At 43.3% G+C, this 144179-nt stretch overlaps 3 protein-coding genes across 3 annotated transcripts; 1 reads left to right on the forward strand and 2 right to left on the reverse strand.

The window, feature by feature from the left end:
- Positions 1 to 2026: 2026 nt before the first annotated feature.
- On the reverse strand, positions 2027 to 13108 carry wnt6b (wingless-type MMTV integration site family, member 6b; the record flags this gene model as incomplete). The annotated part of the gene is made up of 4 exons (XM_080839933.1): positions 2027 to 2488; positions 3781 to 4088; positions 9123 to 9343; positions 13029 to 13108. 4 exons carry the CDS (start codon positions 13106 to 13108, stop codon positions 2027 to 2029), a joined length of 1071 nt encoding a protein of 356 aa, XP_080696059.1.
- Positions 13109 to 19996: 6888 nt separating this feature from the next.
- Positions 19997 to 29681, forward strand: chpfa (chondroitin polymerizing factor a; the record flags this gene model as incomplete). Its single annotated transcript, XM_080839418.1, has 4 exons — positions 19997 to 20286; positions 21875 to 22439; positions 27624 to 27806; positions 28127 to 29681. The coding sequence occupies 4 exons, from the start codon at positions 19997 to 19999 to the stop codon at positions 29387 to 29389; spliced, it is 2301 nt and encodes a 766-aa protein (XP_080695544.1). The 3' UTR covers positions 29390 to 29681.
- A 6492-nt stretch (positions 29682 to 36173) lies between these two features.
- asic4a (acid-sensing (proton-gated) ion channel family member 4a) lies at positions 36174 to 96533 on the reverse strand (the record flags this gene model as incomplete). Its single annotated transcript, XM_080839419.1, has 10 exons — positions 95937 to 96533; positions 42078 to 42222; positions 41664 to 41791; positions 41310 to 41463; positions 40397 to 40450; positions 38996 to 39149; positions 38666 to 38757; positions 38392 to 38471; positions 37907 to 38023; positions 36174 to 36287 (listed from the first exon to the last, which is right to left on the reverse strand). The coding sequence occupies exons 1-10, from the start codon at positions 96510 to 96512 to the stop codon at positions 36174 to 36176; spliced, it is 1614 nt and encodes a 537-aa protein (XP_080695545.1). The 5' UTR covers positions 96513 to 96533.
- Positions 96534 to 144179: the final 47646 nt, after the last annotated feature.

The raw sequence follows: 144179 nt of genomic DNA on the forward strand, positions 1-144179 counted from the left end.
AAGTATCCACTTAGAAAATAACACCATCCAAACATTACAATACTCCCAGCGAGTACTTGGGGAAGAAAAACAGCTAGAACTTGTTTAATGCCAGTTTCCTTGCAATGTTACGTGAGGCATTTTACATTGAAATGATAGACAGTACACATGTACACATCAGTGTAAATAGTTAGTGCCAGATAGCACTAGCAGATATTGCCATTACTGTACATGAACTATATGCCTACATGTCTGTGCAGCAAATTGGGCTGGTCATCTCTGGTGGAGAACCTTATAACCCATTTAGACTTGCATCCGTCTCATGTCTCAAGTAAGAAAGGGTTGTGCTTATTTTTAGTAGTTTATAAAAAAAGGCACATGGTAGGGAAGAACGGGTTCATGTTTTCATGCAGAAATGTCACTGAGATGTGCATAATGTCACTTGGGCTGTCACTGGTTGATTAATATGGACTGTTGGGGAATGGAATCCACATAAATACTGGCGCTGTATGTTTTGAATGTCATGGCAACAGTCTTATCCATGAGCCCTCTAGCTAGGAATCATTCAGTAATAAAACATCATGGCACTGAGCTGTTGCAACGTCATCTTGATTTTATGATGCTTTTCCATTTAGTTATGCCCACTGAACATTATGGAACCCAAGAGATCTTGATTTGTTCAGTGTCACAAGAACATAATCGCATCCTCACACCCGGTGATATCGTTTTCCAGATATATCAGGATTGACATACAAAGAGAAATGAAAAGCAGCTGTCTGAGAAGATATACTGAAGGAAAACTGCTGAATAGATCTCACAGAAGACCAGGCTTTTTATCTTCTATAAACACACAAACAGGGGATCTTTGGTCTGCTGGGGTCCCAAAGTAACAATATAGTATTGCCATGGATTGACATAATAGTCTTGACTGGAGCATCGGTAAAGCTATGGTAAGTTGTCTCATCATGGCATCCGGTTCTATAACTACATGAGAGAGAAACCGCATCCTACTCTTTCAGAATCCACATGGTTTGAACCTGACTGGCCGGCCTGAACGAAACTGAGTATATGTTCCACTGAAAGTGCATATTATCATTAAATAACTGAACCAAAATAGAAAAATAACTCATATAAAGGAATGTTTCAACTTGTAGTCTGCTAATTGTTTCTTTATGTTTTTTTTTTTTTTTTAATTTACAAAACTACGTTTAGTATAAAAGAAAGTTTACATATGATTTATATAACTCCTATATTCAAAGTGCTTCTGAAGAAGATGGTAGGCATGTTCCTCATTAGTATGAGTAGTCTTATTGCTTATAAAGGTTTATAAATAACAGTCTTGGGGGGGGCGGGCGGGGGGGGCAAGCCTCTCAACATGCACATAGTGGTGCATTTTTGCTCACAATCACCCCCATATCCCTTTTTTTCCATTATTCCATTATGTGCTTTATCAATAGGCTTTACTAGCAGAGACCCTGTCCACAAACGACATAAACCAATCTCTGTTTCTCTCTGGGAACCGTCCATCTAGCTCTGGCCGGTGTTGTTGCGCCCACATCTGCAGAGCTGTTCCCACATCGTCACCGCGGAGCCACAGGAGCTGCTGTCCCGTTCTCAACACCGTGCCGATGAATCAGAAGGCCAGACAGTTTCTGCAAGTCTATGCAGAAGTCGCTCAATAGCGAAACCCTCTTCATTTCAAGTTAGTCATCATGGAGGGGGGGGGGGGGGGTCTCAGGGATTTCTCAATCGGGTGAGTTTCCGCTGAAACTAGATAGGGAGCCTCACGCTATGCTGAGTCAGACCTCCGCCTGGGCCAGGCCTGAGGAGGGACCAACTACAGCATGTGTTGGGGTGTTGGGTGACACTCCGTTTTTTGTTGTTGTATTTATTTATTTATTTTTTAAATCCAGCATTCACACGACTATATATCAGAGAGGCTGGGGTTCACGAGAGCTACTGAGGGCTTAGATCCAGACTCCATTGCTGGGGCTTTTTGGGGGGTTCTGGGGTGTAGGCGGGTGGTAGGTTAGTGGTTTGGAGGGTGCTAGTGGCACAGGCTGAGCTCCTTGCGCACCAGACACTTCTTGCACTGCACCACGCAGCACCAGTGGAAGCGGCAGAGGCAGTTCTCCTCGAAGACCACCGTCTCCTCGCGGTAGCCGCGCTCGCAGCAGAGCAGGTCGCAGCCGCTCATGTCCATGGCCGTGCTGTTGCACATGCGGCCGCGCGTGCCCAGCGAGCCCGTCTTGCGGTTGGGCAGGCAGAAGTCGGGCGACTCGGCGGAGTAGATGAGGTCCTGCTTGTCCGGCGGCTTGATGTTCTGGCCCACCGGGATGAGCGTCTTGCCGTCGTTGCCGCCCATCACCTTGGAGGCGCCGTTGAAGCGCTCTAGCAGCCGGTCGCCCACCTCGCGAAAGTGGGGCATCTTCTTCCAGCAAGTCCGCAGCGTGCAGGAGCCGGACAGCCCGTGACACTTGCACTCGGTCCGCATGTAGTTCCTCACCGCCTGTGTTTTGCAGAGAAACAGAGAAGAGAGAGAAGAGAGATAGATTGGGGAGATAATAGCAGACGCTATTCCGAAGGAATTTCACCATCCCCCCTTCCACCCCTTCGCTTTCCCTCCCTCCCACCCTCTCACCCCATCCACACCCCTTGCCTCTGGGCATCCTTCAGCTCACCGACCATGGAGTCGAATAAGAGCTTGTGCCTTTATAAATTGGTCTTAATTATGCTCTGCTCTCTTTGACAGAGACATTTTGAAGTTACAATGGGGGGGGTAAAAAGGTGGAAATAATCCAAACCCAAATGCTCCGTGACTCACCCCCCTGCCCCCGTGTGCCACACCCCTCCCACCCACCTCTTCACCTGAGTGTGACCCCTCCTGACAAGCAGGCTTTAAGCCACAGAGACAGTGACCTGGCCTGCGATGAAGAAATACTGACACTGCAGAGCACACTGGATGGAGTCCTTGGCAATTTAAGCCCAGGACGTATAATTAACACCAAAACTTGAAAGACCAGACATCCTCCACAGATAAGCTCTTAAAAATGTAAAAGGCCAAACAATGCTAGGAACATGCCTGTGAGGGCTGCAAAGAGAGTGTGAGGTGCGCAATTGTTTTCTTATTTCAGTGTCATGATTCTTGTTAAGGTATTGGTTTACCATGTAAAACACATAGCTACCAGCAGTGCAGGATAATACAATAGAGGCTTGAATGTTTAACATGCTGAACAATTCCTTTTGTGTCACAAATTACTTGAGGTAATTCCCCCCCCCCCCCTTTTCTCGTTCGCAATAACACTTTACACAATAAAACTTTTGTATCTTATTTCATTACGTTTTTTTTTTATATAATCATACAATTACATAAAGCAAACGTCAAAATAAGGATGATACTCTCCAAGCAATGTCGTGCGGAAGAGAATGTTTTCCAAATATCCAGTCAATGCCAAAATGAATCCAAGAGATTTCTGGCCATCCCTTACCTGTGCTCTTGAAGTGCCCTATCAGTTCACTTAGGCGTGACTATCCGAGGAGATCTGTGCAGGTAATGCAACACACAAGGCTGTACATGTAACACCTATGCTTCAATGCAAAAAACATTCTCCCCACAGATTTGTGTTCCAAAACAACCTGGAGCTATAACTCAACCTAAAAAGCTGGCACACACACAGACGCAAGTCTCCCCATCAGCCTTGGAAAACGACGGTGCCTGACTGATTTTGAGGTATCCTTTTTCTTTTTTTAAGAGGGAAAAGAAGACAAAACAGAAAAGCACTTGAAAGCTTTTCACCGTACCAGACGTCCTGCCTCATTGTTGTGAAGGTCGATGAGGGTCCTGATGTCGCTCTTGCCTTTCTTCCTCTTGGCGTCCATGAACTGCTTAGACTTCTCATAGCCGAACTCCACGTCGTCACCGCAGCCGCCCCACTCCCACTTGACCCCCTCGGTGGTGCCGCCAGGGACGGCAGCGGGGCGTGGGGGTGCCCGGCTCCGGGTCGCCTCGCAGCCACACTGCAGCAGATCGCCCATGCTGCAGGCCTGCGTCACAGTGTGTGTCACGCCCGCCGCCGTGATGGCGTACACAAACGCAGTCTCCCGGATGTCTGGTGGGAAACACACACGCACACCGAACAAACACACACACACACACGCACACCGAACAAACACACACACACACACACACGCACACACGCACACACACACACACACACACAGAAACACAGCGGGAAAATCAGACAGGGCCTCTCCACAATTCACTTAGGACAATGACTGTGGTTGACATTGGGCGCTGATACGCGTGGCATGTCTGATAGTCCACAGCTGCCGGGCTATTTCAGTAACAGACCTCACCAGCCCCAGCCAGAGAGCCCAGATCCACATAACAGCAAAAACAAACTTAACGGGTTTTATGTGGAATAACAATGTAACCCCCAGAACCCATCTCTCAAAAGCTCTCCCTCACAAAGCTCTCATTCTCTGGCACTTTATGTGAACCTCCAAGTGACATTTCACACTTGGAGAGCGCTGTGAGCAAACCAGAGACAGAGAGAGAGAGAGAGCAAGAGAGAGAGAGAGAGAGAGAGCAAGAGAGAGGGAGGGAGGGACAGAGAGAGACACAGAGAGAGAGGGACAAAGAAGAAGGGAGAGAGATGGCAGTTAGCAGCCCATTGTGATGCAGTTGAAATGAATGACTTTTATTTTGCTGGAGTTGGAAGACATGAGCGTGCAGTCACTGCCGAGGCCGCTGCCAATTCCATATCGCATGATTCAGTGAATGGGATTCATTAGGACTAGTGAAACGGAATCGGTGCCGTGCGAGAGGCTGCAGACCAGCACTTACTCTGATATTAATCCCAGCTGTCCGTCTGCACACCCACTGATGTCTCCATGCAAGGCAGCATATGTGTGTGTGTGTGTGTGTGTGTGTGTGTGCATATGTGTGTGTTTGTGTGTGTGTGTGTGTGTGTGTGTGTGTGTGTGCATGCATGCATATGTGTGTGTGTGTGTGTCTGTGTGTTTGATTGTAAGCAGCCTCTGACAGCCCCTAGTTTGAACACCTGAACACACCTGTGGTCCTCTGGTGTGCATTAAGCCCACTGAGTGGGGCCTGTGGGAGACCTGCCCCGGACCCACAGATCACAGCCTTGTCACATGCCTTTCGTTTGCCTGCAGTTGTTTTTTCTGGAACACACACTTGTTTTGAAAAGAAAAGAACAAAAAAAAAAACACTGTGAAAAAAAAAAAAAAAAACATTGTGGAAACGTCTCCCCCACCCAGTCCAAAGTGACTAGGAGTCGAGTCGACCCTTTAACGGTCTTAACGCGACGCTAGTGCGTTTGGTCATCCGCACAGCGCTCCTCCCTGGCATCTCTGGCTCCGCTAAGACTCCTCACCGGCGCAGATAAAAACGTGTGCGTGGAGAATACAAGGCACCCTTCACGTCACGCTAAAACAGACGAGGTGATCGCTCTGGAACAGCGCGCTGGGCCTAACTGAACACAGTCACTGGGAGCGGCACTGATCAAACGATTTGAGCATCTCGCTATTTTTGAAGAAGAAGAGAGGCCTGCCTTAACAGCCCATAATGTGTCTGCTCTCTGTCCAGGGTAATTCGGACCACATGCATGAGGAATGTATCGATAGCTCTGATCACGTTCAGGGCCCAGCCCGTGAACTCACTCACATTCTTTTAGGGGGCAGGCGGCAACTGACAGATGAATCCAGCCGACATGAAGAGGTTCTTTGTAAGAAGGCACAATGAACAGAGAAGAGTACAAAAGCAAACACTTTTTTTTTTAATCACGTCTGAATTCTTTATTGTATCTCTGGGCTTGAATTGCGGACCCAATAAGCTTAATGTCTGCATTGAGACACTGAGAAGTTGTGAGGGAGGTATATGAAAATGCTCATCCACTCACCTTCCTTTTTTATACTTTCCTCCGAGACACAAATTCCAAACAAATTTCTGCCTCTGCCTGTGTCTGGGCCTGCCTGAGATAGGACCTGATGCCAGAAGGGGCTTCTGGAAGAATTAGCAAAATATTTTTTAATACTTCAATCTTTGAATCAATGATGCATGGGTGTGCAGGTTCAAAAGGATGAGCGGAGAGAGGGAGAGAGAGAGAGAAAGAGAGAGGGGGAGATAGAGAGAAAGAGAGAGAGAGAGAGAGAGAGAGAGAAAGAGAGCGAGAGATGGGGCCTCTCTACTTGCAGAGAGCGGATGGCACCTGACGGCTGTGGATAATTTTGATTGATTTATTTTGCCTCCATGCGCTGCCGTCGGAGCGGGGGCTTCACCTCTTCTCCCGGCGCTGATGCAAGGATCCTGTTGCATACCTGACAGCCACATTCATTAACTCGACATGCGCAGGGGGTGGCGCGAGTAATCCCCCAAATATGTATCCTTTACACAGTTACTCCGGTAAACACACATTCCAGTGGGTGTCTCGTCGAGCTCCAGCATTCGGAGGGTGACGTGTTAATTGTTTCGTTACAGTCAGTCCACTGATCCCGTTAAAATTCTCCTGTCCATCACGGGGGAGGGCTGTGCGCCACGACCTATTCATCAGACGGAGACGCGTATAAAAACCCTCTTCACTCCCTAAAGACGAATGAAGGGGTGGGGGGGGACAGAGAATAAAAACGTCTTTCTTTTTTATGTTCTGTGGATTTGCATGGCCCATACGTGCAGGTGTGAGTCAGGATTGCGGAGAAGAAACAAGATAGATGATCAGCTTAAGTCCTGAAACAACTGTCTTTCCCCAGGGGAGAGCTGTGTATTTATTCTACAGCAGCATTGTGTTACCTGATACAACCCAGCCCCTGCCCCGGCAACCCCTGTCCCTCTCCCACTTCAAAAATAGAGAAGCCCCCTATCCGCACCACTGTATGTTACAAATACAAAACACATCTGCTACACAAATGGCCTATCTGTGGTGAGACGAATCAGGGAGATTTACAACTGAGCGACGACGGGATCTCCAAAAAATCTCAAAATGCAGACATTTTAGATTAACTACAGGCGTTTTCAATTGAAGGAATTCAGTTAAAGAACTCTCCGCAGAACTATAACTCAGATACTTGTGTTCCTCACGTTGTCGTTTGGCCATTGTATTTCTTAAACCCTGAGAATAGCCCATCACATTCAATAATCTGTGTATTCATGGAATTGTTAACTGACGGGAATGTCACATGATATACAATTTACATACAAAGGCTAGGACGAGCGCAAAGTTGTTCTCCCAAGAGCAAAATGCAAGTCAGAGATGAAAAAAAAGGAATGAAAAATAAATCCCAAACCTCAAAACCCCCAGACAATTCAACGCCTCCAAACACTAACCGACAGAGAAACAGACAGAAGCAACAACTGCTCTGAAGAAAGAACTAATGCTCGGCATTCCTGAGGTGACAATACAAAATTGCAGAGGCTGCGTTATTATGATTATTTTTTCTAATTAGGGCCGCACATTATCTGCGAGCATTTTCTAATTACTCCACCACAAGCCCCGAGACAGCATGCTTAAGCAGCCGCGGAGGCTTCCAGCAAATTTTGGCATTAGGGGGCCCCTCCCTTGGGCCAGGACAACAGCTTTGGTTTATATATTTGAATAGAGGAAGAAAATAGCCCCCAGTTATTTTTGCAGTGTGAGAAATATTCAAGCCACTCTTCGCAGCACGGCTCCCACACCAGGAAGTAAACCTGTCTTTGCAAGCGATCTCTAGGCTGACACGTGGTCATTACAGGTACATCTTGGTAATTGTAGTAAATACTTCAAAACAGTGGAGCACTTAGCCCCCTCCTAAAGACACAGAGGAATTTATGATTAATTTCCATTGTGAGGAAGGAGACATCTCTGTTGTTTCTTTTTGCTTTTTGGGAGGCGGGGGGGGGGGGGTTGCAGGACAGGGGGTTTGGCCAGAGGAGACAGTGCGAGTCATGTTGCAATCCGTGTGGAAACACGTCTCTGCTACAAGCGTGGCAGTCGGCGCGGCCACATCTGAATTAGCGCGACGGATTTGTTAGTCAGGCTAGTGTGGCAGCATAGTGGATGGGCTGGATCCCTGACCTGGTCAGACAGCTGCCTGCTCTGGGGGCATGCCATGCACACTGATCAAAGGAGTGGGAAAGAGAGAGATTGAGAGAGAGAGAGAGAGAGAGAGAGAGAGAGAGGGCGAAAGAAAACACTCTGCCCTCTGCTGGCAGCCACCAACAACACAACACAACAACAACACAAACATTAACAGGCAGCAGCGACGCAAAGCCGTCGGAACACGCGATCCCCTCTAATACTCATCCTTCCCTCCGACAAACCAAAATTCTGCTTATGTGCCCACAGAGTGTTTCGCCAGTGATGATTACAGGCTTGGGCAGGGACCATGTGGAGCTATGTGACTCCGCAAGTGTAGTACATCCCTCATCATAAGCACAATGCCGAGGTTCCTTTAGTCTGCAAGTCTTTAAACAATGTACTCGCATGCATTTCCAATTAAGGGTACTAATGGCTTATTGCAGCGATGCGTTCAATTATGGTGCTTTGCTGGCACTTATCAGTATATGATGAATACCTCGTCTGCCGTTAAATCATGGGTTATGAAACAAGCCAATAGACAAAGTTTACAAAACAGAGGATAAAACTGTGCCACTTAAAGACACTCGCGCGCACACACAAGACTCTCATTGTCAGGCTACAAAGAATGGGGCCTATGAATCAAAGCCGTCAACAGTGAGGAGATGGGGGTGGGGGGGTGGGGGGGTGTTAGTGAAATAACTGCAGTGATCCGCAGGCCCAGCATTACTTTTATTAGCCTCTTCAAAGGCCCCAAGAGATGCACGAGATCACTGATTATGCAAGGCAATTTTAGGTGATCATTTTGAGAGTGCAATCTGTGGGAGACGACGACAAGCAGTCAAGTGAAAATGTGTCTCTCAGACAACAGCTGGCCTTGTTCTGCAGCACACAGACCTAGGAACAGACTTGGGAGTTGAGGTGAGGGCACTGGACTTTGAGTCTCAGGGGTCAAGGGTTCAAGACTGCCGTGGTACCGGGAAAACCACTACCATGAGTGCAATTCACTCCACCAACAGTCAGTACGGTGGAGAGGGAGTTCTGTTTTATCCAAGCAGACAGGCAACTCACCTTGTTGCAGGATTTTGCCAAAATACTTGTTCTGGCTGGTGCAATTCCAGCGACGAAAACGAAACTGGTACTGGCATTCCCTTACGCCCAGCTTGGCGCCCTTGGCCACCTCGTTGACGATCTCTGGCTGGGTCTGGCACAGCTCCGCCTGTTTGCCGGCCAGCCGTTTGGTCTTCCTGCAGATGCTGTTGGGGTCCATGACCAGCGGACTCCCCACTGCCCTGTGGGGAAAAACACAGCAGGTTTACTGGCATGCTGCGTCCGCCCTCGAAGAAAAACACAGGGGCGAAAAGTTTAAGTTTCACACACGAGTGGAATTCATTGGACTTCCTGCACGTAGTAATACTTGCAGTCTGCCGTTCAAGGTTATGATTTATTTTTTAATAAATCACATTTTCATATGAATAAAACACAACAAAACATTAGCAATAAAGGACAACTCCTTTTGAACAGGCGGGGATAACATATAAGGAGAGAATGCCGCATGCTAATTGCTGGGTTCCTTCAAAAGCGTTGACAGACGAATGTTTACACTTGGGTAAATTGTTTATTTCAAGTCTTAATGGCAGTGTAGGCCTCAGGTCCAAGACTCAGAACTCTTGCCAGAGCTTCCCATGACAGTTGACTATGATGTAATGTGAGAATAGCGCTACACTCCAATTCTGTCTATTTAATAACGTTTGTTTCCGACTAAAGTTCGTCTGATGGGATTTGTGCATTCACTTTTTATCTTTATAAAGCTGTCTGTGGGAGCGGGGCTTTGTGAGAATACCTCATTGCTTTTCACTCACCCCTGTCAGGGCTCATCGTTCAGACTAATAGCATTCATCTGCTGCGTGAGTTTGTTTTAAGAAGTCACCCCAACACTCTTGCCAATCCCTACCACGGCGGTCTGATAAGAAATATGAGACACGAGATAGCTGTTTGAAAAAAAAAAAGTGATGCATCCCATCTTGATTAGTCAAATACTTCACTTAAACAAAGCCATTTATATACCGGTGCTCTCAAGTCACTAGACACCTCAAATAAGCACTCGTTCTATGTATCCCATACAGCGATATTTAATGGAGCCAAGCATTCCGGGAGTACAAGAAAGGGCCCTGAACAGGCAGAACACACAATAACAACCTGCCATAATATGGATGACTCTGTGCAACCTCCTCACAGTGAGAACAGACATCTTCTCCCTGGGGCCGCAGTCCTTACGACTTTTGGATAGAGCCTTCCTCCTGCCACTTATTGACAATATATTGACAATGTTTCCATGGAGACCCGGGAGAAGAGGAAGATATCTCGGGCAGGCATGACGGCACTCTTGCACATGTCTCAATCCAAGCCCCAGTGTGATTAGGACATGCAGATACAGTACTTAGCAGCCGCCCAGCACCTTTAGAAACCAATGATTATCTGGTGTGTCATGGTCTCCAAACCTGCACAAATCTCGGTGCCAAGATCCCGGCTTTGAAAACTGGCTCTTAAAAGCTGCTCACGAATTGTGGAACCATATTTTACAGCGGGAGGTGTAGACTCGTAAAAAAAAGCAGACTGTGTTGGACACCATTTCTGCCCCAAGTCCTGTTTCATTGTAAGAGAGAGGCTGAGAGGCAGACACAGCTTTCTGAGGAAAGGCTTGAATATCATTGAGGACGTCGGAGCACTGGCATGGATGTGTGTGTGCGGTCAGAGTATGGTTTTCAGCGATATGTAGATGAAGATATTTGTCTGTCTCAACCACCCAGAGCTCCAGCTATAATCAAAACCAGTCGTGACCCAGAAGGGACCCTGGGAGGATCAGAACTCGATGGATGTGCCTACCGCAAGCTGAGAGTCTAAGCACAAGCACAGAGACAGCGACCTTGTACTCCAGATAAGACATCCATCTATCTCTGTTCGCTTTGACTTCCTCCTTTGTATTTTATCGGTGCCAGTAGAGCTCGAGATAGGGCCTAATCACAACACAAACGAGGATGTACCATCAGTGTGCAATCAGGAACCAACTAAAACAGCAATATCACGCATGAAATCATAAAAATAATACAAGGCACAGACTAGAATAGAAGAGGGTCCGGAAATTATGATTAAGAAAAGCCTAATCCAAACAATCAATTCAAATGCTCTGTGATTCAGACGACTCGAGATGAGCCGTTTCTACGGCCCAAGGACCTCGGGTTACATTATGAATTGCCCGACTACAGATAAGTCCCTTTTCACTTTGAGAAAAGAGAGTGAATTTCATCCTCCTTAATCCCCAAAGTATGCTGGATATGAAGTCAGTCACGACAGGGCTGGAACATTGGAGAGTAGCTTGGGTTAAGTCCTGTGGTCTGTGGCTTGGGGCCATGGGACAATCTCTGCTCGAATTCGACACTAAATCAAGTGACTGGAACCTCGACGCTGCACGACACTGCTGCGTGGCTGCTGTCCGTCACGGGCGAGCCTGGGAATGAGCGTGGACAGGGGGGAGGCACTTGGGCTCGGAGTGACATCCAAGCGTCTGGGAAGCCAGAGGAGGCCACATGCTCTTCGGTGAAACACTGTAAGTGCACGGCCTTCGCCAAGCCCTGTCACTCGATCTTTATCTGATCCAATCTCTGCTGTCCTTGATTGGAACTCTCGTCCTCCTCCCCCACCCCCATCACCCCACACAGCAATCCAATTTTAATGCTGAAAAAGAAGAAGAAAAAAAAAAGAACATTCTGCTTTTCTGAAATCTGTGCGAACAGCACTGGGACTCGTATGAAGGTGGCATGGGGCAGGTGATGTGTTGACTGGACAGAGGGTGGTGGTGGTGAGGGCGGTTACATGCACGCTTGACTGGGTAGGCTCACAGCGGCAGTTGCACGTGCACGGCCACACAGAGGCACACCTGTTGGGTACAGACCTGGCATGTAGCCAGTGGTTGACCCCAGACACTCCGGAGGAGGAGGAGGGTCTTCCAGAATCTCACACAGCCCTTTGCCTCAGTTCTATATACAGGAGAGCCATCAAAGGTCCATCTCAGGATGTTTTCATCTCTTCCTCCTCAAAAGACTGCGTGAAATCGGGCAAAGGCCGTTAGCACGGACATCATGCCAGTGTTATCTGAGCTAAAGTCAAATGATGCCTGGTCCTTTGAAACTGCTTGTATCAGAAGCGTTTGGTTAGTTTTATGCTGGTGTAACTTAATGTGCAAATTAAAAAAGACAATGTAGGGATTTATTTGGTATGTTACCAAGCCGTCAGGTTTCGGTCCCATTTGACTTCATGCATGTCAGACCGCTGAATTTAAGATTGTTTTATGACGACATCCATCGCCTGAAGGTCCACCTAGAATTCCAACTCTGACCTCCTAATTTCTCTGCTTTTTCACAAACAATAACTCACTCCACTCACACTCTACTTCTTCACTGAATCCCTGCAACTTTATGTTTCATTCATAAAAAAGCTATTTGTGTCGCATTTGTGTGTGTTTACAAAATGAAGCCGTGAGACAACTAACTATATTTCAAGTCTGAGCACACTGTCAATGACAATACACACTCAAATGGCGTATTAGATTGTAAACGTGTAAACAGCACAAACGTCCTGTCATGACAATGCAACCACATTGATCCACTTCCCAGTGCTTACACTGTTCAAGGCGTTAAGTAAATTTAAGTGCAGGGTACGGCGTAAAATTTGATAAAAAGACAGGTACTATCTGACATTAATAATGCTACACGATGGCTGGATGGCATATCATTTTATCGTGACTAATATGCTAGCGTATTACTTATCGTTATAGCAATGCAAACGTGGGCTGACGACTAAACCACTAGCACCATACATTTTCATTTATTCCATATTAAACAAGGAGACTGGAATTCTGGTGAAATAGCCTACATAGCTGTTAGCACATGTCAAACGTGTTTTTGCAGGGTAACTTACCACCACAATCCGATTATGTTAACCGGACAAAGGAGAATAAAAAACAGAGCAAGCTGTGTTCGGGAAAGTGGAATCATCATGACGAAAGTGAAAATATTCCTTCTACTTCAAATTTAAACAGGAAAAAAAAATCTAATCCCATATGTGTGTCCAAACGTTTGCTTCCTGTAGAGTTGTTGAAGTGTGGAGGATTTTTCAGCACCCCCGCAAATTGCATGGAAAGTCCACTGAACTTCTTGGGTTCATCACTACGGTTCGGTTACCCAGCGAGGACAGTGGCAACATCCGTGCTGAAATTGTTAAACGTCTTCATTGCTCATTCTTTGCCAGACGAGTTTTTCGAAGCGGGGAATATTAAGAGGAACTCTCCTTGAAGTGACACAAGCGCGTCCTGACTAAACTCCCAAATTCCAATACCAAGGCGATTTCAATCTGCCAGAAGGATACGAGAGCCCGAGGGGATGGAATGCTGCCAGACCTCGGGCAACACTTGGGTAACAAAGAATATCTATATGAACTGAACAGATTCCGTGAGGATTGTTTTTGCTTCAACTTTTAAATATTTAAAAATGAAAGGTTATGACATGCATTGCCATGTGCTCCCTTGAGCAGTGGCATACTGCGTCTAGGAGGGGCGGCAAAAGTCTTCGGCAGATACAGGTGTCAAGAACAATTTGACTTGTGGCGCACACGTTCTCAAGCACTTTTCCAGCCTTCAACAGCTCTTATTTTCTCTCAGTACCAAATGCCCTCATCACCCACACGGCGCACACGGCGTGACGTTGCTAAGGGCAAAGTCAAATCTTTACTGTCACTCAGAAAGAAGGAAAGAAAGCAAGAGGAAGAATGCCTCGTCTTGAAGGATAGGACATATTGAAAAACAGAGAAAATGAAATACCTTATTTTCCGTTAAGATTTATAATGTATTGGTATTTTAAGTTGTTTATGGCAGCAAATTTAGAGTAAAATTGGTGAATATACTGTTCATTCTTACCTCAATTGCACATATCTGGACATAGTTTGCACACTAATCTGGAACAGAGCATCTGTTTGGCAGAATGGTTGTAACGCAGTATATTTAAAACTTTTCAGACCATGAATTGAATCTCAGAATGCACTGGCCATAAACATCTTTTAATAGAAGTTATCTGGATATTCTGCTTTTTGTCGCTGACCACATGAATGATACATTTTTAAAGATCATTTTGGATACTAACCTGTTGTAGACCAGTGGACCCCACAACACACAAACACATAACACACACACTCTCTCACACACCCACACACACCCACACACCCACACACACACACACACACACACACACACACAGAGACACAAATACACACACACACACACATACAAGCACACACGTACACATATCAAAGGGGTGGCCTGGGGCTTCATTACTGAAACCCAACACTGTCTTCTTTTGTTATGTCCTAATGATTTACTATTGAATTCCAATACAGTGATGCAATCTATCACCATGCAGGCATAAGTAAACGGGTAATATCACCGACATGAGGCTCATTTTTATTTTTCATTTCACCCCTTTGATAGCTTGGAGCAGGGAGGAGATCGGATGGGCCATTTGTCTGCTATCTCACAGTCAGGGCTCTTTGATTCTCTCCCTTTGTTTTCCCTCCAACTTCAAAGAGGAAAATATGGAACAGTTTTGACTAAGCCGCAGGTGTGTCGCGGTAGCAATACTTCAGTTTATCATTACATAAAAGGGTAGAGATAACCAGACTGGCCTAATGACATTGTTAATGGGCTGAAAACAGTAATCAAACAGCCCCGGTGACTTCTGTATTAAAGGGTATGGGAATCTGTCAATGTGTTTTGTTTCATTTTCTGCATAATTAAACAAGCCAGCATTCAGGAAAGCTCTCACCTGAACCGAGAGGAAAGCAACCGGTTGGGCAAATACTGTGCAACACGTCCAAACGCAGCTAAGCATTATGTTGTGTCATACATGTGATATAGAAAACATGAATTTCTTTGATCAAGAAATAGATTTTATTTATTAGGCGGGATTCCCCAATAAATTAAATATTTCATATATTTTCATACATGTATATGTGTGTGTGTGTGTAACATAATTGAAAACATGGGTTGGATTGGACAACACTGGCTTACTTGTGCCACTTTCTCTCTCTATCTCTAACTTCCCTCTCTCTCTCTTTCTCCATGTATGCGTGTTTTGTTTGGGAGGAGTGATTCTTCATACTTGGCTTAAACTTTATGGACAATAAAGATCCCATTTCAAAGTACAGCAGGGTGTTGAGCCTGGGGTCTTGGCTAAGCGTTCCTGGGAACAGCCCTCTGAAGACCCGCTGTATGTCTCCGGCCGACACACAGAGAGCTCCATAAGCCCTCGACCAAGCCCGTCAGGCTGTGCTCTGGACAGCATGACCATTTACCTACCCTCCTTCGTCTTTAACTCCCTCTCTGTTTCACACTTCTCTCATCCACTGTCAAACTCACCAGCTTTCAGGTGATTGAGGGTAGCAATCCCTATTCCCTGATTCCCGAAACTGGTCCATCTAATTCATTTGTTGCTTATATCTTTTAAACTGTTTAGCCGTTTACTGTCAAACAGGGAGTCGATTCATTTTCTGGTGGATTATCATCTGATATGATTAGAATTCCCATTGCACATAATATTTTATATGCTAAGCTTAAAAAATTACTTCTAAATCAAAACCACATGACGCTTATGTGCCATAACCGTTTTAAACAAGCCACAGTCATTTCTGGAATCCCCACTAGTTTTCAGAATTCCTTCACTACTGGCAGTAAAATTCCATTATAAAACATCAATATTACCACACGCCTTTGGATTTCTGTAAACAGAAACTTTGTTTAGGGAGAAATGCAGAGTCAACTCATATGATGCCACGACAACAGCAACTGAGAGGACATAAAGCTTGATGTATAGTGACTGTTGATTCGAGGAGAGAGAGAGAGAGGAAGTTGCGTTCTTGTATCTGTAGCCTCTCTGACTTCAGAAACATACTGTTGTAGAGCCACTGCTGTAGGAAGTCACAAATCAGACATTTCCTAACAATTTCACCTGTGACCTGTGCCAAAGGGTTCTTACTGCACACTCTCTTAACTTTTAACCTAATTCCTCCACGTAAGCTCACTGCTGTCTGACTGTAAAAGTGCTAAATAACTTTTTAACTGATCATGAGATCACCCCCTCTGCTGCAAATAGTCTACTCAGAAACAGGCTTGGCTATTGGAAATGTAATTAATTCCAGCAGTGGTCGCATCTTCCAAGTGCGTCATATTTAATACTCCATAATAACATCACTGCTGAACTTTTCTTTATTAGATTAAATTTGGCCCAATCGATGGTGTTACCCATTGTGTTCTGTGAAGGGGAGAGACACCCACTGTGTGTGTTTGTGTCCCCATGCATGCAGCTGCTTTTGTCGACACGCACTGTCCTATTGGCCAGCATCATATTTACACAAACCCTTGGAACTTCTCACGTACTTCATTTTAGAAGTGTGAGGCCAGCCATATTTGAGAATCAATATAGAAAAACAGCACTCATTAATCTTGTCTCATTGCATGTTCTATATCATTAAAAAAGGTTTGATGTGTGCCCTGCATTCAGTGGATGTTTATCGCTTTAGAATACGTGTGTGTATGTGTGTGTCTGTATATGTTTGTGTTAGAGTGTGATTATTTATTTACAAACAACATTATCTTGTAGGTCATGTAGACCTCTGTTATGTTTAGCATGAGGTTGGTTTCCATCAAACTCATTCACAGATTTTAACCACTTTATGAAAATCCGGTATATTTCTGCATATTTCCAACTGCTGTGTTATGCAAATGACTGGTCCCTCAACAAAATTAAGGGAGGAGCTGTGAACAGCTGTGGGTTCAAAACGTGTGTTTTTCAGGACAACTTTAACGGAATCACGTAATAAAATCTCAACAAACACTATTTAATGTCAATAAAACCGTTTCCATCAACCTAAATGGGATTAAACTTTAAGCGAATCGGAAAAATAATCCACCCCCCTCTAGAGAATCGAGTTCTTATTCGATTTATAAGATTTTTGCGAATTTCATGCATTTCCACTCAGGATCTCCTATTGGGTTACCTTAATGTCCAGAATACGCATTCAAAAGTTGTATGGAAACCCAGATATGGAAGAACATAACCCTTCAGTCACTGATCATACATTCTTAATTTGGGTTATGTGAGATAAAAAAATTCATGCTTAGAGTTTGCGACTAAGAAGCACAGGCGTGACAACAGGATAATGTTTTCTTACACTCCCGTGCACATAATATTACAGTCAGACAACTGTAAATTTAAATTAAATAATCACTTACACCCCACGACTTTTTAAACATCACATGAAAAAAGTAGGAGAATTACCAACAAAAGTCTATTGTTGGCAATAGTTAGTTTTCTTTAACAAAATATATCGGATTTAAAAAAAAAAAATCAAATTAGGACAAACACTCGAAGATGGCACACTGAGGACAGTTTTGTAAGTATATAGCACCCTCTAGTGTCAGTTCAATAAAATATTGTGTCTGTTTTCCAGGAAAGCCCTCACATGGTTGCAATCAAAAACATCTATTTAGTAATTCATTTCCGTACGTCATTGTTGTCATTGAATCAGTGTAAAGAAACGGCAATATGAAGATTTAGAACAGAAATAATTTACCACAATAAACAATACAGAGCAACACATTATTCGTTATTATTTAATATCTGTGAATTCTAATTAAATATTGTGTATTTTCAATTAATTTTACAAACACTTAAGCTAGTGTATATTAATAATCACAAAGTAGCCTTGACCAAGACTCATCACTACTTGCTTAATAACTTGCAGCTTGAAAAAACTTTGGAAAAGAGATGCCATAATGCTGTGGCAGAACCTGAGAGTGCTAATCTGGGACTGAGCTGCTCATATTTCTCTCTTAGATCAGGAAATACTCAAAAGAGCTAACAATTATAGAGGCATGGCTGCCTTCTGTAAAAATGCTGTCCTTGGGTAAGTGTGGACGATAACATCTGACATGCTCCAGACCAATTAGACACACAGAATCACCTGAGCTTAGTAGGGCCTGGGGGTGCAAACTGGGTAGAAAGAGATTGTCTGTGTGTGTGTGTGTGTACACGTGTGTGTGTGTGTGTGTGTGTGTGTGTGTGTGTGTGTGTGTGTGTGTGTGTGTGTGTGTGAGTGTGAGAGAGAGAGAGAGAGAGAGAGAGAGAGAGATAGTCTGTTGTGTGTGCATGTGCGTGTGTGATAAGAAAGGGAATAACAGATGACTTCCTTCATTGATAAGAAAGTGTTCAGCTTGTTGCTTCTATCTTTTGGAAACATCTTTGCTTAAATCCTGCTCAGTTTGAATGTATGGCCTTATTAACTGATACACGTCACCTCTGTGTTGCAGGCGCTCGGTTACTGAGCACAGTATCGTATTAACCCATCCACCATACTCACCATCATTTTTATGGCATAACAGATTCATGCAATTGATGCCAGTTTGGCTCCTGGTCAACAGTTATGTCCACTTTGAGTATGGTGACATCTCCAAAAAAATCAAGCTTTCATTTTATGTGTTTACATTGTATGGTTGGTTATGATCTTTAAGATAATTTTTCACTGATGTTCTCACAACAGCCGGGTACTCCTCATTTTTATCATTTCTTGTTAATCTGGAGATAAGAGCACATCCCTTCCTAAGCAGCAAAGTCCTTCAGATTGGGGGGTGAAACCGTGTGCCAAACTGCATGCTATGTTTGCCTGCCAGCTCTTGTCAAGAGGGAACCTGTTAAGAGCTTCTGAGGGCAAAGAGCAGACATGTCCCAGACAGCCAACATGTCCTATCAGTTAGACAGCCTATTTTCTCTCTCCATCTTAAAGCCTACCCAGAGTGAGAGTGGATAACAAGGGCCACTCAGGCACAACAGACGCTCCACTGAAGCCAATCCAAAGCTGCTACAGCACTCCTAGTCTACAATCAACTTCTCATACATCTAGTATAGCACATACATAGAAAAAAAGAGCTTCTATATAGTTATGCATCACTCACTCTATCTGTTTCCGCTGATTTGTGTTCACACACCCTAAGGGTACTGGTGGGCAGACTTGTGAGACAGTGACCTACCCTGGAGACGTCAGACCTTTAACCTTTAAAGGAAAACCAGCTGCAGACTTTCTCTTTTTATGTTTGGAAGCCTCTTTAGTGCGGGGTCGTTATAAAACACTCTTAAGCTACTGAAACTATTGCACAATTTATGCAACTTGTATATGAAATATAACCTACAGGGATTGCTGATATAACATCTCTCTCTCTCTCTCTCTCTCTCTCTCTCTCTCTCTCTATATATATATATATATATATATATATAGGCTATATATAATTTATACATCTATCTATCTATATATCTATGATGAATCGAAAGACCTAAACAATTATAATAGGGCTAAATCTTAGAGTAACATTTTACTTTACTATTTGCTCCTCGTAAATGTTTGTGGGTCCCAACTTTAAAGCTAGATCGCCCTCTAGTGAATTAGTCTGCAGGCCCAACTGAGGTGATAAGGAAGGGTAGCCTACTGTCAGTTGAAAAAAATAAAAGCATACCCACATGTATATGCTATGTGAGCCAAACAGTTTTGTTGTGGTTAATTTGATAATTTTTGCATTAATTAGATTACTTGGTCTCAAGGGTGTCTCTCTATATGTCTGACGTTTGATTTTCTCTCGAAGGAGGAGCCAAGTAGCAGTGACACGTAAGAATTCTACATGAATTTTGAGAGGAGGGAGTTGAACGCGATGTGGCCGAAGAAAAGGAATACTTTCTTATTGTAACATAGCCAACCAGATTTAGACACCTGTACAGATGTTTAGAATCCGAAGAAGAGGAAATCAGGTTGAAAGTAGGCACAACTGACACTGGTGCCTAGTGTAGGCTACAATGAGGTTCGCCAAGATCGTAGGCTATTTGAAGCCGATCGGGCCAGTCGTTGTCGGTATCTCGTTGGGATTTACGTTAAGTTTATTAAGCGTGTCCTGGGTTGATGACATGTGTGACCCGTTTTCGAAAGATAATGCTATCGAAGAAATTTCGTCTCATGAAGGAGCTCTGAAAGCAGCTGGGAAGCCCAAGTCATTTCTTAAGGTCAATGAGGATGACGAAGACGTTCAGCCACGAATTATACCTTACAAGCAAGTTAACAATGAAGGACAAGTTAAAAAGCCTGTTCGGTAAGCCATATATTTGATTTATATTGAATTCTTTAAAGTTGTTGTTGATGGATTAGTATAGAGCGCTAATATTATGACGTCCATGTATTGTCGGCACATTGTTGCTTTCGTCCCTGAAGTTGGAATTGCTGGTCAAACTAACTTAACTCTCAAGGCTACTACTAGCCTACCCGATATGTGCTCATTAGGCTGCGTTAATAATGAGCTCATAACGAAACGGTGAAAACGTTTCAAATTGTATTATTTTCTTTTCTCTCGTTTTCTTTTGTCATTGTTGTCTATCCATTGCTTTTTCACAGTAATTTCAATTTCCAAGTTTAAAGTCTAACTTGGGATGCTTCCGTAACTTCCAAACTCACCATACCTCACGACCCTCATAGTTGGTAATTCCTCCCTTATCAAAAGCACCAAAATAGAAATGTCCTGTTGATAGTTGCGTTCCTTTCGTGTCCCATATTATCTGGAGAGTAGGCCATCTATCTACCTTAGTGTCAGAACATTGGTTGTGAAGAGGTTTTTTTCTGTTTCATTTTAATTAAACACATCAATTTGCATACCTAACTAGTTTCCTATAAAAATAAGTTGGGAGGAAATACCTCTTACTCATATAGGCAAGTGTTGTCCTGTAGTATTCCGGGTGTAGCCTATATTAAAAACCAGTGCTTACCCTGTTCTGAGTCATTCATTTTATTTAGCCTATCCGGATTTTCATGTAGTTTACTTGGAGTCAGAACCTGTCTATGGTCCTGGAGAGCTGGCCTTCACAGTACCATGATCATTGATCACTTGAAGTCACAAAGGACAGAAGTAACAGTGAAATAAATAAATGTAAAGTGATAAGGTAGGCTACTTCCATATTTGTCTCACTGTCAAAAATGGACTTTCAAAAATAGGCCTAGTTCTCAAAGAACATATTGCTGCTGTGAATGTTACCCCAATTATGGTCTTTCTAGCGAAGTTTAGTAACATAAACAGGCACTGCTGTTATAGAGCTCAGTTATATTTTTTATACTTTCATATTGAATAGGATCCCTGCCTTAATGAAGTTCAATCTCTAAGCAGACAGTTAAGTTAAGACTGCAATAATATGCAAAACTGTGAGCGCTACACTTGCTGTTGCCTCATCTCACTCCAAACAGGATATACTGGTGTATCAGGAGTGCCTTAAAAGGGATGAATCACAATCTTTTCAAGTCTTTTAACGTCAGTCATCGCCATCTTTAGGCTAACAATAGTTTATGCCCCAAACGGTCATCTGTGATACCCCTGGGAGCGCCGTTGTCTGTCTAACACACCCATTTTCCACTAAATTACGTGAAGGCCCTTGTTAACACTTAGCTCAAAAATGTCACACATACAATAGAATTGGTATGACAGGTGGTTTTGGCTGTATATCTTTCAAAATCAAATATTTGTCATGTTGTCCAAGGTTTCCCATGGTTAAAAATGTATTTCCTATTCACAGATTTACATCTTGTACTGTACCCAGTCTACTTGTATACTTTTTGATTAAGAAATTGTTCATATGATGTATTATTTGACACAGGTGTGATTTACATTTTTTATCTTTTTTATTTCATCCTCTCAGGACAAGATACGCAAGCATGGAGCTTGGCATCCGGGAGAACCTCTTTGCGGGTGTCCTTACGTCCAAGAACACCATAAACACCCTGGGGGTGTCCGTCAACCGCACCATCAGCCACCACCTGGACATGGTGGTGTTCTTCACTGGCATGACCAACCGCAAGACACCACCGGGCATGCAGGTGGTCACCCACGGCGACGAGCGTCACATGTGGAACATGTACCAGACCATCAAGTATATTCTGGAGCACTTCATTGACGAGTACAACTGGTTCTACCTCACTCAGGACGACACGTACACCCAGATGGACCGCATCAAGGCAATGGTGCCTCACCTGAGCATGAACCGCATGCTCTACATGGGCAGCCCAGAGGAGTTCATCGGGGGCAACATGGAGGGAAGGTACTGCCTCGGGGGGTTCGGCTACCTGCTGTCCCGGGCCCTGCTGCTCAGGCTCCAGGCCTTCCTGGAGAACTGCAGAAACGACATTGTCAGCACCAGGCCTGACGAGTGGCTGGGGAGGTGCATCATCGATTACACGGACACCAACTGCGTGGATGAGCATGAGGTGAGATGAAGGTTCTTAAAAAATAAAACAGTGACGGTACTGGAAATACATTTTAACACACCCACACACACACACACACACACACACACACTGTCTCTCTCTGTGTGTGTGTGTGTGTGTGTGTGTTTGTGTTTGTGTTTGTGTTTGTGTGTGTGTGTGTGTGTGATATATTTGCGAAGGCTACCCCTTCCACATTTAAACCGAGAGTGAACAGGATGTGGTATGTGCATGAAATAGCAAGCATGTCAAACATGGCCTCCTCCCTGAGAATCACATCATTGGAGGTCTATTGGCATTCCTCTTTTTTGACAACTTTAACTACTCAGTACAACACTTCAGCTCAGGGCATGTAATATAACCTCTGCCATGGTGCTCATTCCTTCAGACCTGCAACTTAATCTTTCAGCGTTTATGCAGTAACCTTGCCTCACTGAAATGTGAGCCACAACACCCACTCACCCCCTTCAATGGTGGCCTTTGGTGAAAAGCTTGTTGTGAGTCTTTAAAGTGGTCACATAGAAACTGTGGCAGGTTTTTTTTTTTTAATTAAACTGCCATGTGACGTGGGTTCAGAAAGCGTAGCACTATTCTGTGACATAGCTGTTGGACTGGCTCATCAGCATTTCAATGTCAGTTACAAATCCCTACTTTGGGTTTGTCCTTGATTGAAAAGCATACCAACATTGTTCAGGCATCTTTCGGGGACAAAAAAGGGATTGCATGCATTGTAACAGGCATTTCATCATGCCTTATTCTTTAAAGAACCCCTTCTCTCTCCCCCCCCCCCCCTCCCCCCTCCCTGTGGTAACCTGTGCCCGGCGGCTCTGTCTCACACACTCTGCCACCTCCATGACGTACGTGCCAGGGCCAAAGACAGGACTCGCGGCAGGCATGAAATGTGTTGCCACTTGCCTCCCTCGTGGGGGGAAGGAAAAAAGTGTTAAGCAAATGCCGCCTGACCCCGGCAAAAGGATATGAAGTGAACTTTTCATGCCGCGTTTCACCTGAAACGCCCCGTGCTGGTTTTGTCTCCGGGTTGGACTGATTTGCTCCTGTGGTTTGAGGTGGCCCATCTCGCTCAGGAGCCGTCGGCCCCCACATAAAGACATTACCCTGTTTCTCCTCGCCAAGGTCGGCAGGGTTGCGGTCCAGCGCTCTGCTGATTCAGCGACAGAGTCTGGAGGTAAGGGATAGAGGGAGAGAGGGATTTACATTTTACAGATGCCCGGAATGCTTAAAATATATACTTAATGTCACTCAGAGGGGATATCTAAAAGTAGTCCCCTAAACTGAAGAAGTATTTGAATGCCTTTTCTATCTCAATCTTCTGTTGCATTCACACCAAGATCCTTTAAGGTGAAATCATTTTCACTGCGGTCAAACAGCGATCTGCCTTGCATTAAAAGCCCCTTCAATAAATGGGAACGTGACACAGGCCTGGCAAGGATGGCGTTCATGGGCACAATGGCTCTCGAGACGTTCAGCAGTAAAAAAAGACATTTTATAGGGTAACGCAGTCCTGGCTCCTCGCTGGCACACAGTTTCCCCTGCCTTTTGTGTCTTTTAATAGTCTGGAGGAGATTGGATTCACCCTTTTTAATTCACCTCCATTCTGTCCCATTCAGGTACCGGCTCCACCCAGGCCACTATTGTGTTCCAAGGTGAAGAGTGAGAGATTTGCACTCATTATATAATGTAGTCTCATTAGTCATTCCCTAAAGAAGTTCTCCCAGAATTGTCTTTAATGAAAGGTGTAACGGCTTCACACAATAGTTCACCCTTCCTTCCTGACTCATGCCTGTAAAAAGCTAGCAAAACTAAATAGAAATGGTATTTATGGATATCTTCCCTGACTGTAAACTGCGTGTACAGATTTAGCCATGCTCTAAACCTCATGATTTCCCTGGCTTTTTTGAGCACACAGACCGTAACTGTTAATTTGAATTTCCATCATATGCTGTAATTTTGCCAAACATTTCGATGGCCTGTAATTACAGAAGTCATTTTAAACATTGAGTAACCCAAGACGCAAACTCACAACATTGCTGTCCAGTGTATAGAGAGGGGATCGCATTAGCGTATACCAAGGAAACCGCTGACCAACCAACCCTGAAACATTTTTCTTTCTTCTGTGTCTTCGGTTTATTCTTTCTATCAGCTGGACTCAGACTTGGGCGGACTGCATCATAAGTCACCTGTTGTTGTGGATGATCTCAGCCTTGGCAATCAATTTGCAGTCAAGACAGCAGGGGGACCTCAATTAAGGGGACGTGTCCCCTTTGATGTATCAGATGGCCATTAAACGCATGGGTGTCCCTCTGAAACATGGTGTACCTCGTGAAGAAGAAATAAGGCATTAGATCAGACTGCTGATAATCTAGTCCATTTCCCCACACTCTCCTCCAGTCTCTTATCAGATAAGTGCTTTCTTTCCTCAGGTGCTCATTCATGTGTGCCTGAATAGTAATGCCACGTTCGCATCTGACTTATCAGGTGTGGTTCCTCAGGTGTGATTTGGTACACCGTAAAATGTTATGGCAGATCGTAGATTTTTTGCCATCGCGATTTGCCTGTAAAAGCCTTTACACATCCTACGTGTAGTGGAGGTGACAGTCGCGTCGCTGCCGACCCGCCTTTGGCCTCTTCCAGTACACAGAAGGAAGTGTCGCCACCAAAGGGCACCAGCAGTGCTTGGCACTTTGTGAGAGCTGACCTGGTTCAACAACAAACAAGCACTGACACATCACAGCCAGCAGGAGACTCTCTGGTCTCCTTCCCCTTCCCCCCCCGTTGTGCTCTCAAACAGTCGGGACACACACACACAGTCTGGCCTCAGCACTGCTGCTGCACAGACGGAGGAGAGTAAAGAAGACTTCCAAACCGCCAAGCCCAGAAAGGCCACAGTTTCAAAACGATAACTGGGGGTGTTCAGACTCTGGAAAGCGATGTTAATGTGTAGTGTGACCCCTTCAGGCTTAGACTGGTGATCTCCCCAGGCCCCCCTCTCAGACCCAATCAGAGGATTTTCATCCCTCTAGACTCTCAGGGCACCAGCCTGGTAAATTAGGCCAGTGACAGTTAGGCCAAAAAGCTATGCTGGAGCACCTAAGCTGCAGCACCTAGCTCAACAATTTGGGAAGGGCTTTCAACAACTATTTTCAAATATTCTAACACACAATCGTTAAATATATTTGTTTAAAATGATATGAGTTAAAATATACTTGTTGATTTAATGGGCGACCTAAGCCAGAGAGCTGCCGTGCCACTGATGTTGATTGCATTTTAAAAGTTAAGGAAGAAAGGATGGAAAGTAGGATGTTTCTGTCGATAATCACAAAGAATAGCAGAGTTGAGGTGCATTACATAACGTCATTTGAACGCTTCCTCTGTCCTCCTCCTTCGGGTCCTCAAGTTTGTGGCCCAGAAATCGTTTGAAGTGTGACGTTGTGAAGGACGTGTAACTTTTTGTAATGCTGCAAAACGAGGAGCGAGGACAGACGACCTATGAGGGAGGAGACGGAAGAGAATCCTATGCTGAGGCATATAGGCAAAGATTTTTTAGCCCAAGGTGAAAATGACCCCTTCCCTTTCTTCACATCCGTCAACCACCAATTTAGGTTGGTAGCGGTTTGTGAACAAAAATAAATGTCATTCAGTCAAATCAAGAAAAGGTCTTCATATGTTTGTCATCAAATATGCCAGCTTTAACGGAACATTGATGAATGTTTTGCAACCGAATCGTGTTTAAAAAACAATACATTCATACCATGTCACGGAATATCAAGCCTCATTAACAGGGTTTGTTAACGGAGAATTCTCTGTGCCTTAGCGCATTTAAAGTAGCCTAGGCCTCATTCAATTCAGAGTTTGTTTCAAATAATTGTAGCTTCTTCTCCTTTTCCCCCTACTTTCGTTCTTAAGGCCTTTGGTTGGAATTAATTTAATAACAGATTTAGGCTAATTATGGATTTAAATGGAGACTTTGGCAATTAGACATAGAAAATAATGATGATGAATAATGATTCTCTGATGATAATTTCATACAAAAGGCTAGAATTAATTCCTTATTTTCTTATATGTTGTTTAACGACAGGTCCATTAAGTTTAGCAAGAGGTGATGCTGCTGTGTCATTAATCGACGTCTCTTAAAAGCAGTGTGTGAGTGAGCAAGCACATCTCATTTCTTCTTGACTCCTTGATTCCTCCAGCCTTCATCCTCCGTGCATCTTTCCCTCACATTTTATCAGAGGGATGGGCTAGGACATAATGAAGTAAGGAAGGAAGATGGACAAATAAAGAATTGATATGTACCCCCTCAACATTTAAATCCCTGTGGAATAGGTTCCAGTATCCAAACAAAGTACTACACGCAGAGGAAGTCATTTCCTGAGACAGCAAGGTCAGGACTGCTTGATGAATGTACCCTGAATTAGCTTATGAAAGTCTAGCTTCCTATTTCTCTTTATTTTAAAAACTCAACGGACTCCTTAAAACACAGCTTTTGTACTGAATGCTTATTAGGAAGTGAAAGTGATTCAAAAACACCAGAGGTTATTAGGGCCTGTGGCTGGAGACTATGTATAAGGATGTTTTGTTCTTGTTTCTTAAATCTGTTTCCAACAACCCTTAACAACCTAACCTTTTTCTGTTGGCAGGAAAAAATCTTCATAACAATGCAGTGCTTTGCTTGTATTTTCTATTGTGCAAAATTATGTATAAAAGTTATATTACAGTAACTGCATGGGTCTGATCAGGCAGACAGCGTTACGTAAAGCAGTAGTAAGGTGGAAGACTAGCGATCTAACAACTGTCAAGGCATGCCAAAACCTTACAAACACCAACAATAGCTCAGTTGGCACTAATTTTAAACACTTGTAGCGTGGTAACTTATGATTTCTTTTATAGTGGGCGATGTATTTTATCATTTTTTTTACATTTTCGCGGGGACCACAGAACTGCATAGCCTAGGCAGCTAGCTGGAATGACAGGCGTGTTTATCTGTCCTTCACATGACCATATGCTTTGAAAATGAATTTGTTCATTTGTTCTAGTTGCCTAAAGAAAATGCTTAAACAAGTGGCAAATTGTTGCATACTGTCTCTTTCAGGTACGACATGAATGTAAGTTTGGTACAGGACCATGTTTTAAATATGAGTGGAATGCCTTTTTTCTTCATTCCTGCAGGGTTACCACTACGACCGCTTTGAAATGGGTCAAAACTCTGACCTCAGCAAAGAACAGAGCGACGAGTTCAAGAACGCCCTCACAGTCCACCCCGTCTCTGACCCTGAGCAGATGTACAGACTACACAAGCACTTCACCGAGATGGAGCTGCAAAAATCCTACGACGAGATTGAGAAGCTGCAGGTCAGCATGGGGTGACTGTTTCTCTGATATGATGTGCAGATATTCCAGAACTTTGTCAGCTCAAAACAATGTGGTCCTTTTAATATTAAGAGCAAAAGATTTTGTCGTATTTGGGTTAATATATCCAGTGTCCCTCAAAGCACCTTGGAAAAGCAGTGTTATCTAGTGCTAATTAAGCTCTTTTCAGGCCCTATGTGAGAGGGAAATGTGATGAAAGCCTGGGAAGAAAATCAATACATCTCCCTGAATAGATTTAAATTGTTGTAATTGGCCTTTTATTTTCCCTAAACAGACCTGCCTATCTCTGTCTCTCTCCATAGGCCGAAATAAAGAATGTGAGCGTCTTGGCCTTTGAAGGCAACAGAAGTGCCATGTGGCCTGTAGGGGTCAGTCCACCCTTTGAGCCAAAGACTCGTTTCGAGGTCCTGAAGTGGGACTACTTCACAGAGGACACCCTCTACTCGTGTCGTGACGGTTCCCCAAAGTGTGAGCTTCAGGGCATCGACAAGATGGACGTGGCCGACGCCATCGACATGGCCATGGGGGAGCTGAACAAGAAGTACATGCCTGTGCTCCACCTGAAGAAGCAGCAGCTCGTCAATGGCTACAGGCGCTTCGACCCTACCCGGGGGATGGAGTACACCCTGGACCTGCAGGTGGAAGCGGTCACCCAGAAGGGCAGGAGCCGTTCCATCACTAAGCGCGTCCACTTGGTTCGGCCCCTCAGCAAGCTTGAAATCATCCCCATGCCGTACGTCACCGAAGGTACCAGAGTCCACATCATTTTGCCTCTGACTAAGGAAGACACAGGCAATGTAAAACAGTTCCTGGAAGTGTATGGCTCGAATGGTTTGCAGAAGAAGGAGAACGCCGTCCTGACCATCCTCTTCATCTACGATCTGTTTCAGGCTCAGCAAGTGAGCCAGAAAGACATTTTTGCTGGCGTGAAGGCACAGATCACCTCGTACGAGCGAAAGTTCACAGGGGTCAAAGTTCCCTGGGTAAGCGTCAAAACGGACACTCCGTCCCAAATCAAATTCATGGACATCCTCTCCAAGAAGCATCCGGTTGACACGTTGTTCTTCACTGCCACGGTTAACACCGTTATCAACACCGAATTCCTCAACCGCTGCCGCATGAACGCCATCAGCAACTGGCAGGTGTTCTTCCCAATCCACTTCAAGGACTTCAACCCTGACCTCGCCTACCAAGGTGTGGAGCCCCCAGCCAAAATCGACCTAGTGAAAGACGCAGGCCTCTTCGATCGCAACTCCTTCGACGAGGCCTGCTTCTACAACTCCGACTACATGACCGCCCGGACTCACATGACCGTCGACCTGCAGGAGAACGAGGAGCTCCTGGAGACCCTGGACATCTACGAGATGTTTGTCAAATACTCCGGCCTGCACGTGTTCCGGGCCATCGAGCCGGCGCTGCACCAGAAGTACTTCCAGCAGACCTGCAACCTACACCTCAGCGAGGACATCTACCGCCGCTGCGTCCAGAGCAGCCTGGAGGGGCTGGGCTTGCGTACCCAGCTGGCTTTAGTATTGTTTGAACAGGAGCAAGGGAACAGTACTTAATTGCCCCTCTAAAACACATGCAAGGGTTGGTTTATCTTTATTAACTGTTGGCTCTAGATGGTCTTGTGCTGGACGTTCCCAAGGAGACTGGTTACACTTTGTCATTCATTTCCATTCACAGTAAACCAAATGAGCAGCTAGGATGGACTGCTGCAGGTATCTTTTTTTTAAACTTTGACAAGGAAGCTCTGTGGTTAGGTTCTTATTGTTTTGATATTAGACATTGCTCCACTTAACTTCCACTTTAAGGACATGTCTTACACAAACAGGGTAAAGTTGCTCAGAATGAATCAGTAGACACTGCTTAAATGTTCACTACCAAAGTACATTGAAAATGAGTGACTGTCGAGGACATTTTTGACATGCTGTAACATAGATTTTCACATTCTGTCTGACTTGCATGATCATTACCATGGAAAGACAGTTGTTTTTAACGTCAAATTGATGCTTTCTATTTAAATTATTTAAATGCCATTACTACAAAAGGTCAAAAATATGGGCCAAAATTTGAGGATGGAAACATGGCACTAATTGTTTGATAATCGTATCCACATTTGCCAACACACTCTCACACATTTGCCTTTATTTCTCATTTCTTGGAAATAAATTAAAGGCATCACAGTTATCTGTCTATAAAACATAAGGTCAAGCGTTATGGAGCAATTAATATCATGTTACCACCCTCAAAAGATATCCTTTCATGTTCATGTATGAGGAAACTCAAATGGTTTTTGAACTAGGAAGGTAAAAAGTCTTTATCTGACTGTAATTAATGGATAGGGAATAGTGCACACCGGACTATGCCTTGTGAACTAAGAAGACACAACCTGAGATCAGTTGTGCAGAGCAGATTGGACAGCATCTGTCAAAGTGTGCCAGTGGTAAGAAAGCTGTAGTTGTCACTGTAATGTCTTGTCAAATGTGTCGCTGGAAGATAACAAAGATCAACCTCTTCACTGGTTGAAATCTTGCACTAAGAATTTTTATGGTGGGGTTGTAAGTTACTGAAGCTTTCTTCTTTTATACATGAATGTCTTGTATGTTTGTTTCATCAGGATATTCCTAGAGGTATTTTTCTGATACAGAATTCTACATCTGAGAGATCTCCTAGCCCTTCAGTCTTGTAGTTAGTAAACGGAATACTAAAATGTCTTAAATAGGTATTCACAAGGCTTTCACCAGTACAGTTTGCCATGTCATAATGCTTGCCATTAGTTGGTCTTCATATCATAGGTCAATTGACAAATCCTTTCATCCTCAGCACTATGTTATTTATTCGGCCTTGTTGATGTTATAAGCCCTTTCTTGTACATTTATATGTATGTGCCTCATCTGCTGGCAAAGTTGACACATGAAAGGTGGGCAGTGAGCATAATATTCCCGACATCAAACAGCCGTCTGATGGGAACATAACGTCATTTTTGTGTAGACTAATGTAGTTACCTGTGAAGTGCTCGGATGCTTTTGACAACTGATTCAGTTCCAAAGCAAACACACGGTTGGTAAAACAATAGTGCAAATGATCGCTTTCATAATTCTAAGTACTACATGGAAAAGCATTTACAACCAATCGTCGATCTTGAAATTAAAGTATGAATCATGTACGGTATGTGTAGCATCACCACCTGAAGTTAAGTTATAGTGAGTGAATATGACTATAGATTCTGACGTGTCTCATGACAGCAATATATAAGTTATCATAATTATATTATGAATGCACTTATGACACATGGCAGAGGGAGGGCTATTTTGAGTTACCATTAATTAGGTCATTACAGGGTCTTACCCGTATCTTATGTTAACCTTTAGAGTAACTGATATCCTGGCAAGCATTATGACATTCAACAGTAAACATGTCACCCCAGGTTATACACACACACGCCACACACACGCCTCTATCATTATTTACTCTAAAGGTTGAGTGGTTCTTCAATGAAGTGTATGTGTACATTCAAAACACCTCACAGCTGATGTACGACTTACTGCACTCTGTCTCTTGCTGTACTGATTTGTATCTGTTCGCCAGTAGAAATCAGCTGCTGATTTTTCGATGTTTGTCATTTTAAACACACAACATAAATGATTCACATGGGTCATTCCTATATATAAAATTTGTGCAATACTGTATGTTCTGATAGTTCACGTTGGGAAGCCAGGGGTATATTTTATTAGGGACTGAGAGGCCTTGTGTTGTATTGTGTAACTGCTGGTCTGTGTGAAAGAAACTAGCTTTTTTCTGCTACATTGTTTACTCTTGAGTTTTATTTAGACGCACACTAAATTCCTCATTCAGTTCTCTGCCTTTGTGGAAATTTATGAGGATTAAGTGTCAGTAATCATTGTTCGACTTGAAATGAGATTTTATAGAATTATATGGAAACATGGTTTTGGTGTAACCCTACAACTCATCTTACACATATTTGATGTGTATAATATCTATTCTTTTTTTATTTGTGTGATTCTCGGTTGTCAGAACCTGTTTGTTTCGTTTACACCTGTACTGTACAATTGATTTAGTTTTGAGCTAAACCGTTCTAGTCTGGCAGAAGACAAAAGGCATCTGTGAACACATTAGACAAAATGTATTTGTAGTTCCCAAATAAACACACCCTGCAAAAAAAATCAAATGTTTTAATCATGGCTTGAAGTATGCAATAATGTTTATTTGTATACTGTAAGGAACTGTGAATTTGTATCTGAAGTACGCTCAAATAAACATCACCTATGTTCTACATTTTGTATCCGATTAATCGTAAGCCTCTCTCCCACAGTGCTGAGCAGACGAGGTGCTTTAGCATGTCTTCAGCGTGACTGGCGCTAAGCAGGTCTCTGTCAACAGAGCCGCGCTCTGCCTTTAGGTGTCAGCACAAGAGCACAGATCCTTTCCTGCACTGTCAAGTCTGACAACAAGGGCTGTAATAGCCTCGTTACTGTTGCTGGACCTTCTAGGAGTGGGAGAAAGATAAAAAAAAATTAAAAAAGGAAGCAATGCAGTGAGGACTTAAACTGTGTTCAATCCAATTTGATGAAATATGAAAAGGTCATCCATCTATTCTTGCTTTTTTTCATATCTGTCTGTCAACTACGTTACTTGGTCCTATTGAGATATTTTACAGTCCTTCACTGTGAAAAGGCTTTTGTTTCTTTTTGCTGCATTAGTCTGAAACTTATTTCTAGTGTATGTATTTAAGACCAGTTGGGCAAAGGTGCCACTTTAGGGCATCAGGCATGCAGTGAAAACCACATAAGTACTGGGCAAAATGGGCACCGATTGTATATAATTATAATATTCACCGTGCATATAGACTTAGAAATGGTTCCGTATTACATTGAATGAGTTCTACACTGACATCATTTATTTCTACTTCATGCACTTAGTGTATTTGTCCTCAATGCACAGGTTGCAGTTTAAAACCATTCTGGTGTGGGTTTGTCTCTAGTGACCTTTATGGTTCTGCCTTCAGACATTTCAGAGCTGCAGCCCATTTTTATTCCTTAGATTCACACATTCATCTCAAGGCTTCCATTGAAATTGATGACGGTGTGAGAGATGACAAACCGCCCACCACCCCTGAAGCTGGGAAGATCTCTCACCCATGCACGCCATTCTCATACTACCTACACACAGATGGGGTGTCAACAGGGCCGTCTTTGAAATATCTCTTCATCTCCGGCATCTCTTGAAGCCCTGAAACGGATCGGTTGAGCTCAACAAGTAAACAGGAACATGAGAGGACATAATGGAACATAAAAGGCGATCAATTTATCAATCTAAAGTTTAATATCTTATACTGTTGTATACCATTGTTACATTTATAAAATGTGTTCTAAACAGAAAGCACGGTCACAACAGCAGACTTCTATACAAACTGTATTCAGCACTCCCTGTTAATTTGATGAAAGGTCCATTAGCTTTTGTGTCATACAACCGTATGATGTAATTACTCAGATTATTTTTCATTTTCAAAGCCTGACAGTCCGGTAACGCCGCATGCTGCACTGGTATCGCACTTAATGACCCCCTCTTGCTGTTATACATGAAACATTCAGTTCAGAAATTGAGATAAATAAGCAATACACTGAAGGACATAACAGGGAGCTGGAATTGCATGAATTTACAATCTGCACAAGGATCTGCATACCAAGAGGCTTCAGAATAACTGTGCGCGAGAACTGTTTTAAAGTACTCCTCAGGTGTGACCTTTGATGGGTCAAAATTAAGAATTACTCAATGCTGTTTGCATTTCCAAGACAAAGAAAAAAAAAAAGAGAAAAACAATACCAGTTTATAATATAATCCAATTCATGGAGGAAACAAAACACACCCAGCAGACCAAATGCCTGGTTCACAAGCACAGGTAATAATTTATCTGGCCCTCCAGTTCTGCTTACTTACTAAACCAGAAGACAAAGTGCCTACATAAACAAACTTGTGTCCATTAAAAGCACTCTTTGGCCACCCTGGGCAGTCAGGAGCACACCAGTAGACCAGCCTTTCATCTGCACCAGCTGAAATCCTGATGATTTGCTCATGTCTCCCTCAAACGGCTCAGGTATGACCGCTTCCCCCATCTTTATTGGTGCACGGCACGTTATTTATGACAGCCGGGAATGTTATTATGCAGAGGCTGTACAGGATGCCATCAAGACTGTGATTGGGAACCTTTGAAAATGTCATTGCGATACATTTTTTATGAATATTAAAAAACCATGCCTTGCCTCTGATTGGTTGCCATGGAGGTATAATGTGTTTTATGTGCCTCTGACGTGGTACATAGAACATGGAGCTCGAAGGGCTACAAAGCGACATAACGACACTTGTAACACAGAAGGTACACACACAAACATAAACACAAAATATGTAGGCTTGTATTGGCGATAGAAGTGCCACAAAAAAAGATGTAATCCTTTAAGGCCCTTATCCAATAGCAGAGGTCTGAGAACCACAGTGGATTGTCATCAAAGTGTATTCAAGTGTACTGTTCTTTCCATGAGTGGGCTTTTAATTGGCAGCAGTAAAGAATTATGGACTGCAGCTGAGAATACAAGTAGCTGTAAGAGTTTCACTTCACTTCTGTTCTGCTCAAGGCCAAACCTACCCAACGGTGGAATGATAAGTGCTGATTTTCTTTCTCTCTCTCTCTCTCTCTCTCCCTCTTATAATTATCAAGATGGCTGTGTTTGTTAGTTATCAGTGATCTCAACTGCTCAGGTCATTCCTGTTTCTATACAATAAAACCATGCTGGTATACATCCTCTCTTTGCACATCTTTCTCCATATCACAATAACATGTCTCCCCTGTTAATGCATTTCTTCTGCCCTACAGCTAAATTTGTCATATGCTGGTTATTAGACTCAGGGTAGTATAGCATGTCTTATCACACTTCAACAGAGAGAAAAAAATGGATTTTCACTTCAGTGTTTTTCCACTTCTCCCTAGCAGAGAACCCATTCCCCAGTGACAAACACATGCAGCCTTGGCAAAAAGAAAGGCATTTGGTTCTTTGAAGAGCCATTTGAAGATGCACAGGTTATTTCTGACAGTAGAGGGGAAAAGAGCCTCTACCAGAGAGACAAAAACGGGTCTTTTAGAGTTATGATACACCTGTAATCTTGAACTGGCCATGACCAGTTGTTACTAATTTGGCACTGATGGGAATTGTGGATTTTTATAGTTTAATAATGAATCAAACTATACAGGCTATGTATGGGCTCTATAGGTAGAACTCCTCACATCGAAAGCTAGTCTTTGGCTTCAAGCTGTGAGGGTCAGTGATGCTGAGACTACCAATCAGAGGGCACTGTTTCTCTCTGCTGTCTCTCTCTTTATATTGCTGCCATCACTGTCTTGTTCAAACAGCTTTCATGGAGTAAGGGTGTAGATGCTGATAGTAATCATAAATCATTAATGACACAACTGCTCTAGAACATTTCCCCAGATCAAAGAAAGTGATTCAGAAAAAAAAAATTAAACTCACAACACGTCTATAAGATAGATCACACTTTTGGTGAAATACATTTCTTGCCATATCACTCTATATAAATAACATTACAAAACTTCTTGAGACATTTATTATAGTTCAAATGTTGTGAATGGTCAACCATTCAAAATAAGGTAAATAGAACATTTACATATGTATCTAGGCTGGATCAACATCTAGCTCTAGTTTGAGACAGAACTGCTGTCAGGTCTACAGCACGGCCTCTCTTTCTACTAAAACTGTATCGGGACATTCTGGTCAGCAGGCAATACGTTTGAATTCCACAGTAGCCCCCTTCATTCTTTATACAAATGAGAAATCATTCAAATCTATGGCCTATGTTTGGTTATGAGGTAATGCACGGCATGACAACTCCATGAGTATGGACTGCTCATTCGCAGTCAGACATGACATGATAGCTGAAACAGGCAACTGGTCGGAGTATAAACTGGATCTAGATGACATGCAGACGTCGTCTCGTCTCCACACGATGACGATGTACCAAAAGAATCAGTATAGAAAATGGCGAGTAGCCAAAGATTGACTTCCAGACGAGAAGGGAGGGGAAAAAAAACAACAAAAAAAAACACACGAGTCTCCAGCAGGACCACTTTGTGGTGTCCAGTTTGCGTCTGCCCTGTTTGCAAAACAGGCTTGAGGTTCGACTTTGGCTGTAGCTTTCACTGACGACAGCAAGAAAGGTAGAACGGAGACTTGAGGGTCTCTTTTTTGTTATGCCCCGAATCCAGCACCGAACCAGACCATCTTTTGTTGTCATCAGGGTTGAAACTGCAGGGTGCTCCTAACAGGCAAAGTCCTCGAACACTCCGTGGTGTGGGTGATGATGGTGGTGGTTGGGCAGCATTGTGTTGGCGTACGCTCCCTCTGGAGGCCTTCTGCTCATTTCAGTGCTCTCCTAAAAGCCACAGAAGCCAAATCACATTGACATAAATCCCACATTACAGTATAATATAAATACGACTCAATATAATTACAATAATAACTAGCTGCTCAAAATGGACAAAAAAGAGACCTGTCCGAGCAACAAAAGGTATGCTATTAAACACTCCAGGCAGCCTGACCGCCTACTGAACGTTTTCTTTCCAATTATATTTTTTTCTTTATTAAATGTAAATCAGGCATATGAAAATAAAATAATACGATAATAATTAATTCATTCAATATATATTCTCTCCTCCACTGTATGACATTAAAAGTTACCAATGTAGTATCTAGTGATGTTGGTCCACAACCGAATGAAGGGCTCCAGTGGAAAACAATATTGTCTGTGTGTCTGTGTGTGTGTCGGAGTGTGTGTGATGAGCTTTGCCTTGTTTCCCTACTCCTGGAGTGTTCACTTTCAAATTATTTCCAAAGCAGGAAAAACATTTCATCATGCTCAGGGGGCCTCCAGGAAACACACAATTGACTCTGATGATAAAAACTGAATGTGTGAAAAGCTGAAATGTTTGTTTACACTAGGTACCTAAAACAATGCACTCAATTAAAGGAGACGGTGCTTTGGTTAATTAAGCTAAGTGTAGTGTAGCTAAATAAATGTAAGCATACAACACACAACAAACACGCACACCAGAACACACAGACACACACACACAAACACACTTATGTCACATGTTTGATGCTCTTTTGTCTCTTTTGTCTTGCAGGTGAGCCTGCAGCAGACTCTTAATGTCTTTCTATCTTCAGTGTATAACAGGTAATTATGCCAGCCCTGGGGCTTTGATCAGAACCAAAACTGGGATTAGATTCAATGATAGCCTTCCTCATCCTCTGAGAGAGCCACAGTCTGAAACACTGGATTGTGATCTACCGATAGCATATGAGCCCTTAACTTTGGAAATGCCTCAAGGTCCTAAAATAATACATGTGCCTCCTTACACATTTATGCTGTGAGACAGTTGCAACTAGACTAAGAGTATCTGTTGTTGTTGTTGAACCTAAAGCAGACTTCCTGCAGCAGGAACCTTCCATAAGTATCTGTTAGGTGAAAATTCACTCAAGTTATCTCAGGACTCTGGAGTTGTAGATCAGTATATTTATTCAACAACAACAAGCCTTTAAGGCACTTGATTAAAAGATTCTTAAGTCATTTAAGTCCAAATGAGTTGTATCAGTATCCATAAAGGCCTCACAAATCTGCAGCACCACAGCAACCTGTAGTTTCGTACTGCTACGCACACATTCCAGTGAATGCTATGATATAAACCTATTGTCACATATACATTATTGCCACCACTGAAATGTTTCTCTGTCCCTAAATCCCACCACACTGGTATCAAGTGTGGTGCCCTGGTATCATGTAAAATGTATCTATTTAACATTTAATTTCCTATCTGTGTCTTATAAACCCCCCCCCCTTTTTCTTTCCTTCCTACTGTGAGGCGCATTGTGTTACCTTCGTGTATGAAATGCGCCGTACAAATAAAGTTTGATTTGATTTGATTTGATTTGATTTGTAAATTGTATAGAAATAAGCAGTGTTATAGCTCAGCTCTCCACAAGGTTTAGGCTCACCTTAGGTTTAGTCTCCTCCAGCCCCACTGTGGCCACTGTGCTCGGCTTCTGTGTCGTCGCTGTCTTCTTCTCCTCCTTTGGGGGCTTCACCAGCCTCTGCAGTCTGTGCTTCGTCACCTGGTGGACAAACAAGACAGATTAGGACAGGACAGGACAGGACAGGACAGGACAGGACAGGACAGGACAGGACAGGACAGGACAGGCACCGCTCTGCCAACTTTATCTGCACACACAGGCCGGGCGACGCCAGTGAACATCCTTTTTATTAAAGACATTTACAGGGCGAGCTCGGCTTTAACAATGCAGAAAGGATTTGTGTGTGTGTGTGTGTGTGTGTGTGTGTGTGTGTGTGTGTGTGAGAGTGTGTGTGAGTGTGTGTGTGTGTGGGCAAATGAAACGAAAGCTGCTGTGTAAGCAGGCTTCAGCAGTATATTGAAGTGAATTTAACACATATGCATGGAAAGGGGACAACGGTATGCGGTTACCTCATAAATGTAGTCCAGTATCTCTAACACCGTGAGGATACTGGCGCCAATGAACAGGCCCATCTGCCCACCAATGTCACCTGAATATTAAGACGGAATATAACACCAGTCTGACGGCATTCATTACACTGACCATTCACTGTAAACATCTGTGTAGCCTCAAATATATTCATAGCAAATGAGAACGTTTGAGGAGGCATTAGCATCTGTTGCAATACAGAGGGAACTGTAACAACAGGGACGAAAAGTGTATGGTAGAAAATGAATGACCCACCTAAAAGACCAGCCACATCATATGCCTTCTTCTGCTCTATTGTTTCATAGTTCAGAGCTTCAAAGAATATATCCAGCACAAGAAAGTTGTCTCTAAAAAATAAATAAAAAACAACAGCATCCATTTATTAGGAAGTTCCAATAATGAAACACCATCACAGTTCAGTTATTTGAAATTGACAGGACCAACTCCTCTATCAACCACTGCAATCTGTCCCAGCATGGAGCCAGAGAGACGGGCTCTCAATGTCACCCTGCAGCTGTAAAGCTGTCTGCCAGTGACTGACACCTGGCCCTGTGCCCTGCCTGACTGCGGAGACATGATGGCTACCTGATGTACTCCTCCGTCTTGTCAAATTTCCTGGACAGGTAGCGAGCGGAGCCCCTGCTGGGGATCTTGACCATGGACAGCTCCTTGCCGTAGCGCGTCAGGTTGCAGGGTGTCTCGCAGGGGCAGATGTCCCCTGAGCTCTTCTGCAGCAGGGCTGGGGCAGGAGGAGATGGAGGGATGTGAGAGAGTGGCACAGGGACAACAGTTGTGTGCATTTTATGGCCACCATGCTATGACTGAGGGCTTGCTCTGGACAAAGTGAAGCACACTGAATGGGTGTTTCTAAACTACACACATGTACCCATGCCTAGATATCCAAGAGACAAGTGGGACCAGAGTTTTTAACTATTTTGTACAGATCAAACTATTGTTTATATAGACAGATTTTTCACAGACAGATAAAGTCTTATGTTGGCAAATTGGTTGAGAAGCACACAAACCAGTGCTGTATTCTGCGGGGACACAAAAGCCTATACATCCTGTGATGCTGTTTAGGAAGTACACTGCACATAAGGTAAATTCAGGCATGTCACACTAAGATGAGAGAGAAAAAAAACTATTAGGAGTAAATGCAAAGGAGCCTATGTCATCTCCTAGCACTAATTCAAATTGCCAGAGTTAATTAGGTTATCTGTATGCATGGCCCATGCAGATCCCATTCTGGGAAGAATGGCAGAAAAACCAGCCATAAAATATAAATATATAAATAATCCTCAAACATACGACCTCTCAAAAGGATCAAATTTATTCTTATTATTTGAAGAGAGAATGCAGCCAATATAAATGCGGGGACCTTCATGTGAGCCATACCCAGGGCTTAGTTCAACCAGCCATTAAATGGGCTCGGAATTCCTTTTGACGAGTGAGATAATTAAATTTCGGGGTTATTAGATGAGACGATCATCGCAGCCCTGATACATCTCAGATCACGTAATAAAGCGTCCCGTTTACGACCCATCGTAAAGCCGCAGGGACACGGAAGCTCTTGGGGGAGTCGTAACGCCCTACACCTCACAGACGGCTGGTGGTGGCGGCTGCATTTAAATGGAGTGGCGCCCATGGAGAGGATGCCAGCACATTGGGAACGCTCCTGGGGCCCAGGCCAAGTAAGCACTGAGACATATTATTGTCACTCTCAGCAGCCTCCGTCTGCTGTCACTGAGCCTTGCTCTCTCTCTCTCTCTCTCTCTCTCTCTCTCTCTCTCTATCTCTCTCTCTCACACACATAGAGAGAGACATAGAGGAAGGGAGATTGTCACTCTCTAAGGTATTTTTTTTGGGGGGGGGGCTTGCTGTGAAACACAATGCTTCCTTTATCGTGTATTTAATTATTCTGAACTACCGATTTCATTGTCATATCCCTTAAGGCCCCTTTTATTTTGAACGAGGAGCATATCTTACCGAGTGCTTTGTCAACACACTTGACGCTGTTGGGAGTGCAGATATCGGCAGTTCCTGGTATACAAAACACAAAATGAGACTGATCAATCAAATAACGAAAGGGGAAGAGCGATGCCTTATAGAAAGAGAAACCAACAGCAGTGGAAAAACACAGGAGCTCATTAGAATGGGTGTGCTGGCCTATCACTGCTCTTTAAATGATGGAGCATGCTATCTGACTGGCGGGGATGAGTTCCATTTCACAATGTCTCTGCCATGTCCGATTTCCGGCCCTGATTGTGCAAAAGAGGGAAAAAAAATTGAATTGAGTGCTTCAGTCCCACCCCAAAGGCATATTTAGAAAGTCTTTTAAAACCAATCCATGATTCACCTTCTCTCAGACAAACATGGCACAGGACTCACTAATGATAGGAATTCATCAGTGGCACAATTAATCAGGGGAAATATGTAACGCACACAAGACAAAATGTTCTTTGAGTTAATGTTTGGGGAACAGACTCCTTTTCAATTTGCATTAGGAAAGATTTATTTGAGGACATTAAATTCCTGGAACAGAGGCACGGGGGTTTCATTAGGGGCCAGGCGAGAATAGGCCCTGTCTCCTGGATCTCCTGAATGATAAGGAGTCAGGTGGTCCTCAGTTAATTATATGGGTCGCTAATGCCGGTGTAGGAACAAAAAAAAAAATAGAGAGAGTCCCCACTCTCTCCCTTGCCAATGAGAATGAAGCCAGTAGCTGGCAGGGTGCATATTCTGACTCCACCGTTTCAATTTTAAAACAACCTATTTCTAGCATGGCAGAAAAACAGACAAGTCATCATGTTGTCGTTTAGCGCTGCCGTGAGGGAACCCCCCCCCCCCCCCCCCCCCCTGTAATAAAAGATGCCAACAATCAGGGGGATTAGCTGTCTACCTGGCATGTGGACCATCCGGCAGTTGCACTCCTTGATGACGGCCATGCTCTCGCAGCGCAGGAGGCAGGCACTGATGCTGTACGTGTCGTAGCCCGGGATCATCTGGTCCATGGTAGAGCGGCAGTTCCCCCACGGCTGAGGCAGGTAGGTCAGCTGAGCCGAGACAGAGACGAAAGACAGAGAGAGAGAGAGAGAGAGAGAGAGAGAGAGAGAGAGAGAGAGAGAGAGAGAGAGAGTTGGGAAGTGAGAGAAAGAGTGTTGGGAAGAGAGAGAAAGGCTGATGAGATGAGGAGCCCAGCCCGTGGCGTGTGATCTATAGGGTGAGCCAGGGCGAGGGCTTCAGAGAGGCCTACCCTTTGTTCCTGACATGAAACAAAGGTCTGGAATCCCGGGGAGACGCCAAAGCCCAGCTGGTGGATGTAGGGAGGCTCGTCCTGACTGTGGATCTGCACACGGATCCCCGCCTCTAACGACGTCTCGTCTGTGGTTGAAAGAAAAGACAGATAAACCCTGAGAGAGGAGGGAAGCAGCAGCAGCAGGAGGAGCAGGAGGAGGAGGAGGAGGAACAGGAGGAGGAGGTAGGGGACCAAATCCCCACATACATCCATCTATATGGAAAACAGTAAGAACTGAACCTCACAAGTCTTTCCCCAGACAAGTAAACATTAAGTTGTATGCATAGGGGAAATGGACAGGAATCTCATTAGGTTTGCTTTTTTTCTGACATTGGCTACTGGAGCATTGGGGGCAGAGGAGAGGTAACTTACTTGTTTCTTTCCAAATTGGCAGGTACTCATCCTGTTGGATATCCAGCATGATCTCCAGACCATTACCCATGCCCCCTTGCTTGCTCTTGCGGGCTGTTGACTTGTTGCCATTAAAGGTGTAGCACTTCCCATATCTTGTATATACCTGTGCCAGAAATAAACATGATTCAGTTCATCATTAAAGTGTTCATCAGAGAGTGGTCTCAATAACTCAAGACCTGGGGAAAATTCGAATCTGATTATTCAAATCAATATAATTCATAATAATAATAATTATGGCAAAATAAAAAGGCATAGTCCTGGATTTATCCAATGTCCTTCAAGAGCTGTAGATGAATATCTAACCTGCATGACTTAACAACTTATGTTTATGTTTTTGCATGCTCTGTTGTGTTGTGTTTTAATTCTTTTTTATTTCCTTATCAGCAGATTTGAATTTTCTACATGTTTATATCATAATAAAAAGGCATAATCACAAAACAAATGTTCATCCTAAAAAATAGATATGCTCCAGAAGGACTTCAACTCTAAACAAGTATGTAACTGAGAGACGACTTAAATGTCTAAGCTACTCAGTGTTCTGAATCAATATTGATCTTGTACTCTAGACAAGTACAAAGTCTACCTTGCTTCGCTTTCTCATTCTCATTAGTTATTTATTTAGTCATTCAAATTATTAGTGTAGATTGAAAGTTCAGCGTCTGTACCACTGTGATGTACTCTGTCTTCTTCAAAAGATACAAAAGGGAGGCATACATTGTTCAAAATCAACTCGTCCCTTCACACAAAAATCATCATATGAAATAATTGCTCCCGTTGGTTGTTATTGAGACGAGAATACAAAAATGAGACAATTCAAAATGACAATGACGCAATTCAAAATGGAAGCATACTGTCTCTGCAACGCGCACAACGTTCCTCTTCTTTGTTTACTGCCGTTGCTTCATTTTTAGGGTGACAAAAGACTGCTTTTCTGGTCGTATATCTCTCAAGCCTGGAGACACTGTAATGAAACACTCAAGAATCGAAAAAAGAGCACCACTGACAAATAAATGTCACGAGAAAATAGATCAGCTTCGCGGATGGATGGATGACAAGAGTAATAACAGCCGGGCTAAATGGATAGTGGAAGCCTCAAAAACACACCATGCTCTCAACCCAGCTCTGCTCTCATAATAACAGCTGTGCCTAAGCGTCAGCAACAGCCCAAAGGCTGGCGTGGGGACCTGTGATGTCTAAATCAGGGACAGAAAATGAAACAACACATTGACTCGTTTGGTAAGCAACGTCTTGGGTCTACTTGAAATGGCACACCAACTAAAGTCGTGGACATGGCTGTCAAGGCTGTAATTCCGTCTCGGGCAGCGCGGAACTGTTGTTTCTCTTTGCGGCTCAAGACTGGGTCACGCTCGCATACAAAACTGAGAGATGGTAAAGCTGAAGCAGATACAAATGCACCAATATGCACACATGCACACACCGACACACACCCACTAATCAAATCAATCCCAGTCAATCAAACAGGATGGAGGGCAAAAGCAGAAGTACATCATCTTTGCCAGAGTGATGGCATTCGATTTCAAGCAATCCTTGTCTCTCTAAAATAACGTTTAAAATTGCTTCAGAAAATTGATCTGCATTTCACCTGACATCAAATCTTTCCAAGCTGGAGAAAGTGTTTCAGAGGGAACCTTAAAACCCTGACAATGAATATAAAGGTAATTCCAACATTCAAATCAGTTTGGCAGCGATGCTTACTGACAATTTATGAAACTAAACCCTCTGTTCCTCAAATGAGATTGGCTGGAAAACATTGGAGCCATGCTTTTATTTCCACAGGGACAATTCTGACAATCTGATCTGATTTGACGATAATGATTCCCTAAATACTCCTGGGTCATCCTGGGTAATACTGTGAGTACAATGCCAGTTAAAATGGCTGTGTATCTTTGATATAATCCAGTCTCTTGGGCATTCATACAAGAGTATGAATCATCAGACATTGCTTAATTCATAATATAAAAGTCATCTAGCCAAAACAGTGAAAACGCTACACAATGACTCATTGTAAATTGATTAATTCAGTGTTTTCAGGAAGTAAATACAAAAATAAAGCAATAAAGGGATCAGGACATTTAGAGAACATCTGAAGAGATTGGAAAAGATCCCTCTCCCCACCCCTCTCCAAAATCATCTTAGTTTAGAACAAAGTAGATGGTTCCACAGATCAGTGGGGGCAGTTTACACTATTAATGCTGTGCTCTAGACCCGTCCGTTCAAAAGTGAGTCCCAAAGGTTATCTTCCATTATAAAACAATTGGGTTCTAGCGCGTAATTTAGCTGTTTCTGATTGGACGAGAGACATTCCATGCTATAGGTTATTCTTCAACATACCTACAGTTACGGGACTTTTCACAGCTAAAAATAAATCACTCCGCGATGAAACATTCGCATTGATGATAACCGTTAATTCAAAGTTTTTAAAATTCCAAACCAAGACGTTGACAATGGAATTATTTTTTGTTGCGGAGAAACAATGGCGTGGGAGTGGGGTAGGTTAGGTGGCTACGGCCGAACACCACCCGTGGGATTATCCCTTACCTTCCCCACTCCCACTCGTGCTATATTGCTTAAATGTAGCTTCAGAGTCACTCTCCCAGACAGATTTTAGCCTCATCCTATTAGTTAGGGTGTGTTCGTATTGATTGCATTTCCAATGACAACATTTTTTATGGTAGCTTTCATAAATCTACAGTGATCTAAAATGCTTGCCAGAGGGCTTCAGAGGGAAAGGCTAACCCCACCTCTATACCATTGTATCTGTATTGAACAAATAATACCACTTTTGTCTGAAACACATTTTCCCGGAAGATCAGCAATAAACTGTGGCTGCGTTCACATTTAAGACAAAGTGAAACACCCTTGCAAACTTTTGATATAAACTGGAGCTGCTTATTCACGCTGAGTTCAGAGGATGGGTTTGCACAGCATCCTTCTATGTTGAAGTAGTGGGGCTTCTGGATCAGGGTCCACCTGAATATTTGTATACTGAAATCTGAAGTCTTGGTGGCGCCAAGGCTCTCCAGCTCCCACGGAACTGCCAACTGTGGCTGGAACAATACACCAACCAGTCTGACTACTCATAAAGAGAACTGAAGAAGAAGAAATCTAAGAAAAAAGGCTCTTGAAATTCATGGTTACTAGTACAAAAAGACATCCTAAAAACCACAGACCAATCTAAAAGAGACAACATAACGACTATCCCTCCTCATCCTATCCAGACTTCACAATGAAACGTGTTCCTATTTGTTATTTCAGGGTTGTTCACAAGGCAGGTTGTATGCAGGGGCAGTAAACTGGATACTTCTAGCTCAATGTCCCCCACTATGTCTTTCACCATTAATCACAGACAGTGTGCCCTTCATAGGGGTTTTACTGTGGTGGTGTGCCCGGATCCTTCTGCAAAGCTCTTGTTCCAATCCCAATCTAGCGATGTGCCAAAGCTAGCAGGTGCACCTTTTGCTAATTTTTCGCATATCGGTGATGCCGACAGTAATGATCAGAAACATACAAATAAATGAATTGCTATCTTCACACAAAATCATTTTGAATTGCAAATGGAGGTAAAACGGATGGTCTACCCAGTTTGTAAAATGCCTTGCCTGTAGGAAAGACAAACACAGAGAACAAAGCTGTCCAAAAGAACTGTGCTCATACCAACACCTGTGACTGACAAGGCCCATTAACATTAGCAGCGTTAATCTCTTCAAGTCCAGGCAGAGTGCGGCCCAGAAATTTAATCTGCACCTATCATTGATTTACTCCAACTTCTACTGGCACACTTAATCCCTGAATGCTGCAATTTAATCTTATACTACAGGTCTAGTGTGAGCAACCTTCAGGCAGATTTCCTTCCGCTAAACTGTATGATATAAATAAATAAGTGGCATGCGAGTATTGTAGCACACACTTAAGACTCAAGGGTCCCTCAGTTCTGCTCTGAAACCTTGGCTTTTCTGGGGTTAAGAGATGACAGCCGTGTGTTCACAAATTATGTCTCTGGAGAGTGCCACAAGTTTTCCCATCATCGGCGGCTGGTAATAGCTGTTGGCAGAGCCTCCGCTGCCTCATTTCTCTGGTTTAGAGTCCCTCTCTCCGAGAGCTCTCCTGACTGATGGACCATTTTTTCCACCCCTTGTTGTTACATGTCACCCCCAAAGTCAGCAAAGGAAAAGAGTCTGACTTTGTCACTTCCAGAGGACAGGCCTCAGTGGCTGCAGAAACTCGGTTGAGGAGGGATGAAGCTGGAGCTGGCTCTCTCTTTCTCTTTCTCTCTCTCTCTCGACAGGGCTCCACACAGAACTACACATGGGTTCAACCATCACGCCAAGCAATTACATGGTGTAAATCTTTAGCTAGATAAAAAGCATTTTGATTATGCTAAAATATTTTGCTAACCTTCGAGACCAATGTCCATTGAGCAGCTGCATAACTAACATGCTAGCCCCATTAAAATGCCATGCAAGCTCTCAGCCGTTCCTCTTGGAGAAATGCCTGACTACGTCTCATTTGCATAAATCTTTCCTCTAGTAGCACCCAACTTAATTGGGCTTAATGTCTGGCCATTAAGTCTTTTGGCAGTGTTATTTTTAAAATGGTCTTGTTTCTCTCCCATTGTCTCTCTGTTTGAGACCCCCTTAACAGGCCTGCTCCATGCAGAAATTGCTGTTTTCTGCATCGCTGTACACTATAGCTCCAGAAAGTGTTTTTATGATAGCCCTTCAACAGATTGTAGAGCCTCGTTTCCTTAATGCAAGCAAGAGGAGAACATGTAGGATGTGAGCTATTAGCATTTCATGTTTCAGAGAGGTGGGTTAAAAAAACATTGCACAAGGTGGACACACACACCCTACTTGAGACTGACTAAAGGGTCTGAGCTGTCAGCAAGTGTAAGCAAGTGAGGGAATCAGTCACTTGATGCCTGTGTTTAATGGGTACATCTTTCCCCCTGGGAGACTGCAGTTGATAACAACATGATCATAGACAGAGAGAGAGAGAGAGCACACCGTAGACTTTTACTAAAGGGCATCGACAAACAAAATACTTTTCACTCAAGCTTGCCGGGATAAAATGTATATATGCAGCCATTTGTTGAAACGTGCTGTGCTGACCCGGAGCCCGGAACAACAGCATTATTCCCCTGCAACTGAGAGGAGTGGTGGTATTTCACTTGACAAGGTGTGCAAACAGATAGCAGTTTTGAGACTTAATTGAATAATAATCCTGAGCCCAAGCGTGACATGAGGGGCCAAGAGGGGCCTCATGGAACCGATCAGATTGGTCATGAGTCAACGCTCACACAAATCTACCATGGACCAACGAGAGACGGAGCAGTGGGTGAGGTGGTGAGGGGGTGCAGGGGGCGGGCCCTTCCATCACACCCAGGAAGTGAGACACAGCTCACGACCTCGGCACCGGCAGGCGAACGTTTCAAAGACGGCGCTTCGGCGCAAAACGAAGGAGACTTTTAAACGGGGCCGTCTAAACAGTTTATGCGGGAATAAGAGGCGCGTGGCGTTCCACTCCATTAACTTCCCTCTCGTGGGCAGCCACTCAACTCTGCGTCTGGGGCGGCTCTTTGGCACGCCATCAAACGCATTACATTTATTGTATATCAATTCCTAACTTCATTAAACAAGTGACTGGCAGTATCTTTTTAAGTAGCTTATCCCCCCCGTGCACACAGCGCACAGAAAAACGGGTCATGTCAGGGGCTTGTCAGTGCCGGCGAACAAGCGAGAGTGGATTATTGGAGTGGCTTTATCTCAGTACATTAATCTGAGATAGTAATAAATGTAGATTTGCCTGAAACGGACATACTTATTCTCCAGTAGATAAAAAAAATGATGCCTCCTTACATGTCACTGAGCTTCTAATGAGAGTGGCACACACAAGCCATATTCTCTGAACTCTCCTAGCGAGTGTAATTACAACTGATAAGATCAGGTAAAAGTCAAACGGGTAGAATTAGGCACTAATCACAGTAAGATGACAGATCTTGCAGGGTTATAGTGTTCAATCTCGTCTGGGGAATTCTGCTAGCTCTGCGATAGCTACCACGCAGCTACTACATGGCGTCCAGAGATGCCATCAATTGGCACACATAAATTGTACTTCCCTACATGAATCACAATGAAAAGCAAACACGTGCGATCAATCTCGTAGACTGTGCATGAATTGTTAAGCAGAACTTGATCCCGTCGTAAAAGAAAAACATGCAGTATGTGATACAATCAGGGCCATGCCAAGATCTTGTCACACAGTACAGTAAAGGAGGAAGACTGAAAAAATATGAGGATGCCTTACTGACAATCTTGTTTCCAATTTATAATGGCTATGTGTTGAACGTGAGTAAACTACATTACTGTTCCCAATACCCCTCCCCCAGCCTGCTTTTTCCATCTATATCTGGGTGCTTGTGTTTGTGTGTGTGAGGGTGTTTGTGTGTGTGTGTGTGTGCGCGCGTGCTTGGTGAGAAAAATAGCCGAGACAGTGTGTGCACTCTTTCTCTGTCCCTTCCCTTAAAAGCCATACACTGACAATCTCAAGGGGCTTTGTTGGGAAGCCCCCCCCCCCCCCCCCCCTTCCTCCATCCCAATCTCCCCACACCCCTTACCTGCCAATGCACAAATGCTTCTAATGGAGCTGAGAGCTGCAGTCACTCTTCTCCACCCCCAAGCAAACACAGTTACGCTCCCGGGCCCCCGAACATCTGAGACTGCCCACCGTGGACAGATAATGGAGCCATTTGGAAATGTGATTAGATTTGAAGACAATTGGAATCAATGAATTTATATTACCATGGGGGCTCGCAAACCACAAAGCAGTCTTTTTTATGTAGTGGTGATAAGTCCTGTCTTGCCCATAAAACGTCTACTGTTTGAATTGCTTGTGGAATGGATATAGTGCAATGTCTTGGTGCAGAGATAGAAGGTGCAAAATTACATTCGGATTAGAACTCACATGAAAAAGTTCTTCCCTTAAAATTCAGATTTTGTACGACTAGATATCATTTTAATATGGCGTCGCCATGCACATTTATTTCACTGAATTGATTCTCCTTACAGAGACCTCATCTTTGAAATTCACAGCTGATCTCTTGGAGACCTTATCTAAACTGCATACACAGTGCTGCTCTGCCTATTTTTGACAGTGGACTGGTGCGCACGTGGGGAAACATTTAGAGTAGGTGCAAAAGCTTGCATCCAAGGCTCTAAACCTCAAAAGCGTGGTAAGAAATGGGTTCAGACCTTCAATCGCCATACACACACTATGACCAAATTAGCCTTTTATCATTTTGATAACATAAAAGGCCTCCCGTGCAAACGACACTAGGTGAAACTCATCCATGCCTTTATCTCAAGCAGGCTTCACTATTTCTACACTATTCACTTCTCAAGCCTTCTGAAACAGACCATATATCAGCTGCAGTTCAAAAAACCAATGCGAGGATGAAGAGAACTGAACTGAATTACCCCCATTTTTGATGTTTGCAATGGCTTGCAGTTCAATTATTGATTTTGATATTCTGCTATTAAGGTTATAAAATACTGTGGAAGGGTTTCCAAAATAAAAAATCAGTTTACTCCAAGTGTTGGCACCCTGAGCTCAAGTCTCTAAGAGACCATGAGGGGTTCATTGGTGAATAATAACCACAGTCGAAACCAAATATGGCAAAGCAGCATTTACCTGTTGTGATCTCAGATCTCTTACAAGCTACCTGTTTTCCATATCCCTACTACAATTAACCAATTATATTCACAATGACCATTTCTGTTTCTCTTAACAGCCGTCTACCTTTAAAGTTCTTGCTATGTTAATACCTATATTTATTTTGTAAATATTGGTTACTAGTACATATACCCTTTTTCACGTTTTCACTTCTATATTAAATGTTGATGACACTGAATGACCTCTTGGGATAAAAATGAGCTCTTCAGAGTTTGCTTTTCCGTTGACTGGCCGTGTCTTTGCCTTCTCATGCCTCTGGCAAACAAGCCACCATCTCTGACAGATTCTTCAGCTGGATGGTCAGGGCCATGGCATGGTTGGGCGGGCTTCACCACCGCAGTTGTGTTGATGGCGAGTTGCTGTCACAATCCCAGTGGATGTTCAAAAAATATTCATTTTTTATTAACCATCTGCTACCTCTCCACCTCAGTACGAAGGCCCAGCTTGCAGTTCCTACTGCTGGAGAGAGCTTGATGAAGCAAGAGGCTCGTGCCAGAGGCGGGGTGATGAAGACAACAGGCCTGTCTGAGGTGACTGTCTAGCAGCTAGACGAATTTGTCATTCGGCCAATGTTTTCAATAGTTCCTTTGTCATTTTAATTAAAATTTGTTTCATTAACGTGAGCCTCCATTTTCTGAGCTTTCAATCTCTCTGTCTGCTGCTGCTGCTCGCTAGGCCTCTCTATGGACACTCTCCATTATGCCGAATCTGGCGGTGACGGCATCAGAACAATTGTGTGTTGTGAGGACTGCACAGAGGTTTTTTTTATCATTGTACTGCTGGGCTGATGTGAAAGTGAAATTAAATGGAAGTAATGCAACATGGTTCAGACAAAGCAAAAGCAGACTGATCACAATATTATGACACTATGCTAGTTCATTCGAACAGTGCATTACCCGCCATGACTTTGATCTGTCGCTGGGGCCATTTAGAGTGTAGATATGGAAAGCACTGTTGTGGGAAAATTGGGATGTCATTGATGTTTGAATTTCAGAAAGCCAACGAGACATGCAGCTCTCTGTGTAGTATTATTCTGTAGGTATTCACAAGGTGGTCCACAAATCTATAGTAAAGCCGCTTCCCTTTAAAGATTCACCATACATCCCAGCCACTCACTGGGGACAGAGCTGGCGGTCCGCTGGTCTTTTGCTCATCGGCTTTTCAGTGGCCGGCTGGTGAGTTACAGACAAACAGCCCACCATTTTGCGACTTGCTTTAACAAAAAAAAAATCTTCATAAATGTATGCTTCTTCGTTCATTTTCACCAAGCCTTAACATGTTTTATAGATGTTACCAGCGCGTAACATAAGTCTTTAATTGACACGGGCATTGTTCACCTCACCTTCTAACACCATAAACAACTGCTGTCTAGCAGCAGATATAAGGATATTATTTTGAAATTCCAGGAATTGCCAACATTTTATGTAATTTTCTTAATATCCACGCCCAGTTACACTAAAGAGGATGTTAGTCTGAGAGTGGACCAGAGGTGGCACTCCACCAGTGGGGTGCCCACCAAAATCCACAAGTGGACCAATATATGCTTACCATCTGGGATCCACTATACTTTACTGAACTAAGCACACCCAGGACCACATTTGAGACCAAAAAAAAAGACTCTCATTCCATGCACAGCCCTGCTTCCAAATTGATGGGAACTCAATAGCGTACAGCCATGTCAGCTAAAGTTAATATAAACACAGAGGTGGTCTAACCTACAACGTCAGCGGCAGTGGAACCCACTGCAGCGGTGCCGGCTGCTTTGATATTTTGATATTCCGAGGCACTCTGATTATCAGCGCACAGTTCTCCCCCCGTCAGGACTTCAAAGGGCAGGAGAGCATCACAGCGCAAAGATGGGCCGAGCTATTACGGGCATGGACCCTCGCCATTCTCGCAGATGTTTGGCCCGTGGACTCTAGGGCTGCCAAATTGGGATCATGAGACTGCGGGAGACTTTCCAAAAGGGCCGGCCGCAAAGCTTCCCCAAACTTCAAGGGCAAGTCCGTGGTCAATAACATCCCAAGCAGAGGCCTGCTAACAAGGTTATGGCTGAAAGTTTTAGGCTGGACCACAGCTGTTAGCACTGCAAATCCATGTGTTATGAATAATAATAATTTCGTTTTTTCATTCTGTGCTCTACCAGACAGAAGGTCGCTCGCAGTTTTGGTAAAGCAAGAGCGCACAGTTTTTGTACCCGGAGTCAAACAGAAGTTATACTATTTCCACAAGAGAACAGATGACCATTGTCAGCCGCGGTGTTGGACTTGCATAAATAGGCATCACGTATGCATGAGGGATATTGTGCAATACCTTGCTCCATTTAGTTTCAAAGAAAAGGAAATTGCATCTGCACTCAGCACAGTTCTGCCAAGCTAGGCTGGCATTAAGCCTTCCTCTTGAGATTCATTAACATTGCCTTTATCGCCAAAGATTTGTATCCCTTATTTGGGGGTTGGACTGCGATGCATTATACGAATAGGTGTATATAAGAGAGTGAATATCATTTAAAATCATTAAATTGCAAATGTATGTCTCACTGTAAATTATTCCTTTTTTGCTGTGGCCAAACACTGTCTGAGCCACTTGGTTCTGAGAAGCGTAGAAGTGACGGTGTCATCTACTGAGAACCCTGCCAAATGGCCAGATGAGACACATTTGCATTTAGTACAAATATAATTTCCAACCCCCACTCGGTAAAGGGCATTTGATTTATTATTTGTGATCTCAATGAGAAATACATTTCCTGGCAGTTAACCTCTGACTTTGACTTTGTCCTTTGGCTTACAGGGCCTAAGAATGACAGATATGGCCTCGGAAATGGGAGCATTCAATATCTCTGGCAATTTATTTTCCTCTTGAAAGACACAGTGGCCAGTCAACAATTTGATTCACCTCGTGATATCATGGCGCCGGGTGGAAAGTGATCTAACACACAAACTTCACATATATCTGGCGTTCCATCAGGATGGAAATGATGCCCCAAGGTTTCAAATTAATCAGCCCGTCATCAGAGGGATTTAATGGATTTGTAGGGCAGAAGCAGGCAAAGTGTCAGAGTCATTTGCCACCCTTATTTTGATAGGGCACCATTTCTCCCAGAATCACATCTGATTATTTTTGGAGTAAATCTCAAGGTCAGATAGAGAGACAGAGAGAGAGAAAGAGAGAGAGAGAAAGAGAGAGAGAGAGAAAGAGAGCGATAGAGAGAGAGATAGAGAGAGAAGGGGGGGGGGGGTGCTGCTTAGCATAGCAAGAGGCTCCAGTGTTGTCACACTCCTTCAATGGACACAAACACTGTGCCCCACATTGGCATAAAATGTGCTGCAACTGAACACGTACTTAAACCTGTACATTTTCGAACATGTGCAACCACCTGTAATTCACTGGTTCTGCATGTACGGGTAACTAGAATTCAGTGCTTACATTGCAAAGCAAAATGAACAACTCATTCAATACTATAAAATGCCTCGAGGCTGGGGACATAGCTGATCTTAGAGGCTGCTGTTGTAAATGGCAACCTTTTTTCTTGCTATGACCAAAACATGCAAACCTGAAACAGTGCAGCAGCGCTCATTAATAGAGTACATGCCTAAGCATAAGGAAGTAAACCACTTGGAACAAGTGATGAAAAAGAATGTTTAACAGGCTGATAGAAGTTGGTGAAATGTCAAGAATCAAGCATACAGCAGGCATAGCATGTCTTAAAGGCACCCAGTGCAACTTTCGAGGCTTAAAAATAAACATTCAATTTCTAGTCTTTTTTACACGTAGTAAGTTTCAATAACTCCATACCATTACATACCGACATTCAAGCAGCAAAGATGAGACGTCGTTGTGTGGTGAGAACTGATAGAAAATCGATAACAACAACAATCGCCGCCATTTTCTTTATTTTTTGTAACCTACAATAAATAAAGCAGGCTTCCAGTCAATGGAAAAATGGATTCTCCCCACCGGCGATTGTTGTTGTTTACGATTTTCTATCAGTTCTCACCACACAACGACGTCTCATCTTTGCTCCTTGAATGTCGATATGTAATGGTATGGAGTTATTGAAACCTACTACGTGTAAAAAAGACTAGAAATTGAATGTTTATTTTTCATTGAATGTTTATATAAAGTTGCACTGGGTGCCTTTAAGCAACTCAAGTCTAAAAATACACAACTTCAACAGGCACTTAGAGATGTAGTAGACTACACACACACTTCAATACAATGGTTGTTATGGGACCTTGAAATATACATGTTGGAGAAACAGCACTGTAGTAATGGGAAAATAGCATTAGTTATTAAACACAGCTGAAATCTCTCTCTCTCTCTCTCTCTCTCGCTCTCTCTCTCTACGTACCTGCCTTAAATCCAAAGCTTTAGAGCGGAGGCTGCCAAAATCGAGAGCACTTCCATGGACCCCGAGAATTAAGGCCCCAAATTAATCTTGGAATGTAAGCCCAATATAGCATGAAATGTTCTCCCATTCAGCACCATGTCCTCAGGGAGCTTGACTTTCATGTGTGAGTGATTACAACTGAAGAAGAAATACCGTCAGGGAGACCCTGCATACTTCGGGCACCACTCTTGTGTAGAAAAGAACCACCGGTTGTAATATCAGGCAGCTTTTGGGCAGACAGCGATCAAAATAGTCTTCAGCATATCTTCAAAAGATGATTTTGGACCATTTACAAACACTGGTTCCTGGCAATGACAGGCATTTGTTTTGTTGTTTCTGGATGGAACATATTTGTGTAGTGATGGACTCTAATGAGAAATGTTCTGCAATTGAGTTGTTTGTTAAATCATCAGGGCTTTCCTCCAGGCTGTGGGTATGGGCATGTGGGGGGGGGGGGGGGGGGGGGGGTCAATGAAGAAGTCAATGTCAGAGGATTCCCTACACGCCTCCATGTCGAAGAGCTACTGATTCATGTAGGTGTGGAGGAGAGCTCATGGCCTGGACCTGCCCAGAGGAGAGAGCCAGACGTCTGTTATTGATGTGTCTGGGGTTCTTGGAGTCGAAAGAGGCTTGTGTAAGAGCACCACCCCAGGATTACTCAAGAAGCCATGTCCTCTTTTGGCTGATTAAAAATACACACACACTTATACACACACAAGCACACACACAATCTCTCGCTCACACTCACTTGATAGGTCATTTTTAAACACAGCAGGGACTAACAAACAACCATAGGAGCTATAAGTGACCATCCATCAAACACACACACACACACACACACACACACACACACAAGTACACACAGGGTTGCTAAGTGGCAAAAAATAATGGTTAACTAAAATAGGATATGCAAGAACGTAGTTGCTCTCGCTAATGTTAATGTTGTCCTAAAAGATGTTTGGTTGAGCTCAAATGCATTTACAAGATTCTTTGTTCTTTTCCATTACAGAAGTAAAATAAGTCACATGGATCATGAAAACTGAACATTATGTCTATGAAAATGAACATTAATATGAATATGAATATGATCCTTTATTGTGTCACAGGGAGCTATGCATTTTCTTTACTCCACAATATTTTGCATTTTGGTTGCAGTAAGAGTGAGTGTTCCGAAGAAAACAGAATCCAAAGTAAACCATACCTGAATATAAATGTCTAAATTAAATGTGAATCCAAATAAATCAGATGGTTTCTTCAGATGGAGACTTCAAAGGCCTGATTCTTGGAGAACTCCGGTGTCAAGGAGCGCGACCCTAGTTGGCTTCCCACAGAACGTTGCTGTCTGAGACGCTTGTAGAATAAGTGAAATGTTACTTCATGTGGGGAGATGTAGGTATAAATGGTCAAATAGCAACTACCTAGTAGAAACCTAATGCAGAGGGCAAACTCAGTGGACAGAACAAATTTACAGAGTCTGTTAGTAGTACTGGGGAGTTCAACTAAACTTTTTAAGTGAAGGTGGATTTAATATGTCTGCACAAACCTACAGCCTGCTGCTTTTCCTTGCATAATTGGCTGTTCTTCTGAAATAACACATATTTGCCTTCAAATGACCTCACAGAGGCAAGTTTCTACTTGAATATAAATTGGTCTTTTATAAAACTTCCATATAGCTAAACTTTCAAGACCTAACACGACCTCATTTCCAAATTCCTGATTAATATATACAGGAAGGGATCATGTACAAGACACCAACTTGACAGACAGAGTAGTAATCAGGCTGGGTGACCAAGGCATTTGCCATTATCCCCAATTATTACACGGCTCTTCTTAATGCTGTAGAATGCTCCATTCACTTGAATGGGGCTTCCCAACGTTCTGCGGTCAACTATTTTCCGATAACTGACCGTTGCTATGGACTTAATGACCGCTGTCAAGGAAAGTGGCCTTTTTGCCTCTGATTCACATCTTTCGTAGCACTCCGCAAGTAGTACGGTAACTTATCAAGGGAGTTTCAGCGGACGGTTGAACAGCTGTGTTCTAAAGAATGTTCAACTGTCTTTGAAGTTCAACGTCTTTGGCGAACTATTTCTCTGCTTTTAAACACTACGTATAGTAACAAGACACAGGACAAAAGACACACGGTGTTAAGTAATTTGTTTGTTTAAGTAGTAACCGTATAATAAGCGGGATAATGTATAGAACGCCGGTCATTGTCGGGAAAATAAGCCCCTTCAGGGTGAAGCAAAACCCCTCCGCTTCGCGTCGGGGTGCTGTTCGCCCTGTCGGGGCTTATTTTCCCGACAATGACCTGCGTTCTATACATTATCCCTTACTTAAATCCCATCAGTAATTAGCTACTACATTGACTGACTAAACCTCATTAATGATTCAAATGCCTCCCTTCAGTGCTGATAGTGACATCTGTTGGTAGTACATCCAATAATATATTTATTTTTGCACAACAATCTCCAGTGCTTAGACTAGTGCACAGTGTAGGCTATGTCAGCTAGGTCAATCATACAGTCGTATGCAAAAGTTTAGGCACCCCTGATAATCTTTATTACTTTCATTTATAAATTGTTGGGCGTTTGGATCAGGAACTTCTTTGTCACATATATAATACTACATGGACACAGTGATATTTTAGAAGTGAAATAAGGTAAATTAGATAAACAGAGAATATGCCAAATGTATAATAACATAATTAGACAGGTGCATAAATTTGGGCACCCCAACAGAAAAATCACAATAATATTTACTGGAGCCTCCTTTTGCCAAAACAACAGCCTCTGGACGCTTCTTATAGCCTCTGATGAGTGTTTGGTTTCTGGATGAAGGTATTTTGGACCACTCTTTCTTACAATACAGCTCCAGCTCTGTAAGGTTTGATGGGTGCCTAGCGTGGACAGCCTGCTTCAAGACATCCCATGTATTTTCAATTATATTCAAGTCTGGGGACTGGGATGGCCATTCTAGAACATTGTAGTTGTCCCTCTGCAAAAATGGCTTAGTGGATTTGGAGCAATGTTTCGTGTTATTGTCCTGCTGGAACACCCAACTCCGCCGTAACTTCAGCTTGGTTACAGATTCTTGAACATTATTGTCAAGAATTTGCTGGTACTGAGTTGAATCCATGCGACCATCAACTTTAAATAGATTTCCAGTTCCTGTACTACCCACACAGTCCACAGCATGATGGACCCCCCACCTAATTTTACTGTGGGCAGCAAGTGTTTTTCTAGGAATGCTGTATTAATTTGCCTCCATGCATAATGCCTCTTGTTGTGACCAAATATCTCTATCTTTGTTCCAAAATGAGCCTGGCTTGTTCAAATGTAGTTTGGCAAACCTCAAGCGAGCTTGTTTGTGGCGTGTGTGCAGAAAAGGCTTCTTCTGCATCACTCTCCCATACAGCTGTTTTCTGTGTAATGTGCGCTGAATGGTTGAGCAATGCACAGTGACACCATCTGCAGCAAGATGACCTTGCAGATCTTTGGAGGTGGTCTGAGGGTTATTCTTGACCATTCTGACCATTATTCGCCTTTGCCTCTTTGTTATGTTTCTTGGCCTGCCACTTCTAGCCTTAGCAAGAACTGTGCCTGTTGCCTTCCACTTCATAATAAAATTCATCACAGTGGAAACTGATAGCTGAAACCTCCAGGATAACTTTTTGTAGCCTTCCCCTAAACAAAACTGCTGAACAATCTTTGTTTTCAGATCATTTGATAGCTGTTTTGATGCCCACATGTTGCCCCTGTTCAGAGGAGAATCAAAGAGAAGCACAACTTGCAATTGGCTACCTTAAATACCTTTTCTAATGGTTGGATGCACCTTTCTATGGAATTGAAGGCTTGACGAGCTAACCAGACTAATTCTGTGTTGCATTTTATCAGCATTGAGTAGGTACAGGTATTCAAATCAACAAAATTATGAGGGTGCCCAAACTTTTGCACAGCCTATTTTTCACATTTGATTTAATTTCACACCAATAAATACTGCTACACTAAAGTGTCGTTTACATGGAGCCTAGTTTGTCAAACTGATACGGATAGCTAATACAGATAGCCCTATCATCCATACGAACACTCTCTATCCGCACCTCGTTTCTGCAACGATCGCAGTCCGGGGTAGAAAGTGAGTAGAAAGTGAGTAGATTTGAATCGGTACGGGGGCTGGTGTTCGTCTGCACGGTTTCACGCAACCTGATGACGTCACTGCCCCACGTGATCTTTTCCGCCATCTCCAACCAGTATATAAATAACTTGTTCTCCCTCAAAATCTCACTCATGGTGGGCCTCGAATTCACTAACATTAACCCAGTCTTCTGATTTTTGATTAGCCCCCTATCTTGATCTAATTCTTCTTATTCATACGTAACATAACTTTCATGACCACAAATATAAATTGGCCAGCGATTTAATTTGCTTTTTTATTCATAAATGTATGTAAAATGCTCGGAGCAATGCATCGTGGGAAATGGGATGACAGACATGTCATGTTACTGTTCCAAACTCTTTATTATCAATAGAAAAAAGAATTCATTTTCGCATATCCTTTAGTCTGACCACTGATTTTATTAACCATCATAATGTAATGTTGTTAATTGGAGCTTGAATGTCTTGTGTAATTTGTTTATCCGTTTGCTGCTTCCTTTACCTTGTGCTTTTGAGTCTCTTCTTCTAGGTTTTTCACGTTTTTTCAGTTGTGTAAATAAAGCGCTAAAGCGCCACCCACAGGCGTGAGGTATGTACTACAGTCGGTTCACCGCAATCTGCTGCCTCCGTGTTTACGCAAATCTCTCGTTGCCAAGGTGCAATGCACACGAAGTCTAGGGCCTCCGAATCGGATTTACTTTTCACACCAATCGAATCTTTTAATATCGTACATACGGAGGCTGGCAACGAGAGATTTGCGTAAACACGGAGGCAGCAGATTGCGGTGAACCGACTGTAGTACATACCTCACGCCTGTGGGTGGCGCTTTAGCGCTTTATTTACACAACTGAAAAAACGTGAAAAACCTAGAAGAAGAGACTCAAAAGCACAAGGTAAAGGAAGCAGCAAACGGATAAACAAATTACACAAGACATTCAAGCTCCAATTAACAACATTACATTATGATGGTTAATAAAATCAGTGGTCAGACTAAAGGATATGCGAAAATGAATTCTTTTTTCTATTGATAATAAAGAGTTTGGAACAGTAACATGACATGTCTGTCATCCCATTTCCCACGATGCATTGCTCCGAGCATTTTACATACATTTATGAATAAAAAAGCAAATTAAATCGCTGGCCAATTTATATTTGTGGTCATGAAAGTTATGTTACGTATGAATAAGAAGAATTAGATCAAGATAGGGGGCTAATCAAAAATCAGAAGACTGGGTTAATGTTAGTGAATTCGAGGCCCACCATGAGTGAGATTTTGAGGGAGAACAAGTTATTTATATACTGGTTGGAGATGGCGGAAAAGATCACGTGGGGCAGTGACGTCATCAGGTTGCGTGAAACCGTGCAGACGAACACCAGCCCCCGTACCGATTCAAATCTACTCACTTTCTACCCCGGACTGCGATCGTTGCAGAAACAAGGTGCGGATAGAGAGTGTTCGTATGTATGATAGGGCTATCTGTATTAGCTATCCGTATCAGATTGACAAACTAGGCTCCATGTAAACGACACTTAAATATCTTTGTCTGGAAAACACCCTAGCACTCAGTGATAACTACAAAATAAATATTTGACCACTGTGATCTTTTTTGGTGAAGACAGAGTAAATTATCATGCAGCCTTAGAGGGGTGCCTAAACTTTTGCATATGACTGTATATAGCCTATACTGTGCACCAGTATGATACACTGTATTATACACTATACTGTGCACCATATGCTCCTTATGTTTCAACATTTCTATCAATGTATGCATTTTTGTCCTGACTTCCATAGACGTACACAGTGCACAATTACAGGAAGTGGGAACAGCTACAGCTGTGCTCTCCTGTCCTCTCCTCATCCTAAACTCTGTACTGTTTAAGCGACATGACATGAGAGTTCCCCACGGCTGTGATTTGGCCTGAGGCCGAGTACCACAGGTAATCAAAGCCATGGGGATGTGCTTCACCAACCCCACAAACATGACTGACATATTGCTTTTGTACAATAGTTCTACTACTGACCAGAGTTTGAGGACACCAGATTGTTTTTTCTTTCTTTTCTTTCAATTTGGTCAATTCCTTCTCTTCCAACAAATACAGTTCCAAACTTTTTGGCTGCGAACGTTCCGTCACTCTCCGAAAGGCTATTTGAGCAAATTAATTTGTGACACTCACCTGTCTACAAATTACATGTTAATTTGTACATTTCCCCTAATCCATTTGCTCCCTTTTTCTCACTCAAAAACTGTCAAATGTTACATTATAAAATCACTGTCTGTTATTCTGCTCTCTCGAGTTGAATTAGTGGAATGATGACACCGTATAACGAACGCAGAGTAATTAGTAGTGGTGAAAAATCCCCATTCACTGAATACCTTTTCTCCAATCACAAATTATTAATAAGTTCGACCAGAAATAACTGTTGCATAAAACCATATTGTATTATTATTTCTGATCTAAAAATATATATATATTTTTTTCAATACAAATCTATGACGTATGGAATCAGAGTGAATGGTTGATACCATGCATAAGAAGACAAGAGTGTATATATTCGAACGTGTCATTCATGTGTTCAAGAGGCATCAGGGATGATGATCCGAACCGTATCACTACAACTCCAGTTAGATAAAATATGCTATTTATCATTTATACAATTTCTTGCAAGGATTCCTACACTTCAAAAAAGGTGTATATCTTGCACAAATAACCATTCCTCCTGATGTTGGGCCAAAACACAATGTCCTCCTTTGAGCTCATAGTGTTGAATAGGGAGAGATCAGCATCTGAATTTAATGAGCAGTCCGCCTGTGGTTTCCTTTAGACGGTGCTCTGCCACTTTGCTCTCTGATAGAAAACGAATTTACATGGTGGGTGTGAATGTGAATGTGTGTGTGCATGTGGGTCTGGAGGGGGCGGGGGGGGGGGGGGGGGTAGGGAGGAGTGGATGCTGATGACCAAGGAGCTCATCAAAACCTTTCCTTTTACAGGAATTCCTTTGTGAAGCCTTCCTTTGTGAGATATCAAAGAATAAGAGCAATCACGCTATAGCCTATGAGTAAGAGCACATTTTCTAATCCTTTGTGTGCGCTCACTATGCACCCCCATAAAGCATCTTCCAGTTGAGAACCATTAAGGATGGACTGAGCAGAATTTTGGTCGAGGAGAGGTTCGACTCTCAGAAAACTTTCAAAGACATTTCATTAACCTTCAAAACTCTTCGATCCGTGATTAACACAAAAAAGACACCTATTAGAACAGTCTTTGAGTTGAAGCAAGAGCAGTTGTCAAAGGGGTGACCTCAGCATACGTTATATAGTTTGAGTCATCGACTCAACAACCTGTCTTTAGCTGACACTGTAATACGGCAAACCCCCTCTGGTGTAGTTCCCTGACAGCCTCCTCTGCAAACCCTTTCACTGTGACCCTTACACCTCCCACTATGTGCTACATGTCCGGGCTAAGACCACAAACAGATAAATCAGCTCAAGCTTGACCCACCCCAACTCCCAGTTTAATTACAGCCAGGTCCTCGCTTCTGTAATTTGAGGTTTCCTTTTATTAAAAAATTAAGAAGCGTTCTCCCTCAGGAGCCTTGGGAGTCACTGGGAACATAAGTTGCACAATATGGTTTTAATTTCCCAGAAGGCCAGAGAACGGCAATTCTTTAACGATGGCAGGGACAGCGTGCCTGAATGATAAAGGTGAGACATCGTTTTTTGCTGTCATTGCAAAGGATTTCCTTGTGTTTTTTCATTTCCCCTGATCTGGCACATTTTCCAAGCCGTACTTGACCATTAAACACACGCTAATACAATGCTGCCCTCTTCCCCTGTTATGTGAGAGTTGTTTTGGAGGGGTTCACGGGTAAACAACATAAATTCGTACCATTGTTGGTAAACGCATTTACTGCTACTGCTACTATGATGTAGAGCCACATCCATGTTTTCCTCATACTCGAAAACTATTTTCTGAACCACACTGGAATGTCACTCATGCATATGTATGAACACAAAGAGGTAAGGCCAAAGCCATTTACCCAGGGAAAATCTGTGCTATGATCAGCTGTGAATGAAATGCACAACCGTTGCTTCCAGGCAGTTTGCGCAGCAACCCTAGCGAACTCGAGAGCGCGCAAGATGCTGATCAAGCTAGCGCCAGGTTCACTCACAGCAGGGCTGAGATGCTGCAGAGTGTGAGGCTCCAAGACCACCCCACAGAGTTATGGAGATGTGAGGGCACCGAGTTTATCGAGTGGGAGGCAGCACCTGTGGAGCTCAACACTACACATTAAAGCCCGACTCGACGATTTCTGACTCACCAGTTTCATGTCATGTCTACTGTGTATTGTAATACCCCCTCAGACAAGAGGGCACTGGTGTTTCTTTTTTCTTCCATGGCAGTGTTCATTATTGTGATCCACACGCCTGCAGTCTCCTGCTTCAAAATAAATCATCTGCTGTGGTAACAATGCGACACTCCCAACAAACCTGACCAATGCCCCCCCACCCCTGGAGCAAGCAATCTTGGGTGGGCATAATCTCCATGTCATCAAGGAAATGTATACAAAAGAAAGGGGAGAAAATGACACAGGCAGCTCCAGGATTCCATTTTTGGAGAGATAAAATGATGTAATTTACAGAAAGGCCTTTTAGGGATTTTAGACTGAGCCAGAGCTCCGTCTTCATTAAAGCCGGAGAACATCTGTTGGGCAGAAATAACACATGCAGGCACAGCCCTTTGGGGTGGAAATATAGCCAGGCTTGATTTTTTTCTTCCCAACTGGAGGTGTTTATCTATTTCAGACCACAAGATGGAGAGTATTTCAGCCTTCCCCATCACAGGGAAATCTGCTTTACACAGGTCATAAATTCATTCATGTTTTTTAAAATTCAGAGCTCAGTTATGTTGACAGGAAAAAGGTGTATGAAAGTTTATCCCAATACATTTTTAGCGTTGCGAATATTTAGCGCAATTAATGCAGCTGCCTGGGTTTTGTAATTATTTCTGTTAATGCACATGTAATTATCCAGCTCTGGCCATTTATTTCTACAAGATTCAGTCTTTTTTCTACAAGATTTGTGATTACTCACAGCAAATTGTGCCATTAAATGGTTATTTTTGTAGCGATTGACAACACTAATTATATAACACATTTCAGGTTATTCAAGTCAATGTAATTCTCTAATAATAAAGTTCAATATATATGATACATCATCAGTCAATTAAAAATAATCTACATTTTCACTGCATGGTTGCATATTTTGTGGTGTAGTAACCATGTTTAGCAAATATACATCTTTGACATTTTGTTTGAAGGCCATCAAGGACGGGTTGTTCTTCTACCTGTAATCCACTGCACGTGGTGAGTGATGACACAAATCAATGGGCTGTTAAAGGACATTCTAATCCCTAAGTATCCAAAGGGCCCTTCTTTCATCCTTAAGGATTTTTCCACACTAACTTAAAAATCTGTAGTGCTCTTTGGGGTGGATTTCTCAGCACTGTCAGCAATGGAGGGGGATTAAGTCTAAGATTCCAAGCCTTTGCCTCGAACTTTGGCCAGAAGTAGGATGGGGAAAAAAGAGAATCAGAGAAAAAAATAATAACAGTGAGATGAGTTTTACATTCAGAGTCTGCAGACATCCAGTAACATGACATAAAAACAAAACAAAAATGGTTGCAAAAAAAATCACCCATCAAAATGGCAGATGAAAAGCCATCTGTTATCCTTTATCACTGACATTTTTCCACATCAATTGTGAAAGTGTAAAACTGCTCAGTAGAAAGGAAACCCATCAAAATGCTGAACAACCACCTGGTGTAGAAAGGAGCAACCACCAATAAAAGGGGAACACCTGCCTGCGCTTCCAAGGATCAGTTCCCACAGCATCTGCATCCTCTGTTGTGCCAGACTACAGGAGCCCATATTATGACTAACCTACCAATTAGCCAACAATACAGTGCCAAGTCCAGCTCTGGCCAGGTAACATTAAAGGTGTATTTAAAGGGATATGTCAGAGAAGTATCTGAAAATGATCTGCATATGCATGACTGAACTCAGTGAATACAAAGGAAGGAATAGTAGCAAGTAGCAAATGTATCAATATCTGCGGCATTCAAACAGTGATAGACTGATATATACACATATATATATATATAGATAGATATAGATATAGATAGCAAAACCTCAATGGTTTGGTGTAAAAGGTATGTAGCTTTCCACTGTATGTGTACCTTTCAGTATTTAAGTAACATAGTATGCTTTTGTGAACACAGTGTGGTCAATGTGCTTTTTGGCTTTTGTATTTTGTGCTTGGAAAAAAGGGCAGAAACTGATGGAAGAATGTCGTTTGCCAGACTCCTTAGTTTTTGCTTCACTGATCCTCATCTGCTCGAATACCGAATTAGTCCTGTTTTCTGACCGAAAATTCTTGCTTTACAAAGGAGCTTTGTTCTATTTAGGGATAGTAAAAATCCCATACCGCAAATCAGCGGGCACATAAATGACATGAAATCATTCCTTGGCCTTTAAATTGTGTGGTGGTGCTCTGTGACGATGAGACTCAAAAGAGAGGATGGGAGATTGCCACTGCAGAAAAGTGATGGCGTGTAATTGAATTGAAAAGCACAAAAGCCGTGGCAGATCACACTCTAAGTTGCCCAAGCCCCCAAATTCAAACCCCAGTCACGACCCTGGTAGCCCCTAAGTGCCATCCAAGTCAAATCCTGCCTGCTTGCATGTGTGTCTCTCTGTCACGAGCAATCCAAATTCCCCCATCAGTCGGACAGTGGAATACACGATCCCTGACAACTTCTCACATCAGCCAGGGATTAGAGGCGCAGGGGTTTACACTGGCCCCGCCAGAATCAGGGATAACATTTTTGATTCAGCAATTTAAACTAATTTCAAGGCTGGCTCCGCAGCAATTTTCTGGATCAATGGAATGTCATAGCTCACTTGGTCACTAGCCCTCTTATCGCAGGTACCTACAGCAAAGGGGCCTATGCTAATCAGGGGGTTTGGGAAGGGGCCGCCCGCGTGGCAGGGGGTGTGCTTCCACAGCAGGGCAACACCTCCACATTTCTTGAAGATAGAAATGCCAGGGAAATTCATTTTTTTATGTTTATTTTCAGAGGGGACATATAGTATATCTGTTCATGTATTCATGTTTTTTTTTTATGATACATAAAGGCAGGGCTTGGTAAACAAAAACCTCTAAGATAACTTTTTATTTCTTAAATACAGAGCATCAATAACTGGAGAGGTCTTTTGCAACCCATTTGCTCATAAGTGATGACCTGGACATTATATCTCTATCTATTTTTGTTTCCAGTCATCGGTATACACTTGCCAAAGCCGAGGACATTAATGTTCTCAAGGCAACAGACTTTTACTCTGTACACTTGCCAAATCAACAACCCTGGTTCAAAAGACCCTGATACATATTCATTACATTTGACTCTCTGTCTCATGTAAAATATCATGAAGAACATTTTGTGTTTATCTCTGTGAAACGTTCAGAGCAGATTCCAATGTCCAGTGATTGTGCCAGAACCCCCCCAACAAATAAAACATTAAACATTAAAACAGTGAGTTATTTTCTCAATCGACTGGTAACTACCTATCAGGAATGCCTGTCAGTGTAAATGAGAAGAGTTTTAAAATGCCTGGAGCAAAACTGAGAAAATGAATTATGTAAATAACAATAACACTTTTTTTTTGGTGAATGCGTTTCAGATAACATTTTTACGGGCCATGAAACTGAGCATTTGAAGAGGGCAATCAGACACTTTTCTGGCGTGTGGTTAGAGAGGAGAACCTTGGGGGTGTAAAATAAATAAATATCTACAAATCATTTCCGTAGTGTGGCTTCAGGGAGGTACAGCTGAGGACAGCATTATAACACCCACCATTTATTGAGGCTGCCGGCATCCTTACTTCTTTGAACACGAACAACTGAAATGTCCTCCTCAGCCCTCAAAGTTATTACATTTTTTGAAAGTATGAAAAAAAAAACACTTCTGTTGTAATCTGTAGATGTTCTGTCATCTCAGAACGGTTTCAAATTTCTTGGGTAGTTTTAGCAAGTCAACAGTCACGAAAAAAACCCCAGTCAGAATAATTGCTTGTTGTCCAGCAATTATACATTGGAAAATAAAAACCAGTTTCCTTAAACTGCAGCACTACCTTAAGAACTGGAGGCAGAAAAAGACAGGAGCAGTAACAGGATCAAGAGAAAAATGAAATGGTTAAAAAGCAATTTCCCCCATCATGACATCTGTACAAATGTACGGTGGAAAACGTTAGAGGGAAAAAGGAGGAGCGATAAGCTGAGGGAGAAAGAGAGAGAGAGAAAAAAATGGGGGAAGGCTGCCGAGGCAGAGGCAGAGGCAGAGGAGAGAGGTTAATCCGCCTGTTTAATCTGTGCAGGTATGGGGAGGCCTTATCTCTGCCTCCTGCTGCCTCTGTACACTTATTCAGCAGCTGTCCTGACCAGCTGAAATCACTCAGCATTGCTGGCCCAGACGCCACGGCTGATAGTCGCACCGTTCGGCCTTGTTGGGGCCACGGGGAGAGCCGGCCGCTGCCTGATGCTATCACGAGACGCTTGGCGTGCTGGAACACACTCCTGCCTCCAACCCCCCCAGCCCCCCTTTCCCCTGTTTGTTTTATACTCCGCATGATGGACCTGGCCCACCCTGGCACAGGGGCTTACGCTCGGCTCATTGTCTCGCTCACTCGGCCTGAAATTGTGCCGGTGGAGAATAAAAAACATTAAAAAAACTTGGGTGGGTTTCAACCCGCTGACGCCCTCCTTTGGGTCCTCGAGAGCACTCAGGAAGCAAAATATCAATATCGTCCCATCTCCCAGCAACAGCGACGGTGGCAAAGTGGCAGGCCGATGTTTACACACTATCACTAAGTATCTAAGAAACTATCTCTACTCTTTTTCAATTCCCAGGATAATTTATGTAGCCTTAAGATAAGAGGCCTCGATATTGTCGAGGCAAAGAAAACATTGGAGGGAGTTTGTGCATCATCTTCAACCTTTCGGTGTGCCAGCTGTGAATCATGGCTTTGATGGGAAGAGCCACACCATGCTGACATGTGCTCAGAGCCTTGGTTAGTGAGCGGGCAAACTTGAAGCGAGCAAGGGCATGGTAGGCTGGGAGCAAGGTGCAGGAAAGCTCCCCTAAAATGTCACATCGACTAACTCTGAGTGTGCCCTGAAAAAAAAACACCCAAAAAAACACCAAGTCCTGATAAAAAAATCTTCCTTACTTTTGTGCCTCTCACTTGACCTTACATTGAACACTAAGCTCTGTCCTTGGATCGAATGGGTCTTTTTAATGGCCTATTTTACAAACTGTCAGCTGAAATGCCTCCACACACCACTGAAAAGGCGCAACACTGGAAATAGATTGTCTGCTGCACAAAAACAACAAAACCTAACAACCAGTGTAACCAAAACACCCAACTTCTCTCTCTCAGTTATCATATTTTGAAGAAAAGCACAGCATGGGGTGCACTGTGTGAGGATAAGCTTTGTAAAAAGTATTTATTCATGAGTAAAAATGAGTACATTATGTACCTGCTTAAACAGTTCACAATGAACCAGAGGGAATAGTGAAATGGCAGCATTAAAGGGAGGATGGCAGTGTCTAAAGTTATCTCCCATAACCCATGGAGGCCTGAGGACAGTCTGGGTCCATGGATGTGATTGCCAGCAGCACTATGGCAACATAACTTCCCTCACGACTCTAATTAAGGCATGTAAAGACAACCCGGCCACGGAAATGTTACAGTCAAATTTGAAGAATAGTAAACCTTTTGCCTTTGATATGCAAGAGAAATAAACAGGCTACCTAAATGAGTCTGCCACTCTGGCCTCCGGCTACAAAAACAATTACCAGAAAATCCATTTCTACATACAGCTACCTATTTTTTAATGAACCATTTAAAGATAAAATTCCATTGACTCACCAAGGTCTGAAACAGTCGTCGGTTTTGTTTACCTTCTCTGAATACAAAAAAGCTACTGGCCAAGAAAGGGAAAATAAATAAATAATGATATAAGATTTCTATAGCAACTGGTATGGCTTCCTAATAACATGTATTAGACGTTGCATTCAAACATTGCCCTCATATCCCTAAGGCTCAAGCTGAACTGAGCCAGTTTCTACCCTTACTACTTTACTAATCACTCTCTCCCAGTCTTCTCTGTAGGTGTACAAATGTACACTTTATGTCGAATCAGTGGTTGATGACAGGAGTATTTAGAGATCAAAGTATTTATTTTTAAAGGCCAATAATTCCCAATCTGGTTAATAAAACTCCACCTGCTGAAATGGTCCTGCTGAAACCAGCAGCTGGAGCGGCTGTCCCCACCAGACACATGCAATGATTCTTGAGGGTTTGTATTTTTACAGTTTTAATCGGTTTCACATTCTCCTTTTCAAAAGAAGGTGAGAATATGTTGTACAGGCGATATTGGAGACACACACACACACACACACACACACACACACACACACACACACACACACACACACACAAAAAAAAAAAAACAAACAGCAAACAATATATTTTTAACTACAACCAAACAAAAATTGATCGGCGCCCTTAACGTTCCATGTTGTGTGAGGATCGGATCGATGAAATAAACAAATAAATCAATCAGTAATTTAAGACAAAAGTCAGCCAGGGCAAATGGTGAGAAAACAGGCGAGTAGTAGTCTTGGAGGTGGTCTGAAGGCACGCGTCTGTGTGAGAGGCACTGCTACACGGCCAGCTCCTGAGGCATACACGGTTTCAGACAGTTACAGAAGCTGTGGCTCCACACTATTCATGCCTCCGAATGAGCTCTCAGGATTTGTATTGACACAAGGATGAATCTGTTCTAGACGCAAACACATCCAGGCCCCTCATCACCACCTTATCAGATGTATCTTCAAATATAATGAGTATGCAAATAGAAAATGCCAGAGATGTATTATTAATGCGCATTTGAATGGTTTCATGTCTCTGTATTTTAATGCAAATCCTTGTATGCACGAATGGCTTAATAAATCAGAAAAGTGGTATTTTACACATTGAGATGGCTTAAGTACTGTGGTGAATGCGCTATTATAATCTTGACTCATTTCGGCAGAATTCATTTTTTTCAAGCCTACATATTTTTCGCGGCTCTTTTGTTGTCTTTCATTTGAATGACAACATGCGGAGCGTATACGAAACCCATAAATAGTTGGCGAACTAAGCTTTTAGCCCCAAACAACAATGAGCGCAAACAAAAGGTGAAAACAAAAATCATTATCGCTAACTAGCGTGTTTGTGCGACTAGACGTTGCCTGTTTATCACCGGCTCCTGTCTCCTCCTGCGGTAGAGAACATTTCCTCGTCTCGACGGGGTTCTCAGATGAAGCGACTCAAACAGATCACACGCCCACATAGTGTAAGTTCTGCTCCCCTGCCGAGAGACAGCACATGTATTAATGCTTTCCCATCACACTCTCTTCACCAATTTTAGCACACTTTTTTTTTCCAGTGAGGGTTGTGCTGCGGTGTGGGGTGATGGATGGATGGTAGCCTGGTGGTGCTTTGATATCTGTAACGTCTGTAGTCACCAGTCTTAACCCTGAAGCACCAGCAGCAGCGGCGGGCGCACAGGCGGGCGGGCGGTGGCAGGGTGGGTGCTGGTCCCGGCTGGCATGGCTTCAAAGCCATCTGAGTCACAGGGAGCAGAGCCGGGGCACGTTGCCGTCAATGTGCTCGCTCCCTCGATCAATTCATTTCCTTTTTCTTGGCCACTTCACACATTTCATCAAGCCGCATTTTAAATGCCAGCGGTTTCATTGATTTCCATTAGAACGACTCACGTCTCTTGGCTGGGGCCATGGCGGGAGGTGCAGTGTGGCGGTGGTGGTGGTGGTGGGGGCGGATTTTAACACTGGGCTTCAACACACCCTGCTGTCTGCACATATCAATGGCGAGAGGGTGCACTGCCCTCACAGGATGGAGCTTAATGTGTTTAATTGCTGGTGCAGCTTGAGATAAAAAAAATCCCTGGATTCGTCAGAGATCAAATAACTGGGTATGAAAGATGTGGGATGTCAATGTCAGTTCCAATATTGTGTTCTTTTGCGCCGAATGTGGTCTCACCCCATGTGCCGCACCCTTGAGGTGACATTGGGTTGAGCCCTGGGGTCAGACCACTCAGTCTGAGACCGGTGGGATGGCAGGTTCAGTCCCCTGACGAGATGCGGGGGGGGAATGGGGAGAGGAGAGAGCCCCGATGAGTACCACACAACACTAAGAGCAGGAGTCCTATCCAGGGGACACACTTGAATGTCAAACTGCATCACATCATAGAAATCAAGATAAGGTCAGACTGTGTGAGCCAACACACAATGACACAACCAACCACCCACACACACACACACACACACAGATGCAAAAATGTACACACACAAACATGGCTTAGAAAACCTGGAAGAGCCTGTAAAATCCCTCACGTAGGCCTGAAGCTGAAACAAGCACAGACAATCCCCCACTGAGGTGACGGGGGGGACTGAAATAACCTCCTGGTCACCGGCAGCATGTACAGTACATGACCCTTCGTGGGGAAAGGCTGCAGCTCAGCACAGCTGCCTGCCACACAGGGAGAGGCAGTGTTAATGTAGTTGTCAGAATAAGAGCTTTGCCATAATTGGCCTCCGGGCTAATAATCTAACGGGAAAGGCATCGGCGCTGCTGATTAATGCGGCATGGTCAAATGTCTGCAACAATGATGAATGGCACACGCGCTTCCCCCATGAAACCATCGCCATGGCAACAACCAAACTATGCTGTTGTATACTTTACATGTGCGTATTGTACTCACTCTCTCCCTCCCTTTCTGTGTGTGTGTGTGTGTGTGTGTGTGTGTGTGTGTGTGTGTGTGTGTGTGTGTGTGTGTGTGTGTGTCAATCAATGAGCTCATGTGCTTTGGCTTCAACATTTAGTCAATTAACATTAAAAACTTTAAACCACAAAGGAAACAGCAAAACCAAAGAGATGACAACCCAAATAAATGTAATAACTATAGCCACAGCCTCGTATAACAATTATATTTAAATCTCATATGTGAAGTTTATAAGTAATTATTTTCATATTTTCAACAAATTAATTTCATGGTAAAAGTGATGTCCTATTTCCTTCGCTAAATAAAGCCCATAGGAAAGCAAGGGAAAGGATAATCATAAAGTTAATAGAGACCCAAGTGGGAACACTTGTATAGAGGAGAGCAGTTTCTCAGACATCAGACCAAGCGGATACAATCGTCAGCATACTTCAACGCGCACACAGCTTAAACTACAAGAAGGGACAATTCCAAAAGCTCAGCCTCTAATCTTATTTCTTGTTTGAGGCACACAAATTTACTGAGACATCAGACTGCTCATGTCTACTTTGACGCCACACTGTGTGCTGACAAAAAAAGAGAAGAAAAAAAATTAAATCTGTGGCGGGTTAAATTCTCTCCAACCTGAGCTAGCAAAAGAGCAACGCAAGTGCTGACTTTCTGGGTAGTCAAAGGCTTTCTCCCCGTCCCCCCCACCACAACTCCCCCACCTTCTGCTATCATAATAAAACATCTGCCATGTCAACGTGAACGCTTCCCCATGGGGGCCTCCACCTTACCTGTGCGCTCCGCTCTGACCGCTTAGGTGACAGCGATGATGCCTCTAAGCTGCCGAGATCAAGAGAGAAAGCCTCGCCTCGTCTCCTGTTTGCCTCGGCCTCACCTCGCACGGTAAACGGACCCGCCTGCCACCACACTGCCTACCGTCAGCAAGATCTGCGCAATCTGTACACAGAGAAAAGTCAGCCGACAAAGCATTCTGCAAGGGGGAAAAGTGTAACGATGCTGAAATGGGGCTCATTAGGGTTAGCTGGGCTCTGTTCTGCCTGCTGGCCCAGAAGAGCAAAAAAAAAAGGGAGGATGGAAGAGAAAATATCTGTATCACAAGTTTTGCCCCGGGAGAAGGTCAATGAGTTGTTGATGAAAATGAGACCCCCTGCTGCCACTGATAAACGGCTATTGATTTTACTATGACAAATGGCAGAAGGGAGAGCAGGTGGACATATTGGAGATATTGGCTTCCGAAACAGTGGCGGGTCAAGAGGAAGGCCTCCGAGGAGGAACTCCCCTGGCTAGAGGCCGCACAACTCGGGTATGGATTTAGAGCTTAGCTCCGTCACGAGTACAGTACAATGCGATCCCACAAAGGCCGGCGCTGGCTTGTGAACAGTGGGCAACACAGAGGGGCGCGCAGTGCATCCATCGCCCCCGCCGCTACAAACGGCACTTTTTCTGTAACGATGGAGATCGATTGGGTCGTTCCCCGGCCAGAAACAGACAAGGAACGATGAGAGGCCAGGGAGATATATGAGAGTCCTGGGGAGGGTTAATGACAGCAATGAGCCAGAGAACAGGTTTCCAGATTTAGTCATATGCATGAGCAGCTGGTCAGAGTGGGAGCGGGTGGGAGGACCCCCCAGCCTGGGTGCGAACGGCAGAAGTGCTGGCCTTTGCTGTTCGCTGGGCACGCTCGTGGCTAAGCAGCACGCTAACACACACGCTTCAGCTGCTGGAAGGCAAATGTTAATTAGCGCTTGTCAGCCTAGGCTGCGCTTAAAAGGGGCCAGCGAAAAAGGTCGATGTGTTACATTATTATTTCTGTTCTACCTAATGTGGAACAGTGGAACTTGCAGAAAAGTTTACTTGTTAGTGTAATGATCTGATGAGTCCTTGTTTTGAAAAATTGCTTGGGGAAGCATGACAAGAAATGAATAGATAAATAGACAGCCACTGTACTTCCTTGAACCCCATGGATAATTATGTTTGAAATAAAAAGAAAGATTAAGGGAAAGAAAGAATGTCAAAACCTACCCAAAGTCGGTTCGTAAACATAAAAACTTCTCAACATAGATTCAAACGAAGTGAAGGGGCACGTGCCAGTTAGCCTTACCACATCGTTTTCCATGTTTTATTTAGCCTTTTATTCAAACTAATAAAAGTAGCCAATGAAAGAAGCCTGAGATAAGGCCTGTCTGTGCTCAGGATCTCTGAAGAAGTCAAAGGGGAGCTATGGAGGCGAGAAACGAAAATGAGGCCGGCCAATTAGCTCTCGTGTTCGGAGTGGAAAACTGAGAAGGGTCATGACACCGCCCTTTCTTTGAACCAACCATTCCGTTCACCAGCCTCCACATTAAAATTACACAAGCAGGGTTTCGGAACAACACACACCCCTTGCATGATAATCTGATGAGAATGTGGTAAACATGTGCTGTCATTCAACATGAATGATTTATGCTTCAAAGTAATGTGGCGATAACAACGACGCTCAGAACAGAACAGCGCAGCACAGAACTGCAGATTGTGGAGGTGGACCAGAATAGATTCATTTATCATAGGCTTCCACATTCGCTTCTCATCCCTAGTCTTCTACGCAGCAACACTGTACAGAAGTTTTGTCCCCTCCGGTGTCTCTTTCCGGCCCATTTCAGCGTGACGGGCGCTTCCCCGTCCGAGAGCAAACACTTCACTAACATTCAGGGACAGGCATCGCCACGGCGACTGAAATGAGCAGCGAGCTCCAGGGCATTTATCATGCCCCTGCTCAACACAAGCCAAACAGGACACTGGGGATAACAAATGTGTCTGTGTCCTCTCCTTCGTCACGCTGATGTTCAGTACACCTCCGCAAAGTAAAAAAATAAATAAAATAAAAAATAGACAAAGACAAAAAACAAAAAGGTCCAGCTGATGGACTGTACGATAGGCATCACAATCTGCTCTGTGGATCTTAGCATCTTTAGATCTTGGTCGCGCCCACTGGCCTGGTTAAAACACCATGGGCGTCTGGCCTCTGCCGGAGGGAGGGGGGGGGGGGGGGGGCTTTATTACCATGTCAATGAGAGCCAAAACAGCCATGCTTTATATTCTCCTCGGCTGCTCCCGTTCTCAACCACTGCCACCAGCACTCCAGTTCCAGCAGCCCAGTGTGACAGCAGCCTAACGCCCGCGCTCATCCGTGGGGGCCGTATATCGGGGAAGGTGCTGGCGCCGCGTTCAGGAAATGACATTTTTAATCTGGCATGCTGGGATGATCTAAAGCGGTCCCAGGGCACGGGGAGCACACTGTAAATCTGACCAGCACATTTTTCAAACGCACGACAATGCAGAGTAGACATGTGTGTAGGCCTCCCCTACTTCTCCCCTCTCAGCCACAGATTGCACATTTGTGAGGCTCTCTACCCGCATGATTACATATTGATGTGTGTCAACTGCAGCCGCTCAAATGTAAACAGTAGCAGATTTTCTTTATTGTCTGCCCCGATGTGTGCACAGTAAATAAATGAAACAATAATTCAAAATAGGCGAAAACATTTAGCAAAAACAACCCTCTCGCCTTGCCATGGCAGGGAAATACACCTTGCGGTCCCAGTGTCTAATTAGCTGAGCAGACGTGAGCTCATGGCCATAAATGATACGCTCATGCATAGCGTGGTTAATTATCTATAAAGTCGTCTGGATGGCTATAATCATTAGAGAAATGAAACAAGAGTTGGACAGCTCTTTTGGTGAGAGCACAATAGTGGGACTGTTATGAGAAAGAATGAAAATCGAATTAAATGACCCAGAAAAATATACATACAGTCCTTGTTCCTTTCATTGCCCTGACAGCTTTCAAAGCCTGCGCATTTATTTCAATCAAGCTCAGGGCTGTTAAATTGGCCGTAACGGCTTAATTGAATAATTGCAGCTATGCCTGAGTGGACAAAAATACATTTGGCAACTAGATGTTAGCCCTGGCCAGTCCATTAGAGGTGCACAATGACTGACTCTTTCCCCTCACAATGTGAACACCGACAGCAGTAATGCATAATGTCTTCCTTGCTTTGGATGAATAAACAGTTGAGGACAAACACACTTCGTCTAACGCAGGGCGGCGTCGAGCCCCCTCTGATTGGCTGGCTTTTTCCACCGGCGCAACCACTGAGGTTCTAAAGGTCAGCGAAGACTGTGTCTGAGCACTGAACCCGTATGAGGAATAACAAAGTTAGGGCCGAGCCCCGCTCCGCTCCCCTGCTGAGAGGCAGAGAGCACTGCCAGGCAGGCTTCCCTCCAGGGCTCGGCAGAAAAGTCATTTAGACCCACACCTCAGTCGCCGCCACACTGCGCGTCTCCATCACACATATGACCTGCGCTCGGCTTTGGGAAGGGGGCTCCTGCTGTGCCCCTCATATTGGAGAACAGTACATTTGAAAGTCCAAAGCACTCCGTCTCTGCCCAGAAACCGAATTCTCTCCTCAAAGCCACCTGAGCGGCACAAAACAGAGCATGTGGCAGCTGTCTCTGTCAGGAGAGGCATAGGCGCAAATCAAGCAGCATGAGATGACGGGCAGAAGGGAAACGAGGAAGGGTTGGGGGGGTTGGTGGGGACGGGGGAGAACCGCACACTTACAAAAATGTTAGCTTGATAGAAAAGGCACAGACGCTTTCAGAGGTATATCAAATACGAAGCCTCGCTGAGCCTAGCGGGACTGATCCATTCTGCTCTGCTGGGAAAGGTCAGTCATGTTTCTGACAAGCATTTTTATCTGTCTCCATGGCAGACTTTTCTTAAATTACCTCATTATGTTCACTACAATATAAAGTGCACGCAGGGGACCTGTGGCCCTCCACCCAGAGGCTCTGGCCACCCTGCTTATGCGCCGTCACAGCCCTCCTCCCCGGCTCCACGCTACTGCTGATGGCTGATGGCTGAGGTGCTCTGTTTTTCTGGCTCCCCTAATCAAGAGCAGCCTTTCTCTGATCGTCTCCCCTGATTTAGCCCAAGTCTCACTAACGATACACCAGCATGTCCAAAGGCACATGGGAGAGAGCAGATACATTTTGATTACTGTGGAGTTCATAAAACAGGCCTTTAAAAATATCTGCTGAGCTGCCGTGGTATCCTGGAAATAAAGACAAATAAATACAGTCTCCAGGATAATAAATTCAGCAGAAGTCTTGGAAAAAAAAAAAAAAACGCCTTCATATTAAAGGGTAGTGTAATTCAGCCCATGCTGCACTGGCCAATAAAGCAACAGCATACATGGTATACACATATTCAAAGAGCTTTGTTTTTCTTTCTTTTCTTTTGAAGAACCCACCTAAAAAGACATATCAAACAACGCAGCTTCATTCCAGTAGCAAAACAAAGTCTAAAAGCAAATCAAATATAAAGCATCAAACCGTGCAACTGTCTTTTTTTTTCCTCGAAAAAATCTTTTTAATGTCATGTTTGATTTATATTCCCCATGTGCTGTGAGGCGAATGGAGGGAGACAAGCAGGTCTCAGGGGTGAAAGGCAAAGGCGAGGACTACTTGACTCGCGTGGGGCCAGACCACAAACAACTCATAATGTGCAAGTGGTGAACATGCGCTAATTACACGGGGCTGTGAGGCCGCCAAAACCAATAGCACTTACGAGCGTTATCAGAAAACAATGATAACCACTCCGACCATTCAGGCCATCATTAACCTCTCCCCGACCCTAATTCAGCTCCACAATCCATGGGATTCCGGGGATTAGCTCCACATTATCATAATTAGGGGTCAGTGATGGACAAACAGCACGTAAATAACATCCAGAAGACAATATCATCGCAGAGATTAATCAAACTGTTCTGCTACGGCAAGCCTGCCCTTTTGCACCGCTACAAAGCCAGCGCACAATACAAATGATAATGTGTTCCTGCCTTGCGTTCATACGCGGCCCATGACATAATTAACGATGAGCGCCTTCCCTCTGTACCAGCAAATTCATCTGTGAGTTAAATATCTGAACCCCCCTCCTCCCTCTTCCAGATCAAATAAATGTTCTGGTCTGTGCAAAATGCGTCAAGCTCAGTGTGTTTGTGAAAATTGACATTTTTATTTTGATTACGGCCCAAAAGCACCCAACAGATAATAATTAGCAGCTTCCCGTGTATTTGATTGTCAGATAAGGCCACTTCCATGAGGTGAGTCTCCACTTAGCACCTCCGCCCCCCCCTTAGCACTGCATTTCATTAAGAACTCGTCAGCTGCTCATCCGACAGAGACAAATATAAACTGATACTTCCGTCTCTGTGATGTGGCCTTTGAAGGATGCCACATGAAAGAGCTATAATCTCAGTGTACATACTGCTCAGCATTGCATGCCTTTCATCACAACACCATTAGCTCAGCACAAACCCTGACAAACATCAGCTCTGCCACTGCTCACAGCCGTGATTGACCCAACACTATGCCTCATGTATGTTTTCAGTTCAGGTTTCAGACACACAAAAGCATCTGAATTCTTCAACTACAGTGGAATATGTGGGGTTTTTCACCGGTTTTACTGTGCCCACTGGTCTTACACTAAAAAGCAGCAAAAGCATGCAAACAGAGACGAGAGAATTAACAGAATGTTCTGCTCACATCAAAAGGCAAACAAAGTTAAACTATATAGACTGTATGTGCAGTAAAATCATGGTGGTATATAGATGTATAATATTTACTGCAGCTAACTGTGAAGTTCCCACTTGAGATGACTTGGCATCTTGCACCGGTGGATGCACTACAGGAAGAGTGAGGCGGTACCAGAAAGTAATGAGTGAGCATACACACGTCCCAGGGAGGACGGCCCATCATTAGCAAGTTGCTGAGTGAGAGTTACTGTAGAACTATTAACAAGACACTTCAAACAGCGAATTGATCCGCAAGGTTGAAAATATAATCTCCAAATCTACTTCTTTAAGGGCCTTTAGAAGTGCTAATTAGAATTATTGATTAGATATCATAATGTTAAAGTTTAACTCGCAAGTGAACTCGCACTCACGCTGGACCACAAACTTCTTTGACGGACACCTCTGTACAGTACTTCCCCCTCCACCCCCACCCCACCCTGAGGACATTTTGGAGCTAGCATGCACTGCATTGCGTGACTGCTAAAGGTTGTCTACAATAACAGCCTCCACTCCTCCTCAGAACTATGCCTCCTTTAGGAACGCGTCTAAGGGAAACCCATCAACGTGAATATTTCCGAGGCCCTGCTGAGAAGTCTCCACGCGCACCACTGGCAAATGAGTGACAGAGTGGTGACAGGATACAAATGCGAGGCTTCATCACACAGAGCGTACACATAAACACTTGCAGCCCCCCTGGCTGCACTTTGAATTGCTAATTCACTTGTGATGAAGATGACGGGAACGAGCTTTGAGAGGGAAACTGTGGGGCAAAACCCTGCCATTCTGCTCGCCTCCGTGTGGAGTCGTCCATTTGGTGGGCTCTTCTTTTCCCCCACACTGTTAAAAGAGACTATGAGCAGGCTACAATTTTCAGCAACATTGATAAGGCGCTGCGAGCCCCAGGACTGGCATATTGGGAGGAAAATGATCAGTTAGTACTGGTAGACTGGCTCACCACAGAGAAGCACTGATTGAATTTCTATGTGGGAGACACTGAATAACAGCAAACACACATCAGCTTGGGGCAAAGTAATTTACGAAGGACCAAGTCCCGCAGTGCACACTGGGAAAGGCACTAACATGACAGGAGATGGATGCAAAGACTAAGAGTATGGTACATGTTAATCTGATGCAAAGACTAAGAGTATGGTACATGTTAATCTGATGCAAAGACTAAGAGTATGGTACATGTTAATCTGATGCAAAGACTAAGAGTATGGTACATGTTAATCTGATGCAAAGACTAAGAGTATGGTACATGTTAATCTGATGCAAAGACTAAGAGTATGGTTCATGTTAATCTGCCCAATTCTGTGTGAATCTCTGTTGTTTATGCCTTGATTCTTCATACAGCCACATACAGTAATTATTGCATCCAAGCACATTGCATCTGAACAACATAAAAGGAAAAAGAAATATTGTAAACTTTTTTTTTTATTTATTCGGAAAATGTTTCAAATACATGCCCTGGAGATTTTCATAGAAAGACTTTGATCAGAACAGATGGATACACCAACTCCATGACTACAGTACAACACAGAATCTCATCAACACTCAACATAGCGCTTTGGGTAAATAATGAAGACATCAAATGTTTCTTTATTGCTAGAAATGGTTGCAGGAAAATTGAGATGCAGTCACATTGAAAACATGTAAATTTCACTTGTTTCCCTAATGAATGTCTGGCCCTCAATAGCTCCATCTTTTACAGTTGTGTGTGAAATTTCCCAAAATTAGTTTTACCTTGGGTACTGCATAACATCAGTCATTCAACTCACTACACTCCACCATGTTCACAAATGAAGTTGGGTCCCTGAACAGTCTCCATGAGGGCACAAGGCAAACACATGCATCCTAATATATCTTTATATCCTTATAATCAGAATTAACAGGTTCAATGAATTTAAATTCTGGCATGCAGACTGCACTATACTATACTATAGACTACAGAGCCCATCACCTGGCAGCTATTACACATATTTTGTCTAGTGGTGGAGAGCACAGAGTGGTGAGGGACTTGGCTTAGAGAGAACATGGCCCTGAATCCAATAGATCTCATTACCACAGGGGATTAGAGGCTGTGACTGGGATATGTGTTAGCAAAGAGGAATGGCACTGCCCTCCGATGAAGTATAAGAGCACATTAAAGAGATTCCCAAAGCATTTAAGCATTTTATGCCAACTCCAGGCATGCTAGAGGGAGGGGGGGAAATGACAGAGAATGCAAAATAATCAACCTTCACCTCGCTTTTCTAATCTCCATGAGTCTCCATAGCAAAGCTGCTAAATTGCATTAAAATGAATTTAATACATAGAGACCTGACGCAGTCAGCCTCTGGAGTCAGGCAGGGATGTCAGGTTACGAGAGAATATAACCTATGAGGTGATAGGAGTTTGAGTCAATCTGTGAGTGACATCCATCAGAAAAGGGCATTTACGGAGGTTGGAGGAAGCCTGCTGATTTCTAATCCATACACCCCAGGACTCAGTCTGTATGAATGAGCTGTTATAATAAATGAACACAGCCAGACAAATCCACATCTCCCTTCCTGTCCTCGTGTACCTCGACTACATTTACTTACAAATAATGCATCATCGTAATGTATTGGAAATTACAGTGAAAAACCGTTAGTATTGATTTTTGCTTGAGGATCTTTACAGCAATGCAATTATGTATTTGCTCTATTTGAATTTTTAATGAATTTGTATATATTACAATGATTGACATTAAAAAGTGAGAAAGAATGACATTTGATTGCTGGTTATGTAATGTAATATATAATACAAATATTAGAACTTTCATTTCAGTGCTAAGAAAATAAGCAACACAAAGAAACATATTACCTCCAGGCCATGAAATTGTTATGACTAGCAAATTTGCCAGAAATCACATGGTAATTTAAAATTCATAGAATTTTGATACTGAAAAAATGATAAGATAATAAAACTTGAAATGAAAAATTAAGACTCTCTATGGGACTTTCTATGGGTCACTATTTAGTTCTAAACATTAAAAATAGCTCAGTCTTTACAATTGATTTTTCACCAAATGGTGCACTCACAAATATACAGAGGAGATTTCAGGTAAGATTTGGAACAAAATCCTGTAAAGTGTAGGCCTTGATACATCTCAGCACCTGTAACATCACAATGGATAACAGGTGAATTGATTAATTCAAAGCATGCACCTTTCCACCTCTAGTTTATTCCGCCAGTCAAACGGGAATCTGCTTAACATTCCAACCATGCGGCTGCTGGCTAGTTTTTAAAAAGAAATGTCAGGTCATTATAGATTGCAATTTTTGCCAGGGTAAAATGAATACATGAAAGCTTTATTACCCACAAGACATTCGGGGGGAAGGAGGACCAACACCTTCAGAATAATTCTGATTTCTTTCTTCCCCAGCCTGCCTCACGGATCACACGCTTTTCCCAGCTTTCGCTTCTTTTACAAGTTCTAGGGCCTGTCATGTCAGGGTCAGTCTCTAATCACATAAGGGTTTGATCAAAGTGTCAGGAGGAAGGGGGAAGAACACAAGGCCTAATTTCTCACAGGGTAGGGATTAATGCCCAGCGCACCCTCCGTCAGTGCCATTCCTCACATCCAAGGCAGGCCCCCCTGCGCCCCCACAAAAGTCTTCCGCCGACTTTGAGCAAGAGCGACACCTCGCCAACCTGTTGTAATCAGAAAGATTAACTATATAGGGAGAACCCGAGACTCCATATGCTCTGGCAAGATAGATGGTGGGGCAGATAAGAGTTGGAAAGTAAATCACTTCAGATGACACCTCTACGGTTGGTGATCAAAAGATTTTAAACTTGGTGCATGTGCCGTGACTGAAGAAAATGTTTTTTTTTTCTTCTTTTTTTTTCTAAATCCCCTCATCGGCTTTTCAGTCAGGGCTGCCATACGTGCATTTCTGCCCGATACTCTGTACGTGTGTAGGTTGGTACATGCCATGCCACACTTTCCACCCCCGTAGTTAAGCAGCCATAGGTGTAATCAGTGTGAGTGTAGAGATATGAAAGATGATAAAAGATAGTCACCATCTCGCCTTATGGGTACTTCAGTTCAGAGAAATTAGCCTTTTATCCTTTTCTGCTTTCTTCGAAAAGGGCTTTTAAAGACATAATGACATCTCAATTGTCTTGCCTGTATGCAAATCCCACATACATCATCCGCTAGAATGGAACATTGCTGGAGTGCTTCTGGAGTGTGCAGGCGTAGCAAATACACAAATCATACCGGTGGAAAAAATGAGTTTTAGTTCATGGCAATGAAAGAGATGTAACATAATGTAATGTAACAAAAATGGCTGATTTAGGTACACTGCAAACTCACTACATAATCAGAAATGTGAAAACCTACTGCGCTCCACATTTCAACAGGAAGCTCTTATCCTCTTGACTGAGACAGCAGCAGCGTCAGACAGCAACAGATACTTGTTTTGCTATATTTGTGTATGTTGTTTAGTCTGAAACTTGTTTTGCTATATGTGTGCATACTGTTTAGTCTGGGGAATTCAGGCCGGAAGTCAAACACTCTGCAGAGGGTGCGAGTTAAATCACATTTTCTGTTTTTTCTTTATTTCATTCCAAGATGGTGCCCAAACGCCACTCTGGATCATTACAGCCCAATCCAACCTCTGCTCGTATCCCTTCGCATACAATTCCCAATGGCATCTGCCCATCAAGGCAGCAAGTATATAGCTTGTGGCAGAAAATACAAGAAGGCATTCTGAGATGAGTCTGATAATGATACAAAAAAAAGTAATGAAACAGAAAATAGTTTAAGTGGGTCTCTGGCAGTGACAAATTGACCAGACACTCCAACAGAACACCATTACGGTTTTAGTGTCGTCACCCTGGACTCGGGAATCTTGTGGAGTTGTTCTACACGAGGCTAGTAGGCACCTCAGATGGAACTTCCCTGTGTCAATGAGCCCCCTGACTCCCTTAGTTTGCTGCTTGGCTGAGCATGTACTCTTCTGAGGGGAAGAATAGCCACCGATAATGCAGACTGTGAAACAGCAGGAGATTTTTTTTAGCATTTGCCAATATATCTCTGTGGCAAACTGTTTCCAACTTGTTCTGTTAAGTTTCCTCCATATTATACTTCCTCTCTCCATCAGGCCCTAATATTAGCTCGAGACATTATTCTGGTTGTTTTGGTGAATAACAGGAAGAAAGGAAAAAGGCTTTCTGCTGCCAAACTCACAACGAATTAGACTGAAACGTAACATTGTCTCACCCATACAAAACATGGACGGCCTCCACCATTGTTATCGGCTTGTATAATTCATCCAAACTTTCACTCAGATGAAAACCGGCACAGTCTTCCTCTTACGAATTCGAGGCAGGCTTGCCAAGGTGGTCCCTCTTTTGCTCTGTTTCACACCTTTTGTCTGAAATCCCCCTCTCTCACGTTGTAATGAGATGCTAATCCTAGGCTCCTTATTCCACTGTTTGGGTAAGAAATACTTTTATTTATGCGCTATCCGTACACGCGTCTACTGAGATTCCGTGTTCCTTCTACCAAGCCTGCATCGAAAAAGAGCAATGTTAAAGGTGACCCCTTCCGAGTTTCATTAGGATGCGTGCGTGGCAGGCTTGTTATGTATTTGACATTGCATTTGTATCATCACTATTCTAGCAGTTCACCTATTTGATTTCATAATTCAAACGTGTAATTGTCTTTGTGAGGCTGTTTTTGTTGTTTTGTCATCATTGTACCAGAAGTAACAATCGGATGTATGGCTAAGGCTATGGATAATGACGGCTGAGCAAACAGAACTAACAGGGTGTTTTTATTACTAATTTTTACTGCATATTTTCTATGCTTTTCACACATTGACACAAAGGCAAACAAATGCACTGCCAAATGCCTTCATCCAATTAAAACAACTTTCTAGTTTTTCTCGAAACAAACAAATGTATTATGCGTGGCTCCATACAGAGATCTGCAGGAATCAGCTGGAGAGGCTGACCGCACTGCGGTGCACATCTGGGCCGTTCGCAGGGCTCGCCACGGGTCAGGTCCAGAGGTGGCTTCGATTTAGCAGCGGAAGCAGCTGGTCCAGCACCAGGCCGGACAGTGGGCGCCAAGAGAATTCCCAGAGACACCCTCTATTCCCGTTGTGCCCTCCCAAACCCCTCTCATTCCCTCAGAGGAGGCAAATAACAAGCCGGGGCAGATATCCCTCCCTATTCTTATCCTCCATGTATCTTCCCGAAGAGCTGTTAGGATGGTTAAAACAAAGACTTGTGGTTTGGTGAAAGGAGGGATTAATTGCTCATTCTGATATGCATTGAATATCAACTGTACAGTGATGTTGGCTTTGATCTCCCTAAAGAATAAGCTATGAAGGTCAAAGGAGATGCTGAGTAAAAGCAGAAAGAAAGAAAGAAAGAAAGAAAGAGAGAGAGAGAGAGAAAGAGAGAGAGAGAGATAGAGAGGGCAGTGATTTGTTAGTAAAACACTGTGACATTTATTTCTTCCCTAGACTTTCAAGCTCTGCACAGCAGAATGCCATTAGCCATCCTTTACTTTCAATGTGAATGTCAAGGACACACGTAAACATCGCCAGGGATGCCATACCTCATTAATAGCCATATTTATTCTAAATGATGCCCTTATCAGGATGTGCTTAATGAAATGGATGAGATCACAAATGTGAAAAGATAGAGCCTGTTTTGTCAGGGTTTGGGTGGATGGGTGCAGGGGTTACATTTAAATTCTCCGGGTAAGATATACATTTGCAATTGTGTCAAGATTCAAGATTAGAAAATCACAAATAGGCTGCAACTGATACCGGCATTTACTTTGAACCTACGGGTCCAAATAGAAAACAACCACTGCATTTCTTTCCCTCCCATTTTTTTTCTTCTGTATCCAACAGACTGGAAGCAAACCGGGCCGGAAGCAAAGAGGTGATTCCTCACAGAGCCTAATCAGATACTCCCTAGCAGGGAGGTATTTAACTCTGCCTCAGATCTTAATAGATTCCCCACTACCATCAATGGGCCTATGATAATAACTTGCATTACAAATATGAAACAAAGAAAATAAATGTGCCATGTAATCACAGGCTGTTTACTGCTGCATTAACAAGTCGGCAAGAGCGAAGCAGAGTCCCACATCCGAGCCAATGTTTACACATTTCCACACCCTCCTCGTCCAGACCTCGTAACTAAGAGGGCTTTGCACATTTGTGGGGGAGGATGATGGGCACGACTCGGGGAAGTGGATGCTGTTAATGGGCGCGAGGTTCCCCTCTCGGGACGGAGGTGTTAATCGGAGCCATCAGGTCCTTTTCCTCCTGGATCAATGTCAGCACAAATCTCAGATTGCTTTCCTGATGCGCGCCAAGTTATCTGTGATTCAACTTTAATAGGTTATTGAACAGCGCAAGCATTTAGGGAGCAGAGTCGTATTTCAAGCTATTGACTATTAAATCCACACAACTTTCTCATTAGCATACATTAAGACAAACAGAATTAATCTTTACGCCACTATCAGGTGAGATGCCGGCGCAGTAATGTCTGCAAATTACACATCAACAGCAAACGGTGGTAAACAGCCTGTAATAAATAGAGATATTCTTCAAACTCTCACTGCTACAGAGCATTTGGGACATCAGCTCTCAACGCACCCAGCAGCCTGGGCTAATGCGGAAGAGACTGAAACGCGTTCCAGACTGGCATGTGGGGTGCCATGCCCGATGAAGATGACACGCCGCCATGCAGAAAACCCAGGCTGCGAAACACTCGGGGGTTGGGTTGTGTTGTGTTGTTTTCTGGAGCGTGCGCCACGCGGGGTGGCACATCACGGAGAGGCCCCAGCTGCTGTTGGCTGCCCTTGCAGACGGAGCGCCTGGCACGCCCAGAGATCCATTCGTGAGACAGAGGCGGAAATGTCACCCCCAAGCCTCCACAGACGGCCCAGATATAGACACCCATTCCCAGGGACAAGTCTGCGCCTTGACAACCACACGGAGGGAAGAGGGGAAGGACTGGGGCGTCGTATGCGCGCCTTCTGCAGCAGGACACGCTGATATGGCCAGCCTGGGACACGAGCCACGACTGGAACCGAAGGCGCATGTCCTCCGCCCAGACTTCATCTCCCGCATGCCATCAGCAGACAGCAAGGACATCTGCAAGTCAAACTCGAGACATGGACACAGAACTGACCAGAGAGAGAGAGCTTCTCAAGGTAGCCTCTTGAAATTCTCTAGCTACCAGCTTCCTCAAACACAACCTGCACCAAAGTATTCCCAGCATAATTAAATGATAATGTATTCCGCATAGTTATTGCTTGCCTCACATGCATACATTATTCGCATACCAAACACAGCCTTGCTCATCAGCCAGTTGAAAAAAAACTTTCAGCCGGTCGAATAAATGTGCCCTCGTGCCTTCCCCCCTTTGTGTCCCCATTCCAGAAGAGACGGCACAAAATAATGGCGCTGTCATTATAAACAATCAGCGCAAGCAATCAAACCGTTCATATACAGAATGTGAGAGGACAACAATGGCTATGGAAAATGGGGGAGAAGAAAGAATGTCATCAAAAAGTTCGATGAGGGATGAACTGTTCTGTTGAATTACCACACAAAACACATCACGCTCCGCAAGGACGGACGCTAATTGACTCGAGGCCTTCCAATATCTTACACATGACAGGAGTTCAGAACTCCTGAATAAATAGAAAGTGCACAGATGTGACGCAAAGTAATTTGGCCTCCTTATAGTTCATTATATTGTGTTGTGACCCTTGTCATACTCATCATGGTCTAACTGTGCTTGGGATGACAGAAATAAACAGCGTCAAATCAAGCTACGACATGATAAATAAGATGACATTTCCTGCATCTAAAAGTCGAGTGGGGAGCCACCATCTCCCAAGCCCTCGGTATGAATCATTCTCTAACATGCCACCTATTTGGGTCTGGTTAATAGTGACTCTATTTGTGATGACAAGCCACAGGCACACTGGGGAAAAGCAATGCATTCTGGGACCATCGGGTGATATGATATAAAAGCAAATTATAAACGACAAAGCTAACTGTTGGAACAGGACACAATAAAATAAAAAAAACTAGTTAAACAAACATTCAACAATATAATAAAAACACACAAACAGCATGAGACTCAATCTAGCATACAACTTCAGCATATTTCACTCTCACAGGCTTTCTGTGAACCACACCACCATTCAGTGTGCTGCTAGGAAGATGACAGCGGCACACAAGAACACAAAACAATACGGGTGAGAGTTCAGCACTGAGCCAGTGCATTTTCCTCCACTTCCCCACTCAGCCTGCATAAAACCACTCCGCGCGGCTCTCTCACCACGCTGAGAGCCACAGGCAGCATCCAGAGTGAGCCAAAGCCCCTTCACAAACAACTATGCATAAGAGTGACACCCAATTAGAATCTGATATACTGTACGAGCAGGAAAACAAGGACAGACTCATATCTGATACCATCCTCAGACCAATAGAGGCTGGGGATACCACGCTTGACTTAGATCAATGTTCTGAATTAGTAATGGAGGAATGTTTGACAGGTATTGACAACAATAACAACAGCCTTAATTAAAAAGTTGTTGATGCTTCATTGACATTGGTTTGAAGATGAGTTATTTGGGCAGGGCTGGATCATTTTTAAGAGTTACACAGAGAACTGAGGAGACAGTGCGTTCAATGCTGAGTATGTTTGATTAAGAAGCTTGAGGCAATCCCAGGGAATTGAGAATCCCAAGAAATCACACCCCTGGTTCAGGTTCGCGGGATTGCACCGGAGTTGCTCTGTGCTGTGGTGCTGGGATGAGGGAAAGGCTAGCCGCCGCAGGGCATAGACTACAGGAGAGGAATTCAGCTGAGGGACGGGAATTGATTTTATTTATACCAATGGCATCACGACTCAGCTTATTGGTTCGGTTCTTTATTGATTCCCCTAATTGAGTATCTGCCTAATAACATTTGAACATCTTTAAATAAATAACAATGGGCCTCATTCTCGATAATTTACTGAAATGTTTCTTACGGACTTCGGAAAAACAAAGTAAGCAAAAGACCCTTCGCTGCATTCATGCACACTTAAAAATGTGTTCATAAGTAGCAGAATTCTTCTGAGCTGGCTCACCCGGAAGAGCTTTCTTAAGTTGAACGCGGGTTCATGTGCACCTGGATTTGCATAAGTAAACGCCTCGTCAGCTCCTTATAAGGGCACGCAGCAGCAGTAACGTGTTTAGTCGGAATCGACCGAGTCTACGCAAAAGCAGCTCAGTAATTTTTCCAAATCTCTATCTGTCTGCAATACCGCTCTCGGCATTTACGCAACTTCGGCGCTCTCACACTTGTCAGGCATAGACAGTAGAAAAAAGCACAAGCAGCAATTGACTGGAAATGCAACACTGGATACAGGACTGTAAATTGTGTGCTTTTCGCCTGGAAGTCTCTAGAAATCTGGCACCTTTTTGAACTAAATTAAAAAGAGTGAATGTGCCATTCACAGACACCAGAATGAATGCGTTCACAGTATCGTTCATCAGGCAGTAATACAGTACGTTCAGTTCACGTTCACCAAAAGTATGAACGAGTAAATTAACTTTCTTTCAATGAACAAGTTCAGACGCAACACTGCAAATGAGAATAGTCTGGATTGCTGTACTTGCACAGACTAGACTCACTAGACTAGCGCAGCATCCTGGTGTAGTCCTTTAATTTATTTTATGACATGAAGATACCTTGTAGAATCATGACTATAAATGTGAACGTAATTGTTAATTATACAAATACTCATATTTATTATTATTATAATTATTTAAATTCGAGGATGTCTATAAAGTTGATGTGAACGCAATCACCAACGATTTCTCACAAATTCAGCCGTTAACCCTTTTAACACGGACAGTTTGTTCAAATGCGATTCCTCAAATAACGGCAAGATGGCCCATGGGGATTGCATTGATGAATCGCATTTGAGAAGACTCCGGCAAACTTACGACTGCTATTTTGCGTTCTGAAAGTCTTCTGAAGTTCAGAAGAAATCCCAGATGAGAAAACTAACGAGAATGGCAAATGTGAAGTGGAGTTCAGAAGAAAGTCCTTCTTAAATTCTTCTCAACTGCGTTCGAGAATGAGGCCCAATGTTTTCTTTAAAAAGATATAACTTGGAAAACAAATATAAAACTGAAAAATGAGCATATCTGCTATTTGGCAGCAATCCTAGATCTCTCTGGACTAATGGTGCCTCCAGCTGTGGAGAACAACCTCTCAGATGGGGTGGAGGACGGACGCCTGAACACACAAATAGGTTTGGGCGAGATCTGACAACAGGGGCAGTGTGTCTCTCCTCTGCCACTACCGGGGTCAGCTACTGCAGCAAGGGGAGCATTGATCGACCAAGGACATGAAACTACAGTCCAAGAGCCTTCTCTGTGTGATGCTTAGCTCACAGACCTCAGCACTTGCCCCCATGAGTCCTGATGGCGGCGGCGGCGCCAGACACTTCTGGTTGCGAAGAATGGTTTTATTTGGTCTCTGTGTTCTTCCAAGGTCCGTAGGTAGGTAGCTGGTTAAGGCTGAAAGGATGATTCAGAGCGATGTTTGTGAAACGATGATTAATATCAAGTAGTACCTCAGATAATGTGTGTATTTGAGGTTCATATGAGTGAATCGAGTAAAAACCCAGGAGTTGGTTTAGTAACTAATAACCAAAAACAGAACAAAAAAAAACAACCATTGTGCCATGTGCCGCCATCTTGGTCAACCAGGAATGGGAGCGCAGTTTGATGTCAGACGTATAATTTGATGTAATGACAATCTGTCAGTATCAATAAAAGGCAATGATAACTCCAGATTCCGATGGATTGGACAATTTGGAAACGGTTCTCAAATCCCATCCCTAGTCCTGCTCTTCAACCCATGCCAAGGATAAACTCCCTGACAACACCAGCAAGAGGCGAAGCCACCAGGGTGACACCGGCCATAATTCTGAACATGAGCTGAGCGCCCAGCCGAGCAAACAGAGCAGCGTTGCATGCTCAGATGCAGGGGGGAGCAGGATATGCACTGTGACATTTAAAAGTCCTTATTGACGTCCTCTGAGTACAAGCCCCGGTCAACATGACATTTCCATGCATACGAGAAAACAAAGACTTGCATTTTGTTTTAAAACTCTACAGATCCATTTGAAAGGAAAACATATGCTGGGTCTCAAAGGTGAATGAACTGGCTATGCTTATTTTCTTTTCTTTTCTTTTTTTGAAGAGAGATTGACTCAAAAAGCTATTAGCGGCTGTGGCTTAAGAGCAGGTGGGATGCATTATGGGTCTGTCTGAGGCCGCTAGGAGTTTGAGTGTCTCTCTTCAGGCTTCACAACAGACAAAAAAATACATAAAATGAAGAAAACAAGGAAATACTTAAGGGAAAAAAAAAAACACCTTGACATTTAAAAAACAAATACTCTTGCATAAGTGCACTTGTACTGTATTCTTTGTCTAGAAATTATATATAACCAACATTTTTTTTTTAGCCACACAATATCTTTAATCTTTCAAAAGCTTCTCAAGAAAACACTCCAGCAAGCATACCAAACTACACAAATCAGCAACACTGACGTTCTAACATCACTTGATTTTCAATAATGTTACACACATACACAGTGAAAACCCCTTCCATAAGGACGGTACCAAGACCTCGATGTTTACTCAGACTGAAAGCCTCCACTGATGGTTGCCTCGAGCCCAGTTCTCTTAGCACTGACTAACGCTGCCAACGCTCAGGCCAAAACCATGGCACAAGATAATTAGTCAAACCAGGCTAAAGACCCGGGAAAGCAATCGGACTGAAGAACATATTGATCCTTGGAGAACAAACTAAGGAAGTTGGGTTATATTATCAATCTTGTTGCACTCAGCTGTTATGAAACATACATGGCTCTCATCACATGTATATACGAGTCCAAGCACACACACACACACAACTTCCCTTTATGTAACAGTGTTTTGCTGGGCAGCTTGTCACAAGGAGACAAATGTCCGTATGAGGCAAACACTCCCTGGGGTTAGATGCGAGCCACTCCACAAGGGACTGTTTTTTTCGTATTATCTTTTCTTAGGCTACAGAATTCTCTTCTTCTAAAACTCTTATCCAAATCCCACGCACGTAAACCAGCAAATGGGAATTGTGAATTCACCACGGACTCTGCATGTATGATGCATTTTGGCTCCGCAATGTACGAACACGATATGTGGTCCCATGTGTGTGAGCTGCTGACATGCAACCCGTGTAATGTATGGAAATGGCGTTTTTTTTCGAGGCTAAAGAGGGGGATCAAATTGCCCGTGATTCAAATCTTTTCGCTCGGAGGGCTGGAGGACAAATAAAAGATCCCTAACCCTCCTCTGTGGTGCTTCACCACACATGGCTGGTCAGGGATAAACAGGTGGAATAAAATTCCTCTCACATGAAACTGTGCTGCAGTGTGTGTGTGTGTGTGTGTGTGTGTATTTGTGTATGTTTGTGTGTGTGTGTGTGTGTGTGTGAGTGAGTGAGTATGCGTGCGTATCATGAAAAAAAGATCAACTGGGCCCTGGTAGTGTGGAGATAGCCGCGGCTATGAGGCGGGAATGTAAATGTGCTGGCAGTTCAGCAGTTCAATAAGCTGTGGAGACCCACAGCGGCGGAACTGCGCAGCTAATTGACAGGCTGTTTGGGACGAGGCTCCGGAAAGGCGGTCACTTTCACGGTCCCCACTTCTCCGTCTCTGTCAGGGGGGAGTGGGGGCGGAAATGGAGGGAGAGGGGGAAGGGGGAGAATGGGGAGAGGGGAAGGAAGGGGGGCGGGGAAGGAGCCAGACGCCAAGCCCACAGGGGGACCTGATGTCACTCACACTCTCGCCCGGCTCTCTTCGAGGAAGAGAGACATCTTACCCCAGGAGAGGCGGACTGCCAGCCAAAACACAACTACAACACAGAGCACCTGTTACTGCCAAACTTTTCACACATCATCACACAAGCACACAAGCAGGGAGTGGTAATGGGAGAGAGGGAGGGAGAGAGGAGGACAGGCACAGAAGGGATGGCTTTGGAGATCTTGCCAGCTCTAGCCATTACAAGCTGACCAGCAGCAGAAGCTCCAGAAAGTCTCTGCAGTCCCCACACTGTGCTCAATAATGTTCTCTTATGGTGAAGGTCAAGCTAAGGATCTCCCTCCCTCTCTCTCTCTTTCTACAGTATACATATATATAGAGAGAGAGAGAGGGAGAGAGAGAAATATGCTCTCCAGAGAGAAGAAAGCAAGCAAACCACTCAAAGCTAAAGTGGAGGGGAAAACAGGCACAGGTCCGGTCACTACCGGACCAGCCATCCTGTGATGTTCAGGCCAGCGATTAAAATGCACCTGCTCCTCGGAGCTGACGCCCTCGTGCTGACAGGACAAATGGTGTCTGAGGAGCTGTAATGCTCTGAGTGTTAACCCAGAGTTGTATAGATCCTTCCTGTGTCAGTCCTTGGGCCAGCTCGCCAGGGCTCGCCGTGAATATATGCAGAAGGGATCTGTCCTTGCTGGGAGCAGAATCTGATAACGCATCCGCAAACAGAACCTGGCAAACAAGCCAGGCCGAAGCAGGCGTACACAGCCAAAGGGCTCCACACACACACACACACACACACACACACACACACACACACACACACACACACACACACACACACACACACACACAGGCTGTGGGGAGGAAGGTGTTGTTGCCACAACGTGTGTTCGACTGCTGTTAAAACCCACAATTAGCTTAAGAGAGAGAATTTAGACAGATAGGGATTTATATTAGATTACGTTCTAAACGGCTTAGTATGATTTCCTCTTTTAACGGGTTATTAATTTGAGTCAATAATTGCAGAGGTTTTGTTTTAATTATACCTAGAAGCAAGACGAGAGTGTGGACAAACAGCGCTGCCAATCTTCTAAGGGATATTAATAAAAGGTAAACAGGACTGTTTGAGACAGGGCTGTGTTCACATATACAGTAAGCTGGTTGGGCAGTGGACCCTTGGGCTGTCAATATTTTAAGCGTTGATGAATTTCTCATAACAATGGATCGAAACACATGCATCATTTAAGAACACCCCTTTGAAGATATATGTGAACTGCAGACGGCTTTGTATGCAGAGAAAATGTTTGAGGAAATCCATGTGGAGCGGAACATAAACAACTGACAAAATGACATTTGCATCAGTGTGTGTGTGTGTGTGTGTGTGTGTGTGTGTGTGGGTGTGTGTGTGTGTGTGTGTATGAGAAATTAACACTTTCAACTTATGATCCATTATGGATGGCCATTCTATTTTAAAACATAATGCATATCATGTATGCCACATTCTTCAAATGCCACTGCGCAGTGCGCACAGTGATATTTGAATGTGTACATACAGACTGCCAAACAAATACATTCTTCTTGTTTATATTCTTCCCAGCTTGACAATGCTGTAGCAGAAGATTACTCATAACATCAATCAAATCAAAACACCTAAGAACCGCACAAATATAAAACATCTTAGAACATTAATTGAAGAGATTAAAGGATGGTATGCCAGAATCGAAAATAAGCTTCTACAAACCTAAGATTAAACGGATCCAAGGTGTGAAGAATGAAAACAATTTGTGCCTGAACACCAACACAGTTATTACCTGAACAGAACATCTGGAACATACCGCAGGATGAAAACACACAGCTATGCAAAATGATGCTAACATGCAAATGTACATACATACACACACACACACACACACACACACACACACACACACACACACACACACACACACACACACACACACACACACACACACACACAATGTGAGGCTGCCAGTGTCATTTATAACACTAGCTCTGACTGCAGACGCCCAGCTGAGGGAGATTTGATGTAAATGTATAATGTAATCTGCAGGCAGTGGGGCGACACCCACGGATTATATGTGCCAGGGATGAGGTTTACGAGACTTGCCCAGCAGGATTTGGACGTGTTCATGAGAACCGTCTCCAATGTTCCCTTTCCATACCTAACCCTGACTGGCTCTGCTCCTCCTCTTCTCCTCTTCCTCCCCGTCCCTCCGGCTCTAGCAGCACGAGCCATGGGACGGAGGGGAAGTAGCTCGTCATGCGTGTGAGACAGCAAGATGTCTGTAACAAATCTAACTGACAGCCTCACGGACGCAGATCGCCAGGCAGACAGAAGGGAAAGAAAATAACACACACACACAGTCCCCGAGAACTTTCCAAGGATCTGAATCCAAGCAGAATCACTCTACATTCCACATCTGACGTGGGACAGATAGTACTGCCATGTCAGAGTCAAGTATTCATTAATGTTTGAGAGCCAAGAAAGAGCTGTAGTTGTTGTCATGTGGCATTTTCATCAACTGATGGGAACTTTAGTTCCGTTTCCTCTCAAGCCTTATCGAGCTTAGGTCATTTCCCTCTGCCTTGTTACTGAGGCCTGTGGTTATGTTGAAATCAGAATATTTAAGGGAACAAACTAGGAGAGGCAGAAAGAGAAAAAGAACAAGAAGAGGCAAAAAAAAGAGGCAAAAAAAGAGGCAAGGAGGTAGAGGGAGACAATTACACGGAAGAAAACATAAAAAGAAATCTAGGTTTGTGATTACGTCAGTGGTTTCAATGAGACAGACGCTCTTGAAGATCAAAAGGTATACTCAAGGACAAGAAGAAAACACACTGCATGAAACAGAACTACAACAGGTCGAGGGGCTGGGAAGAAGTCATGCCTTTTGTTTGGCTGGCACATAAAAGGCTGAGGAGGGTAATCGCAGTGATGACAGAGAGGGAATGTCCAGGTCCCAGGAAGGTGAGCGGACCTGTGTTCAACACATCCTATTAGGACTTGACACCGGTGCTTCATCATCGCTAAAGCAATCGCATATTCCTCAACCTCTCAGTGAGAAAAAGCATCCATCTCCAGATGTATAGTGGGGCTTTCATAAATAGTGTACCAAGCACACACACGCACACACGCACACACACACACACACACACACACACACACAAACACACACACACACATACACACGTACATACACACACACTTTTTGGACTGGTCTTAGGCTACTTATGGAAATTGTTTTATTCCTTTCAGTCAATCTAGCTAATGCAAAAATCATGTATGTCGGCCTTTAAATATTTGATCTCAAACAGCAGCAGGATTGAAATACAACGCTGGTCAGAGCAATACTTGCTCCTCTCTTGGGCTAACAGCATTAGAAGGAGAGAGACAAGAGAGAGGGAGTTGGAGAAAAAGAGACTGAAAGAGAGTATTTTAAAAAGCTTTTTTTGCTGCCATGCACAAACTCAACCGCTGGCATTGGAGGCAGTATAAAGCCACAGTTTGTCTTTGGAAAAGTAGACAGACGGATTCACCTTCCCCCTAAACCCCAAGCACCCCCCTCCAACCCCCCCCCCCCCCCCATCATACACAAAACCCATGCCATGCCACAGTTCATACTTTCTGCCACGGAGAAAGATAGTCATCACAGAGAGCTCCGACTCCGCAGCACAAATGGAGAGAGAGGCGGAGCAGCCGAGCAGAGTGCTGGATTATGTTTACTCATGCATGGCCAAATAAATACAGCGCCTGCCACCTAGACCCCCTCCAAAAACATATTCAATTACCTTTATGGTTTCCTGCTGACTCTGGGGCTTTCTTTATGCAGACAGTGTTTTGTCTCATAACAAAAACTCATAAGGACTTACGTCTTCTTCTCTTTTTTTTTTTTTTTTTTTTTTTAAAGTGAACTCCTGCCAGCTCCACTTGTAAGAAAATAAAGGCTATTTAAATAAAGTGCTTTGCCACAGCATGTTTGCCTTTGTCATTATTGTCTTTGCATTCAGATATTTCAGCACTGCCAGTATCCAGGACAGCTAATTAGACTGCTGCAATGCCGAGTTAATTAACTTTGGGAAAGTTTGTGACTCACCACGTCGAAGTCATCCGCAGAGCAGTTCTGCCCGCTGAAGTTGCAGCTCTTCAGCATCTCGTCCAGCTGGTGCCCGGTGCGGTTGAAGATGTCCTGCATGTCCGGCGCAGGGTACTCCAAATCGGTGGCCTTGTGCCCGTCCTTGTTTTTCGGTGGGAGCCCGGTCAGGTTGGCCAGGTGGTAGATGTCGGCGTCGGTGAACGCGGAGAAGCGGAAACGGTTGATGTTGCAGATGGTCACGGCAGGGAACACCATCTCCGGGGAGGCCTCCTCGTTGAGCGCCGTCACGTGCGGGTGCTCCAGGTAGGAGATGGCACACTTGGCCGCCTGGTACAGGAAGAGCGCCAGCGACACCAGGAAGGCCAGTGCCCAGAGAGTCTGCCGCACTCCCAGCCGGCCCGACACGAAGATGTGGTTAATTCCATGGAGCGAGCACGAGTTGGCGAAGCCAGCCAGGTCCTTCGCCGGAGGCGTGCAGCTCTCCTCAATCAGGCTCTCCTTGTCCCCGTCCTGCTTGCCTTTTTTCTGCTCATCCTCCTCGGCAAATTTGATTTTGCAAACAAATTCGATCGGCATGTGGGCAGCCAGGTCTGCGTTTGGGATGCCTTTGATAAACAGAGCTCAGCCCGGTTCCACTTGCCCCTCCACACTCTCCCCTCCCGACTTGAGTCTCCTCCAAAACAAAAACTCAACTCCAGAAAGAGATGCTTTTCCAAAAAAAAAAACACACACACACAGAGACACACACACAGAACAGCAGAGAGAACTCTGAAGAGAGGTACAGAGAGAGAAAGAGAGAGAAATATACAGAGAGAGAGAGAGATAGAAATAAATAGGAGGAGGGAGAGAGACGGAGAGAGCAGAAGAGAGAGTTGCTGTCGCTGTCGCTGCCGCTGCTGCTACTGCCGGTGCTCTCACCGCCACTCGTGGTGACTGCTGCTTCCTGCGCTGCTGCTCCTGCTGCTGCTGCTGCTGTGTTACTGTTACTGCCACAGCTCAGGATCTTTGTCTCACTACTTGATCAGCTCGCAGAGTTCTGCTTATCAGCAGTAACACAGCTGTCAAAAAAAGCACACCCCAGCCACAAACACACGCACTGACACACACACACACACGCGCGCACGCTTGTTCGTCCGCTTCAGAGCCACAGATGGAAATGCAGCATTTTGGAGGAGAGCTAAAAGAGGCAGGGAGGCTACTTAATAATTCATTAGGGGGCAACATTGTGATTATTTCCTCCTGATTGGTGAAAGGCTGCACCCACGTCCATCCCCAACCCCCCACCCCCACCCCACCGCGGCTGCCTGCACACTCCCACCCGCCCCCCTTACTCTCCTTCTCCCTCTCCCACTCCCACTCCCACTCTTAATCCACTTGTTTGAGGTGCTTTCTTACCCCTTGACCGCAAAGCGTAGGAGTCAGAGGTTGCTCTGACGAACATCCGGATCCCGCTGTGGGATTGCGGCGGGTCAGTGCGTTTGAATGCCGTTCCTCCCTCCAGCTTCTTGTCCCTGGAGAGTGCCTAATTGGAACAATAATGAGGAGTGTGAGAAGTGGAAGCAAACACGAGTCAACTCATCGCGATCAATCTTCTCTGTGGAACAACGGAGGGAAAAAAAATGTGAAAGACTATTGATTGGTCTGAAGCATCTGTCAGAGATTAAGGGAGGCAGTACAACGGTCCTTTCTTATCAGGCATTAATGGTAGCATCACCAAGCTCCTACACGAATTTAAATGAGTGGCCGTCTTCTGATGTGGAAAGAGCTGAAGATGCTAAAAATAAAGTATTGATCTAGCCTTTCTCTCCTTTTTTTGCCCCTTTTTTTTCTTTTAACAGTGCGTGCCTTCGTGCTGTTAATGGCCTTTCCCCCAGATTGCCAAACAAAATTATGTAAATAGGAGCCAAGAAAAGCAGGCTCACTAATGCAACATTTCATCCTCCCCCCCAACTCCTATTCCTCAACAGGATTAGCCATGCAGGTCACATCTCATAGAGGTGGGACCTTTCAGGAAAAGCCATGTTTAAAGCTGAATTAAATACCTCTAAAACATGTCTGCGGTGCGCTCTAAAGACGAGAGAGTGACACATTAGTGGAAACGTAGGATTATCCGTAACGAGGAACTACTGAGGGATGATGGGGCGGTTGAAAAGCTGTCTTTGCATTCATCCCTCTCATTTCCTGTCGTTGAGTAAGCTAAGGACCGACTAAAAGCACCCTATTATTCCGCTATAAGTATTAAATAACTATTATGATTGTGTTTTACTACTCACACTGGTCTGAACATCGCAAGGCATTCAAAGTTATGCTTTTAATTTTGAAAATGTTAAATTCAAACTTATGCTTTCAATTTTCTTTAAGGAAATACATTTTTAGTAGCCTAGGTTTTTCAAGATGACTCCATTGTTTCACGTCAACCTGAGCCGTACTTCCAACAGCAAAGAGACACAAAATGCTTCCTCTGATGGCCAGACTTCTGGGTCACTGTTTAAAGCTGAAGAATTTCTTTCTATCACAAAAGATGGACTGGCTGCTGGGAAGCTCCTCTTGAAGACAAATTACCGGCTCCACAGTGGAAATCTTGTTTTATTTGTTGCTGTACCTCTTTTCGGGTTGTGTCTATCCAACACGTTAGGTTCACCCATAGGTGTAATTCAGTGCCGATGGTAAGATCGCCTTAAACATGATGCAGTATGTCACCGTTAAAGTATGCAATTGAATCGTATACTTGAGTGCAGTTGATATGGAATATGTCATGCAATCGCTCCCAAGGGTCACGAGGGTTGTTTATAAGAACGTGTAGCTTTCTCATCAACTTGTGCTTAAGGGTAAGAGGGGGGGGGGGGGCTCTCTCTTTTCTCATTTCTAGTTAAACAAAGCATGAAACTCTGGGGCCACATCAGGCATGCAGAATGAGAGCTCGCGGTATCAATCAAAATTATCATTCTGTTAGCGACGGCACTTGCGACTTGTCATTTTGATGGCATTTCCTTTAATGCTTCATTATCATTAATGTTCAAGGCCACTTTAGGACGGCCTACATGAACAAAAGGTCACTTGGTCTTCTGATAATACTGCTTCTTACACGTTCAGAATCCATCTTCGGCTCTTCTGGAGATGTGGGACATCTTCTTCCTCCACTTGCCTTTTTTCCCCCCTTCATTGGATGTGCATTTTGTGTATTCATCACGTCATTGTGCTGGGGCTGTTGATTGGTCAGGGTCGGAGGTGATGACAACAACAAACAGAAAGCTGGTCATTAACCATCGCCTCAGCAAGCAGCTTTCAACAAGATTTCACAAGGAAGAACCGGTGGTTTTTGTGCATTACACGGACGCTTCCATTCGGGTATAAATGTGATTTCCGCCGCAGCCCTCTGGCACTTCTCCCTCCCAGGCACCGTGTAATCAAAGGATTTTTGTCAACATAATAACCCCTCTACATTCATCTGCCTGAAAGGTGACCATTACCCGACTTATAAAGCACTTAAGTCATTTTAAAAGTCCATTTTTGTAAAAAAAAATCCAAATCCAAAGTGTTTGTGAAATCACATGGAAGTGGTGTGGGGAATATATCAAACCATACATACAATTGAATGGCCAATCTTAGGATTGTTACAGGATCTGTTACGCTCACTGTGTTGTTCACCAGTAAACATAGAGTCGAATTTCTGTGAATGAACAAAACAGCCATTTATTTCCATTAAAACAGAGCATAATAACATCCACCAAGTGAACACTGTGTGTGTCAGACCTCCAAACTATTCCGTCTTTTCCACTATATTAGCCTCCAAGGAAGAGCACTTCTCTATTGTGTGATTAACTAACATGTTGATGCCGTTTATTCCTAAAATCTCTCCTCTGTGCCGTTATAGGTATCATTTCCTTTATAGTCTTGCCGCGCCATGGTCATGTCTCGAGTTAGAAGACGCAGGGCTGGGCTCGCCTTGAAGCAGCAGTGTCAAAACATTTGGGAAACACTGCAGAAATACGCAGCGCACACACACCCACCCGTGCATTGTAGAAAAATAGAAAGAATCATTTCGGGAGAGATGCAGGTGCTCTTCTCTTAGGGCATTCTGGGAAGCCAACCCTTCTGCCAGAAAGAGTTTCCAACCCTGTCTGCCACACGCCTCAAAGCGACCTCAGTCTGCATCTCTCAGATGGATCACTGAAATGTTGTCATAAGTGGTGGTCCTGTTCACATGTTGTAGTGAGAGTAGTTTAGGGAAGGATCATTCTTCCTGACATTTTTGGTACACAGGTATAATCATTTGCTTATTATGCTAGCAAGAAATATCGTTTCTTGAATCCGGGGTAACAATCCTTGAAAGGTAGGCTATACTGCTGTTTTCGTGATCCTATTCAGGCATTCCTGTCAGATTTAGCTGCTGTGAGTTCAGAGTCTAGGCAGTGTTGCCAAAGTGTAGAGGAACGAGGAAGCCACAGTTTCAGATGTAGCCGTATGTAATCCTGCAGAGAAAGCAGCAACAGCCTGCTGAGTGTACAAGCAAATCTGCTCCCCTTAAATGTCATATTTTAGTTCAGAGGAGAGCGTTCTTTATATCTGGTGTTCCATGTATGAAGATACTTGGTAGACCTTGTAGGCTGTGCTTACAAGTCTCTTAGCAATAATGGATTAATTGAAAGAGGCATGTTATTGTCATATTATTCTTAATGTTACATCAGGGGTCTCAAACTGAAATAAGCTGAGTGCCGATTAGCGTCCAGTCTGGTCAGTGGGGGGGCCAGATTTTTTCTCATCTGATGGCTTGCCTATCACAATACTGTAGATACCCCTTTTGAGTGTGGCACATTTACCATGTGTGATCAGTGGTACAATGGTTAGTGTTGTTGAATAACAAGTAGCTGACCTGAGTTTCAAGTCCTGGGCAATGCAAGACGCTGGATAAAAGAGTTTGTTATAGTAGCATTTTTGGATCACTTCGTATCATTGATAGCCCATGACTTACCTATACAGCAGTAATAGTGGGATAATATCTTCATTGCCAAATACATTTAGATTGTTCCTTTGTACATGCACATTTTGAAGCAAATACTGGTACCACTTTACAATAAGACTCCATTGTAAATGGTTTCTAAATGTTTTTTAAATTATGTTGTAAACCCTTTGTAAGTCATTAATAAGCCCTTATAAATGAGTTATAAACACAGTTTTTATACATCGATGCTGGCTCACTATTTGGGAAGATCCCCATCTTGGCAACCCACTGTCTATCCCTTAACTTGCTCTACTAGCCCAATTGCACACTTAATAATTTACTGATCATTGATGGTGCACCTTATGTTTTTATTCCTCGGAGCGACTTTCATGACGAACCAGCATGCTCAATTGCGTCACACAGTTGCTCAAATATATAGTATCTTGTGGTACAGCGTTTTTTTACACAAAGTAATTCCTCACTTCAAACTAGTTGTTAACACCGCTGAAAAAATCGCGAGCTGAGCATGATCATTTATGTCAGTACTCTCGTCCAGAGCCACAGAACGCGCACTGAAACGTTTGCCTTTGACACACAGCTAGATTTATTCTTTGATAATGACCGCTGGACTATACGTTTTCCCGCTTATTATTCGGTTACCTGTCAAAAGGATAGAAGGCATTCCTCCAAAATAGCTTTTTTTATGATTTTGTTGCCATTTCGTGACTTCCGTTAAAAAAAAAAATTCTTCACGAATATAGAACTTTAAAGTTGTAGGTTGTAAGTTTAAAGTGTAGCAACCCATTACTTGCTGGCTTTATACACACGTTTCCATTACATTAAATGACAGGACTACTTGCGGAATGATATGAAATATGTGAATTAGAAGCAAAAAAACATCGCCAATGGCAGCGGTAAATGTTGGGGTGGCCCATTCAAAATCAATCAAACTCTTTGAAACATTCTGAGGTGCCGGTGGGACGGATGAAATCGCTTGGCGGGCCAGATTTTGAGACCCCTGTGTTACATCATCACAAATATCTTCTTCTCTATTATGGTAACCTCTAGGACTCACTGGGCAGAGCTTTGTAGTCTCTTACAGATGTGCGCCTTAATACATTGCAAGCTCATGACAACCACGACAAATTGCCACACCTTTATTAATTGCTTGATACATTCACAAACACAGCCATTAAATCACTACAACAGCAGGAGGTTCTGTTTGTGAATCGGTTTCAAAACTCATTTGTCATGGAAATATAGGTGTAAATACACAGTATACGTCGATGACAAATACGGCAGAATCTTCAAACACAACCGATGGGGAACACCGTCACTCTGAGTAATTGTGCCAGAGGGGAGCCAAACTAAAGTATTTGTTTATTCATTTGCTTTTTTTTATTCATTTGAGAGGTGGTTTTAAAGGCCTCCATCTAGGAAGATAATATATCAAACATGACCAAACACTGGTGTGTATTTTTAGATGTGAGATGTAGTAGCGTGTGAAGTATTGGCTGCGCCATCAGCAGACCCAGAGGAAAACAGCCCAGTGGGGAAAAAAAAGAAAACACTCCCCTGGAACAGGTGAAGATGGAGGATACTGTGCACTGTTGTGTTTTATGAAAACCTTTAAATATCCTCTCGAGGATATTGCCCATTAACACATAGCCATAACTGAATTTAATTACCGACTCCTGTGTAGTATTTATTGACGTCATAAACAGACAGACTTCACGGTGAGGGAAAAAACAGCACCTTTGAATTTATGTTTCCCACCTAGTTTCAGTTTATTCCCATATCCAGATCTGAGTATCACATCAGCTTATCTTTATGCAGAAACGAGCTACACTCTGCATACGATGTTCACGTCAGTTTTTCATGCGGAGGTACAAAGAATGAAAAGCTTTCCATCAAAGTCCTACTCTTTCGTGCTTGAAGAAGGCTGTATACCCCAGGAGCATATGGGTAGCCATTTTTACTTTTGCTGCGTGTATGAAAACATGGCCCAGGGGAGTGTGGGGGCGAGGAGGGGTGGAGACTCACTGGAGAGAGGTGTGCACATCCTGGTGTGTACTCAAGTAAAAGCACAGGGTCTCCACAGGCCTCGGGGAGAATTTGCTCAAATGTGTTGATTTTTACTCGTTGCCTATAAAAGTATCAATGAATGCACATTCATTATTGAGTGGGCTTGCTTGAGAGCAAAAGAACACTGAACGGGTTGTTGAGAAACTTCCTTAGTCAAGTGTCTTACAGCAGTGTAGACATTTAAGGATGAGCAATAGCCTTGACCTGGGATAAAATTGTCCAGCTCAGAAACGACCTTCACTGAAAATCGTACAATTAGTCTCATTATAAAGGTCTAGTTAGCTGTCACAATATTTAACTGCAGAATGTTGCCAACTGGGATTCTATTCATTTTCCAAACCTGCTTTTACTGTATAGATTATTGATCACTGCATAGGTGTCTTACCACAATACTCAATACTACATGCCAGGTAGGTTGAAACAATGCCAACTTATTAGCATTTCAGTAAGCAGTTCTTAAATGTGCAATTAATTTGTAACCATGTCGATCTAAGTTTGTCCAGTGAAAGAAAGGAAAAGAAGAAGAGGTGACAAAAAAATAACTGAATCCATTCACCACAGACACAGGAAGAGCAAATTTGGGTGCCAACCTTTTCTTCTTTATCTTCGAACAGTGTGAATCATTTTTTTTCCTCTCTCTCTCTCTGTCTTTGTTTCATTTCATTTTCCTTCCCCCATAAGACCTCAGAAGTGTGTGGGGGGGAGGGGTGTGGGGGGGTGCTCTTCCATTCCCAGGAGCGAGTGGAACTAAAGCTAAATGTCACAGGCTGAATCTCTTTTGACAAAAAATCATTCATGCGCAATTTCTACAACACATAGTTTCTTGTAAATAATGAATGCACTCTCTTTTTAAGAGGTCCTTAATAAAAAAGTCCCCTCCTAGCCAGGCTTCAGGGGAGAGTCAGTGCCCCCTTCTCTCTGTTAACCTGTCCTCTATTGCGAAAGGAACAGAGCCCTGGAGCCCAGGAACCCTGTTCTGTTACTGTTCCCTTTGCTCTCCTTCGGGCACATTATAAATCCGGTTACAACTGAGCATTAGATGTGACAGCCAGAAGACAAATGCAGATGCAGAGGTGAGAGTCCGGTGAGATACAGAGGTGAGACAAACACGCTAGAGACTCAGCTGGCCCCCAGATGGAAATATTTATTTTGCCGTCAGAATACTACTAACAAACTGTTTATCTTTTTTTTGGGGGGGGGGGGGGGGGGGGATTAATTGTCAGATTGTTCCTGGTGATTATTGCTTACTTTGTGGTGGAGGAGCAGGGGTGATTAAGTGCGAAAGAGAGGCGATATTTCAGGTGGACGCCCCGGCCCTGGCTGTGATTATCTACCTGTTTGGGTTTGATGTCTTGATGCGGCGCGGGAGGGAGGGAGGGCTCATTAGAGGACAGATGCTGACTTGTTATTCGGCTCACAGGCTGTCGGCGCCGGACAGATGGGTATGCAGAGTGAAGCCTGGGAGGAGCAGCTGACCCCTCTCCCTTCCCCGTCAGCCTCGCGAACACGTGTGTGTGTGTGGGTGTGTGAGGGGGGTGTAATGGGGTGGGCTTGTGTGTGTTTGTGTGTGTTTCTGTGTGCGTGAGTAAGTTAGTGTGCGAAAGAGAGAGAGAGAGAGAGAGAAAGAGAGAGAGAAAGAGAGAGAGAGAGAGAGAGAGAAAGAGAGAGAGAAAGAGAGAGAGAGTGTATGTCTACACTCTGCTCCTTTCCCATGTCCGACAGTCACATCTGCCCTCCAGCCTCAAAAACAAGAGGGCATGTTCTCCTCTCAGCTGTAAACACCACCACAACACCACCACTACCACAGAATCCTTAGAAAACAGCCCAGCCCCTCCACTCAGACTGGGGAGCATAACGATAGGAGGATGGCGCTAAGGACAACCTCGGTTATTCCATAAAGTAGTTTTCCACCCTAGTTGAGGAATGTGGCAAAATAGGAACAAAAAACAAAGCATTATGCACAATACGACAAAATGCTTATAACAGTATCGTATAGCACAGGGGTACTCAATAAGAAACCCAAAAGGGCCACTCGCCAAATTCCCATCCAGTCCAGGGTCCGGAACAGTGATGGACAAAATCCAAAAACATAACTCAAACAAAAACGTAAAAACTATGCACAAAAGGTGATGTGGTCTAGCCTTATTTGTGTGAAAGGTGACACTTTTGTGGCATAAAAGGTGTGAAGGCCAGGCGGAGGCACTGATGTAAGTGTTCATAAGTGTGTGCTCCTGTATTTGTTTTTCACCATATTCATGGTTGAAAAGGCAGACTCACAACAGTATGTTGAGGTATGCACACTCTTGTTGTGTGTCTGATCTAACTATTACACTGCATGTTGCTTGGTATGATTACAGATGGTTTATTTTTCTGCCCCTTACCTCAAAGTTCTGCAGGTATTTTTGTACGAAGTGTGCATGCTTTGTTTCATAGTGACGTTTCACGTTACCACTTTTGACAAGGGCAACCGTCTCGTTGCAGGTTAAACACATCGGTTGTGTGCTCCCCACAGGCAGCACAAATGCATACTTGTCATTCCACTCTGTCTTAAATTCGCGATTTTTGGAATCAACTTTTCGTTTTTTTGTCGGGTTTAAAGCACGCCATGATTTTCGTTTGCTGAGAGAAAGATACCGTTCACAAATCTATCTGCCAAAGTTGTTGCCATTGACACACACAGCCTGCGTAACCCACAGAGCTAGCGGCCAACATTGAGTGAGTTATCATAGTGATGTTGTTATATTACAGCTCCTGATTGGACCTTTGGATTGGACACGGAAGATAGAAACCAAATCGAGTAGGAAAAAAAATATATAGCGCGAAATCACGCACCAATACAAATTCGATTGGATCATGATTAAATTAGAATGTTGATTTTGGCTTGGGTCCAAATTTGATTGCGTCCGGGTCCGGATCCGGACCACGGTCCGCCTATTGAGTACCCCTGGTATAGCAGATCATAGCCATCAACCATAACAACAATACAAAAGTCTGCAGGACTGCAATTGCAGAATGACAGATGAGTTCTAAAGAAGTGAGTCTTCAAAAAGCTTTGTGATACTCTTTGAATAAACCATGGCTGTCACTTGATCGAATAGCACTCATTCCAACACAGAGGTACCACTTATGAAGATAGTCTTGATCGTCATCCCTCCACAACAACAGATGGCAAAGACTACAGACATTCTTTAGACGAACACAGTGGTCGAGTTCTGTCTAGATATCAATAGGTGCATTGGTCACAATGAAGGGAGAATCACTGCCCTGTGTCTTGTTAGATTATATTTATTGCTAATGCTAAAGATTCAAACTTGTATTCTGTTGGGCAAAGTGTTAGCATTCATGTAATTGCATTGGTTACAGATATGCAACGGCCGACCTGCCTATGCATGTGGCACAGTCCTGTTTGCATTTTCTTGTGGAAATACATCTCTGGTATTTATGTTAGTGGCTTGTGGGGAATCATGTCACATCAGATCAGTTGTATTGATATGGTCCACAGGCACAGTCTGCTGAAAGAGGGAACTCATCAAAAGTTACCAGTATTTCTGAGACCATTTTCTCTCAAAGTGCTCGGTAGTTCAGAAGAAATCACAGGTGTTTTATGAAATGTATGGGGTTCAAAATCCGGGGGGGGCTATGGTTGGTTAGCGTCAAACAAAGTCAGAATCTGTTTCCAGAGCTATCTGAAGTCAATAAAATACAGGCTAGACAATACGTGACAAATAGGACATGGTCCCACAAATACAATCACAGACCTTGCAGTGTGCGGAAAATGTGTACAGAGTGAAATATCTTCCAGCGCACAGCGCTGATACAGACTCTCTGTTTGTGTAGAGATAGTTCAGATCATGGTATTTTGGGAAGGGAGATGTTCAAAATTCTCCAATGTTCATAATACAGCTATCATTTTTGCTAGATGGGAACACAACTTAGAAGTTAAAATCTGTATTTAACTCGTATAACCACGTTAAGCATAAAAAGATACAACTGCCAGCATGACATCAGCATGGACTCTGCAATTCAAAGCCCTGAGATCAAAAAACTCGGCTCTAACAGAGAACGAAACGAACAGCAGTCACTTCCAGCCTCCTCTGCCTACACATTAAGAGAGACGTTGACTGTGCATATTATACATATGGCCCCTGATATCCACAATGATGAAAGGACCAGGTGCCTGCAAGGTGCCGTCCATGCATCTCCTCATGCCACAATTTATTAGGGCTTGAATAAATCATGTAATGTTGCTGTATCATCTCTGCCCTGATCAATCTTCCCAGATCAATAAGTCCGTCTCTAGTCATGATATCAGCGAGGCCAGGGAGCAGGCACCTGAGATGCTCATTAACATCTGCGGCTGATTGGCTGACAGCAGCACCGGGCAGCACCCATGGATCAGGGGGCAGGGAGAGGTGAGAGGCATAAATATTGCACACCGCACCCCCCTCCGAAAACGAGGTCTTCAAAATGTCACCCCCGCGACGACTCAATTCCGCGATTTATGGCTTGAAGCCTCAGGACAATCAATTGTGTTCGTAATTTAAATGAATTGACCTTAGTGCTTTTTTTTTCTAGCTCGTCGCTGCTTCACTGTGTTAAGCTGTTGCAATGAACATTAAAGTGAGCTGCAGTGGTAACTGTATTGTGTGGTTCTGTTGCAGGCAGCATTTTTCGTCGGGGATATATTTTCATTAGCATCAACAATGAGGAGACAGAGGTGTAATCTATTCTGTAAAAATGACACACACACACTACATTGTGTTTGGAACTTAAATACCAAATTCAAAGAGGGGTGTTATAAAACGGTCAGCACTGCAGCATTTCTCAATGCAGAAGCAGGCTAAAATTTGCAAGCTGAGGAAGTTAAATTAAGTTTTTCGTCAACTCTTATAATATTTACTGTTTATTCTGGACTATGGACACTTTTTATGTATTATACTGAATGTTTGTAGGTTGAATTGAGGTTGAGACCCCTTTGTTTGAGTGGAGTTCTCCTTTTCATCTGAATGATCACAATATTTCAACTTCCTATGAACACATTTGTCCTGCTTTACTTTAACCGAAGCTCTGTATTCACTCAATGCCCTTGTGAAGAGACAAAGGAAAGAGAAAAAAAAATCTGCAAGGCTTCAATGTTGGCCTAAAGGCCAAAACATCTCTCTTTTTAAATCTATGCGAAGCCACTTGAACAAAAGGAGACCTCGCATACAATAAAAAAAATGGCAGAACAGACCTCCCTCTAAAAAAAGGCCTATTTTAGAATCTGAATTAAAAATAGGTGGCCTCCGACGGCGGGCCGCTTAATTAGATGAGCTGAACACACAGCGTTGGCGTGCCCTTTCCACGTGTCCAGGGCCCTCACATCCAGACTGGGACATTTAGTTGACGCTGCGGACAATTATCTCTCAGGTGCGTCCCGCTGAGCCAGATAATGGGCTCTAATTAGAAGAGGAGAGGGAAAAAAACAGGTATAGAACTCTCGTCTCTCCGTCACCATCTGAAGGCGCTGAGGCGCAGAGTGTCGGAGAGTCAATCATACACAGTCTATTGCCTCCCCACTCGGCGGCCCCGGTGGGGGGATGCGCTGGCCTACTCTTAATCCCGGCGGCAGAGCCCCGGCGGATGGTGGGGTTGGGTTTGGCGAGGTGAGGCCACCACCGCTGAGAGAGAGATGACGGCCAAGAAACCTGACTGACCCCCGAGCTACTTTCGTTCCGGCATCAGCGAAAGAAGAAGGGCAGCGCCCACAGAGATGATCTACAGAAGTGTTCAGTTCACATGGAGTGGAGTTACCAAGTGCTCTGCAGCACGTTCACAGGTTTTAAATGTTTAAATGTTTGATATTTGTATGTAAGTCTTAAATGTGGACCCCACGAAAAGTAGCTCTGTCTTAGGGTGGAGCTAATGGGGATCCTTCTAAATAAACAATAAACAAACACAGGCATTTCAGGAAGCGATCTTCTCTAAACAGAGATAAAGCAAAGGTGACATGTGTAATAAGTCCAAAACAAAACTTTGTATTTATTTATTTAAATACTAGTAACACAGATCTAAGATGAACCATCTACCTCACGTGATCGGAGCGTGTGTGTGCTCTGTCACACTGAGGTAAACACAGAAACCTATCTGGAGCAAAACAATCTCTCACATTGCTGCAGATGAGTGTGTGGGGCGGCCGCGGGGCTGTGTAGGTGTGTTTACAGGCGTGAGAACAAAGCATCAACAGGAAAAACAAACAGACCAGGACCTGCATTCCCAGAACAAAAAGCAAAACAGCAAGCTGTCGACCCAAGCTGAAATGGCACACTCACTGTCCCCATGACTACTGAAGCGTGCATTAAATCTACTCTGCCACCCTTATTCACTACTACAATCTATCTAGATCATCTTAAAATGTCAATAGGTTTGTCCAAAGCAGAAAAAAACGTATCCACTCTAAATATCTATCTTTAAGTCCCTTTTTACTCTTTAGTGGGACTTGGACCTGGTTTGTGACTCCTTCAGTAATGGGTTGGTACTGCTTCAGGTGTGCTTGAGAGGGCTGGGAAGGGTATGCCTCTAATGAAGAGGTCAGGGAGACTAGGTTGCAGCACATGGAACACTGAACATGGGACCTCATTTGTCATATGCACCTGGGATGACACCTGGCATCCATCCTCTTCCATTCTGTTCCACCGTACCGCCAGTCATATGAAGATATTAGAGAGAGGGGGGGGGCAGAGCGGATTGGAGCACCGCGCTACAGCGATCAGGATAAACATAGTGGATTGGGATGATATACTCCTCCCTAGTAAGAGGCAGGAATTAAATGTCATTGACTACAGTCAGGATCAATCATAGCAGGGTGTCAGCACCGAAAAGGAATCTGAGAGAATGCAAACACACACACACACACACACACACACACACACACCCAGAGAGAGAGAGAGAAACACACACACACCCCCACACAAAGAATAAAAGAACTCAGTCGCTCATCAATTATCTGGAAACGGCACAGAATGTACAAAAGCCCTCTAATTACATTTTATCTTCAGTCTGGATGTAAAACAGGAGGTTAACATAATATCACTCAACCATCTTCATGGTTCAATAGCGCTAAATGACTGAACTAATGAAAGGCAGTCTGCCTCACTAACACCTTTTGACTGGTCATTTCTTTGTGAGACAGGGCTTTCTCGAAAATCCAATTTTCTCCCAGCTTGGTTTCTTTTTTTATGTCCATTCACTCGTCTTGTCTTATGCTTGGAAGATTATTATTTTTTTGCCATTTCGCCAGGCTCTCCAAATCTACCACTTACAGCAGGTACAATGACAAGACAGAATAAATCCCTTCTGCATGGCTTGCCTTCTGTGCACAGGACTTGAAACGGGAACAAACTACGGTGTAGTAGAGCCAGGAGTCATTTTTTTCGTGCATATGACCGAAACAGGTAAATTAGCTGAAAAGGCTACTTTGAGGTTGAGGGTATTCCAGCCTGTGCCGTCGGTTCTTTTCGGGGATAGGTCAAATATTGGCCCGGTATTGATGTTTTCCCAGACCCCCTTCCATGGTCTCGTCAAACAACTCGGAAAACAAGTCAGAGAGCAGCGGCGAGAGCCTTCCAATGAATGGCGTCCTGCTGGCTGGTTGCGCTGCAGGGCACACAGCAGCGAGGTGTGCAACCCAACGCAAACACAGGCACCGGCACAGAGCTGTAAACACTAAAGAGGCCTGTCTGCCGAGGGCCTCTGCACACAATTCTGCCAAATGCCAATACAAACACTTTGAACGTCATGCGGGGAAACGCTTCTGTCTTCAGACAGACTTGAATGTCAAACATAAAAAAAAACTTTAACATACTGCAGCATTGGACCATCTGCACTACTAATGCGATGACGGTTGAGAAATATGGAGAGACATTCTGGAATCACTTACACTGTTGTGTATTCATTAGTATACTAGTTCAACAAGGACACCTGGTGATAACATATTGGAGACCGTGAGTAGAGACACATGATAGCACTAAATCAAGTCTACGAACTCCTGAGTCATTTCAGTTATAAATAAACAGGGAACACAGCAGGCCGACATGTTCCTTTCTCTTTAAATACACTTGAACTAAGAGCCATGCAGAGCTGCTTACAAGTCTCACATTCAGAGTCTCAGCCATCTGAATGGAATTTGTGCGTTGTGATGACGACCTGATGTGGATGCTCGATTTGACCTCATTACCTCTCTGGCTTTCATAGATTAACACCTGGAGCAAAGACTCCTCTTTTTCCTCTCTGAGCTCCTGTCATCTTGGATCCACCGTTCTCTGCCATGACCTTTCAGTTGCTTTCTGCGCAGTGGTGATTCCTGCCTGACCTATGAAACACAGACAACATTCAAATTCTCGGTGATAAAATTTTGCTCATCATACATACCATATTTAGTCAGCCGTGACAGACACACAGAAGCGTTTCCTCCCATAAACTTCATGCAGACACGGGGCTATATAGGTAGAGATCAAAATGAGTATTCTGCTCCTTTTGTTCTGAAAAGGCTATAGTGTAGTTTGATCTTCTCATTACTCGATGTGCTTTCAGTGGGCACTCTTTGTAGGCTATGGGTGCTTGTACTGTGTGTCTTCACACTATTTCATTCAACAAAAAACGTGATTGAATTGCAGAAGTTTCAAACATGCAACCCAAAAACATCAATATTAAATCAAAAATCTACTAAACCATATGAATGGTATATAACGTAAGATGATGCAAAAACCATGTACCAATATAGATACGGTAAACAGTAGAAACAGGAATACATACCACACCCTTACCATTACTAAAATGACATAAATAAAGGGTTGATACAAAGATGCAATTAAAAATCTAATATGTTTTTGGAATTAAAACTATGGCCGTTACATGCACCCTTGCCCATGTTTGCTGTTGTTCAACCCTTTCCTCATCAATTGTTTCATCAAAGTATCGACAGAACATGAAAGATTAATGTGCTCCCTGGCCTCATACAGCAGTCTTTCCCATAACTCAGGACCCATAGCTTACAGCCAATGGTGTGTGTGGAGAGAATACTGATGGTCATTCACAGGCCTTAGTAGCTTTGATCCGAGCTCCTGACCAGCCACCATCTCCCAACCACCATTTTCATCCAGCGCCTCGTACATGGACACTAATCAAGGTAACATCCATAACCAACATGACAGTTAAGTCAATAGAAATGACAGGCTCTCTGCTTACCTCATTCAACAATATACTGCATAACAGTGCATCAAGTCTATTTTTATAAAGTTCCTGCTTATTAATCGCTTATCATGCAGTGTCAGCTGTGTTTACTTCTTTATCAATAATGTCAACACAATTCAGAGTTAATAAATGCCTCTCTGTCTCCCTCCACGGAGTCAAATCTGGATTAAAGACCAGCATTTCTTTGTTGATAAATATTCCCCTGTTGGTCATAAACAAATAAAATAACCTCGACAAATTACTTCGATATGACTCACCATACATTAGAAAAACGTTCATTTATCATGGTCCTATACAGGTAATAGCTGGCGAAATACCATTTTCCCCCCACTCTGCACAATATGGTAATTTCACATTGTTGCAAATAATTGACACTTTAAGGTCTTTATAGCTGAAAAGATATGCATATTTGAACAGTACATCACCAAGCATTTAAAGATCAAAACAGATGTGTACATTTGTAATTTGCCAACATAATGATCACCACAGCAAGCATAGAATCTGTAAAATATCAAGTAACCCAAAGCCTTCCTTTTTTACACTGTTCTTACAAAAAAAAGTCTCAAACAGTCAGGGGCTCGGCAATACAGCTGACATCCTGGGCACTGTCACCATCATTCACCAGGGGAAGTGATTGGGAGCACAGAGCTAAACAAGACGGAGATTTAAAACCAGGGGGAGCTCCAAGAGCCAGGAATCAATGCTCTGGTATGTGAATGGAGAGCTGATTTGACCCACTGATGTCCATGGGATGCCAATCAGTGTCCATATACGAGGAAAGCGCAGGCATGAACACTCGCATCCGGAAAAGCCATCTGCTCACGCTCCACGGGAATTCTTCCTCTTCCGGTGAGCTATTCCGACACAATTACCTGTGCGGGTGGAAAATGAAGGGCTGGGATTGGCCTGAAAGAACAGCAGTGAAAAACAGTACCTAGAGGCTTGTGTGGTATAAACATAAAAGTGTGGGCGATGCAAATGCTTTCGTTTTTTGTTGCACCACACTCATTGTCCCCTGTTTAGAGAAAATCTTTCCTCTCAGTTGCTGAAGGCAAGTCATCAGGTAAGTGCTTACTCTAAAAAGCCTTCCTGTCTAAGGGAACTGACTGTGCCAAAACATGTGCACTTATATGCAGTTAAAGGAGTACAAGCTCTTGTGCCTTGCTACACCATATTGGGTTTCAAGACAGATCCCATCACAGTACTGAAGTTCATTTAGTAGCAATAATATAGGGTGACAAGATTGGAGATTGTGAAAAAGAAGACACTTCGTCACTGGGCCCCGCCCCCTTCCCCTTTACGGAGTTTTTGGACACATGCAGATGACCCAGCCCCATCGACAAAGTTTTGACATCTTTTTCAAATGTAGATGTCATGCACCGTTGTAAACGATGCAACTATTAGAGGCGGCAAGGTGCTCAGTGTTGCCAGATCGGAAATGGCGTATCGTATCAAAGGCTCGTGTTTGAAGGATAATGATCATATCTGGCAACACTGGGAAGGCGGTCGACCAATGACAGTTCTCTCTACAGTCAGAGCTTGCGCAAGAAAGTGGGACGTATGGGAGAAACACTTTCCAAGACTTGTAAGGACGTCATAACTAGTTTGTGAAAGACCCAGAGAAACACAAATATCCGAAGAGGCAAAATCCCGGACAATTTTGGAATCCCTGACGGACGCATTTTTTAGGTCTCGAAAAGAGGACATTCCGGGTAAAAGAGGACGTCTGGTCACCCTTAAAAATAATCACCATGGTTCAGGAGAAATCAAAGAATTTGAATTAGTAGAAGCAAACTTCTCTAAATTAAATAAAGAAAAACCGATTTAAAACCACTTTTCCACGTCTCCTTATACGCACCTGCGATTTCAAACACGGACAGACCTGACCTCCAAACATTAGCACTCGCTAACCTTTCTAAAACCTGCTGATGCACTACAGGCTTCCCTGGCACACTGTTCGACACAGAATGCACTTGTCAGAGGCCTCATATTTCTTTCATTAATACATGTGGGCCTGGAGCAAAGGAGCGCGGACGCAGGTCTAAATCCCCCCACCTCTGAAATTGAGTCACTCTGCATTCTCATTAGCACACAAAAGAGCCCTAATAAAAGGCTGACCTTGGCACGGCCTTTTGAGGAAACCTGCTGGTTCGGAAATCAAGGTCTCAGAAGCAGATAAGCAGTAGTGCATTTTAATCCCCGCTCTGCTGAGTGGGTGCATCTGGTTAAATAACTGCCTTTTCACCCCCCCACCAACGCTCCCTTTGTAGCGGGGATTTCTGTTTCGTCTGTGCTTTTCCTCCGCAGATCCCGCAAACCTCAGATCCAGCTTTTGTGTGGTCACATTGTGCCTGACTTAGGCTCAAATCTCACACAACCTTGCTGGACTAAAGCGGTATATTCCTGTACACGTCATGAAAGGCCTCCTATTTTGAGTAAGGCCAGATTAGGAAACTTTGTCGAGATGTTTTTCCTTTTTGGGGGTCGGAGGAAAAGCTGTGCTTGGTCAGTTATGGCTGAAGCTCCAAAAGCAATTAATTTTTTTCCCCTTGTGCTGATACTCGTTTGAGGAGCATTTTTTTGCCCAGTGCTTGGCTTTTAAATCCAAGGTTTCCACGGCAACCAGTCACAGGCCAGATGCTGGTGCTTTTGCCATCTTGAATAATTCTAGCCAGGTTCCTCAGCCAGGTTAATTACTTGTTTAAAGATAGAACTGCGGAAATGCTGCCATAGTAAACACATACAATGAAAATGGGGGTTTCCTGTCAGTAATGGAGTTCATTATTCTCCTCAAGAAAAATGGCTCCTAAACACAACTCAATCCACCAGGGTGGCATTTTATAAATATTTATACAGTTGATGGTTTGACTACCACTAACTAGAGGGAAAGGCACAGAAAATCAAAGATTGTCATGAAGGAGAACAGCGTGTGTGTGTGTCTGTGTGTGTGTGTGTGTGTGTGGCAGATTTTCTCTCTCTCTCCCTTTTTCTCTCTCTGTCCGTCTCCCCCTCTCCCTCACTCTCTCTTTTCTGTAACTTTGTTTGTGTCATGCAGATCACCCGTGGGCGGATGAAGATACCGCACTCGTTTGGGAGCCCGCCGTGGAAATGTTGCATGATGCAAAGCGGATGAATAATGTGAAAGAAACATTGTGGCGACACATTCATGAATGCTCTGTCACCAGGACACCTAATTGTGCTTTTATGCCAGGGAAAAGAAAGTAAACAGAAGGGAAAGGAAAAGAAAAACTGAAAAAAATTGTGCTTTTTAGAGGGTGGGGGTTTCACTCCGAAGAGTCTCTAGGACGCACCTCAGGCCAAACTCCCACCAGTGCTCTCATCTCCTGTTCTCATTGCACTGCAGATTTCAAATGAGTCTGCTAATCTGCATTAAAGCCTCGCAATGAGGAAAGCAGCAAACATGAAGGGAGCCTGGATCCAGCCAGTCAAGGCACTCAAGCCAGGAGTGTTAAATACCTTTGCCTGCCACACTTTGATGCCCAGAGCGATGCTGGCTTTTGGGGAGTGTGGAAGGGGTGGAGGGTTGCGTAAGCTTCGGGAATGAGCTTTTTAAACCCAGGGTCTTGATTCGAGATCAGTGTGCTTTGACCTTTCTGCCAGATGGCATTACAGTGGCTGAGGTCTGGAGCCAAGCTGATGAGGGAGGTGCAGAGCCCTGGGCACTGGCGATTGGCATCCCACTCGTTCTGTGATGGGTTTGTCACCCCAATACAGGCTCTCCCCACAATACGTCTACACATGAAGTTATATAAACGGCCGCAGCCAGGGAGAGGTCAACTATGCTACCAAAACAACTCATAGCTATTCGAAATGGGAAGGTGTTGGCGGGGATGGGGTGACTGCATTGAGTTTCAGACAGGGTAACAGCGTCACACCTTGTTCTACTTTTGGAAAAAAGCTTATCCCCAACTGCAGCCTATCTGACTGAGAGGTGTTACAAACCAAAGCCTAACACGTCCAAATTGATTCCTAGCCCCCGATATCGGTGCTTGTGTGTGCTGCGAGTGAACACAAAAGTAAACAGACACTTTTTTTTTAAACAATCCTAATCTCCCCCTGGCAGTTCTAATGCCAACAAATTGGATGTAATGTATTTGACCTTAAAAACAGCGGCAGTCAAATGAAAGCACACCTGGTGCCAGCTTATGTGATTATATGTACACAATATAAAAAGGCTGAACTTGTCTCACATTGCCCCTAAAAGAGGATTACGACACGTTTTAACATATGTTGCGCGTTGATCCCCCAGTCATGGCATGACATACATTATGCAGGAGGGGGACAAGCCCAGAGCAGCTGAACACAACAAACAAGCGGCGTACCAACCCCAGTCATGACTACACATGCTGCATAATGCATACAACCAGACAAGAAGGGAGAAAGAGTGAAAGAAAAAAACATGGAGCCTGGTAAACAACATTGTCCACTTTGAAGCCCTGTTGTCTCAAGTACGGGGAAAAACAAACAGAACAGACAGAAAGAAAAAAGAAAATCACATGGTGGCCGGTGTTGAGGGTCATTTCTTTTATTTGGCCAAATTTGAGCTTGGAATGTCTGTGTGAATCTCAAATGTCACACTCAGAACAAATGGGGCCGCTGCTCTCAGCGCTGCTAACAGCACATCATTTACAATAGGACGAAATGAGAAAGCATGAGGAAGGCAATTAACATTTAAAAAGGAAGGTGCAGCTCATTGGTGATGGGAGTGACGCCATTGCCTCAGTGTGCCACTCTGCAAATATTTAACAAGTTCCACATTCATGGAAATGACTGCAGGGGGGGGGGGGCTGCTTAATGTTTCAAATCTACAGCCGAAGCGTGTACAATGCAGAGGAAGCTTAGTGCTATGACAATGTGCAGACCTACACGGACTTGACTGATTGAGCTGTGACTAACTAGCATATCAGTAAATGGAATGATAAACCTGTTCAAACCACACCATAGTCTATAGAGGGGTTTTTCAGAAATGTGTCCAAAATAAGTAATACAATGTGTCCGCACACAAAGGCTGATGGAGTTTGGGATGGGATTTCAGTCCTTCAAAAACTGGAAATTGAATACATAAATGTCAAAATGAAAATGGTGGAATCAAATGGCATCACAGTTTGATCACACATGAAAAATGAAGGAGAGATGGCTGCTGCATTACAGCACAGGATCCTTCCACGGTAAAGTATTACTCTGAGAAAATGGACTTTTAATAGCCCAGAGGTATGACTTCAGCCAAAGAGAGTAATTTACCATGGGCAAGAAAAAGGCCTTAGAAAAAAATGTGCTGCATTACAGTTACTTGTTGATGGGAGTAACACTATAATCAATCCAGTTGACAGCCTCTCGCGTGGATAGTCAAGGATTTTGTCCTTAGAGGGCCGAGAAAATGACTACAGTCACATCCCACACTTCCAGATAACAGAGTTTAAGATGAAAGAAAATGCCAATATATACATGCAGCCGGGGCAGAGGTGCTCTTTTCGGTGATAAGTGGCGGATGGAATGGCTCTTCTGTAAAGAAGCCACTCTGTCTCTTCTCCGTGCCCTTCCCTGCCCCGTCTGAAGGACGCTGAGATCCTCAACGTGCCCAATCAATCAGCATACCCGCAGAGCGACAAACCGTCTCTTGATGGGGCGGGAGGCCCATCGCGGACGCCACCAGCCGCCTCAACATCGCCAGGCCTGTCAGACAACACAGGCGATTCTTGACAGGAGCAGCATCAATTGTGGGGATGGAACGAAAAAGGAAACACGAGGCTCTTAAGTCTGCGAATGCTAAGAGAGAGGGCTGAAGGTGAGAAATAGGGCTCGGATCGAGAGCGCACCTCTGAGAATTCAACAGGCAAGCTTTTGATGAACATGGGAATCGGAGCCTACGCACAAGCCTGGTGGAACAAGCGGCTACGCCAGCCGCCGTTTCAGCCCACTGTCTCTAACCACCCAGGTGAAGCTGCCGGAGCACTAACTAAAAGCCGCAGTGGCACACGCGTGTCGCTGTTGAACCCAATCACAGTGTCTTGGGGGGTTAACGTGTCTGGATGGGAAAAACACTCGGCCTTGATGGGTGAGAAAATCCCTTGAGAGACAAGCTGAGGGGCTTGCAGGCAGCTACAGAGGTGATGTGTGAGACAGAGGAACAAAGGCACATTTACAAAGAGAGAGAGAGAGGGAGGGGAGAGAGAGAGAGAGAGAGTGGGCGCATTATTTTCTATTTTTCGCTTCTGCCGGAATTCAGGTGAACGGCGCAAAGCTTTGGCTTGTCTGCACCACTAAACTTCAGGCTCCATTTTGCCTTTTCTTCCTCTGCAACAGCAAGAACCGACAGATTGTGCCTTTTGTCTCGCAGAGGACTTTGTTATAAACGTTCCACTTGCAAAATTTGCTTAAAGCAAAGGGATCATGCTGGAGTCTAAATGGGAGGCCGATGGTAAAATCCCATTCCATTCTGTTCAGAGCGACCAATGTAAAAGTGCTGCTGAAAAGTCTTCAGCTAAACTTCTGAGTAGTTAAGAGGTTGTGTGTATCGGCTGTCTGGTGATTTGTGTAATCCAATCCCTGTGAACGCAGTTCAAAAGCAGACACAGATTATACATTTTTCCTTTTCCATTTGAAGCACAGGCCCACAAAATATGAAAAGTAATATACTGTATATAGAGCAAAACAGTTAATATAGAATCTTCTTAAACTGCTACAGATGCCAGAATGTCAGAAGAAAAGAATGCACAGAACTTAATCCCAGGCCAAAGCTAAATTGTACTCCCTGCAATGCAGCAGTGTGTGTAGGTAGAAGCTAGTGGCAAATTTGTTTTCGCAAAGCTTCTCTCTACACATTCTGGTTGCCCCCCCGCTTGTCATATTATGAGAAATTGTTTGGGCCCAGATAACCTTTCCTGCAAACTAGTCAGGATATCCTCTTTTATCAGGCCTGCAGAAGAAGGAACTGTTTTTTACCGCCACCTCCAGATCCCTCCAGTGATGGGTGGACAAAAAGATCATGGATAAAACAAGCCACCAAGAGAAGTAATATTTCGTTGGAGTCAGTAATATAATGGCTCGGATCTTGGCTGTGATAGATTTTTCTTTGACGCTGTGCAAAGAAAATTTCCACACTATCAGGATTCCATCTGTAAGTGCAAACAATGCCAAGATGGGTCGGCATCTAGTTTATTTGTTTCACGTTTGTTCTCCATTCCCGGTGGGTAATAGTTTGCAGAGAAGTGTCATTGACTAAAACAGACAAACATTTAAGCTGAGAGGTGCCCTGACTGTAAAATAGTCTCTGAAGCCACTGCTATCGATTTCTTGTCCTGGGTACACAAACAGAGGACCGGGAGAAGAGTACCATCTTTATCTCACCTTTCCATCGCTATGGTGACTGATAGGCTTGCAAAGAAGCCCTTGGCTAACGGGTTTGTCCTCGACATATAGGAGGCAGCTAGACCTGTATCATTGGCCCTGCAGTCCTCTGGCCTGTCCTCAATGAGTTCATAGTCACCGCCGCTAACAAATGGACTGATTCTATCAGACTAGGCTTCTCAGTCCTTTGTAATAAATAAAAAAAGCGCAATTCAGAGGGATGGTATTTATTTAGAAATGTCATCCTTGCTAGAGAGAATGACGTACATCCAGAGTTCTCTGAGTGCTGGTTGAGTGCCATGTTGAAATGTTTTCATTTATGTAATAAAAACCTATGACGAACAGGTGAACTCCTGCACTCTCTGGGCGCTACACATATTCACATAATGTCCCTGGGCCAGAGCAGACCCTTGAAAACTAGGTCAGTCTAAGGATGAATGCTCTCCAATCTGGGATGAAAACCTGGCAAGACAAAAACAAATCAGGTTGCTGCTCCACACAAGGTTTTTATAACAGCCGTTATTGCTTTTCACACGATCAGCGCATATGAACATTTTGAGTTGTCAGATACATACATTTCAAATTTAATATTTTAACACGATTATGAAATGACACCCTTGTTTGGCAGGCAACTGGTAAAGCATCAGGTGAAGGAACCCTTGGCTAAATACAGAACAAATGCAGCACTAGTAGATATTAAACCTAACAATTAGGCACTAATGAGAATGCAAGAAAACCCTAAAATGCAAACCAGAAGTAGTACAGCTGTGCTTCACAAACATGTAGTGAATCATTATCTCTGTAAATGTGTGCAACGATAGTGTTTGCTTACGCAGGACCTCCATTTTGAAAAAACAACAGTTTAGAAATTCCTAGTAGAAAATAATGCAACAGGCCAACTTTCAACTGAAGACACACAACTATACAAACAAACAAGCTTACGCAACAATTTTCCTTGAGGCAGCTCAATCTCTGAGAAGTAAACCTAATGGAGTCTAACCCAGAGAGAAGCGCTGTCGCTCTCACAGGGGGCTCCATCCATTCCACGAGTCAGAGGCATCTCACGGGTCCCAGGAGGACCTGTCAAGAACTTGGAGAAGCTTGCAGCAAACAGAACAACTCAATTTGCAAAGAGAAGCCATCAGGAGAATAGAATGAAATATATATTTATTTATTTATTTATTTATATAATTATATATATATATAGCTCCGGGAATGGGCCACATCGAATGAGACACCTGTTTCCACTTGAACAACATGGTGACAGGTAGAGAGGGGAGGCATCCCCTGTGGAACATGGCCTTTAAATTGGGTACATGATGATGGAGTTGTGACAGTTAGGGGAATCCATTTCGCAGGGCTATTTTCCACCGAGTTCTACTCCAGCAGCAAATGAATCGCAGTAAATTAAGCCCCACAACGGGCTGTGGGTGTGACGGGTTAATTGTTTCAAACATGTAGCAGGTGAAGAGTCCAGTAACCTTGTTCTGCGTTTTATGGCCCATAAACACTAGAAAGCAATATTGCACCATCATAACAAAGACATTCGGCTGCTTCATAAAACACAGTGGCACCGAAAGCGCTGTCCTAACGTAGATGAAGAGGGCTTTTTAATGATACAGAGGAGGAAATTCATGTCTCTGGGGCGGCCTTAGTGCAGAGACTTCTGAAATGACGGTGCTCTAAAAGCTTCTCAACATGTACCAGAAAGTTAAATGAAAGCTTGGATTCGGTTACTGACACATGCATATTGCAGCGGCTTCACCCCCCCCCCCCCCCCCGGTCATGAAATGAAAAGTACTAATTGAATTGAGAAAGGAAAAATGAATACAGTGTTTTCTGTCTTAGCATTAGATCGTACTGGTGACAGTCGGTTTGCAGACAGCCTGTTTCTGGCCAATTTATATATAATAGATCGATTGGGGATGCATGTATTGATATCCACAAACAAATCTGAGAAAAAAATCCCCCCACATGCTGAGCTGTGCAGTTGTTGAACAAGCCTCTAGTCAAAGGCAAAGCTAAACCCTCAAGAACAATTAAGCACTGCTTAATAAGTCATGATGGGTTACATTATATTAAGAGCTTTTAACAGTGAACATCTTGTTAAAAATAGATAATCAAAACTGTCTGTCAGTGGAGCACCAAACCATTAATTTCCAGCCAGCGGAACTCAGAGTTGTGAGAGCACGTTTTCACGGCACGCAATGATCACAGAGAAGTGGAATAAAATAGATAGTGACAGAGGCAGCTTCACTTAAAAAAAAAGAGCAACGTGGCTTGCCTGTGTGTGTTTCTTTTTTAAAAAGAGTTATTCTTTCTTCACACAGCAAAAGTCTTTTTTTTTTTGTTATTCATTTCCAAGTCGAGAGGATTCACATTCATCATCATATTCATGAGGACCAACGGAGCCGACGGAGTGGGAGTGACCTTGACTCCATTCCACAAAGTGCTTATGCACGCCCCAGAGTCAGAGAATATCAAAGGGGACACACTCCTGGAGATCCGGGCCACAGACATCACACTCATCCGTCACAGGTCCGTGGGCCAAAGCAACACTTAAGATCCCGTGAAACTCTCTGGGGAAGAAATTAGACATTACTACGGCTCTCTCGCCTGAGGTATAATCCGGAGCCAACTCCAGACGTGTTGGGTGGAATTCTGAGCCACAGAAAAAGTTTAAAAAGGGCGAAACGCAATAATCACACAGTTCACCTGACAATCATCGCTCTGCACAATGACCTTAAACAAAGGCGACTCCACAAATAAGACAATGCGCAAACTTCATGCAAATGTCTTTGAATCCGTCCTTATTTACATTCCATATTTTCAGCTGAATAGCATTGGTGAGTGTGTAAATTCATGCAGCAATGAGCAGTTGCCCCACTGCACGGGGTCTCCATGCGTTTGAAGTCTGGGAAAAAAGCTTGAGTTGAATATGAAGGGCAACATATTTGCAGTCACTCCACCACTTGAGCCCCTGAACAAGCAGACGAAAGCACCCATCTTGCCTTCCAGGGAGCGTATCGCACAGGGTTTTAATAAGACATTTCGTGCATCAGGACATTACCAAGCCATGAGACATAGGTGGCTATGGAAGACGAGATAGATGCGGAAAACCAAAGACAGTATGAGGTCACACAATCATGATGAAAAGTTTGCTTTAGCCTGTGGACCCCGCACGACTGGGAACTGAGCGAGGTGGGCAAGAGCCGGTTTGTCACATGCAAATGCATCAGCGGACAGTACCTTTCAATCCGCCCACCGCGCCGCAAGTGGCAGCATGTCACATTAGAGCGGTTATTAAAAGCGACCGTTCTTCATGCACGTCACCACATTTATTCCGCACCGTCTTTCCACTCCTGTCAATTTATGGCACTCCAAGGAATGCACCTGATGACCACAGAGAAAGCTCAGCCCTTCCCAGGGCCTGCGTCCTGCAGCGTCAGCACGGCCTGTCAGGGACATATAAGGCTGAATTTACATTATTTATGAGGGTGCCACTGAAACCCTCCTCTTAATTATTTTTCAAATCTCCATAAAAAGCTTTCTGCCATGTCTCACTGTGAGAATGTACTTTAGAGTCTTATTGGCGAAGGGAATACAAAAACAAACACAATAGGCTTGTAGGGCACTGTGGCTTTGTTTTATGCCATTTGGTTAGCTCACTTATGGTGTTTCCACCTTGCTGGCTGACGATATTTAAGACCAAATTACGACACCGGATGCGAAAATGGCTTCCTTTGTTACTTTTCCCCTCCATCTAATCATGGGGTACACCAACTATACAGCTTTGAACAACCTCTCTGTGTCAGGAGTGACGGATTGAATTGGGACATGTGTGGAGAGCTAATTCCAAATAGCCCAGGGCCGTACTACAAGTTAAAAGAAATAAATAATCCAAACAACACGCCTCCGTCTATACCCCCATAAGAGCAGAATAACTCCTTCATCCTCCTTGTTTGCTCAATCAAATGTACACTCTGAATTACATCTCTCCATCTCTAACTCTCTCTCTTTCTCTCACGCTCCCACACACATAACCATGTTTAGAAACACCAACTAAATAAAAGGGAGGCAAAATGAAGGATGAGTTTAAGAACTTGAAATTTGTTGAACTGTATCCAGAGGCAGCTACACTGAATGTGTTGTGCTGTAATGACTAGGCACATTAATAAATACCTTGGCTACTTGAAGTCCTTCAAAACGCTTAAAAGCTGTGTTTTGAAAGCAAGGAAGCATTTCATATTTGTGAGCAAATGCATTAAATATTTTTTTCCCAAACCGCATTAGTTAAATATGCTCCAATACTGCAGTTTATCATTTAACTGAATTGCTATGGTCTTCTTGGGCAAGTCTCAGAGAGGGGGAAAAACTATTTTTATATCTAGGGACTTCCTGGGGAAAGAGAGATATAAAAAAGGAATCAAGGACTCCCAGTAGTCTGCATATGATTAAGATACTGATGACACATTGAGTATGAAGTAGGTCTATTAGCTTTCTGCCAGGTCAAGACATTTTTGTGCATCATATGATCACACATTACCATTTCACGCGTTCATTGGAGAGTCAAAAGCTCTGGCTCTCAGTAGACTGCGTTTAAATATATATTTTTGACTTTGCTTTAATACACAGAGAGAGTAAACATGGTTTGGTAAGGCAGCGTTGCATACCCTCCGAGTGGCTTTTTGCTGTTAGGCCTGCCAGCTGCACTGGGATGGTTGTCCATCTCAATCGCATTAACATAGTGCTGTGCAATCACTTTGTTATTTGGGCAGTGCTGAGCAGCAGCATATAAATAAATAAACAGTGCACAGCGTGTAACTTGCAAAGTGAACGACACTGAGCATTACTTATGGACTGCGTGGGCAATACAATCCGCACATTCCCAGATGTGCACGTTCAAACTTAATCAACTTATAGGGAGCCATTTTTATCAACATAATTGATGGCTGATACTGCTTAATGCACAAATGTTCTGTGAAATAAGTATGTATTTATCAACACAAACAGTGGTGCCTGCTTCCCCCAGTGCACGCCTTTAAATAATGTCCCCGCTCCAAGCCGTGCACCAGAATAATCAGTCCCTCCTTAAGCATAGCTGGCAGAATGATTTATTTCCACTTTGGTGCCTAGATTGGGGTTTTAATGTATTTAACAGATTGCATCCCACTCTCAAAATGATGCAAGAGAGAGGCAGGACCTTGTGGTTTGCCTGCGTGACCCTAAATTCATTTTAATATTTGACAAATCAAATACACTTAAGCTGGAAAGACCTGAGTCGGTGCGATCCAGAGATTTATGACACGGTGAAATGAGCTCACTTGTGGGGAGGCTTTGACAGCGAGCGTCTCCAGTGAGGTGTGGGCTGTGTCATGCTAATGCAGAGGTAAGGTCACCTCCCGTGCCTCCAATGTGTCAGCCTCTAAGCTTTTACTATCAGCTGCTGAAGCTACCTACTGCAATGAGTGCAAGCGGCCATTTTAAAGAGGTGTTTATTTAACATGGTGACAGGGGATTCAGCGAGAGAGAGAGACAAATTGAGAGAGAGAGAGAGAGATGCAATTTTTTTATGGGGGGGGGGGGGGGGGGGGGGGGGGGGGTTGGCATTGTCAAGAACTATTTCATCTCCTGAACATAGACTACTTTACCTCCTACTGTGCCCCCTAGCACCTTTATCACTTCTTCTGTGGTGCCCCTGGACAGCACTGTCCACCACACAGCAGCTCTGATTAGACTGAGCTATTAATGAGCCTGACCCAAGGCTTTCATTTCAAAAAGCTATTACGTTTATTATTTCTGCTCTTAAGAAAGCTAGAAAGTAAGACTTAGATGTTTACAAAGCCTATTTAGTTTTATGGAACATGGCTTATATGAAAGAGGCATATAGCCTGTGTCACGAATGCGCATATAAATCATGAATCCTTAATAAAATCCCTTAATAAAAAGCGCAAAATCAAAAGTCATTGGGGAAATGTTAGGCCCTTGATGTACAAATATTTGTAGCCTACTTGAAAAGGAGAGCACTTCTGGATGATGGCTGGATATTCATGGAGTGGATTTCCCAAAAAAAAAAACGTGAAACCGACAATGAGGCCAAATGAAATATAAAAATAGGTACCTGCAGTTAGATCAGCTGGTGCATGGAACCTTGCACATTTTTACACTTTTTAGAACTGCACTCTTACTTTTTACTTGAGTATATCTTTAGTAATGCCATTTATACCATATAAAGCTATATGTAGTCTATCTACAATGCATTTTGCATGCACTGACCAAAATGAGCTGTCCTGTGTGCATGCGGTTTATAACTCATATCCAGTAAAAGATCAAAGTTCAGCTTGTATGTAGTCTATGAAGAACAAATGTGTGATGTCTACTTGAGGAGATAGGCTTATAATTTCTCACAACCACATCCCTAGGCTATGAAAGCATATATTCTTTATGTTTTAATGAAATATAAAATACAAGTGAAAGTGAGACGAATTTAAGAACCAATCCCCCCCCAATACAGCTGAATACTATTCTCTACTTGAAAACAATGAACCCCTTTGAATGTGAGTGTAAGCCTTAATGCACAGTCTGTTCTAGGAGCATTCTGTGCCACTCACAGCTAATGAGGCTGATCTATGAGAATTTGGGCCACAATTCATTTTCATTAGGAGCCCTTGCGCAGCTCTTTACATAGTTTGCATAGCTCTACAAAAAGGGAAATGTGGTTAATTTATTTTATCATAAACTGATTTAGTTGATTTTGTATTATTATTATTATTTGTATTATTACAACTACTACTACTAGTAGTACAACTATTATCATTATGTGATTGTGATTCAAATACTTGATCAGCTTGGCAGTATACTCATTTTATTTTTATTTACAGCATGTTACATTTCCAAGTGCAAGGTACTGTAGCTGCAAACCACCTCAAAATATCGCAACAAATAGCTTATTCCCACCACACTGATAGAGCTCTGTAAGAGGCCATTATTAATCAAGTAAACGGCTGGTTAAGGGGTTGCCCTTTAAAGTCCCAGCCTGTTCCTCTGGAATTGAGGCTATTAATATTTAATACACACAAGTGCAGTGTCACAAATCAATCTGTCCCTGCAATTAGCTCACATTTATTAAACTAGTGGTCAGGCACCGATCCAGTTAATGTAAATTGCTGACATCGATGCAAGGAGTTAGTGGGAGAGATTTATATGTGTAGAACATAGCTAGCCACCCCACCTCCCTCTGTCAACCACCATCCAATAGATGCTTTGCTATTCTGCAGCCATTTCTCTCATCCCTGCAGCGCTCTTATTTTCGAAACAGCACTGCAGCACACCGGGCAAAAGCACATTAATGGAGGAAATAAGCGTTTACAGGCCGTGGCCGCCTTCATAACCACAGAGCCGGGGTGTTCAGCAGAGAATTCTAGCATGTGTCAAGGCGACAGCGCGTAACTCATAAGCATGCAAGTCTGCCCATTCATGGAACGCAATAAGGCCTCGTCATCGTGGACATCACTTCCCATCCATATCCCACATTCATAAACACGGACACACCTAGTCCTTGACCTGCCCCGATTGGTGAACTTGGGTAAGTGTACGTGTCTGTGTGTATTCGAGAGAGAGGGAGCGATAGGGAGAGAGAGAGAGAGATGGTGAGAGAGAGAGAGAGAGAGGGAGAGAGAGAGAGGGAGAGAGAGAGCCAAAGAGATGAACCCAAATGAGACATGGCTCAGAGGGACCAAGGAAAGACAAATAAGGAAACGAGTAAAGAAGGATGAAGCGAGAGGCACAGTGCCCTGGCACCACAGCTGCTCGGGCTCCTTGTCTGAGAGGATTAACCTTTGCACAGACCGTCTCCATTAGAACATTTCCTCGGCCAAACACACACCTGGGAGGCGAGGGCTGCCGAACCGGAGCGCTTCCCCCGGGCGGCGCCCACCTCGTCTGAGCTCTGGGAGGGAAGCGGACGTGTTTATCGGTGGTGCAGGAGCGAACTGACAAAGCTGCCAGAACAGCTGGGGCTGGCGTGGTATTTACAGAAATACACACTTCACAATAAGAGCCAGCAGCAGTTACGTTCAAGAGGAGGCTACTAAATGCCAGTGTTCTTGGGGCGGAGGGTTGAGTGGAGAGCTTGAATTATTCAATCGTGTGGGTCATTTAGTACGGGTTCAGCCCCTGTGATGAAAATGGATAAGGTTACTTCTTATTACACATGATTTATTTTTTTCCTGAGAGGTGACATACTTTATGGCATACTGTACGCTCAGTGGTTTCATGGAGATTCAGCTTTTGGCTCCAACTTGCTATAGGGCAAAATGTATGCACACCTCATGGTCGTTGCAGGAGCCATGCAGACCATAGCATCTACCGACTGACGCAGTGTCATACATGTCATGCAAGTTGTAAACTAAATAAGATGGGTATACCAAAATACCGTCCAAATTGTACTGGCTAGTACCTAGCTCCCACAGGAAACACATTGCGGAACAGAGAGGAACACACATATATATAATACAGCAACTCTAAAATATCAGAAAATGGCAAGAAGCCCTAATATATAGTCACAGTCTCAAAGGGAAAATGTAGTCACAGCATCATCAAAGCTAGCTCTGCAAAGACAATGGAGATCCTCTGCCCCACCTGCAAATGCCCCTCTCACCATGTGCTAAACGATGGAACATTGTGAAGTATTTTAAATCATTTTGCATTGATAGTTAGCAAAGCTGTCGCCATAACATACACCACTGAAGACCACCACTAAATAAGCAAAACTGGACCATGAAACATATTTTGGATGTTTTAATACAAAGTCAAAAACTGCCATGAATTCAACCCCCATTGCTGTGCCTTTGAAACTCTATAAAACATGGTTAGCGTCTTCGTTTTATTACCACTGCCCACCAGTTGGGGATTCCTATTGAGACACGAGGAGGCACCTCAAAGCAGGTGGACGCGATGCAAAGTGAAGCTGCTTAATTGGCTGAACATTAGCCGGGCCTCTGCGGGCCCATAGGTCTGTGGCATTTAGACTGCCTTACAATCTGCCCCATTACCCTTGATTTACAGGTTCATCACCCTCATACGTGGAGGGCACCCTTCCCATTTACTCATGACCGTGTCTCCCGGAATTACCTGCTGTTTCATCTTCACCCTGCCTCCGCACGTCGGCCTTCCCTGAAAAACAACTGGACCGCGTCTACATCAGTTTCACCCACAGCTACCATCTGAACAGATTCCTTGATGAGAGCTGGAATCCGCCAAGCAGAGTTTTATCTCCTCGTGTCCGTTTTAATGAAACACTCGTGCTCACTCTGTGGCTAATTTGGGAGTGGTAATTAATTAGTGGCTGCATTCTAATTGGGAGGAAACACATTTTTGGGCTGTTCGGGAGGAGTGAGATGATTCGGATTCAGTCAGTAAGTCACTAACAAGCCACCACACACACACACACACACACACACACACACACACACACACACAAAATCACGTACACAAACACTCACACAGAGACACACATAAAAATCCAAAACATGCTGAAGACTAACTCATCAGCGCTTCAGCACTTCAAGGATGTTTAGCATTTCAAATCTAATCAGCGCTGTCCGTTTGTTTGAGTGACGGCATGGAAAAGTAGAGTGGGGAGTGGATGGAAAAGGAATGCACTTCCATCTATGATCTGTCATTATGCACTCATTTAGATTCAGCACAGTGTTAACACATCTCACATAAGATGCCATGTTGATTATGACTTAATAAGCTGTATTTAACTCTACAGAAATATACGAAGGGTATTTTATTATCATATAAATACACTCCAGCTATAGTTGCTTGATATTTTGCACGATGTACACTGTCTGGTGTGTCTGCACAGCCAATCAACATTTAAGAGATGCAACCGTCTGCTGCATTCAAATGTCAGATATTATGTCAACAGTACATTTTCTTCTCATATACCAACTGAAATGCTGCATACCATGTAATTAAGAACTGACTGACGAATGGCAAAGCACTATTAAACTGCTCAGGGTGGCTCAATAATGTGTTTGTCTGTGGGCAAAAACAAATCTCAAAAAGAGCATAGTAATTCACGGAGAGCTGTTAATAGCTGCAGATGACTGTGATGCAAAGGAGCACTTATCAGTCGAAAAACCTACAAGCAATTTTATCATCACACACACACCTGCGAAAGCATACCACAGAAATCTGTAAAAGCATTCCAAGAAGGAGAGCCTAAAAAGGATTTTTCCACATAAACACACACACAAAGAAAAGAAAAAAAATATATAAACATTTGAACAAAATTGAGGTCTTGTAGGATACATCCGTGGGGTTGTCAAAGCTGAATTGCACAGAGGCAATATAAGGGAAAAAGGAAAAAAAACTGGGCAAGGGAATAGGCTGTGCTTGGAGGAAAAACAAGCAAAAACAAGTTGTGTCACCGGATTTCATTATTCATCCTTGTCTTTCTCTGATGCCCATTCAAGGACATATCTCCATCGGCTTTGTGTGACACTTCAATGAAGTTTCAATGCAGCTGGACCATTTTCCATTTTGGTGTTCCATGTGTGCAGCAGTCATCTCACATCATCCCATTTCCTCTGAAAAGCCTGTGAACGTGACTGGCTAGCATGGCAGCCGTGTGCCGTGCAGCATGACCAAACATTTTGCCTGCTAAATATTCAGCGTGTCCTCCATAACCTGAACTGGAGACGGCAGGTGATGGCTGAGGTTGACTCAAGTTACAAGCAATGGCAATATGGATGGATGGATGGATGGATGGATGGATAGATGGTTTTAAGGGTAAATGAATGAATAAATGCTATTTTACATACATGTATGTATATTTACAGTGCCCTATGGAATTATATGCTCCATTATTGAATATGAGTGTAAAAAAGTTGATGAGCAAATAAAGAAAATATATAAATGCCATTCGAGTCCAAAAATGTGTGTCATAATTTATTGGCACCCCCTAATGTAGTATTTCGTGCTTTTGCTTGTATAGGAAAGGCTTCTATTTGGCATACCTTTAAAACTGTTTGTTGGCATGGAGGTGACGTCTTATGGTAGATGGCATGGTGACCCAAAGAAGCTCCCAAACTCTGTAATTCTGAAACGGCAGACTTAGGAGATTTGACCATCCACCTTATGTAGCTGCTGACAAACACCCTTGCGACCTCTCCCCGGCTGGTTTATGATCGTTATGAATGATCGCCCAAACTGTCCTAAGTTGAGAAGCTACTTTCTTGTATCCATCCATTGACTTGAGCAATTTGACACACTTATGTTCTTGAATCTTTCCCATAGTGATGGATGACTTAAGGGATTTGGGCCTGTTTATCCTCGTATATGCCCCAGTGAAACAGGAAATCATTAATGACTGCTTAAGATTCCCTAAACAAAAAAAATCACAAATGGCTGCTTTATTCTCAGACTGAATTTACCTCAAGTAAAGATTCTTTTCCTGTTTTCTATACAATATTGACATTTATAACTGATAAGGTGTATTTTTTATTAGCCTTTTAAATCATCTTTAACACGGGTGTCAACAATTCTGAAGGGCACTGTATGTAATACTTAATATGTACTTACATTTATATATTTATTTTTATACAAATGAAGGGTAAAGAGAGAAGAAAATACCCAAGAAGCAAAATTAGAGCAGGCCAAAATAAAGTCTCATACCAAACCAAAATTGCAGTGAAGGTAAAAACTGTTTACCTCACTAAGATTAGCTTCTTACTAAAGCAAAAAAAATGCCTCATTAGCAGGCCTCGATGAACTTATGCTGTGGATCATAATAAATCATCCAGCCGTAGTTGCCACAATTACTCTGTAACAAGCTGAATGTCCTGACAAACTGCCGTCATGTCCTGTGCAGTTATGAAATATGTGTCACTGAACGCTCAGGAAAACTGCCCTCCAAAACAATGAGTTCCTCAGCGCCTGCCGGAGTCATTAGGTGTTCATTGTTAATTCATTAGGCAGAGCTTAAGGCTGTATCATCGACGTCAAATGAAGAGTTTGGAGCGCATGCTGGAAGTTGCCATCACCCAGATATTTTGTAGACCCATGAAGGATAGCTCTGACCATTACCGACTTTTCAAAAGTATGTTGGCTCATCCATCAGTTTCCAGGCAAGCAGATCAAATAAAATAAAAGGACGCTGTCGAAATATTGTGTTCAGTGACACTGTCACTAACCAGGACATCAGCACCGTTGATCATTTTAGCTAAAAAAAATGATTTTTGAAAAGAATACATAATTGATGTAACTAATCGCAGCCTCCATTATCCTGCTACTTTAACGCAAATGATAGAAACTACCTAAAGAATAATGTTATATACATATTCTTGCTAAGAGCATTGTAACTGAAGTAGCTCTTGAAAATCATCATATAATCGCAAGTGATCCAAAGTAGTGTCACATACTTCTTGCAGCTTAAGGAGAAATACCTGTATGCCAAGTATACACCTATGAGGAAAATCTGGCAGTTGAGTCAATGGTTTGAGAGGGTTTTTAACTCAAATGAAGTTCAGAATAGACTGAAAGATAATTTCTAAATATTTTTTAAAGCACACTTATTTTTCAGTGAAAGTCTCTCCTTTGACTTTTTCTCCTGGGTATATTATGCTTTGAGTGCCTGTTATTGTTTTCGCTCCAAATGTTGTCTGGTGAATGTCTGCATATAAAGTGTCACTACAGAGAAAGTACAACGAGTAAGATGGGAATGAATGCGTCATGTATTAATGAGCCATTTCGTGAAAATACACACAATAAAACACTTCCTGACCCGATCAAATTGCACACCAGAGAAGACATCAAAACAATCATAGCCGTATATCATCAAAATCCAATATCCAATCAAATAGCCAGGCATTTTTGTACCTCTTATTAGAGTAGAAGCTCTAATAGAGGTGGAACTGAAATGCAGGGAAAAGGCACTTATGCCCAGTGCGTGTTTGAGAAACACATATAAAAGTCGAAAAACTTAATAATGTCTGAATAATGTCTGAAGATCAGTTTTTGTAAACAGCAATGCTCAATGTTATTGCCTCCGATAATATTTTTGCATGGAAAAATAGCAAAGTACAGACTTGGGTATGTAATGGGACATACCAGTATCAATATATAATATGGTTAAACTAGCCGAAGCTACGTATAGAGTTAGTTTATTTGGTTTATTTTCATTGAAAGTAGAAATGAGATAGATTTGTCATCAGCTGTCGACAGAGCATGATTTGTGAGCATCTCGCTCTGGTCTGTGAAATCTGAAGGGCTGATGTTTTCGAGCCCAAAGACAAAAGATGTGGCGTTGGACAAATGTGAGTGGAAGTAGATCTATCTGGTTGTTATGAGAAACGTGGTGTTGCCATGTGAACGTGTGCTAATGGCGGGGACAGCGAGAGACACGCCTGTGATGAATGCCAATAGATGCATTAACCATGTTGCCATTTGACCCAAGGGTGTCAAGAGGCCTTCCTGTTGTGGTGATTCTCTCCTTACAAGGACAAGGGCATTAAGCGGCATGTCACAATTCCAAGACATTAAGCTGAGCATTAAGGTATAATTACATATCTCCTATGTGCATCAACAAGGCTTTACAGACAAACAAACATACATATGAAGTATGTATGAAGTCACCATAAATGTTTGACTGAAATCCTATACTGATTTTTAGACGCATGCGATAACTGCTGTATTGAGTATAACTAAATAAATCTGTTAGCATCGCATTATATTAACTTGGCTTGAACTTTGTGTGAACACCACCTCCGACTTTGGACTGAGTTTATATCGTTTGCCGCCTCAATGTTTAAAAACAGTGAGTGCCTATAGAGTAAGCAACACTAAACAGAGCAGTGTAACTCATCTAGATGTGCTTTACAAATCATGCAGCAGCATTTCAGCCGCCAACATATTACCAATCAGTGGCATTGCCAGTTCAAAGATATGATTACATAACTCCAAACTCCAAATATTAATCTAAAAGCTTTCCAAGTTGACTTTATATTCAACCATTAAATTCCTCTGTAAGGCCAGTAAAAATTATATAAAAGATGATTTTATTATCCTTTTCACTACATTTAAAAGGATCAATGCAATAGACGGATCAGATGGTGACTGGCATGGCAGTAAAATCACAAATCTCACAAATGTTAAACTTCAAGTCAGTCATCAACTAAATGTGTACTGGAAAGAGGCAGAGGAGTACACAGAGACCGAACGAGAGGCCAAGACAGGATACTGTGGAGTTTAAATCAAACAAAGTAATAACACGGCCTCTCTCTTATGTCTATAAAAGTAGGCGGAGGAAGCAGCCTGACAGAGGCTAAAATATAATAGTCACAGGTCACCAAAACTGCAGCCAATATAAAAGCCATCCATAAAATAGATTGTCTATGTGAAATAAGGCTGAACTCCAGGCCCAAAGGATACCTTACAGAAGATGATCACTGGCAAATATGACCATCAAGGCCTCATCAGCATGCAAATAAAAATAGGTTCTGTATATACGTATATAATAGATCAGATACTGTCATGAGCACCGGCCCATCAAATTTCTGGAGACAGAAGGGTTGGTCAGAAGAGGAATATTAGTAACTATATCAAATATATCCCTATCAGTGGTAACATATATGGCCAGAATGAGATGGGCCAACCATATAAATTACGGTTACGGTTTTAAACATATTCTGTTTACGGGCATGATTTCAAAGTGAACAGATGTTACTGTGCCAATTATTCGACCGGGCCTCCCTACCTCAGAGCCTTTCAAGTAGAACAGTTTAATTACATTTAGTGGAATTATACAAAAATGAAGAGCTAAATGAATATCCCTCACAACATGACCTACATCTGGAAAATTATATACAAAAAGAACACCAAAAGGAAGTAGAAACATCATGCCCTGAACTAAATTATATTTACCACTCATCTGAAGTCCCATAATCAGAATTTCTGCTGGATATTTGAAGATAATCAGCTATTTAGGCCTAAATGTCTCCTGTGCATTTTTTGCTTTGGCTGCGCAAACATGCCACTTAAAATCTGGCACATGGGGGAAAGGGGGAGTGAGAATTTGGCAAAGAGCTCAGACGGAAGAGAGGCCAAGGCAATACTCCTTTATCCCTACAGTGAATATTTTATCCAGCCCTGTCAATTTAGATTGGCCATTATAAACTGACCTGAGTGCTTTAGGACCCGCTAATGAAATATGGCGCTAACCAAACTCGTGACTTAATAAACTTAAGTCACGAGTTTGCAGATTTAAAAGTCTGATGGATTCGAACTGAGATCTTGTGACAGAGTGGTCTCTCTCTCTCACTCGCACTCACTCTCGCTCTCTCCTGTGGCAGTGGTTTCACTGAGCCTGTCTCTGTACAGCTCTATCTATTATTTGGAATAACAAGGAAAACCAGCAGAGCAAAAAAAACCTTCTGCCTGATGACACTGAGTGTGTGTGACCTGAACCAGAGTGGTCTGCAGTGAGTGGAGAGCATTTCACTAATTGCACTATGCTCAGAGTAGGGGACACATTCAGACAACACACACACACACACACACACACACACACACACACACACACACACACACTCCCATCAAAGGCAGGGTAATGGTCAGTTTACAGCTGCACTCTAATTATGCTCAAAGGAGAACCTAGGCGACATTTATGGTAGTTTTCTCTGGCATTTTGTGTTCAGCTAAAGCAAGGAAACATTTTCAGTGTAATGTGAATTCTACAAAAACATTCGTGCTAGTCAGAACAGGCTACACAAAAAGGAGAGAAATCGTGCTATGCAAGAAATCAGTCCTATGCATTTACAAGTTTGCTAAGAAAATGTGCCCACTGTTCCAGGTACAATAAGTCACATTTGAAGATGGAGGAGATGAAGTCATCTTAATGTGCTTCCACTGTTTTTCCACCCTGGCCAAAATGCAGTGCCATATTGAAAGATTACACTAGGTGCCCTGATTTTACTGACGAGCAACAGGCAACAAGCAAAGCAACAAGCAACCAGCCACGTCTGCTGTGCGAAATGAATAGCTTGACAAAATCATTCACTATCAATGCTAATATGATACTTTGAGCAAGATCCTAAGAGCAAACATGGGAGGGTCAGTGCAATGCTCCCACACGGCACACAATAGCTTTAGTCCATGTGCGACAGACTTTGCTCATTCCTCGCTTTCTCAAACAAATATCGTGAGAAGGATCTGCTTAGCATTGGAGACAAATGGCTCCACATCATGCCATAGCCGCCTGTTCGGGAGAAATGTATGCTGCCAATTTGGATTTGTGAAAACACTTCACAAGTATCTGTGGTATTGTACACCAGATTTATTTAATTAATAAAAGGAGCTCAATTTCTTAAGAGCTCTACAAGGGAAATAGTTTGATTATATGAAAGGCAATCATGAAAGGCTATTTCATGAGGTATGCATTCAGCATTGAGCTCTTGGCAAAACATGGTTACTGTATTTTGTTGATCACATGGTATGCACAGCGTGTTCTTGGGGTGGTGTCTGGAAATTGGATTCACTTTGGCAGGGAGCAATGGCCAAGATACTTTGGTCTTATTGGTTCCTGCCATGACCTCCAAAAACATTGTTGGCTTATTCATTTTGAAACGCTTCTTTTGTTTTATGTTTCTGGACAGTTGCTTATATCATGGTTTAGGGATTCGAGAGACTGCACATAATTGTTGGCTTTAGCATAGGGATATCTGATCTGTGGGTGCTATAAGTGAGAACAGTTTTCATTTTCTTCAGCTTTAAGAGGAATGAGAGCTGGTGCAAAGTTAAATGATTTGCTCATGATCACGACTTCAGAAAAGCTTTCAATGAGGACATTAGAGCTAAGCCGCGGTGTGATTGTATTTGTAGTATCCGCGGGGGTGAAGGTTTAATGGCTGAGCTGATGGAGGAACGGTTATGGATTAAACCTGATAAGGATGACTTGTTGAGGGCTCAGTATCAATTACCTTTCTATCCACCCAAACCCCTTTTGACACACAAATCTGAGAAATACATTATCCATAAGACACTATCCTAATCAAGGAACAGGGCTGATTAATGTCTTACAGAGTTCATTTCTTGCACAGTTAGTTTGTCTCTTCTCTACAGAAACTAATGCCCTCTTGGCCTTTGCCTGTTTTACACATACAAGTAAAGCTATTTAATGCCATCTCACTGTATGACTGTAAACCTGGCATATAGACCACAAGCTATATTACTTTTTTTAAGTTTCGAAGCAGTGAATATCTTACATAGTGAATGCCTTTCATAAACATGCTATGAAAACATTTTTGTGACTTCTTCCTCACCCCATCATATGATCATTTTCACTCATTTTTCTATTTAAGTGCAGTAGTTCTGCAATGCATTGATGGACATACAAACTAACTGCGGTGTACACCCAGGGAACACAGAGTAGTAATTAAAATGCTCTGCTCACCTAGCTGCAGTGAGAAATGGTGGTTTAAAAGAGTGATCTAATTGCCTTGGAGAAGAGCCAGGAGTGGATTTGCTGTGGAAACCTATTTATTATGAGTTGTGATCTGCCATGGCACCGAATCAAACCAGAGATGGATTTATCTGGCACCGGTGACTACAATGGCCGAGAGTTCCAGGTTAAATAACACTCTAATAGCTCAACACGAGCCATAAAAGTGGGAATGTCTCAGCAATCAAGAAAATTGCTGGGAGAAGAACAATGAATATTCAAAAAGGTGTCCAACTGCACCATTACTTGCCGACGTTTATTGTGAGCTTCGAGAATCCTAAACAGCATGGATCAAAACACCTGGAAACTTCTGTGGCATGTCTACAGAGGCCTCGCATTCAGAGGCTGTGAACTACTGTGGACTCACGGGATTCCACAGGACATTTCCAGGGGGAGGCGCTCGCCCAGAATCTTAACACCCGGAGCGAAGCATTTCAAAACATATGTCCAAACATGCACCACAGAGCCTGATGCAATCAGCGAGATTAAAACCAGAGCCAATGAACATGACCAAATTGTCCTTAATCTGACAGGCCCATTCATCACACGCTGACAGATCCTTTCCTCTTCTCCTCACACGCACCACATTCGTTCCACCGCGCTGCTCTTGAATCTTTTCTTTCTTTTTTTGCCCAAAAATGAAAACAATGGTTTCACCACATTTCAGAGGGCCTGCCTTGACTCATCGATTCTGCCCGACGAAAAAAAAATGAAATCTCATAATGCGCGACATCCATTTATTAATGCCAGTACTTTCTTTTTGGAAAGTTCTAGGCCTGACCTTTGCTGGGTGCACAGGGGAAACTATCAGATGGGTGTCTGCCACAGAAGGTCTAGCGAGGTCAACACCCATCATACTGCTTAATAGATATCGAGTAATTTGTATCTGTGTGAAAAAGATATGTAAAAACAAAAAGCATGCTTAATATCTTTGAGCAGAACAAACAATACTCTTATAGAGAAATTATATAGGCATGCATTTTGCACACAAAAACAACAAACTAAAAAGTGGAGTCACTGAAATTCAAACAATTAATTCTATATTTTCGCTTCGATGCCGCCGTCAATAAGCAATGGTAATCAAATATTTAACTCCTGGTCCTTATATCCTAATTAGCTGTATTTACTTTGGCAATAATCACTTTCAATTTCACGCCATTTTCACTCTGAGTTAATTAAAAGAGGAATGTTAATTTGCACACTTACAGCCCCACTCCGCCACCCACTGATCCCCCTCACCTGTGCAAGAGCAGACTGCAGAGAGGGGCTGTGGGCTGTCACAGCAGCGTCCTTTAAAGACACCAAAGTAATTGCAGTGAGGAAACCATCAGAGACCTCTCAGAGCATTGAATATATATTGTAGTTCAAAGTAAGATCCCAATGAGCAAAATGGCTCTCTGTTTATTGTGGATGATGTATCTGCTTTGAATAATAACACACAGCTGTGTTTTAGGCTGCTAATTAATTATAATGGCTTTATTGTTTGTGACAGCTTTTAGAGAAACAGTTAATGAATAAATAATCGGTGGCCTTTTCAGCGAATTCATCTCCAGTAATATCTTCGCATTAATTTAGTTTGGCTCCATATGGGAGTGTAAATCCAGTACAACTTGAAAAGCCCAAATCAATATTTACACAATATTTTCACACGAGACAATAATCATGTAATACAACCAGCCTTGCAATAGAACATGTCCTTGTATTGAGGACAGCAACAAAACCTGACTGCTGAAACCCAGGACTGAACAGAGCTGACCTGACCGAAAATAGGTCAATGTCTGTTGAACGTGAGGAATAAATGAAAGCCTTCCCCAAACCACAGCTGCTTAAAAGGAAAGGAGATGGAAAAGAAAAGTATTTTTTTTTCGTGTTTTTAGCCAGACTGACTTGCCTTCAACTGTTCTCAGCAGGCTTCTCAACAAAGCCGTAGTTTAGGCCGTATGGTCATTTGAGATAATGTTCTGTGACTCCACTACCAAAGAACATCTGCAGCCATTATCAAAGGTCTACCAAAAACTCGAAGCACGTCACAGAAGTCGGACTTGCCCAGAAAAGTCTTTTATCAGGAGCTGTGGGTGAAGTCTGCTACTAAGGGAGAAAAAAAAAATCTACATTTTGGCTCCTTTCCTTTAGTACTTGGGGGCACTTGATATGAGCGTCAACCAAAACACCCCCCAAAAAAATGTCACTTGTCAAACTCACTCCACTTAAGCCGGCTGACTACTTAGTGGCAGAACTTTTTGGTTGAGCCGCTAAAAATTTGACTGTTAGCCTTCCGTCTGAAGCTCGCCTTGCGCCTATTCAGCTTGGTCTTCATTAGAGGTACGAGCAGAAAAAATAAAAATAAAGAGCGAAAAACACCTCATCCCCACGGAGGCATGACATGTGTGGAGTACTGAGTTCCCACTGCTGCTGCCCAGGCCTGTTTCATAGTGGCACACTCTCTGATTGATGTTTTTATGAGTAAGACCTTGCACCGTTTCCCCCCCTGGACTAGGTTTCTGCTTCCTGGCATCAATCACATGTCATTTCAATCCCTGCACCACAGCGTGACAGAAATCCTGTAAAGGTGATCTATGTACGGCAGTGTGCGTGCATGTGTGTGTGTGTGTGTGTGTGGGTGTGTGTGTGTGCATGTGTGTGTGTGTGTTAAGTAATTATTAAGTATCCAGTTTCTCTAATAAATCATTCACATTGCCTCCTTCTTTCTTCCCTCTCTCACCTAGCTCTCTCTCTCTCTCTCTCTCTCTCTCTCTCTCTCTCTCTCTCTTTCCTAAAGTAATATCCACACAACACTTATCATAGCCATTGTTTCATCATCCCACAGTTCTTCCGAGTCTCAGCTAAGTTGTATCATAGTTACATAGTATGAGGGAGGGAAGGAGCAAGCAGAAAAGGAGAAAGAGAGAGAGGTGGAGATGGCGTGAGGTTGTGTGGCAGGTCCTTCCAAGCCAGGGAACCTTGGGCTGCCTGGGCGTTAATGAGAATCCAGCCATCAATCAGGAAGCGGAGGGAGATGACTGTAAATAAGGCAGTGATTACAGATGTGCCAGTGACAGGAGGGGGGGGCCCCGCCGCTCCCAAACCCCCCACCACCCCTCCGTCGTCTGAGCTGTGTAAACACAAGTCAAGGTGACAGGGGTCGGGGCAGCTCTCCGGCTTTATTGGAAACCGACACTAGCGGCAAGATGCTCACAGTCAGCACACTGGCAACAACACTGATGGATGGAGACTCAACTTTTTTCTTCTTCTTCTTCTTGTGGTGGAGTAGATTGAGCCTTTCTTAAAACTGTCCAAACTGTTCTCAAGGTCATGATGGGTTGTTCAATCTTGGTGTTGTAAGAGGCGGGTTTTATTAAATGCATTGTAGAATACAACACTTTAATGACCTCAAAATTCCCAGTGGAGAAAACCTGTTAAATTATCAACCAAAAAAAAAAGAAGGCTATTGAACTAAAACACTCTGACTGTAACAGAAGCTCGTAGACTCTCTAGCAGTACATTTCCTCACAGGAAAATAATGCTATAATGAAATGAGACAGAAACTCCTCAATGGAAAAGCACTAATAAGCATTTGGACCAGAATACTTACGATACCTCATTCCCCGTCTTAGAAGTGGTCCACAATTAAAATGCATTTGCAAAGCAGGTCTACCATTCAGGGTGCAAACTGATTTTGTTGATATTGATGCAGAATGGTTTTCGTGCCTGTGACAGTGTTAATCGGTGTGTGAATCGGTGTGTGAGTGTGTGTATGTATGTGTGTGTGGATGGATGAGAGTAGTGTATGTCAGTGTGTGTGTGTGTGTGTGTAAGCAGGGCTTGGTACAGAGGGAAGGATAGAGAAGGTTATAAGGACAAATTACAACCTGGTCAGGTCATTTTGCATGCATAAAGCTAAAAACAAGAAAAAATACATAAACATGTCTAGTGTTTAGGAGTGGAGCTGGTCCATAAACAAATGTAATGACACTGCAATATATTTATCCAAAAAAGTAAACTCGGTTTACCTCAAACGCTTCACATTTTATTTCTTCCGTTTCTGAAATAATGCATTATTAACTACCCCTGTGCAAATTCTGTGTTTTCTAAAACACGTTGAAAAAGAATGTCTAAACAACATACTTATTATAAAACAACACTGCACTGCAATATTTGTGGTGTCTAGTCAGAGGCCCTGAGGACAGAAAGGCAAACCTGCATACACTTCATAAGAGGATACACGGCAGCCTAACCATTTCCAATGTAAATCATTTTATGCTCTAAGATAATTGGACAATAAGTCCACCATAATTGTGCATTTAAATACATTTAAGATAAGCTATAGAGTTGGGTTGTCTTTTTTTCTCCAGAGAATAGTAATTATTAAGCAGTCAACATTTCATATCTGAAAATGCAGAAAGGGAGGGGGGGATAAAATATCATGGGATATCAGAGGGTGGTAATGAAACAAGTCAAGTAGAACAATGTAATAGTGTTTACCAAGTAAATCGCCTTAAGACATAGCTAAATCAGAGGTTCAGCAAATAGTATTTATCTTCAGCATCCAATAAATTATACAAAAACATTTCCCCATTTCTGTTGGGTTGAGAGTAGCCTGCAGAACATTGCAAGAAGGGAAACAGACTGCATACGACATCAATATCATTTAGACATAATTCAGTCCAGACCAAAAAACAACAACATTTGTTCACTCAGTTAAAAAACAATGGGGCTGAGGGCTCTAATTTGGAGCCGGTAACATGAGGGGAACTGCCAACAATACCCCAGTGGAATGCTCTCTTCTGGTCTAACACGGGTGATAACATAATTTCCTATTGCCACTAAATTGCCACATTTTGAAAGCCCACTCTGCCACTCTGGGTGTGCATTCCTGATGTGGGTAGGTCGGCAACATTTCAACTACAAAGTCTGGATCAAACCGGTCACAACACATATACACAACACCCAACCCATCCTCATATACACAACACCCAATCCATCCACATATACACAACACCCAACCCATCCTCATATACACAACACCCAACCCATCCTCATATACACAACACCCAACCCATCCTCATATACACAACACCCAACCCATCCACATATACACAACACCCAACCCATCCACATATACACAACTCCCAATCCATCCACATATACACAACTCCCAATCCATCCACATATACACAACTCCCAATCCATCCACATATACACAACTCCCAATCCATCCACATATACACAACTCCCAATCCATCCACATATACACAACTCGCAATCCATCCACATACACAACACCCAATAGCCTACATCCACATACACACAAGCCCCAATCCATCCACATAAATAGCACATTTCAAATGTACATATTAGATATTTCCCATTTACAGCAGAACTAAACGGTGCACACAAACCAAAATAAACATAACAAGGTGATCAGATAATACCCATTCCCCCTGCTGGCATTGCTTGTAGTGTCAATGATTCGCTTGTCCGGTGCATTTTACTGAAGCAACTATGTACTCTCCCTCATGTAAGAAAACTTTGAGACAATAATGTGTAATGACATCGCAAATGGAATCCATGGAATTGCTGATCAAGTCACATAAAAGCAGACATCTATTTTTCCCTGCATCAGTGCATCTTTCCACTACGAAAGCATCTAATCCTGGTGTTGTTAGATGTGTTTTTCAGCTGGGCTTACTTCTAATTACTGGAAATGCACAGTCAAGACTGTAAGCTGGCAAATTCTCCATTCTCCACTGTGGTGTAACAACTGCAAGACTACAACTATAAGAACAAATTAAGTCACGACAACAATTTTAAAAATGCAATGAGACCAATGGTGATTAGCACTCAATCGCTTGAATTTGATTCCTTGAGCATAATATTATGTCTTCTCTTCAATGGCACGAAGCTTAACTCTTACCGCAATCTACAACAGTACCTTTCTAGCTAGCCATGGGCACTAAGCCACCAACAAACAGAAAATTAGCCAAAGTTGCAGGCAGTGTAGTTGCAGTGTAACATTTTAGCTACCAGATTCTCGTGTATTTTAATTCTTACAAAATCCAACCATGTCTTCTGAGGTCTAATTCCACCTGATATCATGGAAGGTTCATACATCAAGTACATGTAAAAACAAAAACAACAGTGTCCAAAAAACACTGGGCTACTACAACTGGGCTTGCTAATATTTCAAGCTCTGAGGATTACACAAAACCAAAACAGAGGAGTTCAAGATGGCTGCCACCGAAGCAGTGGTAGGTAGTAATGTGCTACGTTTACTCTGTTGCATGTACTAATATTTAAACTAATATTGTATGTAATATTTTTCATTTAAGTCAACAAAAAAAAAGTATTTATACTGATTTACATTAGGCTACACAAGCCTTGTTGCCTTTATGTAATATTATTTGTATTCATACATGCAAAGCTTCTAGCCTACAATGTCAACTGCTTTGGCTTAATAAACATATATGTAGATGCCGCATTGGCCACTGGTTTATATGTCAACGGCACAGCTATATTGAACAAGGGAACTTGAGAGTCAAAGTATAGTATGATTTGTAGTTCCCCCCCGAACTCAAGACTCAACCCATACCTCAAAGCATTTCCACTAAGGGCACCCAAATGGCCAGCAGCAGCCCTCCAGGATACAATTTATGTAAATTATATTTATTATTATATTTTGACATTTTATAGTTTGGGCATAACCCCACATTTTAATAAAATACATATACCTCATAGGTGTTACTCACTACTTGAATACTGATTTTATGAGATACATTTTTCATTCTTACTCAAGTCATTATTTTTAATTAATGAATTACCTAAGATGCCACCTAAGAACCTACGCGATGCGCTTTCAACTCTTAAATCTGTTATAATGGGTGAGAGAATCACATGGGGGATAGTATTTGGGATTATGTCAATTGCAACATGCGTTGATGCTATTGGATCATGAGTTTGGTTTGCAGTTTACACGCAATTGACTTGATTTACACACTATTGATGTGCAGCGGCTCTCTCTGGGTCAACATTTGAGGTAAGGACAATGGGACAATAATTGTTGAGTATGTGATATTTCCCCTCAAACCATTTCCTTAAAGAAGCACTCTAGTCC

The sequence above is a fragment of the Sprattus sprattus genome (genome assembly GCF_963457725.1).
Source record: "Sprattus sprattus genome assembly, chromosome: 5".
Classification (NCBI taxonomy): domain Eukaryota; kingdom Metazoa; phylum Chordata; class Actinopteri; order Clupeiformes; family Clupeidae; genus Sprattus; species Sprattus sprattus.